This window comes from Citrus sinensis, chromosome 9, assembly GCF_022201045.2.
Source record: "Citrus sinensis cultivar Valencia sweet orange chromosome 9, DVS_A1.0, whole genome shotgun sequence".
Classification (NCBI taxonomy): Eukaryota; Viridiplantae; Streptophyta; class Magnoliopsida; order Sapindales; family Rutaceae; genus Citrus; species Citrus sinensis.
Genome location: NC_068564.1, coordinates 635,786 through 768,743, shown reverse-complemented (window position 1 = coordinate 768,743; position 132,958 = coordinate 635,786). Strand labels below are relative to the sequence as shown.

The 132,958-nt window shown below is 33.8% G+C and overlaps 16 protein-coding genes and 1 long non-coding RNA gene across 29 annotated transcripts; 5 read left to right on the top strand and 12 right to left on the bottom strand.

Moving 5' to 3' along the window:
• Positions 1-7,045: 7,045 nt before the first annotated feature.
• Positions 7,046-15,559, bottom strand: LOC102577967 (molybdenum cofactor sulfurase). 11 transcript variants are annotated; one of them, XR_001507909.3, is made up of 22 exons: positions 15,257-15,559; positions 15,021-15,119; positions 14,786-14,844; positions 14,379-14,539; positions 13,970-14,127; positions 13,424-13,550; positions 13,108-13,210; positions 12,973-13,018; positions 12,742-12,780; positions 12,509-12,665; positions 11,937-12,039; positions 11,221-11,337; positions 10,892-10,969; positions 10,671-10,772; positions 10,289-10,388; positions 9,639-9,749; positions 9,127-9,191; positions 8,677-8,828; positions 8,352-8,584; positions 7,700-7,825; positions 7,405-7,515; positions 7,046-7,299 (listed from the first exon to the last, which is right to left on the bottom strand). XR_001507909.3 is itself a non-coding variant. In XM_052433500.1 (22 exons), the coding sequence occupies exons 1-22, from the start codon at positions 15,372-15,374 to the stop codon at positions 7,195-7,197; spliced, it is 2,487 nt and encodes an 828-aa protein (XP_052289460.1). In that variant the 5' UTR covers positions 15,375-15,559; the 3' UTR covers positions 7,046-7,194. The 11 variants fall into 11 exon arrangements, 6 of the variants coding, with proteins under 6 accessions (XP_052289460.1, XP_006475317.1, XP_015384929.1 ...); XR_370346.4 differs by having other exon boundaries at positions 7,046-7,296; XR_003064966.2 differs by having other exon boundaries at positions 7,046-7,296; positions 7,700-7,819.
• A 607-nt stretch (positions 15,560-16,166) lies between these two features.
• LOC102607347 (scopoletin 8-hydroxylase-like) lies at positions 16,167-17,927 on the bottom strand. The gene is made up of 3 exons (XM_006475472.4): positions 17,428-17,927; positions 16,647-16,995; positions 16,167-16,507 (listed from the first exon to the last, which is right to left on the bottom strand). The coding sequence occupies exons 1-3, from the start codon at positions 17,925-17,927 to the stop codon at positions 16,265-16,267; spliced, it is 1,092 nt and encodes a 363-aa protein (XP_006475535.1). The 3' UTR covers positions 16,167-16,264.
• Positions 17,928-25,659: 7,732 nt separating this feature from the next.
• Positions 25,660-27,486, bottom strand: LOC102607640 (scopoletin 8-hydroxylase-like). Its single transcript, XM_006475473.3, has 3 exons — positions 26,961-27,486; positions 26,211-26,559; positions 25,660-26,077 (listed from the first exon to the last, which is right to left on the bottom strand). The coding sequence occupies exons 1-3, from the start codon at positions 27,458-27,460 to the stop codon at positions 25,835-25,837; spliced, it is 1,092 nt and encodes a 363-aa protein (XP_006475536.1). The 5' UTR covers positions 27,461-27,486; the 3' UTR covers positions 25,660-25,834.
• Positions 27,487-38,382: 10,896 nt separating this feature from the next.
• On the top strand, positions 38,383-39,423 carry LOC102607939 (F-box/kelch-repeat protein At3g06240-like). Its single transcript, XM_015529374.1, has one exon. It carries the CDS (start codon positions 38,383-38,385, stop codon positions 39,421-39,423), a length of 1,041 nt encoding a protein of 346 aa, XP_015384860.1.
• Positions 39,424-51,291: 11,868 nt separating this feature from the next.
• LOC102619204 (LOB domain-containing protein 4-like) lies at positions 51,292-54,361 on the top strand. The gene is made up of 2 exons (XM_006475257.4): positions 51,292-51,622; positions 53,803-54,361. Exons 1-2 carry the CDS (start codon positions 51,440-51,442, stop codon positions 54,091-54,093), a joined length of 474 nt encoding a protein of 157 aa, XP_006475320.1. The 5' UTR covers positions 51,292-51,439; the 3' UTR covers positions 54,094-54,361.
• Positions 53,648-56,336, bottom strand: LOC102619002 (uncharacterized). Its single transcript, XR_370347.4, has 3 exons — positions 56,147-56,336; positions 55,554-55,710; positions 53,648-54,019 (listed from the first exon to the last, which is right to left on the bottom strand). It is a non-coding gene; the product is annotated as an uncharacterized LOC102619002 (long non-coding RNA).
• Positions 56,337-63,125: 6,789 nt separating this feature from the next.
• Positions 63,126-66,656, top strand: LOC102619496 (LOB domain-containing protein 4). The gene is made up of 2 exons (XM_006475258.4): positions 63,126-63,432; positions 66,246-66,656. Exons 1-2 carry the CDS (start codon positions 63,259-63,261, stop codon positions 66,459-66,461), a joined length of 390 nt encoding a protein of 129 aa, XP_006475321.1. The 5' UTR covers positions 63,126-63,258; the 3' UTR covers positions 66,462-66,656.
• A 9,557-nt stretch (positions 66,657-76,213) lies between these two features.
• Positions 76,214-85,186, top strand: LOC102619798 (valine--tRNA ligase, mitochondrial 1). Its single transcript, XM_006475259.4, has 21 exons — positions 76,214-76,448; positions 76,562-76,627; positions 76,735-76,797; positions 76,926-77,107; positions 77,204-77,276; positions 77,785-77,850; positions 77,937-78,020; positions 78,922-78,999; positions 79,120-79,203; positions 79,312-79,391; positions 79,904-79,961; positions 80,041-80,343; positions 80,449-80,619; positions 80,709-80,908; positions 81,258-81,660; positions 81,929-82,180; positions 82,290-82,790; positions 83,036-83,142; positions 83,887-83,986; positions 84,585-84,727; positions 84,840-85,186. Exons 1-21 carry the CDS (start codon positions 76,296-76,298, stop codon positions 84,994-84,996), a joined length of 3,324 nt encoding a protein of 1,107 aa, XP_006475322.1. The 5' UTR covers positions 76,214-76,295; the 3' UTR covers positions 84,997-85,186.
• A 6,932-nt stretch (positions 85,187-92,118) lies between these two features.
• On the bottom strand, positions 92,119-94,118 carry LOC102608234 (hypothetical protein). Its single transcript, XM_006475475.3, has 4 exons — positions 93,076-94,118; positions 92,804-92,944; positions 92,562-92,717; positions 92,119-92,400 (listed from the first exon to the last, which is right to left on the bottom strand). The coding sequence occupies exons 1-4, from the start codon at positions 93,550-93,552 to the stop codon at positions 92,323-92,325; spliced, it is 852 nt and encodes a 283-aa protein (XP_006475538.1). The 5' UTR covers positions 93,553-94,118; the 3' UTR covers positions 92,119-92,322.
• Positions 94,119-98,320: 4,202 nt separating this feature from the next.
• LOC102620073 (uncharacterized protein At4g15545) lies at positions 98,321-103,203 on the bottom strand. The gene is made up of 10 exons (XM_006475260.4): positions 102,607-103,203; positions 102,391-102,459; positions 102,131-102,184; positions 101,952-102,012; positions 101,713-101,787; positions 100,655-100,912; positions 100,384-100,429; positions 100,204-100,282; positions 99,971-100,101; positions 98,321-98,631 (listed from the first exon to the last, which is right to left on the bottom strand). The coding sequence occupies exons 1-9, from the start codon at positions 102,892-102,894 to the stop codon at positions 100,009-100,011; spliced, it is 1,023 nt and encodes a 340-aa protein (XP_006475323.1). The 5' UTR covers positions 102,895-103,203; the 3' UTR covers positions 98,321-98,631; positions 99,971-100,008.
• A 2,009-nt stretch (positions 103,204-105,212) lies between these two features.
• Positions 105,213-105,566, bottom strand: LOC107176588 (14-3-3-like protein 16R). Its single transcript, XM_015529375.1, has one exon. The coding sequence runs from the start codon at positions 105,564-105,566 to the stop codon at positions 105,213-105,215; it is 354 nt and encodes a 117-aa protein (XP_015384861.1).
• Positions 105,567-105,829: 263 nt separating this feature from the next.
• LOC102620553 (peptidyl-prolyl cis-trans isomerase CYP59) lies at positions 105,830-111,231 on the top strand. The gene is made up of 14 exons (XM_006475262.4): positions 105,830-106,031; positions 106,153-106,257; positions 106,340-106,457; positions 106,604-106,654; positions 107,176-107,267; positions 107,351-107,450; positions 108,246-108,368; positions 108,460-108,537; positions 108,839-108,885; positions 108,982-109,037; positions 109,236-109,276; positions 109,653-109,758; positions 110,023-110,143; positions 110,226-111,231. The coding sequence occupies exons 1-14, from the start codon at positions 105,934-105,936 to the stop codon at positions 110,857-110,859; spliced, it is 1,770 nt and encodes a 589-aa protein (XP_006475325.1). The 5' UTR covers positions 105,830-105,933; the 3' UTR covers positions 110,860-111,231.
• Positions 111,232-112,415: 1,184 nt separating this feature from the next.
• LOC102620815 (cyclin-T1-3-like) lies at positions 112,416-119,352 on the bottom strand. Of its 3 annotated transcripts, none has more exons than XM_052433443.1 (8): positions 119,105-119,352; positions 118,936-119,011; positions 118,119-118,427; positions 117,605-117,686; positions 115,294-115,434; positions 114,291-114,466; positions 114,059-114,210; positions 112,416-113,792 (listed from the first exon to the last, which is right to left on the bottom strand). In XM_052433443.1, the coding sequence occupies exons 3-8, from the start codon at positions 118,349-118,351 to the stop codon at positions 112,759-112,761; spliced, it is 1,818 nt and encodes a 605-aa protein (XP_052289403.1). In that variant the 5' UTR covers positions 118,352-118,427; positions 118,936-119,011; positions 119,105-119,352; the 3' UTR covers positions 112,416-112,758. The 3 variants fall into 3 exon arrangements, with proteins under 3 accessions (XP_052289403.1, XP_006475326.1, XP_024953087.1); XM_006475263.2 differs by having other exon boundaries at positions 118,936-118,999; XM_025097319.1 differs by lacking the exon at positions 118,936-119,011.
• Positions 119,353-119,627: 275 nt separating this feature from the next.
• On the bottom strand, positions 119,628-122,308 carry LOC102621110 (uncharacterized). The gene is made up of 3 exons (XM_006475264.4): positions 121,845-122,308; positions 120,911-121,099; positions 119,628-120,693 (listed from the first exon to the last, which is right to left on the bottom strand). The coding sequence occupies exons 1-3, from the start codon at positions 122,028-122,030 to the stop codon at positions 120,211-120,213; spliced, it is 858 nt and encodes a 285-aa protein (XP_006475327.1). The 5' UTR covers positions 122,031-122,308; the 3' UTR covers positions 119,628-120,210.
• Positions 122,309-123,140: 832 nt separating this feature from the next.
• On the bottom strand, positions 123,141-127,096 carry LOC102621383 (acetylornithine aminotransferase, mitochondrial). The gene is made up of 3 exons (XM_052434186.1): positions 126,074-127,096; positions 125,052-125,486; positions 123,141-123,841 (listed from the first exon to the last, which is right to left on the bottom strand). Exons 1-3 carry the CDS (start codon positions 126,497-126,499, stop codon positions 123,305-123,307), a joined length of 1,398 nt encoding a protein of 465 aa, XP_052290146.1. The 5' UTR covers positions 126,500-127,096; the 3' UTR covers positions 123,141-123,304.
• Positions 127,097-129,013: 1,917 nt separating this feature from the next.
• LOC102608521 (hypothetical protein) lies at positions 129,014-129,754 on the bottom strand. The gene has a single exon (XM_006475476.4). The coding sequence runs from the start codon at positions 129,647-129,649 to the stop codon at positions 129,095-129,097; it is 555 nt and encodes a 184-aa protein (XP_006475539.1). The 5' UTR covers positions 129,650-129,754; the 3' UTR covers positions 129,014-129,094.
• A 2,044-nt stretch (positions 129,755-131,798) lies between these two features.
• LOC102608809 (NAC domain-containing protein 2-like) lies at positions 131,799-132,533 on the bottom strand. The gene has a single exon (XM_006475477.1). It carries the CDS (start codon positions 132,531-132,533, stop codon positions 131,799-131,801), a length of 735 nt encoding a protein of 244 aa, XP_006475540.1.
• Between the last annotated feature and the right edge of the window lie 425 nt (positions 132,534-132,958).

Below are 132,958 nucleotides of genomic sequence, written 5' to 3'. Positions count from 1 at the left end.
GGTCCTTCATCCTTGATTTGTATGAACAATTGAGCTTTTAACGTGGACCAGCTCTCACTCGCTGATCTAAGAGTCTACAAAAGTTGGTAAAGTAGTATTGAGACTTTTAGCAGATAATGCAGGCACACTAGTTGCTGAAAGACAAATAAATAAAGAAACTTAGGACAACAGTTTTGGTTGGTGAATGAAGTATCAGAACTGCTGCTCTATTTTATTTATTTTGGTAGTCCGCATTATGACTTGTGCTGCTTTTCTTTTGTTTCCCATTAAACAATTAAGGTTTCGTTTGGGATTGAGTTGCCGTAGAAAATATAAATTTTAAATAGTAGTTATGACAAAATTATTAAAGATATAATAAATTTTCATCATACAAGTGAAAAATCATGTCAATATAACTTACATACTACAGCAATTAGTGTTTACCAAACACTTTAGTACTTTAACTTACAGCTGCTCAACTTTAATAACAAATGCACCCTAAATATCTAGAAATCGTAAGTTTTCCTTCGTCCGGAACTTTCTGTTTTCAGTGGTTACTTTTGCCGAACTCCATTTGGCTCCATTCCAGAGGTTATGCATTTCATTTCTTTTACGAGCTTCTTTAGTTCTTCATATGTCTTTTACGAGCTTTCTTAGTCCATTGTATCTTTTCTCTGTGTAGCGATAAGTCATATAAGCTTTTGGGGTAACAGTGGGGTTCATCAATCTGTAAGTATACAATTGCATTGATGCTTCTTTTATATAGTTTATATGGTTATTTCATATTGTTTTATCTTGTGGCCATCAGTAACCATGACTCTTTTTATGCTTTCAGGGAAGTATCACGTTTTATTGCAGCGGCCAGCGGGGAAGCTTCACTGCAAGATTGACAAGATTGCTGGTGTCCTTGAAACTCGCCGTCTGGATAAAAAGAATGCTCTCTACCAAGCAACCATCAAACATGTGGACTTCTTATTGAACCGGATCCAGAAGCTTTCTCGTGTGATTGATTTATGATCTTGGCGGTACAGTGATACAACCCCAATATTACAGTTAGACAAGCCCAACTCAGCTAGCTCTATCAATAGCGAGGAAAAGGCCCAGGCAAACTCAAGTGAGGCTATCCAAAACCGACCCCAAGATAACATCAAGCCAAGTCGCGTAAGGAAGCCTCCCAAATGGTTCAAGGATTACACACACTGAGCATATATGAGCAGAGGATTCGGTTTCTAACGGCTTTAGCTATTTAGAGAATAATTCTTTGTTATAGAGAGAGGTTGTTATTTAGTTTTGACAGCTGTGAGCATATTCTTGCTGCTATAAGTATTTCCATGGTTGTATTTGATGGGATATATATATAAAATTCTGGACTCAGTTTCTTCTTCTTCTCTGAAATTTTCTCTCTATTCTCTCTTGCCATTCACTCGTTTCTTTAAAATTCTGGGAGCTTGCACTTGCTTGAAAAGTGTGGAAACCTTGCTGTTCGGTGTGCTCACCAGCGGCATAACATACAGACCACAGAATGATGCTCAAATCAATGAATCACAAAGAAATAACCAGACTAGAGACTTCTGTTGGATGAGATTTTATGTTCTATTACCGTGATGATATTATACATGCCATTGAATGGATTCTACGTAAAGATTGGCTCGTCTAGAAGCAAATTTTTGGTAAAACCCAGCCGGACCCAACCAGAAATATTTGAACTGGGTCGGGTTGAATTTTCAAAGAGGTTGTGTTGGTTCTTTCTCCTCAACCTGCCCTCAATCGAGTTGAAATGGATTGAACGCCTTGTAGTGACTACTAATATACATAATTTGGACCAGCAACTTCGTAGGCAGCCATTATTAACTAGTACCATCCTTCAACAAAAAGGCTTAGGTAATGAATCACATGGTAATGTGCGTAAAGTACAGGATAAATCTTTAAATGAGTTCTCATTTTCAAGTTTTAATTATAATATTTGATTTCCATGGCACATCCGAAGCTCTTCGTCTCCGCATCGTGTCTTTTCATTTGGAAGGTCGCGCTTCGGCTTGGTACCAATGGATGAAGGCGAATGATCTTCTTACCAGTTGGAAGGATTTTCTTCAAAATCTGAAGTTTCGTTTCGGAGCTTCCCTGTACGAGGACCACCAAGGCAATCTATCAAAACTTACTCAGAAATCAAGTGTGGCAGAATTTCAAACTAAGTTTGAGAACCTCATGAATAAAGTCACAGGTATTTCCGAGCCTCTCCTTATCTCATTTTTTATCACGGGGTTGCGAGTGGATATTCGTCGCGAGCTGTTGCTGTCACGGCCTTCCTCGTTGATGGAGGCATTTGCACTAGCTCGTATGTTTGAAGCACGTGGAGATGAGAGTAAAGTTACGTCCAGACCTTGGTCTAAGTGGACCCACAAAACCACCACACCATCCTTTCACCCTACTACAACCAATCACAGTCCTGCAAGTGCCCCTGCCATCAACCCACCTCAACCTGCCCCGTCCACTTTACCTCCACTTTTACCAACGCCATCTCTACCTATTAAGCGTCTTTCTCCTCAAGAACTTCGTGAAAAAAGGGAGAAAGGACTCTGCTACAATTGCGACCAGAAGTGGAGCAACTCTCATAGATGCCGTAGTAAGTTTCTGCTTCTATTAGGAACAGAGGATGTTGACGAGGCGATGGGTCCACCAATTAATTCTGAGATCTCCGATGTTGTTGAGGAAACTATTATAACTGGTGATATCTCCAGTTTAAATGCATTAGCGGGCCAAAATACTCCTCGTTCTCTACGACTCCTTGGTGAAATTAATCAACAGCCCGTGCAAGTACTTATCGATAGTGGTAGCACTCATAATTTTATTAAACCCGCTGTGGCTGAAGTTTTGGGGTTAGCAGTACAAGACACTACCACGTTCCGGGTATATATCGGTAATGGTGATTCTTTAGTTTGTCGATATGTTTGTTCCCAAGTCGCCTTATCTATGCAAGGCCATGTTTTCTACATCGACCTTTATGTTCTTCCTATTGAGGGACCGGATATTGTCCTCGGAATTCAATGGTTACAGCTACTTGGCAAAGTCTCTCATGACTATGCGGCATTGTCAATGGAATTTTTCTATAATGGCTCTCATGTCTTCCTGCGAGGTGATCTCTCCTTGTCTCCAAGACCGATTTCTTTTCATCAATTACAAGCCCTCATGTCCCATGATCAAATCCACGGCCTCTTTGAATTTTTCCAGTTGCATACTACCACAGACGCGCAGGATACCCTCTCTGTTCCAACCACTGCTGCTAAGTTTGACTTCCCACCCGATTTGCCATCCCCTGTACTTGCCCTTCTTCATCAATATGAGCAATTATTTCACACTCCATCTTCCCTACCTCCTCATAGACTTATTGACCATCACATTCATCTTCTCCCAAATACTAAACCTGTCAATGTTCGCCCATACCGTTATCCTCACTTCCAAAAAGCCGAAATGGAGAGACTAATTACAGAAATGCTTGATCAAGGCATTATTCGCCCAAGTCAGAGCCCATTCTCTTCACCTGTGTTGCTGGTTAAAAAGAAAGATGGCTCCTATCGTTTTTGTGTAGATTACCGAGCCTTGAACGCGGTAACAATTAAAGACAAATTTCCGATACCAACTATTGATGAGTTATTAGACGAGCTTGGTGGTGCTTGTATTTTCAGTAAGCTGGATTTGCGAGCGGGGTACCATCAAATACGAGTATGTGACAGAGATATTTAAAAAACAGCCTTTCGGACTCATGATGGGCATTTTGAGTTCCTTGTTATGCCTTTTGGACTCTCTAATGCCCCTTCCACATTTCAAGCGACAATGAATAGGCTCTTTGCTCCTTATCTCCGTAAGTTTGTGATCGTTTTCTTTGACGATATCTTAGTGTACAGCACTTCTTTAGAAGACCATTTTGAGCATTTACATAGAGTATTTGATTGTCTTCATACTAATCATTTTTTTGTGAAGCTCTCAAAGTGTTTTTTTTGCCAAGATAACATTGAATATCTCGGCCATATTGTTTCCTCTTCTGGAGTTAAGGCTGATCCTCACAAGTTGGTGGTCATGTCTAATTGGCCTACGCCGTCTACCACAAAACAATTGCGAGGATTCTTGGGTCTCACCGGCTACTATCGTCGCTTTATTAAAGGATATGCTTCCATTGCTGCCCCTCTCACAGATTTATTGCGGAAGGATTGTTTCCATTGGTCCTCCGCAGCTGACACGGCCTTTGCTGCCTTAAAACAAGCCATGAGTGCAGCACCAGTCCTTCGCTTGCCAGATTTTCAATTGGATTTTGTTATTGAGACGGATGCCTCGAATGTTGGTATTGGAGCCGTACTGATGCAAGCTGATCATCCTATTGCTTATTTTAGCCGAAAATTGGGTCCTCGCATGCTTGTCGCTTCTACTTATATCAAAGAACTTCATGCCATTGCCGAAGCAGTACATAAGTGGAGACAATACTTGTTAGGCCATTTCTTTATTATCCGAACTGACCAGAAAAGTATTCGAGAGCTCCTTCAGCAGGTTATCCAAACTCCAGAGCAACAATTTTATGTTCGTAAATTACTGGGGTATCATTTCAGGGTTGAATATAAGCCAGGTCGAACTAATAGTGCAGCTGATGCCTTATCCAGAGTACATGAAGTTGATGTCCCTGAATTATATGACCATTATCCTGCTACTATGTTACTTGCTAGCTGCCCTATTCCTGAATTCCTCTCTATTCTTCGTGCAGAAAATCAGTCCTTACCGGATCTCTTAGCTCTCCATCAGAAGTATTCCTCTGGTTCTGTAATGTATCCATATTCGGTCTCGGATGGAATCCTACGGTTCAAAAACAGGTTCTTCATCAGCTCTCACTCTGTTTTGAAGCCTTCTTTATTACAAGAATTTCATGCCACACCAGTCGCAGGTCATGCCGGCGTCAAGCGGACATTAGTTCGTCTATCCACTCTCTTTTATTGGCCAAATATGCGCAAGGATGTGGAGTTATTTGTTGCCTCTTGTTTATTGTGTCAGCAAACAAAATACTCTACTCAGGCACCAGCTGGACTCCTTCAACCCTTGCCTATACCTTCACTAGTTTGGGAGGAAGTTACCATGGATTTCATTACAGGTTTACCATTTTCCCATGGGTTCACTGTTATCTTAGTTGTGGTTGACCGATTGACAAAATCAGCTCATTTTGGTGCTCTACCCACACACTTTACAGCAAGCAAAACAGCCGTTTTATTCACTGATATGGTTGTTAAGCACCATGGTTTTCCCCGTACCATAATTTCAGATCGTGACTCTATCTTTCTTAGTAGCTTTTGGAAGAAACTCTTTGAGTTAAGTGGTACCACATTGAAGCATAGTACAGCATATCATCCTCAAACGGATGGCCAGTCAGAGGTTGTTAATCGAGGACTCGAGCAGTATTTGCGAGTATTCACACAAGCGAAACCGACATTGTGGTTCGATTATTTAGGCTGGGCTGAGTTTTCTTACAACACTAGCTTTCATACAAGCATCCAAATGTCTCCTTTTAAGGCCTTGTATGGTCGTGAGCCACCTGTAATCCCTGCCTATACCGGGAGCTCTACTTCAATCCAAGCACTTGATGAATTGCTGCTGGAACGTGATGCCCTTCTAACAGCCTTGAAAACCAACTTGCGAGCAGCTCAACATAGAATGCAGCAAAAGGCTAATGCTCATCGCCGTGAGCTAGAGCTTCAGGTCGGGGATCAAGTTTTGGTTAAGTTGCAGCCTTATCGGCAAATATCAGTTGCAAACAGATTATCCAACAAGCTAGCGAAGCGATATTATGGTCCTTTTCGAGTAACGGAGCGTATTGGCGCTGTGGCCTATCGCTTGGATTTACCTCCTGACTCTAAGATTCATCCAGTCTTTCACATCTCACTTCTTAAACCGTTTCATGGTCAGGATGCCTCACAAGTTCATTCACTACCTAGCGAGTCTTACAATAACCAGCCTATGTCTATTCCCATTGCTATTTGTGCTCAACGTCAAGTGTTGGTTCATGGCATCCCACAATCCCAAATTTTAGTGCAGTGGCAGGATTGTGCTCCTGAAAATGCAACGTGGGAAGCTCTTTCTGAATTCACTAAGCAGTACCCGAATTTTCACCTTGAGGACAAGGTGATTCCTCAAGGAGTGGAGGGTGATACAACCCCAATATTACAGTTAGACAAGCCCAACTCAGCTAGCTCTATCAATAGCGAGGAAAAGGCCCAGGCAAACTCAAGTGAGGCTATCCAAAACCGACCCCAAGATAACATCAAGCCAAGTCGCGTAAGGAAGCCTCCCAAATGGTTCAAGGATTACACACACTGAGCATATATGAGCAGAGGATTCGGTTTCTAACGGCTTTAGCTATTTAGAGAATAATTCTTTGTTATAGAGAGAGGTTGTTATTTAGTTTTGACAGCTGTGAGCATATTCTTGCTGCTATAAGTATTTCCATGGTTGTATTTGATGGGATATATATATAAAATTCTGGACTCAGTTTCTTCTTCTTCTCTGAAATTTTCTCTCTATTCTCTCTTGCCATTCACTCGTTTCTTTAAAATTCTGGGAGCTTGCACTTGCTTGAAAAGTGTGGAAACCTTGCTGTTCGGTGTGCTCACCAGCGGCATAACATACAGACCACAGAATGATGCTCAAATCAATGAATCACAAAGAAATAACCAGACTAGAGACTTCTGTTGGATGAGATTTTATGTTCTATTACCGTGATGATATTATACATGCCATTGAATGGATTCTACGTAAAGATTGGCTCGTCTAGAAGCAAATTTTTGGTAAAACCCAGCCGGACCCAACCAGAAATATTTGAACTGGGTCGGGTTGAATTTTCAAAGAGGTTGTGTTGGTTCTTTCTCCTCAACCTGCCCTCAATCGAGTTGAAATGGATTGAACGCCTTGTAGTGACTACTAATATACATAATTTGGACCAGCAACTTCGTAGGCAGCCATTATTAACTAGTACCATCCTTCAACAAAAAGGCTTAGGTAATGAATCACATGGTAATGTGCGTAAAGTACAGGATAAATCTTTAAATGAGTTCTCATTTTCAAGTTTTAATTATAATATTTGTAATGACAAGTTATAGTATTTACAGAGACTGGCAAATTTTTCTTGTTTCATCCCATTCTTCTGGAATAAACTCGTTTCTTTTACCGTCCCATGCGTGCAATCTACTCCGGGTTCACATGAACTTCCTGACCCACTTCGAGATAAGAATCTGTGTCTAGCTCACTGATATCGCATCTCAGCAATATGCCAAACAAAATCTTCCCCTGCTTCAATGTCCACCAAAAACGGAATAAGAAATCTAACCCCACCGCTTCAAGAATTAAAATTAACCATCCAATTGTTGAATTTTGAGTCGAATGAAGATGACTTACCTTCAATCTCCTATACGATGCTAAAGTAGCCAAAGGTTCGTTTGACTTCTGCACTTGTCCATCTTTATGAGTGAAATTGATCATCTGGCAGCGATTGCATCCACCTAAAGACTGGACAAAAAACCAAAACTCAGCTACCCCTATTGTTTGTTAAGACTTCATCAAATGATATCATATTCATTGTCAACAAATAACCATAACTTATGACTAATTTTTTTCTGAGAGACTTTTTCTGGAAGAAACCAAATGTTAGCCAATTCAAGGTGCTGATGACTTACCGTGAAACAGTTATTACCAATTTTAAGATTTCTCCATCTATCTTCAGCGTATGGTTCACCTCCGGAGACAACAAGGTTGGGCCGAAATCTCATAGGATTAACTTTAACTGTTACTCCATCAATGCCCTTTCTTGTATCTGCTTCTACAAATTTCAGTTATTCCAAAGAAGCTAACTGAATTTCAATCAAAAGGCATGTAAAGTTGAAGATGCGATGCAAATAAATATCACACAGAAAAACATTAGTCATCTTCAAAAGATAAACTTGCATGTGGCAATTTTCAATCATTCAGAATCTGATCTTTGCATTGAAGTGCAATAACATCGTGTGCATTTACATCTCTGTTAAAAATACAAATACAGTTCTCAAAGAAATGATAGTCTGTTATGACCCCATGGGAAAGCCAATCATTCCTACCATAAACTAATGTATGAATTATCAAACACTCAAATGTGTTCCAGCCACTAATTACGCATGCTTTAGTATGTTTTTACCTGTTGCTATTCACAGCAAGAACAGGAAATCACCTAAGTAATTCCCTTTATCTGCTTACTTATTTAATGTTTATCCCCAAAACGATAATAAAAATTAGTCATAACTAACTGTAAACTGCTATATTAACAAAAGCAAGAAGTTCTTATATGGCAGGAAAGTAGGACGTGAACATACTAGAACTTAGTTTGCTGTTGAGATCTGATACGCTTTCCTCGGATACCAATAAGAATTGAGCTTCATTAGTAAAGTTCAATCTGCTCTCCAAATCTCTGCACATAACTGTATCTCCCCTCTTGTTCAAGCAAACTCGAAATGTAGGGCTAAAACATTGGAGTAAAGAGCAAGGTCGACCAATGGCTTTGCTAAACCATAAGTTGATTTCATCTGCATAACCAAGGACTTCGTACCTAATGATTCAAATAATTATAATGGTACCACTTTCAGAATAATAGTTTGACTAAACTTTCAAAATAATTAAGGATTCTGCATTTTAGATTACCTCTGGCCATAAAGATCAATTTCATCTATCCCACCATTATATGAATCTGGTTTTAGGTTGATCGGTAATTCATCTCTGCAGCGCGGCGACTTTACAACCAATATTTCTTGATTGAGGTCAATATAAGTACTAATGAGGCACATTTCAGGAACCTACAGATTAAATTTGGGTGAATTGAGACTTGAACACACACACACACACACACTTTTAAGAAGCTGGAATATGAAAATGTACTGTTATACATAAAGCAGATGCATAGTGGCATGTGTTTACCAACTTTTAAGAGTGCATGAATTGAACCAAATCTAGCTGTGTAATATTCAGAAAGTAATAACCTGAGCTTCTTTACGCAATACTTCATCATTAATCTTAATGTTCAATATGCAAAAGAGAAAAATGATGGAAAACTAAGAAAAAAAGATAGAAGTATAATGGTGACAAGTAGCTCACCTTCTTCTGTGTAAGAATTTCGCCAGTTTGACTTTTAAGAAGCCATTCCCGATCATGTAACAGACCTGACAAATTCACAGGGAAAGGCCAAAATACTACTCAGTTTAATGCCATAGATGCGGTGATGTACAGTTCTCTCTAACACAAGGCGCACATAACAATCCTACAAAATAACAGACAAATTCTTGAAGACTTGGTTTTACACAGTCCAACACTACTCTGCATGCTTACCGTGGGCCAATAGAAGCTCAATATGTAGTCCATGTGATAAAGGCTTCCCAAGCCAACTAGGAATATATCATTTCTAATTGCATGTGATTAGTTTTGCAAGATCACTTCATATCTTGCAGCTCTCTTTTCCTAAAAGAAACTTCCGTTTTTTTTTTTTTCGTTCTTTAATCAAATTTCATAGCTATAATTTTACCTCTCGGATCATGAAGTTAAATTTGAAACTTTGGACAGATTAGTACGCTATAGATTACATATTCAGGGTGCGTATCATAAACATTTACCTGTACTGCAAAGAGGCCAACGTTCTACGCTAAATCCTGCACATGATTTAATTGGATAGACAGTAATAAACTTAATGACATATTTCGAAACTGAGAGCCATCTTTCCATGCCTGAAATACGAAACAAGTTAGAGCCATCTTTCGTTCTTTAATCAAATTTCATAGCTATAACAAATTGCATCACCATTCTTATTCTGTGACCAGACATAAAAAAGATAACCAGGAACAGACCCAAGAAAAATCAATTGCGAAACAATTTTGATTCAAAAAACAAGCACAAAGAAACCAAAAACTGAAGCATGCAGAATGAGGGAAGTGCAAAGCAGTCCGACTCTGTAATTCTTCAACATTCTCTTTTGGAATCAGATTGAGAACAATAAAAACAGGGTTGAAAATGTGTCCTATGAACTAACACCCTAATTCATATTATGGTAATAAGTAGATAAGTATGTGTAATGAATTCTAATTTTGCCTTGTTGACCTTTTAGCAATATGGAAACATAAATTAGTTGCTTTCTAGCACAGCCAATTTGACTGAAAAGAAAGGAATCTGGCCCCAAAAAAAAAAAAAAGAGAGAGAGAGGGAGAGACACAGAGAATTTGATAGCCTACAAAGTATCAAATGAGTCAAAAAATATATTAATAATAACCTTCCGGTGAAAAGTGAATGGAGCCACCCTTCGACAGATTTCCGTTCGCAGATTTGTTTGGAAATGACACAAAGGAATTTCGTATGAAATCAATAAATTTCTGCAGATAAAGAAACATGAGTTCAAAAAAGTTATACTGAATAAATCTTTTTTAAATGTAACTACCAATCATCTAGGAATAAGGAAGAACAAACACATCTTGAAAATATTTGTTAGAATAGTGAGAAATGGAATTAAATTTCCCTTCAATGGTTCATAATAGATATGACAAATAGAATCTACAGCATGAGAGAAAAAACAAATTCTTTTCTTCTTTTCCCCCTCATTTACTGTTTAAAAATTGACTGAAATTCACAAAATCAAAGGAAGAACATCTATTTACCTTGGCATCTTCAAATGTCGACATGTAACCAAATGATACCCTAATGGCTCCGGTTGGTTTTCCATGTATTATGTCATTATCATCCCAGCAAACATGTCCAGCCTGAACTCAATAGTACAACTTTTTAGGATGTATTTAGTGCCATATCAGTTAAATAATTGAACCCTCTGAAGTTGGAATGCAATTACGAGAACTTAAGATAGGAACTGCCTAAAGAATACCTCTATGTTTGAAAGAAGATCTGAGTGAGACAATCCTAGATATTTTGCACATGCACCAGGATTGCAAAAGCATCCTGTCTATACAGGCAAATCAGGCCAAAAAGCAAGGAAATCATGTTAGCAATCCAACAAAGATGAAGTCTGGTTTACTTATTTCTTTAATCCTACTCCGGTAGTAAGCCTTATTTTATTTTATTTTTCATTAATATGGCATGCAGATAAAAGATAATAAAAGGAGAGAGAAAACTGATTTTGAACATAAACATCAGTTAACTATTTCAAAGAAATTGAATAAGTTATCTATGCTTAATGGCATTCTCCAAATTTACCCGTAGCTGAATTCCTGATAAAGAAGCCAACTTTTCAACCTCTCGGTATCCAAACCAAGATCCATCTGGCCTCTTCAAGTTAAATGAGACCATGGAACCTGTATCATGATAAGAAACCTGAAAGAAGAAAATTGTAACAATCATAGAACATTATCGTACAACAAAATGTGCGGCAAATTTTAGGAAAGCGATATAAGAATTGAATAAAATTTCTTGGTAAGAGATCCAATTAATGAATTCGTAAGCAAGAATTTAGAACATGAAATGTAGACAAAGCATGAAAAGTTTAAGCAAGAAAGATGCTTGGGAGCATGAATTTGAAAGAGGCAAACACTAGAATCTAGTCCAGCAGACATACCATTACCCAAATACCATCTCAAGGCAAATGGAAATAGAAAAATGAAGCAGGACAAGCCATATTATAATATGTTGAGACACCACCCAGAAAAAAAAAAAAAAAAAAAAACAAGGGAGACCGTTCATCAAATAAAAGCTAAAGGGGGTTATCTTTTGGAAAACGAGACTCTTATAATCAAGCATCCATTTTCCAAATCTTGCAGAAAGGTATAAGATAAGAAACAACTGATAGTTTACCTCTAAATCAAAAGGCATATTCTTCAATTGGTCAATAGTAAAAAAAAAATGACAACAAACATTGGCCAGTTGAAAATATTGACGTTACACATAATTTTTAGTCAGTAAATCATTTTACTGACCTCAGAAGTATAAGTTCCATAAATTGTGCAGACATCAGCTCCATTTTCGTGCCTTAAAGATAAGAGAACCTTCCTTACGTACATTCCAAGTGAAGCTATATGCCTAAAAGGTAAAGAAATAAAACACGTTTTCAGAAGAATATGCAAATCTTCTTTTTTTTTTTTTGGGGGGGGGGGGGGGGGGGGGACTGATAATAACTGTATAACTGTAAACAAGAAGAGCATTGCATATTCTATATCAACCAACAGAAAAGTAAGATGTTTTACTTAAAAATAATATATATGAGTGCAGCTCTGGAGAAGCTAATTAAACCGATCCCCCGGGGGGGGGGGGGGGGGGGGGGGGGGGGGGGACTTAACAGACCAACCTAATCCAAGGCATCATTATGCTTGATGACAGACACTAAGAAGTACCATAAAATAACTTTATCATCTACTTCAAGGCAATTTAGTGTACTAAATTCCTATCAAGTTAGCATGATTAATGTATGAAACATATAAAATTCAAAGACAATGAGGACCTTCAATTTTTCGTGAATATGCCCAATGTAACAGCAAACAAGTTTGCATACCGGCATATTGCAGGCACAGTCAAAGAATTGATTAGGTTAAACCCATGACGGATGGATGCTATGCTCAAGAATGAAGCAGTACCATCCTCAAAAAGCTCCTCAACACCTTGTCTTCTTTTCACAAAGTCAATGTCAGCAATTGAAGCTGCAACTGTGCCTGTCAAGTTTATTAAGGTTCACAAAATGGTGCATGATATCATGTATCATAACTGAATGAAAAATTAAGCACAAACCTCCACTAAAGTAGGTATTCTTTAGTAGCTTGGCAGCATCTGCAGATCAAATCATTGGAGAAAAGTATTAGGAGAAACAATTTCTTTTTTAAAATTTGATTTGCATGACATATATGAACTTTGAAGTGGTAAAAACCGCACAAAACCACCTTGACATAATTCAAAATTTTAAAAGTGATTACACTTAATTGCTTACCATTTAGAATTCAAAAAAAAAAAAAAAGTGCTTACCGTTTCTCATAATGAGAGCACCAAGTCCAGTTGGGTAACCAAATATCTTGATAAAAACAACACAAAGGTAAAACATCAATGCTCAATCATAGGAATCTATTTTTCCTTGAATAAACCCAAAGCCACATATAATACCTTATAGAATGACATGACAACAAAATCCACAGGATACTTTGACAAGTCTGGTGGTTGTGTAACACATCCTTTTGCAGCATCAATCAAGACCATCCAGCGGCCCCTATATATTACAAAAGAATAGACAAATTAAACAAATAGTAGAAAAATTTATGCTGACGAAGTAGCAAAGGCATCAACATGTTCAATAAAATGATGATTAATACATCAATAAAAAGAAAAATATGAAGGACAGAACAACTACATTCTTACCAAAAGGCAGAAAGCGTAACAAAAGCTAAGCAACTAAATGTCTTAAGATGGTCCAACTACATACTTGCTAAAAGGAGAGATTTCCAAAATTCTTTCTGGGTTTTTCTTCATAATGTTAATCAAGTCAAGATTGAATCTTGAACCTGAGAAATTGCACTCTGAGGGAAATGCAAATAAGTTATAAGCATCACCTGCAATAAGATGACAAAAAACATTCAGCAAAATCAGTCTCAAGAGACATCAAAGGAGGAGGAACATTATAGACAAGAATTTTTCTCCAAATCAGATTAGGTAAGAACGAAAATTATTAGAAATTAATATTAAATAGTACTTGCCCAAATAACCTCTAGATTCCAATCGAGAATTCAAACAATGCCCACACCTTTATATACACAACTCATTTTCACATCAGAATCATTTAGCATGAGAGCATGTATCAACTAGGCTAAACATGGTTATGGATATAACACAAATTGTGAAATATCAAAGGCCCGCACTGACAAAAAATTTGTATAGGAATGCTTCAAAGATGAGTAAAAAGAGTATGCCTTATCATTATCTCTATGGGAAAATCATTATGACAGCTATCATTCCCCAAACTACAGCTTACCAGCAGGATCTCTTTCTGGAAATGAAGCTCCTTTTCTTCTTTGTATTGGGAGCAGCGAGATCTTCGTGGAAGTCACAAGGCTTTCAGACAATCCATCATTATCCACAGCCTCTTCAACATCTATTGCAAAAGCTGCAGCTCCTTGACTTAGAGCATATCTAGAAATAGCTAAAGGGTAAACATGACTAGGGATTAAGAACCAAAGATTATAAACACTAAGCTCTTTAACACATAAAGATCATCTATGTCAGCCGTTCCTCCAGGTCTAGTAATTCCATTTTTGCACTTACAATGACCTGAGGCCCCAAATTTAAGAACATTTTTTTAAAAAAAGAGCATTGAAAAAATTCCCCCCCCCCCCCTAATTATGCAGAAGTGAAAACCAAGGCATGCTAGAATGATAGGATACTCTCTGATCCCAAGTACACTATTGTGATTCTCCATTGTGTACATGTAACTGCTCTGATGACTCCAAGGAAAGGCCTCTCCAACCAGCTTCAACGCTGCTGTTGCCCCAGAAGTGAAAATGCATTTATAGTCTTTCATAGATGCATTGAAATAATCAAGGACCTATCTCAATGCCAAAAGCTTTTATGAGTCCCCCCAAAACTATAGACAGCAGAAAACAGTATTTCATGCTTATATTCCAATCACAATAGGTGATTCACAAGCACTATTAGAGCACAATTGGTGTGCGTCAATGTCTCTGTACATTTTCATTTATCTGTTGATGCATTAAAACACAACCTTCAAATATTTACAGATTCAAAACCAAATAGAATGAAAATAAGCATATCATCAAACAGCAAACATTACCTGTTCACGAGCTGCCCTTACAATGTCACAGGTGGCCGAGCTAATGTCACTTTGGCTATCTAGGATATGGATTAAAGATTTGCAATTTGCTGATAATGAAGAGAAACCAGTCAACTAATTCAAGTAAAACTAAAACTAATGGAACAACGTATATGTGGATATAAAAAAATCCTAAGTTTCGATAAAAAATTATCAACTTGACAGTAGAAACATCATGATTCATAAAACAGGATACGGGGATTTCCATAAACATTAGTAGTGAAATCTCTGAAGATTGCTTCCATTTGCAACTCAGAATACAAAGTTGCTCCAGCATGATCCAAATAAACAGTACCTACAATATGAACCAACATTCACAGCTATAATCAACACCCAAAGCTTTCCCATAAACTGAATCTCTCACAACACAACTAAAGCAACCAAATAACAAAAATGAAAAAAAGAAAGAAAAGAAAAGAAAAAGAAGATGACCATTTTCCAATCGTTTGAATTCAGTAGCTCGGATTTGATCAATGCTTTTTGGGGCATTTGGGTACCCGTAATCTTCACCAAACTCTTTCAAAAACTCTTCTTTGTCTGCATAATCCATGTCTAATTAAGAACCGTGAAAGTTTTAACGGACAGAGCGAGCGAGCTATGCCGTTAGGACAAGGAACTTCGAAGTGGTGAAGCGGGTACTTCGAGCACTTGGTCAAAAACACGTGGCTAACAAACTGGGAGTTCCGATTATTTCTTTGCTTTGTTGTTCGGTGAATCAAATGATGCGGTTTGTTATGTTCCGTTGCAATCACCGCCATATTGTTTTTGCTTCGAGGCAAATGCTGGGCCATCAAATGGGCCTTGAGGTAGGACGATGGATTATTATTGGGCCTAAAGCCTGTGCTTTGGGCTATGGGATCAGCTATTGCAAGCCGTACATGTGACTCCTGGGCTTTGATAAGAGTTCTGAATGCACGCTTTCGATTACCAGAGGAGGTTGAGAATCCTGATCAAGGCTCCAAATTTATTATTACATGAAAGTGAAGAGATTATTTGGGAGGGGGGAAGGGAAAAAATAGAATATAAATGCTTTAATTCAATAAAATTTTAAATGTATGTATAAAAGCAATATCCAAGTTAGGAAATTAAAGAAATTAGGCCTTATTTTCTTAAGTTCATGAAATTAAAAAAAAAGTTGGGAAATTAAAGAGAAACACATAAAGGCTTCGGTACGAAACATGCATGCATGTATTAAAATAATACAAATTAACGGACGAAACTTGAATTTAATTCCATGATTACGCATAAATAGAGTATAAGTTCAAAGAGGACATATTTATTTTATATATCATATATAATTGCATACAATAAAGCAGTCACATAAAACACGTACGATCGATGTAAAGAGAAAATTAAGCAAGGGTTCATCAACAGAATGATGCTTATTTAACATGCATGGATGCATGAATTAATAAAATGCAACGTCAAGCTGCTGGAAAGCTATATAGCTCTTGCAAAATCAAGAGACTTCTTGCCATCATGAGCATTGCTGAAAAAGTTGTTCCTGTAATCTTGAAACAGAAGCTCTCGAAATCGAGACCCTTCCTTTTCAACCAGCTGCGGCAGCGGCCCGATTTTTACCGTAGGTTTTGGCATGGTGAAGAACGGGATTGACACTCTTGATTTGCTGCTTGTTGTCCGGACTCTGTGTTCAGCACTTTTGTACCTTCCATTGCTCAGTATCTAGACCATATGCAGAAAACAAACATACCATAACAATACAATTACCGTTCACACACACACACATATATATAGCCACTAAAATGTTTCGTTATATATATATATTCAGCACTTTTTCTTTAATTAAAAAAAAAAGTCTAACCTGTAAGGTATCACCAACATTGATGACTAAAGCGCCGGGAACCGGTGGGATCTCCATCCATTCTCCTTTCTTTCCAACATCTGGTATGTCTTCTTCAACTCTTACGTACAAGCCACCAATTCCATCCTGTAGTAAAATAGTAAGAGCACCCACGTCTGAGTGGCGCCCCACGCCCACTGTGAGCTCTGGATTAGGGCACGTGGGGTAAAAGTTCATGTTCACCATCTTGAACCCAATGATTGCATCCAGTTCGGATTCATCTAGTGTCACCCCGAGATTCTTGAATAAAACTTCGAGTAATTTTCTCACCATCTTCATTGACGTTCTTAGGTACTCCAGCGCCACTTCACTGTGAAATAAACATGGTAAGCATTTTAGACTCAGGTTTGGATTCGGTGCTGGTACGATCTTGTGCTAATCTTTTTATAATAAGAAATGCAAATATATATATATATATATAAGATCTAAAACACACGTAAATAGTTGTAAATGCACAAAATGATACAACATATTTAAAAGATTAGCACAATTCACACTGAATTCCAAATGATTTTTATAATAAGGCACCTTATTATTAAAAATTTTAAAAATGAGGGAGATTGTCAGTTACTCGATAACTTCAAAAATTATTTTGTGTTTTATTATAATGATTTTCTTCGCTTTGGGAAAGAATTTGTACAAATGATGAGTATTATGAAAGCCGCGGGAGGGTAAATGGTAAAATTAAAAAGCTTTAGGAGAGAAAGTGGTAGTCTCCCGTTAAATAAAAAGAAATTCTTACTTGCATTCTTTTGGCCATTGTTCAAGGGCTTCAGCATCGTTGGTATAAACCATGTTGATATAGTCCTTCCACTCCAAAGCTTTCTCCTTCTCAGGCGCGAAGCTTGTTCGGTAGTTCACCAACGGGCTCGGGCTCACACCTTCCCGATAAACGGCCTTCTTTTCCGATGGCTGGCGGAAAAAAGTGTGCGCTGCGTCCTTAAGAGACTCGAGCAACTCAACCGGCACCCCGTGGTTGACTACTTGGAAGAATCCAAGAGTCTCACAGGCTCTAGCAATCTGTTGTGCTACTTGTTCATGGTTAGGGCCATCGAGCTTGGACAAGTCAATGGGTGCTTGTGCACAAGTGCTTGCATTTTTCTTGTCAATTCGCTCTTCTTGAGGTTGTATGTATGGCTGTGGCACTTTTGAAAGGCCCAAATCCACTATGCCTTTTACACCATTGCCGTCTTGGACGACAAATTTGAAAAGCGAATCACGATCTTCCAGACTTGAAGCCATTCTATTTGGAGAATTAACTGTGTGATTTCAATCGTTATTGACTTAATTAGTGCATATGCTACTGCCAGAGTTGCGAATTTATCAGAAAGACTCATGGCTTTTAATTAAGAAAGATACTTAAATAAAAAATTAATCAAATTGATTAAATAATAAGCATTCTTTCACGTAAATGAAAATTATTTTATTGAGTTCTTACGGCTTATGCTAGGGACTGGAAAGAGCAGGTCATATTAAAATCAGTCAGTGATGTTATATATGATATTTGTAATTATATTTATTCAAAAAGCTAGTCTTGTGTACTTGTCTATAAAAAGAAGGCTCGTCTACTTTACAATTGTTTCCGGTCATTTGTTTTCACACTTCAAGTAATTTATTGTACTTTTCAAGCTGTGTTGTAACGCAAAACTTCATAAATCTAATGAAAATTTTAAAAAATATAACGAAAAACCTTGTGATTGGTTATAAAATTTTACTTTTTTTTTATCTGAACCACGAGATAGTTCTAAGTGGGTCCTAACTGTGGGAGACACTTTTAAGCCCGTACCACAACTCAAACTAATTCCCGTTCGCACTGAGTCGGCCCGTAAGGGATAAAGTACTGGCCAAAATAATGACTCCATACGAGAGCGGGACTTGAACCCATTACCTCTCTTAAGGAGTGGGAGTGCCGAACCATTCACACCAACCAACTTTGATTATAAAAATATTACTTTAATTAAGAAGAAATCGTAATTCATTTATGTGTTTCCCCTGTATGTTAATTTTTTTTGTTGTCAGAGAATTAATAAGGTTATTATTATATTTGAGATAACTATACTTCAAGCATGAAAGAAAGAGGACGACTAAAAACCTTTATATTTTTGTGTCTGTGCTATTTGACACTCCAGTAAGCTCAGCATGTCATCTATATATATATAATTTCACAGCTTCAATGACGAGAAAATTAATTAAAGAAGCTCACCAGATCATTAAGTTAGCAATCAACGCGAAATTTAAAATATTAATAAAAACATATAAATTTAAATACCACAGTCTAATTAAATTGTGAACAGAACACGATAATGATACATCATTTTTCATGCTGTCTTTTATACATCTACCTTTTTTTTTTTTAATCCATTATTCCGTACAGTTTTTTAATAATATAATTTTAACGTTTTAACAAACTACAAATTAAAAAGCTTGCGATTGTATCGTGACCAGGATGATTTTTTTTTTTTTCTAATAAATAGATAACAAGTACTATAAGAACTATAGAAAGTAATTGATAAAAGCTGAAACTGTTTAACGAAAACTTGGCAATCTCCATTTTTAAATGACCAGTTTGATGAAGAAACCTGTCAGTTTTCTTGTTACAGAAGCAAGGCAAAGTGAGCACTTGGGGTAGGAAAATAACTACGCAAGAGAAGCTGGTTGATCAATCTAATATGTGTATGTATACATTAAAAAAATTAAAATAAAAATCTTATCAATATTAGTTGCAAGAAAGAAATGAGTTATAGTATCAAGAAAATGCTAACCTGCAAATTAAAGTTGGATCAATTTTGCTTTGTGAAAACGAAAATGGACGAACTTTGTTGTGAAAAGGAAGAGAGGCCAGTCTCTTATTATATGTCCAAATTCACGCCTTTTCTTGGCGATTGTTTTTACGAAAGTTTTCAAACGTGCGGTTCTGTGCCTATCTTTACTTGACACGTGCATAGTTGGTAAAGACTTTTTCTGATTAAATTCAATTTTGTGTACTATTAATTATTAACGTTAAGGTAAAGAACTTTGTAGTTTTTGACTAGTTCTTTCATCATTTTCAGCAATACACTGGACTTCAAATGCACATGGTTCTGAAATTCACAGAAAACGTTTTGCAATATTTTATTGTAAAAATATTATATCCAAATACTTTTATGCAAAACCATGTTATCCAAATTAATATTAACATAGAAGTAGAGATGATAAACAAAGAATTAAAGTAAATAAAAACAAGTTTAGAGAATTATCATGTGCATTAAAGTTCTCGATACTTCTACTTTTCGATATAAGAACATTGGGAGAAAGCCAATTTGCCCCCACTGTAATCAATATATACCATTTACCCCATGTTGTTTTTGTAATAGTTAATAACCCCCTTAACAACATAAGTTTGCAATATTATCTTTATTTTCAAATATATTTTTATTCATATTCATTATAAATTACATAAATAATATGAATGGAAATTAAAATAAAAAATTAAGTATTAAAAACAAGAAATATATGTTTTGGTGTGAAACAAATTAATAATATTTTTTTTCTTGTACTTTATACATTTAACTTTAAAATATTTATTAGAAGAAAATGTTTACAAAATAAAAAAGTACAAGAAAAAAATTTATTATTAATTTTTTTTGTCCACATCAAACATATATATCTTGTTTTTAATACTTAATTTTTTTATTTAGTTTCTATTCATTTGATTTATTTAATCTATAATGAATATAAATAAAAGTGTATTTGAAAATAGTAATAATATTATAAACTTATGTTGTTAGGGGGTTATTGCCTATCACAAGAAGAGGATGGGGTAAATGGCATATGTTAATTACATTGGAGGGAAATTGGCAATCTATTCAAGAACATTTAACCTAGCAATAACTTGCTAGTTGGGTCAGCTAAATATCACACATTTGATTATTGAAAATCACATATATATTCTTCTAATTGTCTTTTTATTTTTCTTTTTCTTCTTCTCCACACTTTATTTTCTTTTTCAGGTTTCCCTTCTATGTTCAGTTTCTGGTGATTTGTTGTGAAAAATTTTAATATACTCGCAAGCGCATGAATCTAGAAATAGAATAGTGGTAACGAGGTCGAACCCACATGAATTGTTATAAATTGAAAAGTCTAATTTAAATCTAAAATTAATATTAATTATAACCTAGTTGAGCAAATTGAGTTTCTAATAAAATCAAACCAATTAAACTAAGAAAACAATTAAAATAAAGGAGAATTCAATAAGAGAAAAGTTACCAAGGTTTCAGAATCCACCACTATTCAACTAGTAATTATTTAATTATTAATTAATCTTCAATTTTAGAGTGACAACTCGAAATCAATCTATGTCATCTCATGGATAGAACAATTAAGCATAAATAAAATTAATCTTAAGTAGGTTCTTTTTCTGTTTAATAGTATGATATCTAAGCATCCCCTGTAAACATATTGAATAACAAAGAATCAAAAGTTTTCTAAACATTCTATGTAAACAATTTAATGAAAGACACATAATCAAAGATAATCATATATAAACTTTATAAATCCAAGCACATATTTAATCAAATATTAATCTTAACAATCAATAATGCGTGACATAATTAGTGAAAAGATTTAATAACACCCAACTAATCATATGAAACAAGAACCATAAACATTAAAACTCATATGTAGGGAATTAATTAAATAAAAAAATAATTATTTCATTGAATAGGGTTTAATTTTAGATCTCATTATAAGAAAATTAGCTAGACATATTTGAATAGAAAGCAACAAATAAAATAAAACAAGCCATAAGAATATTGAACTGTTGTTGCCGCTATTTTCTTTTCTTCTTTGCCTTGCATCTGCTCTCTTTTTTCTCCTCTGGCAGCTTCCGTCTCAAAAGCCAAAGGCAGCCTTTATATTCTTCAAAATGGGCCCGACCTTTTCAATTCTAAAGCCAAAAGGCTTGGCCTTTAATTTGTTTTGCTCTCACACGTGCCCACTACTTAGAATTAGAGGTGGCAAAAATACCCGCCCGGTCCGGACCCGAACCGTACTTGGGCGAATACCCTGCCTGGGTATGAAGCCGGGTCGGTCTTGGGTATCACTTGATAAACCTGGAACCCGGAACCCGGATTTTATTTTAAAAAATTATAAAATATATATTATTTTAAATATTTTATATTTATTTGACTCATTTATTATACATATATAAAGTTTTAAACACTTAAAGTTTATATTTTCATATCAAATTTTATTGAAATAAATTTAAAACTTATAAAATTACCAAAAAAATAAAAAATATATACACATAAAATATTAAAAAATATAAAATTCGGGTACCCGGATTAAAACCCAGCCCGGACCCAGACCTGAACCAGTTGCATCCGGGCAGGGTCCGGTCATGGCAATACCCGGACCCGGCCCATGGTTTTGCCATCTCTACTTAGAATTGCATTAGGATTCCTTTTTTTAATGCCATGCATATGCTAAGAATAATGGCAATTGCTTCTTACGTGATGCATCTGTTCTCTTCTTGAATTAAATTTTAATAAATTAATTCTTTTAATTCCTTGTCCTTCAATTGATTCTCAATTTAACCTCCCTTACTTCCTAAATTGAGTTTTTTCATGCCTTTTTATCCATAATCTCCAATTAATTCCATATTCAATTAATTAAAAATAAAAAATAACTAGCAATTATATAATTAAGGGTAAAATATGTATATATTATATGCTCATCATGATTCTATGTGTGTTTGACAATTTTCTTTTTCATTAAAATAAAGTTTACAATAAAAAATTTTGAAATTACTCTTTTTTTTGTTTAATTTTATTTTACGACATTTTGGAATCTGTTTTAAAAACATGAAATGAGTACTTTTTTCCCCTTTGTTTCGATATTTTTCCGATAGCCATGTAGCCATTGGTGAAATCCCAAAGGATTTCTACGTATCTGACTATCTATACATGTATAAGGATGCGTTTGGGATTGATGTTAGGCAACTGTACCTTTTAAGCTACAGTACTAAAGTGTTTGGTAAACACTATCTGCTGTATCTTGGAAGCTATGTTAATATGATTTTTCACTTGTATAATAGAAAATATATTATATCTTTAATAATTTTATCAAAATTATTATTTAAAATTTATATTTACTACATATTATTAATTTTTATTTCATAGTCACATCATTTTTTCCATAGCAGGTGTGGCTTAAAAGTTACAGCACTTTAATCCCAAACGCACCCTAAGTAATTCAATTTGTTAAATGAGGAGATTTTGCTGAGCTGATGGAAGAAATTAGGGAACGTGGCAAAAATGTCGCATCTTTTTTATTTTTATTTGACTTTTGTATTCGATTTCTGAACTTCATAGCTTTGAATTTAGCCTAAATCTAACATGAGGGAATAATGTAATTTACAACAACTCAAAATGGTCATCTAGTAAAATAAAATGATGGCATCTTGAAAGAAATTAAGAACAAGTGTGTTTGTCGCAAGAAAAAATCTTAAAGAAACTGATTTTTTATTGATTCTAGAATTTTCCTTTAACAAATACAAAATTAGTGCATCATTATATATATATATATGTGCATGTGATCATAACAACTTGTAACTAACTACAATTACTAATAATTAAGCTAATTACATTTGGTTACACACACGCTCTGTATGTTTAACAACAAACTTAATAGCTTATGCTAAGCTGTCAGCTGAGCTGGCAATCTTCTTAGCCACCTCAAATGGAAATATTATATTACAAAATCACTATATATTATGCAGAATGAGCTCCCGTAACCCATGTGAAAGAAAGTAAGAGGTTATGAGAAACCACATTTGGATTTGTTGTAAATTACGTATTAACAAGATCCAATAACTAATATTAGCGGTAGAATATGTTCATAAGATAACGATAACGATAAGCATAACAATTCGATTTGATATAATATTTTGCATCTGATTGATATTATAGTTATCCTTATAATTGTATATATCCTTTAATTATCTTTTAGCTATCATTTGTATTTGGGTTTACCACTTGTATTCTTTAGCTTTTATATAAGTGAAGCGTGTGTGATCGTACACTCTAATCCACCACCCTTGTGCTGCTTTTCTAGTATCGATCGAGTTTTAATTAGTGGATCCTTAGGCTATCTTTAAGCTTTTTTTTTTTTTTAATTAAAAAAAATAAAAATCATTGGATTTCATCACATTTCATGGGGAAGTAATCAATACTACTTTTCTACACGAAGCACCAAAAAATTTCCTCTTGGCGTCAAATATAGGAGGTTGACAGGAATCACGTCAAAGTCATTCTAAGATGCCCACATGACAAAGATTAAGACTATCGTGACATAAACAAAAAATATAAATAAATAAATAAAGATTCAAGTCAAGTCCATTATGACATGCCTACATAATTAGAACAAAGACCATTATACACATATAAATATAGAATATGAATTCCAAAATATTTGTATTTAATTGTCGAAGAAAGGTCCCATTGCCTGATCATAGACCGGATTGGATAAGCTGATCAACGGAAAGGTCCAATCTGATGTAGGGTGTTATGTGTCGCGAGTAGTGTACCTTTTGAAAGCCATAATTTAAATTACAAATATTCATTTTTGGCGTATAATACACAATTTCAAAACTTGTCATGAGACGAACAAAACCCAAAACTGTGTAGGCTGTTCTACCTTGTGGTCGAATTGAAAATTATATTTCTTCCTTAGTTGTTTCCTACTTTTAAGATTTTTCCTTATTTTTTCTAATTCTTCTAAGATTTTTATCCTTTTTACTTGAACTTTGAATTTGAGTGTCGTTTGGTTTGAACTTTGGATTTGAGTGCTGTTTAGTTTTTTTTTTTTTATTATTAAGAGAATTTAATTATCATATTAGAATTCAAATTTACTTATTTGGATAAATTCGTGTTATTTAATCTTGTTATAAATTCAAACTTTACAATAAAATGATGCAGTAATGTGTTTGTTATATTCCGTTGCAATCACCGCCATATTGATTTTTCTTCGAGGCAAATGCTGGGCCATCAAATGGGCCTTGAGGTAGTGCGATGGATTATTATTGGGCCTAAAACCTTCTTTTGGGGTTTAGGGTTCAAGTATTTCAAGCCGTACATCTGACTCTTGGGCTTTGATTAAAGTTCTGAATGCACACTTCCAATTACTAGTGTAAGTTAAGAATTCTGATCAAGGCTCCAAATTTATTATTAAATGAGTCCAACAGATTTATAGTACTAACTCACGCATTTATATTATATTTCAAGTTATAATGTATATAGGGTTCCCAAAATTATTACTAGAAAATAGACCGCAAAGAATTGAAGAATTACAGATGAATGCACAAAAAGAACTTAATTGTGTGAATCGAAAAATAAACATTGCTATTACACGAATTACAAATCCTTATGGACACCCCAATATTCTTGCCGAATTTATAGCCGGACAATTAAAAAATCGAGTTTCTTTTTGAAAAGCAATGAAAAAAGCTATTGAATTAACGGAACAGGCCAATACAAAAGGAATTCAAGTACAAATTGCAGGGCATCTTGACGAAAAAGAAATTGTGCGCGCCGAATGGATCATAGATAATTTAATTCTCTCCTCACGTACACAAACGGGTTATTAAATTTTATCAACTGATCTATGTGGTTCTCATCTACACATCTATATTAATTATTATCTATTAGTGAAAGTGAAGAGATTATTTGGGAGTGGGAGGAGGGGAAAAATAGAATATAAATTCTTTACTTCAATAAAATTTTAAATGTTTGAATAAAAGCAATATCCAAGTTAGGAAATTAAAGAAATTAGACCTCATTTTCTTAAGTTCATGAAACTAAAAAAAAAAAAAGTTGGGAAATTAAAGAGAAACACGTAATGGGTTGGTATGAAACATGCATGTGTTAAAATAATACAAATTAACGGACGAAACTTGAATTTAATTCCATGATTACGCACAAATAGAGTATAAGTTCAAAGAAGACATACATATTTCATATATCATATATAATTGCATACAATAAAGTAGTCACATAAAACACGTACGATCGATGTAAAGAGAAAATTAAGCAAGGGTTCATCAACAGAATGATGTTTATTTAACATCCATGGATGCATGAATTAATAAAATGCAACGTCAAGCTGCTGGAAAGCTATATAGCTCTTGCAAAATCAAGAGACTTCTTGCCATCATGAGCATTGCTGAAAAAGTTGTTCATGTAATCTTGAAACAGAAACTCTCGAAATCGAGACCCTTCCTTTTCAACCAGCTGCGGCAGCGGCCCGATTTTTACCGTAGGCTTTGGCATGGTGAAGATTGGGATTGACACTCTTGATTTGCTGCTTGTTGTACGGACCCTGTGTTCAGCACTTTTGTACCTCCCATTGCTCAGTATCTAGACCGTATGCAGAAAACAAAAATACCATAACAATATATATATTCACAAAAATGTTTCGTTACATTTCTCAAAATTTTGTTTAAGTTTCCGAGTTACGAGCTATATATTAAAAAAAAAAATATTTGCCAACCTGTAATGTATCACCAACATTGATGACCAACGCGCCTGGAACCGGTGGGATCTCCATCCATTCTCCTTTCTTTCCAACATCTGGTATGTCTTCTTCAACTTTCACGTACAAGCCACCAATTCCATCCTGTAGCAAAATAGTAAGAGCGCCCATGTCTGAGTGGCGCCCCACGCCCACTGTGAGCTCTGGATTAGGGCACGTAGGGTAAAAGTTCATGTTCACCATCTTGAACCCAATGATTGCATCCAGTTCGGGTTCATCTAGTGTCACTCCGAGATTCTTGAATAAAACTTCGAGTAATTTTCTCACCATCTTCATTGACGTTCTTAGGTACTCCAGCGCCACTATACTGTGAAATAAACATGGTAAGTATTTTATACTCAGATTTGGATTCGGTGCTGGTAAGATCTTGTGCTGATCTTTCTACAGGATTATGATTGGTGGTTATTGAATAAGAAATGCATATATGTCAGGTCTAAGACACACAAAAGTCGTTGTGAATTCACACTGAATTCCAAATAATTTTTAAAATAACCACCTTATTATAAAAAAAAATATTAAATAAGGGAGATTGCCACGTACTCCATAACTTCAAATATTATTTTGTGTTTATAATGACTTTTTTTCGCTTTGGGGAAGAGTTTGTACGAGTGATGAGTATTATGAAAGCGGCGGGAGGGTAAATGGTAAGATTAAAAAGCCTTAGGAGAGAAAGTGGTCGTCTCTCGTTAAATATAAAGAAATTCTTACTTGCATTCTTTTGGCCATTGTTGAAGGGCTTCAGCATCATTGGTATAAACCATGCTGATATAGTCCTTCCACTCCAACGCTTTCTCCTTCTCCGGCACAAAGCTTGTTCCATACTTCACCAACGGGCTCGGGCTCACACCTTTCCGATAAACGGCCTTTTTTCCCGGTGTCTGGTTGAAAAAAGCGTGCGCTGCGTCCTTAAGAGACTCTAGCAACTCAACTGGCACTCCATGGTTGACTACTTGGAAGAATCCAAGAGTCTCAGAGGCTCTAGCAATTTGTCGTGCAACTTCTTCATGGTTAGGGCCATCGAGCTTGGACAGATCAATGGGTGCTTGTGCACAAATGCTTGCATTTTTCTTGTCAATTCGCTCTTCTTGTGGCTGTATGTATGGCTGTGGCACTTTTGAAAGGCCTAAATCCACCATGCCTTTAACACCATTGCCGTCTTGGACGACAAAGTTAAAAAGAGAATCACCATCTTCCAAACTTGGAGCCATTCTAATTGGAGAATTAACTGTGTAATTTCAATTGTTATTGACTTAATTAGTGCATATGCCACTGCCAAAGTTGCGAATTTATATACTGCATGATTAGTTGACTTTTCTATATATTAAATAATGGCGACCTACCCACTTGGTAGGTTTCGACATGTTGTTCTTTTTTAGCAGCAAGACTCATGGCTTTTAATTAAGAAAGATATTTAAAATAAGAAATTAGTCAAATTGATTACATAATAAGCATTCTTTCTCGTAAATGAAAATTATTTCGTTTAAGTCTTATGGCTTGTGCTAGGGATTAGAAAGAGAAGATTATATTAAAATTAGTACAATCATTCAGTGATATTATATATAATATTTGTAAATATATTTAGTATATGGTAAATAGAGGAACAATTTTATTGAAAAAAGCTAGTCTTGTGTACCATAGAAGGTTCGTCTACTTTACAATTGTACTACAATTGTTTTGAATAATTTATTTGGACATTTCAAGTAATTTATTGTATACTTTGCAAGTTTTATGTTGTAATTAGGAAAAATTTCATAATGTAATGAAAATTTTAAGAAATATAGCGAACACCTTGTGGTTGGTTATACAAATCTTACTCTAAGAAGAAATCATAATTCATTCATGAGTTTCCCGTTTATGTTAATTTTTTTTTTAATTCTTATTATTCTTCCCTATTATCAGAGAATTAATAAGGTTATTATTATATTTGAGAAAACTATACTTCGAGCATGAAAGAAAGAGTATTAAAAATCTTTATATTTTTCACACCTATGCAATTTGACATTCAATTAGCTCAGCATGTCATCTTCACAAATTAATTAAAGAAGCTCACCAGATCATTAAGTTAGCAATCAACATGAAATTTTAAATATTAATAAAAGCACACAATTTTAAATACAACATATTTACTTCACCAACCTCTGTCGAATTAAACTGTGAACAAAACATGATAATAATACATCATTTTTCATGCTGTCTTTTATACATTTAATTTGCACTCAATCTCTAGGGAGAAATATAGCCACTTTCTCCACAAATATTTTTATTTTATTTTTTTTATCGATTATTCCCGACAGTTTTTTATAATATAATTTTAACTTTTTAACAAACTACAAATTAAAAAGCTTGCAATTGTCTAGTGGATGACTTTTTTTTTTTTTTTTCTGATAAAGAGATAGCAATTATTATAAAAACTATAGAAAGTGAATGATAAAAGCTGAAACTGTTTAACGAAAACTTGGCAGTCTCCAATTTAAATGGCCAGTTTGACAGAGAAACTTATCCATTTTCTTGTTAGAGAAGCAAGGCAAAGTGAGCAAGTTGGGCAGGAAAATAACTACACATGAAACTGTATTTTAGAGAGCCTAATAATAGTATTAAATACAAATTTTGGTTGATCAATCTAAATGTGTGTGTATGTATATATTAAAAAAATCTTATCAAAATTAGTTGCAATGAAGAAATGAGTTATAGTATCAAGAAAAAGCTAATCTGCAAAGCTGGAGCAGTAGCGCTTTGTGAAAATGAAAATGGGCGAACTTTGCTGTGAAATGGGAGGGAGGGCATGCAGTCTCTTATTATTGGTCCAAATTCATGCCTTTTTTGTGACGATTGTTTTAGAAAAGTTTCCTCCGTTCGGTACGCATCTTTATTTGAGAAATTTTGATGTGACTAACCCAGTAGCTATAGATTTTCTAACCAAATTCTTTTATTATTATTAATTATTTATATTAACTTTAAAAACTATGCTAATTTTTGACCAGTTCTTTCATCATTTTGAGCAATACATTGGATTTACTATTTTCTTTAATTATTTTTTTCTGTATTGACTTTGACTTATGACGTAATTATAACCTACTTCTACACAAAATGTTTAGCAATATTTCATTCTAAAAATGTTATCTCCAAAGACTTTTATGTAAGACCATCTTATATATCCAAATTTAATATAAACACAGAAGCAGCTGAGGATGAATAAGCAAAAGATTAAAAAAAGTGTGTAATATTACGTGCTAAACATTTAAAAGGGAATATGGAAATTGGAAAATTCAAATAAAAATTATTGAAAATTACTTTCTAATGAATTTTGACACCATGTAAATCTATCTACAACGTGATGGGTTTCCTTTAACTTAAATATTCCGTTTCGGGTTAAAAAATAAAAATAAGTTAAGTTAATATACATTACTGGGAATTAAGAAGACAATAGAATTCAACATTAATATTTAGAAAGTTGATGTTAAGCCTAATATTTTCCTTTTCAGTTATCTTGTGAACTTTGAAAATAGTCTTTTTCAATCCCATGTGTGGGGGCTTGGAAAACTTGTCTACACTTTCAGGTACAAGAACGTTTAAGCTAGCAATAACTTGCTAGTTGGGTCGGTTTAATATCACATTTGAGTCGATTCAATTATTCAAAATCGCATATTTGTTCTTCTAATTGTCTTTTTATTTTTATTTTTCTTCTTCTTCACACTTTATTTTCTTTTTCTGATTTCGCTTCTACATTCAGTTTCTGGTGATTCTGTGTATGTTTGACACTTTTTCTTTTTCATTCAAATAAAGTTTAAATTACTCTTTTTTTTTTTTGGTTTAATTTTATTTTATGACATTTTGGAATCTGTTTTAAAATAAAAAGATGAAATCAGTATTTTTTTCCCCCTTTTTTTCGATATTTTTCCGGTAGCCATGTAGACATTGCTGAAATCCCAAAGTATTTCTTCGTATTTGTAGATGTAAAAGCACTTCAATTCGTTAAATGAGGAGACTTTGGGGAGCTGATGGAAGAAATCAGGGAACGTGGCAAAAAGGTTGCATCTTTCTATTTTCATCTGACTTTTGTATTCGACTTCTGAACTTTGTAGCTTTGACATTTAGTTACACACACACTGTGTGTTTAACAACAAACTTAATAGCTTATGCTAAGCTGTCAGCTGAGCTGGCAATCTTCTTGGCCACTTCAGATGACTTGGCATTGCTGATTCGTTTTGGCTTGAGCTTGCTCTTCTTAGCCAAAATATATTATGCACAATGAGCTGCCTTAACACGTGTGAAAGAAAGTAAGAGTTTATGAGTAACCGCATTTGGATTTGTTGTAAGATACGTATTAACAAGACCCAGTAACTAATATTAATGCTAGAATATCTTCATAAGATACCGATAACGATAAGCATAACACTTCGACTTGATATAATATTTGCATCTGATCAATATTTTAGTTATCCTCATAATTTCATATATCCTTTAGTTATCTTTTAGCTATAATTTGTATATGGGGTTTTCACTTGTATTCTTTAGCTTTTATACAAGTGAAGCGTATGTGATCGTACACTCTAATCCACCACCCTTGTGCTGCTTTTCTGGTATTGAGTTTTAATTAGTGGATCCTTAGGCTATCTTTAAGCCTTTTTTTTTTTTTGTGAAAGTCAAGACAAGCTTTTTGACAAAGACAAAGTTTTATGATAATTTGTCAAAAAATTTGACAAACTGGCAAAACATGTTGACATATTGGCTAAAGTTTAGACACCGAATACAATACACACCAATCATCTTGACGATTTGTCAGAGGTAGGTGAAATAGTACAATTTTGCTCTCTTGTAAATAGAGAACCAATCTTCAATTGTATGCATCTCAAAATTGAGAGAAACAATTTAAATGAAGAATTGTTAAGAGATAGAGTAATTAGAGAGTGTGTGTATTTGAGAGGTTTTTCCTTTTAAGTGTGTGTGAGAGCACTGAGTGTATTTGGATTTTGGGAAGTGAGGTTTCTTTACTTAAATATTGTACTCTAATAATGATTAGTAATACAATTATTTTCTCTTACTCCCGTAGACGTTGGTAAAATTACCGAATCACATAAAATTCTGTATCATTTATTTTTCTTATGATTATTTGATACGTTTGATTCTGCATTCCGCACACAACATTTTTTAATTAAAAAAAAAATCATTCGATTTCATCACATTTCATGGGAAAGTAATCAATACTACTTTTCTACACAAAGCTCCAAAATTTTTTCTCTTGCCGTCAAATAGGAGTGGTTAACAGGAATCACATCAAAATCCCTCTTAATCAAAGTCATTCTAACATGCCCACATGACAAACATTAAGACTATCGTGACATAAACCAAAAAAAAAAAAAAGATTCAAGACCATTATGACATGGTCATGCCCACATAATTAGAACAAAGACCATTATACACATATAAATACAGAAAATGAATTCCAAAATATTTGTATTTAATTGTCGAAGAAAGGCCCCATTGCCTGATCATAGACTGGATTGGATAAGCTGATCAACGGAAAGGTCCAATCCTTCTCCGACCAATCCTACTTGACTTATCCATGCTAATCGTGTGGGGCTGGCCGTACTCACTTACCGGAAAGAGCAGAAGGCATTGACCCGCTATCGTCCTACCGGGCCTTAAACCCTTTGCGCAAGTCAATGAATAATTACTCTCCGCAGCTTGGCTCCGTTCAATGCCTCATTGCACAAAAATGACGCAAGATGGGGCTCAAGGCTAGGTAGGGGTAGGTTATTCCTCTTACCGTACTTCCTGAGGGGGGCTTGAAAAATGCTGTTACAGAACAAGAGTCCTTAGGCCTCCCAAAAAGATTGAAGTATCCGACAAGCAGTCTTTTTCTCTTGTATAAATAGATCTTTTAGCCACATTGAATGAAAAAGACCATGTTGGTGGTATAAAAGGAAACAATCCTATAACGGTTGAGAATTAATCTTAGAGGACTATCTAAGAATAACTTTTGAGCTAGTTATTGAATGTAACTTAGTCTGCTTATGAGCTTCTTTAAACCCACTCCACCACTTGGAAATTACTGGTCTTAGTGACATGTTTCTCTGGTTCTGAGCTTCCAAAGAGCATTGACGAAATTCGATCTACTGAATTCAAGCGTTTGGAAAATGGTCGGCTATCCATATTTTGTTTTATAATTTTGAGGCGTGAGTTTTATTTTACGGGAAAGATTAAGATTTTTTGGATTGCTGTGGCCTGTGAGTGTTAGTTAGATCATATTGGTTTTTTGAATGTTATGGTTTTTTGCTCTGGTTGGCAATTGTTGCTACTATTTGTTTGGACCATGCATGCATGGTGGAGCAACTTTATATTCTCTGTGTTAAGTTTTAGTTTTGCTTGAATTTGATTAATATTTTTGCTTTGATTATTTGCTTGAATTAGAGCAGTTTGACGCACACGATAGTGTAGAAACAGATAGTTTTATTTTGATTAGAAAATTTTTAAAGCAAATTGTTAAATGACTCTCCATTACAGTCCATTGCGGGCATCTCAATGCCAACTGATACCTCGGGCTCTGCTCTAATTCAAGCTTTCGGTTGCCAATTCTCGTAGTCAGAATGCGTACGTAGGTGGTAAGATTGATGAGTGGCTGCAAAAAATGCACTCAGATTTTGTGACTATTACAATTTCTCCATACATGAGATTCAAGAGAATTCGGGAGTAAGACAGGTTCGCATTTTTGAGTTTAGTCGTCTAAATATGCTGTATTCACTTCTCAGCAAGCGCAAGGTTCTTTAGTTTGTACAAAATGAAAAGGTTGACGGATGGGGTGATCCTCGCTCCCTACTGTCCATGGAATTGTGTGCAGGGTTCTGCAAGTTGAGGTACTGATCCAGTTTATTCTTGAACAGGGGAGCTTCGAAAAATCTTAACTTTATGGAATGGGACAAACTTTGGACCATTTATAAGAAGATCATTGATCCTGTGTGTCCTAGATATACTGCTGTCCCTGACAAGACATTTGTTCACATCATATCAACGTTTAAGAAGTATGAAGTGCGTGATGAGGCCAAGGTCACTAAAGAATATTTTCCAGCCGCTGTTTTCCCTATCAAACCCCACATCTAATTGTGTATAGTACCGGATTCAGAACCGTGGTAGTGGATCGACCACTGATGGATTCAGAGACAATCAGAGTTCTTGGAACATCCCTAGTCTCATTAAACACTCAGTTGATCCCCGCTGCTAGTTGTTTAAATTTTGTACGGGTCATCAGATTAAATGTGTCCTTAATCAGAGGGTTAGTCACCAAGACAGCAACCAATCTTATGACTTTGCAATTCCTTAGCATGACATTCTACTGTTGCTCGAGTGGCACAATAGTGATTAGGTCAAGTTGATTCGAGAATATTTCCCAGCTACTGTTCTCTCTGTCAAGCTCCACATCTGTATGTGTAAAGTACCGAATTTGGAATCCTGGTACAGGATCAGACACCGAAGGATTCATAATTCTGGGCATACCCCTTGTCTGTGAAAAAACTCGGTTAATCTTTGCTGCTAGTTGTTCGAAGTTATTACAGGTCATCAGATTACATGTGTCCATGGTGATAGGTTCAGTCATCAAGACGGCAACCAATCTTATCACTTGGCAATTCCATGGCACGACATTCTGCTGTTGCTCCAATGGCACAATAGTGACGAGGTCAAGTTCGTTTGAGAATATTTCCCAGCTACTGTGGTCTCTGTCAAGCTCCAAATCTGTCTGTGTAAAGTACCTAATTTGGAATCCTGGTACTGGATCAGACACTGATGGATTCATAATTCTGGGTATACCCCTTGTCTCCCAAAAAACTCGATTGATCTCTGATGCTAGTTGTTCGAAGTTATTGCAGTTCATCAGATTAAATGTGTCCATAGCCAGAGGGTCAGTCATCAAGACAGCAACCAATATATCTATCCATTTGTCCTGTGAATATACATGCAAGTTTGAACATTTCTCGAAACAGAAACAGTAGAACTGCTATAACTTAAATACATGTATTTTCCCATTCAGTCTTTTCTCTATATTCGCACAACTTTATTTTCTCAACAAACAAACAGGGACATTTGGTTCGGCAAAAGAGTCCAGAAAGGAAGTCACATACTAAGTTCTTCGGTTCTTTTACGTATGTATACATTTAACACCCAAACCGACTCCTGTTTTGAATCAGCAGCCAAAAAGAAAAAAAAAAACAAATAAATGATTAAAAGTTAGTATTCCGGAAACCAATTATAGAAAGTACTCATAAATCATAGTAGAAACAAAAATTTAATCCAATGCCAAGAAACTTTAAGGACTAGCATTATGAGTATTGAACATGGAAGCATAATGCAAGTTCAAGAACCTTGAATTTAATCGAACAAACCTCAAGAGTAATCGAAAAATTAATAGAACATTGGGCATAAATCAGTGTAAATTAAAAACCTAAAATTTAATCCAACAATGCCAAGAAACTTCAAAGACCCTATAGCATTAGCATTATGAGTAATCGAACATTACAGCAGGATGCAAGTCCAAGAACCTTGAATAATTAAACAAACCTCATGAATCTAAGTACCTTAGAGCATGAAAAGAAACAAAGATTGTCTTTAGTAGCATGAGTAGCCAAACATGAAGCATGCATGCGAGTAGATAACCTAATTTATTCAATGTCAAGAAAAAGAACGTAGCATTAAAAGAAATAATACATAACCAAACAGCAATGTGATCTTTCTGAGAAAGAATGAGAGTTTAAGAGCTGTGAGAGATTTTCAAGAAGCAATAATACGTACCAAACAACAATGTGATTTTTCTGAGAAAGAATGGGAGTAGAGAGAGGTGAGATATTGTGAAGAAGAAGAAGCCAGTAAGAGAGATGAGAGATGAGAGATGAGAGATGAGAGATGAGAGAAGTCTATTAGTTAGGCAACTGGTTCAGTTAATTTGGAGGGAAAAGAAGTTAGTTTGTTCTTGGAAAATATCACTACAATCCCCAGTGCTTAAAATTATAGCCAACCAACCTAAATGTGTTCTCTGTTATTTTGGAGGGAAAAACGTCGTACATGTCCGTATTTTTTGGAGAAACAGCCAACCAATTTTTAACATTTGTTAAAAAAATAAAATTAACGTGAGTAATTTTTAAGGTGGTCTAACATTAATTCATGACAAAAGGTAACATTAATTGATTAATGATATTTGCACTCAATCATTGAGCATGTCCAAGTGAGTTGCGAGATACATATCTTAATTTCAATTTAAAGAATTCTGAAGACTTTCACTTAACCTTTTTTTCACACAAATTCTTTGGCATTGGATTAGCTAATTCTAATGGTTTGCCAAAATCTGGTACTTTGGATTTGTTATGACAATCAATTGTTTCCGAAAGGATCATTTTAGAGTTGGCTCATTTTTGGCATTCCTATTTCTTATTACATTTGGAAAGCCTACAATAATTTGAACTTTCAAGATGATGATGACGATGATGATAATAATAAAAAAAAATTCACATAGACATATACATATACATATATATCCGCTTTTACTCGTTCGATTGTACAATCTGTTTGGCGGTGCTGTATACATAGACATATACATATATATCCGCTTTTACTCGTTCAATCAGCGATGCTGTAGAGCTCCCAAGATCACCAGTTATTTGGCACGTACCATCCTATTAACCCTTTAATCAAGATCACGAGTTATGTGGTGGGCAAATTTCGGGATCATGTCCTTCCTTTCGTGATATCACAACTGTACAATCTGTTTCATTTTAGTAATATTGTGCTTAGAAATTCAACTCTAATGAGGTTTTAAGAGGTTTTATAATCAAGTATTCATGAATTTGCTGATGTGGCTGGTGTTCTAACGTGACGGGTATGCTGAGCTGCGCTGACATGGGAGGGAAGCTGACAAGGCATTAAGATATGAGTTATCACACTATTACGCTTTATAGGGTGTAAAGGACAGGAAATTTTAGAATACATTAGAGGTACCCTATCAATCATATAATAAGCAAATGATATTATGATATATGTCCATTTATTTTAGAAAGATACTATACAAGAGTGGTGGTTATATTAAATTTTTGGTGTATTAAACCATCTGGTATCCGAAGACCACATTGGGCCCCAATTAATCCAGATTTGAACTAGGCATGACCATTAGGGCGGCAAAGCTCTCTCAACAAGTATTTAACGCAGCTGCATTCCCAAGCTTCGAACCGAGAACTTTGGTTAAGGTTTCGTTTGGTACAACTTTTCAAGTAAAGCTTATTTAAATAGAGTTTTTACTAAAAAAAGTTTAGTTGTTTGGTTGTCAATAAGAACTTTTATTAAAAATTTATGAAATTACTTTAATATGTAGGTTTTTTTAAAGTTATATTATAAAAATAATAAATAAGATTTTCAAATAAGTAGATGATATTTTAGATATTTTGACATTTAAAAAAAGCTTTTCAACCTCTACTCTTAAAAGTCCAAAATTTGAGTTTTTGCTAGTAGAGGTAAAATATCTTATTTAAGTTTCAAAAGCTCTATTAGAAAAACAACCAAACAACAACAAAAATTATGATAAGAGCTTATAAAATTAAATAAGTACTTATAACCATTAAATAAGCCATACCAAACAAGCACTAAGTTAGAACAACCCCATGCTAGCTGATTTACGCGTTTGTTGGTTGGTTATATTAAATTTAATTACACATGTCTACATGCATTAATCAATTGTATACTACCTCTAATATATTCTAGAGTTCCTCGTAAAGGATAATTTCTTTTCTTTTATTTAGCAAACTCTTTACCAAATTTTTCTTTAAGCTTTACCCTAATTCTTGCCTCTAACTACTGCAATCAATTTGTTGGAAAGTATCTTCGCAGGGGATTAGAATCCTCTCTTAGTCTGAGCTATGCTAATCTTTTACAGATATTTTGCCAATGTATTTTAGTGCTAGTGTATAATTAGGATTTAACTACTTTTTTTTTTAATTTATTAACCACTAATTACGTTAATAAAGTTTGCTCAAAAGAAAGATTAGATGAGGAGAAGATCTTGATCCATTTGTAGAAGCCATGAAGTATTAATTGTACTTAATCACAAATACGCAACAATTTTCTAACTTAATTATGAGTAAGCAACTGGATCAAAGCTTTGATACCAAGTTGATATGGCCGTAGGGTTTTCTATTAAACAAAAGAAGAAGAAGAAGAAGAAGAAAATAGTAGAAAAAACAGTTGATCGCTTGGAGGAGATCATACTTCAATTTTTTAAAAAGACTGCTTTATTATAACTATTATTAATATTATTTGATCGTAACTGCAAAGCAACAAATTCATAATAAGAAGGGAAAAGGACATTCAACCCCCCAACGTTTAGGAAAATGGACAAAAAACCTCTCAACGTTTCAAAAAGGACTTATAACCCCTTTTCCGTTAACAAACACCGTTTGTTTTAATAGTAAATTTATTTTTAATTTTTAATTACTATTATACCCTTATAATAAAAAAATTAATATATTAATTTGAGATAATCACAATTAATAATTTTTTAAAAGCTTAAAATTGAGATACAATTATTTTTTTGCCAAAATTATTTACTATAAATTATACCTTTCTAACAATAATAATATGGTTTTGATTCCTCAAAGAAAAAGGGTTTAATCAAATTTCGTTTTATTAGTAATAATCACATATGAAAGGTTTGATCATTAGAAAGGTATAATTTATAGCAAATAATTTGGGTAAAAATGTAATTGTATCTCAATTTTTAGTTTTAAAAAAATATTAATTGTGACATGTCTCAAATCAATATATTAATTTATATTTATTATAAGGGTATAATAGTAATTAAAAATTAAAAAAAAATTACTGTTAAAACAAACGGTGTTTATTAACGAAAAGGGGGTTATAAGTCATTTTTGAAACGTTAAGGGGTTTTTTGTCTCTTTTCCTAAACGTTGGGGGGTTGAATGTCCTTTTCCCTAATAAGAAATACTAAATTAAATAAGAAACCCAAATATCATAAAAGGAAAAAAAAATAAGAAAGGGACAATCCTAAATCTAATAGAATTTTAACAAATCCCTAATGATATTTAGGTAACATAAAATCAAGAACTAATTGCAAAGGTTACATACAATCACGTCAAGAATGTCAGTTTCTTCTGAAAACAATAAGACTATTCCACATGAAATCATATTTGAGATACTGTTAAGACTGCCAGTGAAGTCATTATGTCGATTCAAGTGCGTTTCCAGTTCATGGCTTGCTTTAATCTCCGATCCTCAATTTGTCATGCTACAACTCCACCGAAACAAGAGGCGTAACCTAATACTCTCTAATCTCTCCGGAAACTCTGCATATAATTACTCTATAGATGAAGAAAAATTAGTTTCTGTAGAGCTTGATTTTCCACTCGAACAAGATGCTAACAGAGACGGTAGTGGTTATTTGGCTCGCATTGTTGGTTCTTGCAATGGCTTGGTGTGCACAACCCCTAAACCCAAAATTTTCTTTGTGCTCAATCCTTTGACGAGAGAGTCCAAGAGAATACCAGACGTTCCGTTTGAGCCCTTTCCTCGTTCTTCTGATGATTTATATGGGTTTGGTTGTACTGCTGAAGATTGCAAGTTCATCAAAGTTAGTTTTGGATTAAAACCAAATATGTCTGTGGCTATATTTTCTCTACGGATGAATTCTTGGAGAAGGGTTCTAGCTTCAGGTTACACGCGTCCACTAATCAATGTTCCAGGGACATTAACAAATGGAGCTTTACATTGGCGGTTGCAGAAACATGGTGGTGATTTCGTGCTTGCTGCTTTTGATTTGGTTGAAGAGAGGTTCAAAGAATTTCCTTTGCCTGATGCTTCTACAAGCTTTAGATTTTTTGGAACTGGAGTTCTTGGAGATTGCCTTTGTTTGCAATTTTTTAAAGGAAAAATGAAAGAGCATTGGATAATGAAAGAATATGGAGTTAAGGAATCTTGGACTAGGGTTTTTATTCATCAAGATCCAAATAATGTGTGGCCATTATGCCTCTGGAAGAATAGCACAAAGTTGTTAGTGATAAATAGGAAGAATTTACTGGTATGTGATTGTAACAATGAAGGGTCTGAAGATGTTGCTGTTGCCGATGTTCCAAATTGGAACTCTGCGTGTGTTTATGTGGAGAGCCTTGTCTCACCCAATTAGAGGTATAACAATTTCAACATTGAGTCGAAGGTAGCTCGAATTGAACCGACCAGTATTTATTTAATTATTTATGCTCTATATTGTAATTTAACTCTTCCTTAATTTCGATTAAAATCGTGGGCAGCACATTTGTTAGGTCATGACCTGATTGATTTCTGCATGTTTAGTGTTATTGAATCTAGGGATTGTTGATCTATTGAACTAGTCCATCCCCATGTTGTCTCTTTTCAAAATTGATAATGAACAATGAAATCAAATTTTGCATGCCAATTCTTCATTCCTGATCACAGTTCCAGCTTATAAAAGCTAATTAAATTCTTTAAGCCATGTCCAAATTCTTGCCTCTAATTATGCGCAATCAATTTGTTGAGAAGTATATTTGCATGGAGCCGTGATTATCGTCTCAAATCGTAAATACCCCACTTTTTGTTTTTGTTTTTTTCTTTTTAATCGAAAAGTACTACATCAATAAAGAGACAAGAAGAAAATTACACCAAATTAAGAGGGACAAACTATTGTCAAATACCTAGCTGTGCTTACTCTCGACTATGAGTAAGCAAACTACACTAAATCAAAGCTCTAATGCCAAGTCGACAGAATAAGATGAGCTTTTGCTGAGACAAAATAGTTAATCTTTTTACTCGAATTCATTAAGAGAATATTAAAGCTACAAGGAAAAAAATTCATAATAAGAATTCCAAATTTAATAAGAAACCCAATAACATAAAAAAATAAGGAAATAAAATTTAAAACAACCCTAAATAAAATCGATAACTAATTAACAAAGGTAAACTTACTCAGCCGCCTCTGGTTTTACTTGCATTCACAACAAGAATGTTATTTCTTTTGAGAACAATAAGACTCTTCCCCATAAAATTATTTTTGAGACACTGTTAGGACTGCCAATGAAGTCTTTGTGTCGATTCAGGTGTCTTCCCAAGTCGTGGCCTGCTTTAATCTCCGATCCTCAATTTATCAAGTTACAAATCCACCAAAACGTAACTCATACTCTCTGGTTTCTTTAGAAACTCTCCACATAAGTACTCCATCGATGAAGAGGAATTAGTTGCTTTTTGAGATTGATATTTCAATTAAACAATATACTAACAAAGACGGTCGTTATTTGGTTCGTATAATTTTTTCTTGCAAAGGTTTGTTTTGTATAAACCCTAAATCGATCTGAAATTTTCTTTGCGTATAATCCTTGTACAAAAGAGTCCTAAGAGAATTGAACTTAAATATAAGCAAGAACTTAAACATAAGTATGGAAGAATTTAACACCATAATATCCTGACACATTTCAACTTTCTTATTGTCCCTCTCTCAATATAAGCATGGAAGAACTTAAACTTATATCCAACACATGATCTTTAGATTTTACAACAAAAGCCATGTTTTTTTTAGAGTAGTTATCAATAAAAGCCACAAAACACAGTTCCCCTCCTATTGGTCTACTTTATATAAACATGAGTATGAATCAAATCAAGTATTTATGACTTTCTAGATAGTGAAAAACTTTTAAAAGCCACTCTGTTTATCTTTCCAGCTAAGCAATAAAGTAACGAATGCAAGTCATGAGGTTTTTACTTTGGGACTTGGATCTTCCTCTAGAGTTATCATTGTTTTGTTGAGAATAATTTCAACTTTGGCTTCTCCTCTATCGTTTTTGCTTTTTTAAAACAAGTGCATCTGAGTCAAAGGAAACTACTTTAGTACTCTTTCTTCTAGATTATTCATTACGTATCTCATTTGTAACTATATCCAAAGTTAATTTCTCATTCGATGCTGAATTATTCATTGACATCGCTAATGACTCCCAACTATGAAGCAAAGGACAAAGCAACAACAATTCTTGTAAGTCATCATCTAAAATAATTTTCATCGTAGTCAACTAATCAACCAACCCTTGAGACTCACTAGTGTATTCAATTATATTGCACCCCTTTTGTATTGCAAATTTAACCGGCCTTTTTATCATATTGACTTTATTCTACATTGTCAATGGCTCATAAATTATTTCCAATTTCTTCCAAAAGACATTAGCAATTGGTTTCCTTCGCTACATGGTGGTGCACACTTTAACCAATCCATGACCTTCTGGTTCAATTGCATCTTCACCTCCAATGAGTACACGTATGCCTTTCACATACACCAAATCCTCCATTTTAGACTTCCGGATGCCATAATTCCATGACCTTAATTAATTCATATAAGTCGTGGATTCCTTCATTTCAATCTACATAAGTAATAAAAACACACAACCAAAAGCTCTATTACCACTTTGTTGGGAAAGTAACTCACACAAGCAATTGCAAGTCAAGTTGAAACTAACTATTTCCCTCTTTGTGTATTAAACTAGATGTATACCACAAATAAATAAGCAGAAATTAAACCAACACAATTTAAAGTAGTAAACTAACCATAAGAGACACATGATTTTTACATGAAAAATCCAAATCGATAAAAACCATGGAATCATTGTTTGATATAACCTTTTACTATATAAGTAATGAGATTACAACACAAATTCTTTTCTAGATAAAGTTAAAGGTTCATAACATCAAGACTTTTATCAATTATAGTTTACATTAACATTTTAACGTCTATTACTCTCAACAAGTGGGTATCTCAAATTATAGCTAACGAGAGGATAAAATCAAAATTAATACTAGTAGGAACGTAGAAGATGACGCTACCAACTTACCCCCTGATATAGGAAAAAAGAGAGATAAATTTATCTTTCAATCGTCCAATCAAAGATTCAAACACTTGCTTCCAATTTCAAGTCACGCCACTATCTTCTTCGCTTCTCACTCGCTATTCTGTGTTCTGGTTACAGTGCCGAAGGCGTTTGCTTGATTTGCTTCTACAATTCCATTGCATATATCATCTAAGTTCAAAGCTTCGCAATAATTGCATGAACGTTATGGACTCTAGGCATTTGAACGCCCATTTTAAGTTATATTAATAAATTACCTAAGACAATTAAGAGTTTTGTATTTAGGCCCCACGTGAGGTACACCCCAGCAAAAAAATTAAAGAAGGGGTAACTCTTAACTTTTAGTAAATATTTTCAATTTATGCTTGTGCAGACATAATTATACTTGGCAGCTAGATTTCTTAGCTGCACGATAATATATAGTATAGATCTGAACTTTGTAGGTTGAAATATGATACTACAGATTGAAGATATTGCAGAGTGAAAAAGGACATTTCATAAATTTAAAAATTTGGATGCGCATGCTATATAAAATGTGAACTTACGAGGGCATGTAACAAGGCATGCGTGCATTCAAATCAGCATCTCCATTTGTGAATCTAAAAGCAATAAGATGGAGACTGAAATAAGCCAATGGAGCTATCTGTTAAAGATAATGTGCTTATTCTATCTATTAATTAGGCCGAAATTTTCTGAAAATTATCAATTAATTGAAAAATAAACATAATTGATTCCTTTTTTTCTCCAATGGAATACAATACAATTGATATAGTTACAACCAAAATTCAATTCAAAACCACGTAGAATTTTATCCTTACAAGTTGCTCATAAATACATCTCAGAATTAATTTTCACAAATTTCTTAGAATTTTGAAAAAAATTGATTTTTTTTAATTGACTTAACTTAAGTAGATAACTTTAATTTGCTTATTCTAATGTCTGCTTAACAACTCAAGATTAGAAGGGCACAAAATTTGAATCTTAACCGGACCATCCACATGTTCAAAATGAATGGTCGAGTTAGGAGAAATTTTAAAATATTTTGAGGTACCATGTCAGTTATACAATAAGTAAATAATGTTATAACATATATGCATTTATTTTGAAGAACTAGCATACAATTGGTGGTTATATAAAATTTAATACACATATTATACATGTATAATTTAATTGTATTACCTCTAATGTATTTTAAAATATCTTTCTAGTGAGATACGAGACTTATTGAGGAAACATTACACAGGTCTAGTTTCTAACATGCGGATCCTTATACGCATTACACTCTGCAGAATATGTATTATATATTAAGAGCCCAACCGAAAAAATATTGTATTAAAATTGTTGCCAAATAAAAAATTAAAATGCAGACTCATTATCCTAATTTGCTTATGAATTAATCTGTCTGCAAAGAGACTAAAAAAAGCAAATAATAGGAAACGATATTATTTTTATAGGAAATTGTATATTTTAGAATGCTTAGACTTTTGAGCATGAATTATGCACTTATTTATCATCAAGGAATTAAGGTTAGCGAAATCAAGAGAATTTTTCCCATCATGAGGTTTGCTTATAAAACTCTTCATGGAATAAAATCTCTGGAGCAAGTCCCTTCGTTCTCCAGAAGCTGATGGCCTGGCAGCGGCCCAAATCTGCCTGTTGGTTTTGGGAGAATAAAGTTAAAGAATGGAATCGATGCTCTTGATTGAGGGCTTGTACTACGTAAGCACCCTATGGCTCAGTACTTTTTTGTGCCTGCCATAATAATGCTTATTATCTAAACCCATGCAGAAGAAAAATATCGGTTACCGTTTATCAAATTAAGTGCATGTGCCTCATATAAAGAAGTATGATATTTTCGTCTCTATCGCGGAAAATGTGTTTTTAGCACGTTCTTGTAAATGTTTTAAGAAATCTTTATTCTGTTCCAGACGTTAAAATATTAATTAAGAAAATGCACATTCATGTAAATGTAATCCTCTTATAAATTGACCTCCATTCTCATCTTGTTTACCGAATTGAAGTCGATGAGAGCATTAAAATTTGAGTCTTCCAGTGTCACTCCAAGATTTAGAATTTATACTTGAAGTAAATTTTTAACAGGCGGAAGCGATGTTTTCAGTACTCTATGGAAAATGTATATGAATGCACATTAATTGGATCATCATCCTCATCTTATGCATCAGAAAATGCGGAACGAACTAAAAGATTCAAAAGAATTAATGATCCTTTATTCTACGCTATTACATAATTTTCAATTCGTGAAGAGTCATTGATACGTACGTTACTAGTATACATATGTACATACATAATTGGTGGAGAATAAATTAGTAGAATAGCTTATGCACAAAATCACTGGCTAATGGCTATTGTTGATGTTACTTGTCTGCAGAATATAATTAAGCCTCACTAGTGATTACGGCACTTGCTGGAAAATATTATTCGTAGGTAAAGCTAGCAATAGAATTAGCTCAAAATTTTAACAATTGATTATTGTATTTTATTTGCGGTGTCGTCTCTACATAGGACTCTTTGAATTTAGTCATTTACTATTTCATTAGTCAATTTATTTGAATTCGAATTAATGTGAAATCGATCAAGTATTTAAGAAAAGTTTACAATTTTTTTTTTTTGGCAATGGGCTCCCCCAATATGTTTACACGGCTAAATCGATCTCACTCAGATTGTTTTGATGACGAATCATGATTGACCTAAAATGATATGTTTTCCTCAGTTCTCACATCATACAACTCTTAACATAAGTTGTTAACGACTTCATGCATGTACAAGAGAACAGTAGCTATATAAAATGTTGCGTATGGTCTAATTTAACTAATTATATGTATATGAATGTGAGACGTAAGAAGTGCTTAGCAGGCTTTCGGTGGATTGAGACAGAAAAAATGCCAATGGAACCCACTAGAGGTCGACAAGCTTTGCCTGCAGGCGATCAATTTTCAATTTCTTTACATAAAAAAATGTTTTAACATCTAATACCATATTCTTTTAACGATGTGATTTCTGTTTATTGACTCATTAATTCAAGAACAATCAATCTATGTGTTGTTTGGCCGTTTGGGCATCACTCAGCTCATTTTGATTGACATATTGAATATAGCGTAAAAACAAATTTATTTCTGTTCGTATGATTGCGCGGCGCGGTCCAATTACTCATCCTTTATACAGTAACATCAGAAATAATTTGAAGTGGGTCATTAAACAAGAAGAAGAAGAAGAAGAAGTCACCCTATTTTCCTCTTTCTTCTTCTTTTTCTTTTTTGTCAGCAATGAGACACTCGGGCTCACGAGAATTTTGTCCAAATGATAGCTAGATCTCCACCGTTTCGAAATAGGTAATTGAACCGCCCATTGTTTTAAAAACTAATATTTAGACCTTCTTTTTATTAGTGAAATTTATCTATTTGAGTAGCAATAAAAAAAATAATCTTGATGGATACCGCTCATGGTACACCATTCATATTAATCATTATGGTATTTTAACGCCCTAATCACAATTCAAAATTGACAGTATTCAATAATGAAAGAAGGTATGCACGACCATTTTTAATTTGAAACAATGTGGCTATTTTACTTATCCAATAATTAAGAAAAACTTTTAAGTATTTGCGTGTCCTTTTTCCCCTTGGACAACTAAATATTAATGTTTAAATACTAATTTGAGTATTATGTCAGGTTTGACCTTAAGATATTGTGTTCAAATCGCTGGTAAATAATTTGAAAATTTAGAATCAACATAAAGCGAAATGGATAGTATTTGCTAGTATGGTACTGCACACTAAGAATTTGGATCAAAGTTTTGATCTGAGTTGTGCTCATCTTTCGATATCTTCTTGCACTTGTCTGTTTATAGCAATATACAGTTAGTATTTAACAATTAAAATCTCAACACTTGAGAGAGGTTGAATTTGGTTAATTTGAAGCAATATGATCAAAGTACACATCCTTCATGATGTCAGCTTCCTACAAAATCATTCAATCATCAGATCACACTAATATTTCCACACTACGTTGATTGTTTGATCCATTATCGCCATTTTTCCATATCTTAATTATATATACCATATTCAATGTTTCACTTTGAGTGTATTACTTAGGTTTTATGAGCTGAGATTGTCAATTTTGTCATACTAGCCTTGTTCTCTTGTATGGAGATCTCTAGGCAAGATCTTATCTTAATCCCCAAGATGTCATAAGACCCTTTGCTTTAGTGGAAATAAAATAACAAAGAGCATTTGGTTACTTCATAATCATGCCTTCCACTTTAATTTGTAGCCATGATATTGCACTGAGAATCTTGTTAATTCACTAGCAAACCCTAATTTGGTGGAGAATCGATTGTCTAACACCTTCTGACTCGATTAGACAAATTTCAATTTGCAAATTACACTTGGCAAATATAATCGCACGGAACAAACAGTCCTTAATTCACACTCCACACAAGTCAGTGTTGATGAAAAAAACTAATTTAGCGACAAAATTGTATACATATCTCACAATATATGGTGTAGGAGGTTTGAGATGCATGGAATCTCGCTCTCATAAAGAAGTAAGAATTTTAGTTTCTATTCAAGCAATACTTTAAAATAGATAAAATCTCAAGATAACATAAAATTTATGGGTATAAATTTAATTATTTTAACCTATTTATTTATATACTCTCTTTACTAGTCAATCTGAAACACAACTCAATACAAATACAAACCAGCTAGCAATAATAAATAAATACATTCAAAGTTAATGTATATAAAGTGTTGCCAACTAGTCCACTCAATCTACCATTGAATTATGGCGGTCGTGGCTAATAATTTATGTTAAAATTTGAAGTCTGAAATTTAATTTAATAGACCGATAGAGAGGTGCCCCCAGGCAATAAGAAATAATAATACGTCTCCTCAGTCTTCTACAAACTCTTTGCATAATTCATTCATATACAAATTAATTAAAACCACCCTCCACCTCTCTCTCTCTCCGCGATCCAAGAGAATACAAAACATGCCCAAATGTGGAACTAACGGTTCAGGTTGAGAGTGCCGAACATTTTTATATGATGTTCGCAAAAGTCAAAACTTTTCTGTAGACCCAAAAATATAAAATTTTATATAGGTATCATTTGTAACTTAAACACGTCAAAATTGATTTTTAATTCTTTTTCTTTCACAACCTTCGATAATCCTTGCTGAATCAAGGAAAATAGAATTAGAAGAGATTAGTAGAGCTTACAAATCAAAGGGTATAGAGAACCAGGCCCCGAAAAGTCCAACAAAAGTTAAAAGAAATTAATAGAATTTGCAAATCTAGTAACTACAAGTTATACATTGACATTTTACTCCAAATTTTACATGAAGACTTGGGCACTTACTGTAGCTTAATTTCTAATTGTTGCTTAATTTAAGCCACAACAGTGCGATCTAATTAGCCGTAAAATATTTTACATATACAAGTTAGTCTCATGTAGACATCCAAATTGAGAAAAGTACAGACTTCACGAATTGAGACCATAGATTTACAATATTGTATTATCCAGTATCATAAATTAGGTATGGTTCCATTTCAAGCTTGCATTTTACAAGATAAGGGTTTTCATTTTTATATAGCAGAGAAAACTTCATACTCAAATTATTTATCATAACCCATAATCTCAATTCTTCTAAAAGAAAATAGGATTATGGTCGATGAATCTCTTGATCTCTCGATCTATAAATGACCACCTACACGTGCAAGTTGCAGAAGATGATCTTAATTACATAATTAATTTGGGAACTGCTTGTTTAGCTTCATGCGAAGAAGACAATAGCTAAGTTAATGTGAGTGGGCTCACTGATTTAGCATTTTGTAATTTTTTTCTGGTATATTTTATATGAAAGGTTGATCCATTTATATATTAATAGATTGGTTACGATGCTTCTTTGACAACGAAATAAATCAAAATTAATCTTGAACAACTTATTTAGAATTGTGCATGCACTATAATCAGTGGAGCTAAATTAATGAATAATATTTATCAATGTCAAAGCACTCGCTCTCGCTGATGTTACCTGCCTGCCCCGAAGTATCGATCATTCAATATTTATATTAAATGAAAAAAAAAATCAAATAAAATTCAAGACTCATTTCGAAAGCAAAGGATATAAATTCTCCAATCAAAGCGTTAGTTCGTGTGTTACTTTTGTAAATATGATTCATATCGTTTCATCAGGATGTGTATCTTATCACTTGGAACAAATTTAATTAGTATTACGGTTTAATTTATACTTTTAGTTTATTTATTTATTATTATTATGTTTTTACGGATACTCCACGTGAGCCTGTATGTAAAGTTATAGGCAAGATCTAACCATGGATATAAATAACATTAATTAAAAGAATAAAGCACACAATTTTCGTAATTTTTTATTTTATAATTGTGGCTAGCACGCAATGAATACACGACGTTAAAGTGATTTTCGAATGAAATACAGAACTCTAGGTTTAACGTAATCTTAAAATATTTAACATAGGATTACTTAAAGAAAGCGAAGCACACCAATTAAATTATTACTTATTAGCATAATTTCCTGATCTTGAAAATCTTCTAACGCATGATGATTATAATATGTTATTTTAATATTATTTTTTTAGTAGACTATAAATCATGAGTATGTATTTGCTTAGAGAAAAACTTAAATTAGGAGAAAATTCTGATCCTTAATTAATATTGCACAAAAAGATCAAGAGATTTAACTACATGTCCCTTTAATTTATTTCTTTTCTAAGTTTTAAGTATCTTATAAACCTAGAGTGTCAAATTTCGGAATATACTAACAAATTATTAGATATGACATCTGATTAATTATTTATTTATAAAGCTTTCTAGATATTTAGTTAAACCTTAATGCCTCATGTGGTTTCGGAAGAGCTACGTCTTTCTAATTATACCACTGAGTTTTAAATTTAAAGTTTGAAAAAAAATTGGAAACTATCTTGTCATGAAGGGATCGAGTTTCAATAAATCAAAAATTTATTACATAAATTTTGATTGATATGATTGCTAAGTATCAATCAATAATTATCCGTTTGTGTACTACAACTTAGCATTTTAATTTCTTTAACCTTCAAATTAATAGAATTCATACATGCTCATACTATAGCACTGAAATTTAAGCTTGTAATGATTAATTTGTTCGAAGAACTCAACGAATACCTAGAGAAAAATAAAAATAAAAATAAAAAGCGTAGACCACATTAAAATAATATGTACTAAGTGTTTAGTCAAAATTAATTTCAAAGTAATGATTTGTGATAACATAAGTACGAAATCACAATGAAATAAAGATAGAAAGTAAAAAACACAATGAAATCGTGATAAGAAATTTCGAAAAAAAGTACAAATAGAACATCCAGCTAGAGCTTTATGAAAAACGAATAACATAATGAATTCATGTGTATTAAATATTAATCCCAATCTTCCAGTAAAATTTAGACAATATGACATCGAGAGAGAACTAACACTTTGGCATTACATGAAAGTTGAAACTCCATATAACAAATAGAAGAGAACAAAGATTAAATTCATTTTCTTTTCATTATTGAAGCTTTTTTTTTAAAAAAAAAAAATTTCCTTTTCCTCAGCCGACACAATTAATTTCATTTTTCATCAACTATCAAGGCTATAAACGAAAATAAAGGCAATTAGAAACATGCGGCTGTGCATTTTTGATTTCTTTGAAAATGATGAGAGAGATGTGAAATTGATAAGATAAGATAATGAAATTTGATGTATTAGGGATGAGCCGCCCATGATATGTGTGTGTGTGGGTATATATATACACACACACAAATGTGATTACTAAATATGTAATCATTACATTGCCTTAAGGTCCCAAAATGATTTTTCGTGACCAATTTAATTTTATAATAGAAATAATTGAGGAAATTTATGGAAATGACCCAAAAATAATGCTAATTTACAAAAATGGGCATATTTAAAATTTTAAAAAATTTGGATAATTTATGTAAATTTCTCAATTTGTTCATATAAATATATTTTTTATTACCTTTCAAATTAAACCAATCCCATTGCATTTCAACCTTTTACCTCATGCTTCCATAGTAAGAAGCTAACCAACTAATCAATTATGAGGATGCTTCTGGAACCAAGGATTTGAATTCTAGGGAGGTTGCTCCTTATTAATAAAGCTAGAACTTAGTATGGATAATTCTTGTCAACTTTAAATTCATAATTAAAATCTAGAATGGGTTTATAGTGTCGTAAATCAATTTATAATTTTGTAAAAGTTGACTTACGACGTTGCAAATTTGTCCCGAACTTTTATTTTGAATAAAAAATCATCTCTCTCTCTCTCTCTCTCTCTATATATATATATATATATATGAAAACAAAAATTTACTACTAACCACTTGACCTTAATGGATGGAGACTAACCGGTATTGATCCTAATCAAGTCACATTATATATTAATTAAGATTTCACTTATGTGATAAAGCCTCCTTATACTCAATTCTTGACCATAAAAGTCAAATGGATATTTTTCTTTCTTTTTTAATGTATGTTTAATCAATTCTTCATATCACTATATGACTTATATATAGGGGGAGAATTATGTACGAACATTTTTATTTTAATTGAAAGGATCAAGATCCATGTTAAATTCCTATTTTGTTTTACAAAGAATCACTATCATAAAATTATTTGGTACAATTTTACAAAGAAGAATCATTATCATAACAGCTAGCAAATCTAATAAACAAAAAAGTCAAAAACAATGAAATTAAAAAAAGAAAGAGCAGTACTTATAAATTTCAAACTTAAGTTGGTTAAAAGAAGCAACCCAATTCAATAACCTTTTATCCCCCATCCAATACAATAACAAATGTAGTTACAAACATAACGAAGCTACTAGATTTATACCAACTTCAAAATAATCTAATTAATTTAAAGATTACTTAAGAATTCTCTAATTAAACGTTAAAAGAAAAAAAAGGGGACAAAATATCAAATTGAGGTGGGCCAAAAGATCTCAAAAACAACGATGTTTTTGTCAGCAAAATCTAGTGGCTCTTCTTTGGTGGAACCCTCTAAAGATTCTCTGTTACTTAGCTTCATATATCTTTTCCACTCTATATAACACCCACCACTCTAATTTTTCAAGTCCCCTTCTCCTCTAGCTTTTTAGCTATTTTGTTCATTTGTTATCTCCTTTCTTTTTTCTTTTTATTATTGCAATTGCTCAATATAAGCCAAAGTAATATTTGTATATATATTTATTTGTTAGAATTTTTATGATTATGAAGGAGAGTGGAAGGAAGCAAGGAGCATTGTCACCATGCGCAGCATGCAAGCTTCTCAGAAGGAGATGCGCCCAAGACTGTGTCTTTGCTCCATATTTTCCAGCTGACGAGCCGCAGAAATTTGCCAGTGTACATAAGGTCTTCGGTGCCAGCAATGTTAACAAGATGTTACAGGTTCCATTTCCGTGCTCTCTCTTTGTCAGATCCTAGGGTTTCTTTAACAGTATACTCTCTTAATTTTTTTTTCATGGAAAAGATAGGCTACAGCTACTTTTGGATACCGAATGAATGTATCCATTTTTTGGTTCTTTTATATTTTTTATGTTTTATTTTTCATATATTGGAGTTAGGTCTAAGTTTTAGTAACTTTTATTTAGTTCGGATCTTCCTATTTTAACAAATACGAACTTAATTACCCTTGCATTTATGGTGCTGCAGGTGTAATATAATTAATATTGTATATGTATGATCATATAGTTCAAATTTAATTTTTCGATATGTACATATAATTCACTTAATTAAACTCACATTGAGAAATATTAAATTTATTTTCAGCATGATCTTCAAATTGTAGAAATGCAAATTAATAATCCGATTACCAAGGAGAGGATGAAATTTAAGAAGATAGGGCAAAAGCAGTTATAGTGGAAATTTGTCTTTAAATAATGGTGTTTAAAAATGATATACATATGTCACGCATAGTTTTGAGAAATTGAAATAAGAGAGGGTTCAAATTTGAAGTATTGATCAAACGAAAATTTTTCTATTTAGAGGCTGATATGACTCATTTAGTCATTTCGAATTATCACAATATGCATTATTTTTAGGAAAATAATTTTTTTTAATATTCAAATATGTATATTTTTTATATTAGCGTTATTGAATTTCTAAAAGCTAATTACTTGTGTAATTAGCGTTCATCAAAGGCGACGTTTCCATTTCTTTTTTCAGCTTTTATGACTGTTACGGTGGTTAGTTTACAGTTATAGGTTATAAAAATAAAAATATTGAGTTGACTGAGATTCTAGTTCTTCTTTTCAAAAGCAGACAGTTAATAATCTTATACTAAGTTCTTTTTTTTTTTTTTTTCTCTTTTAGTGATTGTAAGTGAAATCAAAGAGAATAATTAAAGATGATAAATGAACTACTTTAGTTACCACTTGAAACCTTGTCTGTAATTTAATATATCCTTAGCATGGAACATGGATTAAAATTTATATGGGGTTTCCGCTAGCTCTTTATGACCACTAAATAGCTTTTTCGGAATTGGTCCAAAAAATGCTCACTCAAAGTGATTTTGGGAAAAGAAAGCATGAAGCATGCTCTCACGAATCATCTGTGCTTTGTGCTTTATGAACATAGAGGATACTTTGATAGTGACTTTGTTCACAACAAAAGAGAATTGATTGATGTTAGCAAAGCATAAAGTTGAAATATAATTATCACTAAACACCGATTAGAGTTATCTAAGCATGACATCACCTTGACCTATGCAATTATGCCATTAGTTTGTTGATTAACTAGGTTATATTAATTCTTTTAGCTGGGTCGTGAAGATCGATTGATTATTAACTACTTAGCTTTTTTTTTCCCAATTATATGCTTAAGCAAAGTGCTCATTCTGAAATACCTTAATAATGGCTTTTATAAAAAAAAAACTTTGAGATACAACAAGTATTCAAACGCTAATCTAATGTATATAATTCATTGAATTCATTATGTTTGAGATTGAGGAGCTCAGACTTTTAATGGTAGTTATCATATTAAAATGATTAGATGATTCAATTTAACATTAGTTATCAAGTAAAAGAATATGTTTATCCAACACTTAATTGTTGTCATTGACATAACCGCAATACCATGGCAAGATGAGAAAAATACTACAACAAGGGTTTGAAATTTTTTTTTTAAGTATAATATCACAACAACTCCAACTGAGATTTGAAATTTTTTTATGTATCATAACAACTCTTGCGGTCTTAAAATGCATTGTTGATTTTTAAAATTTTTAGAATTGCCCCATTAGAAATCTCATTGTTTCACTTATATTTTTAATTTGAACTTTTCCTAGCCAATTTAAGTTTTTGGGTCTTGGCTATCATATTTTCAAACTTCAGCTGAAACATAACAGTTGATGAAACATAATCTTAATTTTTAATTACTTTCAAGTTCTTCTCAAAGGGAGATTGAAATTCTCAATAAATAAGTTTAAATTATATTAATTATTATAGAATATACAAAGATGTTAGAACTTGTAATTTTTTTTTTTTTGAATTACACTCATTTGTGTTAATGAATTCTTTAGGACATAATGAGCCCTCCTACTCTAATCGTTTGCATGTAAAAACATGCAGGAACTACCTGAGCACCAACGCAGTGATGCAGTGAGTTCAATGGTATATGAAGCTAATGCTAGGGTTCGGGACCCGGTTTATGGTTGCGTCGGTGCCATATCATCTTTGCAGCAACAAATAGACTCACTGCAAGCCCAGTTGGCTCTAGCACAAGCTGAAGTGGTGCACATGAGAATGCGCCAAGTCTCACCTTCATCATCATCGTCCCATAACTTGCCTGCAAATTCAATGGACCATATGGTTGATCATCATCATCAAGCCAATATTGGAGGCTCTCTGTGGTCTTGCTAAGCTAAACTAGTTAACCTAGGATGCCAAATTGCGATCACTTTTTTTTTAGTTATTTATAATTAACTATAATGAACTTGCTTTATTGCTGCTACATGCTTCTTTTTCTTTTGTCTTTACATCTTTATTTATAAGTATAGCATTATCAGTCATCATATGTCATCTCTGAACTTGACCTATAGATGATGATGATGATGATGATCATTAACCATATTGTAAATAATATACCTGATATTATATATATATAATATCATATGTTTTTCCTATTTAATGTTAAATTACAATCTATTGAGATTAATTTACATTAAAAAACTACAGGACTTTGGATTTGTTTCTTATTGAGGTTTTGTGAAAAATTAACTCAATAGACACTTTAAGAGTTGTATATTTTAAATTGTAACTGCTCAGACACTTTAGGTTTTTGAGGTTTCATTAGCTATGTAGCTTTGATGTTTGTGCTCCAAACCAACCCCAACCGCCCTAGATGATGATGATCATTCACCACATCGAAAATAATATAATTGATTTTAATATCAATTATAATGAGTTATCATATGTATTTAATTACTTGAAGAGGATTTGCATTTAGCACATCTAATTAATGAGAATCAATTGAGAATTTGACTCAATCTCTAAACTTTTTGGGTGGTTGAGCTAGCTGCTTCTTGTGCCCCACATTTCCATCGTTCTATGTTGTTAGAACGTATGAAAATAACATCACAACAAATGAATGTTTTTGGATGGAAAACTAAAGTTCAACTACTGCCTACTTTCTCTTTTCATCATAAGTTCACCCCAGGAAAAAGTAGTAATGAAAATGGACTATCTGAATGGTTCAAATGTTATTGTTCAATCAAAATATGCTTTAGAAATTAAAGAAAATTAGGCATGATATGGGAAGTTCCCCTCCACCCCCAATAATAATAATAAGTAAAAAAGAGTATCACAGTTACAAACTAGCCCATATGTTACGTTTTCGACTTACAGTTAGCTCAATAATTTTATGCATATGCATATTCAGCAAAATATCATTACGTACAATTTACGTCAAATATGCATGTACAGTGATTCAAGACTGAGTCAGAGATCTCAAAAGAAATTATCTTTGGTTTAGAGTGTAAATCATCTTTAGATTTTTTTATTTTGCTTTGTTTTTCTTTTGAATCACCCTATAATACCCAGAGTTTACAATCTTCGGGTTAGGTGGAAAACTAGTGGCTCTCAATTTTGCCAAGTCGATACCTAAATGATATCAAACCTCAAAACTCATAGAAGCATACAACAAGTGTTATTGTTCACCATGTGTTATCATCGGATCAATTTCCATCTCTCACATCACTAGTCAATATACATTGACTTTAGTTTTAAGAGATCCAAAAACATTTGTAAGCTACTGGCAGCTCTGAAACTAGCTTACTTTATGCAGGTTTTAAGGTTCCAAGTCACAAAGTAGTACCACTAACCTGGGAATAACTAATTGTTTTTTGCCATCTTCACGGATAGATGAAGCTCTTAATGATGTCAGTTGAGTACTCCACATTACAACGATTCCTTTAACTTCACGGCCGTGGGATAGAGGCATTCGATTTTGTTCATGGAATGCCAACATTTGTTTAGGAACTATTACATGAGGTAAGAGTTCAGTATTAACACTGAAAACTAATGACAATCACAAAGTTAAGAAACAACAGAAAAAATGATAGTTTAAATGGTTAAATACGATATCAATGGTTGGGAAGTTCCAATTGAATTTAGAAGTCAATTACTTGCTATATTTGACATACATAAATATAAAACTAAACTATTTAAGTTAAAATATGAAGTTGAACACACGGGCTCCTAGCCTTTCCATGTATTGTCTTAATGTTTGACATTGAATTATGGATATCCAATTGAATTTTATAAAAAGCACAAAAAATAAATAAATAAAATAAAATAAAATATTGACAGTAAAAATTTGTAGAATGAACATGTTTAGTTAAGTGGAAAAACAGAAAGAGAATTATTGGAAGAAAGAAGTGTGAAGATGAAAAACGATCGTCAAGGTTTAACATACCTTTTGCTTGGCCTTATGAAGTCGATCAGGATCATCATCCTTTTATATGTACGTCAGTATGGCTTTATAGCATAATGGTGGGTGGAGAATCCCCTCAATCCTCTCAAGTCTCGACAAGAAACCTATGTTTTGGCCATTGTCTATAAATTAATTTGAATTAAAATCAGGCACTACAATTGACTGTGTCCCATTTTCAAACTCAATTCAAACTAGTTAACGCTCTTCAATCCCCTTTTCTTTATAGAAAAAGACAAAAAAGAAAAAGGAACATTGATAAGTGGCCCACCCATGACTCATGAAGTTTATGTATCATGATGGAAAAAATCACCTATCTAAACCACTCAGATAGGCAGAGCCACACACGTCGAGTCGCTGATAATATTTTGGCAGTTTCCATACTTCATCTACATGATGAAACAATTATAAAAAGTTAGCAAATAATGAAAAACAAAAATTTCATATCAATTATTGATTACAAGAGCACCCGAAAACATGGACAAATCATTTTTTAACGTTTGAAGCGTTCTTTGTTTCCTATCATATCAAGATTTTGTATTACATTACTTTGGCCAGTGAAATACCACCTTAGGTTCCATGAAAATAATACTAGCTATACCTCTACCAGAACAATGTTTAGATATACTTGCCAAGAAGAATAGTAAGAAATTTGAAGTTTAGCTCAAGAAAATAGCTTAGCCACCTATAAATCTTTGCATGGAATATTGCGATTGCAAAAATAACAATCTTTAAGAAAAATATTATTTTTGTAGCAATCATTATCTCAGGTCTGCACTTTAAAAAATTTGCAATTACTATCAGGGTAAATCAGTAAACAGGAAATCATAAAGAAATATTTTAATCATAGTTGTATAGTAAAGTACTTTTTAAATTCACCATGAGTAGGACACTGATAGCTTGTTTACTATGCAAAAGGAAGGCACAACAATCCTTGTAGCCAAATAACTAAACAACAATTATACGATTTTTCTTTAATGCCAAACCTTTTAAGAAAGTAAACATGATTTTTTAAGAAACTAAAATTTTATTCCCTTGAATTGAAATCAGAATCCAATGATAACAATGAACGTGTGAAAATGAGGTTGAAAAAACATATAAGGTTTAAACCTATAGTGTCTCATTACAACTAATATTGATGTCTAAGCAGTACGGCGGTGTAAGTACATCATTGAGTGGCATGATAAATCCTGCTATATCTTAAAGTAGATGATTCACCACAGATTTTTGGTCCATTTAACCAGTTAGCATACAACTTAATTCTGATGTTGCAATCTCCTGGTTTTCTCAGTGCCATATTCCAATGATGAAATAATATAATTATCAGCTTCTACCTCTTGATTGACATTTTATCAAGGGTCAAAAATCCACATCTCCCTTTCCCAGGTAGCTACGTAAAAGAGTTGAGCATGTCACGGTATCACGTTCCATTTCTCTATCAATCATTTCATCATTGCAACTTGAAAGATGTTTGCCTTACAAAGCCTTGAAATCAGAACAATAAAAAGTACAACACCTGGTCTTATTCCCATTTCCATAATCTCCTTCCAAAATACTAAAGCATGCATAGAAGAAATTTTTTAATCTATTTTTAAATGAGCATTGACTAAAAAAGTGCAAAGAACAACATCAGATTTAATATCTTCCTTTCTGCAACACGATTTTGTTGAGGGATCTTGGAACTATCAAAGGGCGTCCAATTCCATTTGCTTCACTAAATTCTATGAATTCTTTGGAAGTGAAATTTTCGCTTCGATCATATCTCATGGCTTTAATTTGGCATCCACTTTCTTTTTCCACTGCAGCTTTAAGTTTCTTAAAAGCTTAAAAAACTTCTGACTTTTGCTTCAAAAAATGCACTCAAATTTTTCTTGAAGAATTATCTATGAAGAGAAGGAAGTAATTACTTTTACCAAGGGAGTTTAACTTGAATGGATCGCGCACATCAGTATGAATAAGCTCGAGTGGCTTTCGAGCTCTTGAGTTTAACTCCTTTGGAAAGCACTTTCTGAATTGCTTGCCAAGTAAACATACTCACAAAGTCGATTATGATGATTAATTGAAGGCATGCCTTTTACCATGTTCTTCTTTGATAGTAACTCTAGTTCACCAACTGACCAAAATTGAGATATCCATATCGAAGATGCCAAATCCAAGATGGATATTTGCGACAAGCCTTGAGACACTTTGCAACATCATTATGAAATATTCTATTCTTCAACATTTTCGCCTTTGCTATTAGGTTTTCTTTGTCATCTCTTAGGAAAAAACTATAATTTTTTAAGTGAATATTGTTGTGATAAATTCAAATGCTATGAGTGTCAGTGTGTAAGTGTACAACAACAAGTAATATAATAATAAGTATTCAAGATCATCTCTACAATGATTGATGTTATCAAATTTGCTACAGCAATCTGTAACAATGCATTAGTTGTTCTAAATTAAAATATGAAAATTAATGTAACTAAACAACTAACTAAAATATAACATGCAATAATTAAAAATGTAACAAATAAAATTCTCACGCCAAACACAAGAGTAAAACCAATGGGAATGAAGTAATTGAGTGATTAAACTCTCTTAATGGTTTTGACTATTTCTTCAAATCTTAGGCACGACTCTATTTACCCTACAAGATAAATCTCTATATCTAGTTCATCACTAATTTTAGATTAAGTATAACCTTTTTGGAATCAAGTGAAACTCAACTTAGGAAACTCAATCTAAAACCAAGTATTGATTTGATATGTTCCACTAAGATATGTCATTTTGTGGCTCTTTCTTAACTTGTATCATTAAATGGGTAGTCAGCCGAAATAATGAATAGAATAAGTTTTACCAAAACAAAATGTTATAGCAAACATACAGCAACATATAAATTTAGTCAAAAAACCATTAAGATTTTTTATCACTCAACTACAATTAAATTAATTTATAATCTGCGAAAGTAAAATAAAAAAAAAGAGTTTTAGCCATCAAATTGATAAGGAAAAGGATGATAAGGAAAGAACTCAATCATTGGAAAATCATGAAGATCAATTTACGGAAAGAACTCAATCATTGGAAAATCATGGAGATTAATTTGCGGAATGCAGAGCACTATCAAAGGGATTTCCAACGTCTAGATTATCTCTATAGAATATCTTCAATGATTTAATTCTTTTATAAATATTCCTTTTATGCTAGCTGTACATAAATGACATGCATTAGTGGCTGTGATTTGGCCATTAGTTAGGACAGCAATAGCTTAAGTTTAGGCCACTTGCTCTTTTAATCTCACGTACTGTCTTGTATAAATTTATGGTTTCAGTTTCAATAAAGGTTAACCAATTCTCTCACGCTTCAATTTCTTTACAAATACACCCCCGTGATTAAAGAGTAAACAAGACAACAAGAGAAGAATAAGAAGGACTGAATTCCAATTGACTTCTGTAAATTCTCATTTGATACAACTTTAATTCTTGCTTTTGAAATCTATTTTGTCCTTGTTTACTTTCAGTTTTTGTTCTTGGTTGACGGCCCCTTTCTTCTCCTTTACTTGTGTGCTTCTTTTATACCTAAAAATATGGTAAATTGAAGTTTAGGGTACGCATCTTCAAAATTAGGAAACTCCATATCACAATCTGCTAAGTGTCTCACGTGAAATATTTTCTGTCAATGCTCCAGGATTGCCACAACAATGGCTACAACATCTACACTGTTCCAGACTTACTTTAATTCTTTTGCAGTCATGTTCTTTTGTTCTTTTTGCAAGCCCATTACAACAACATCTTTCATTGAAATTCGAGCTTCCAATTACCTACAATTATGCATAAGATTTAAGCACACAATTATTCAAATTCAAACAAACTTCATTAAAATTAAATTAAAATGGATGTTGATGCAAACTATTATTAAATGCAACAAAACACATCATTTACTGTCTAAGTAATCTTGATTTAAATTTAAAAGTGGCTTGATAACTCTTTTTATCAAATATCATAGTTTTTTTTAAGAGTTGACCCAAACCGAGAATGTTACTTTTTATATTGGCCACATAATAAACATTTGAAATTATTTTGTAGCTATCATCTTTTGCACGAAAAAGAATGTTACCTTTGCCCTTTACTTGTACTTTTGAATCACTTTTAAAAACGACATTGTCATTTACAGATTCATTTAGTTCCACGAACATGCTTTTGTTTCCGTTTATATGATTGCTAGCACCTGTGTCAAAATACCATGTATTTTCTTGACCTCTACTGATGTCATTACGTCCTAGTAAAAGCGTATCATATTCACCATTCTTCTCTTTAACATAATTCAATCTCTTACCAATTCTGGTACTTAGAGCTCTTTGCATAATTCATTCATATACAAATTAATTAAAACCATCCTCCATATCTCTGTCTCCGCGATCCAAGAGAATACAAAACATGTCCAAATGTGGAACTAACGGTTCAGGTAACTTATTTGTAGACTCAAAAAATATAAAATTTTATATAGGTAACATTTGTAACTTAAACACGTCAAAATTGATTTTTAATTTTTTTTTCTTTCACAACCTTTCGGTAACCTTTGCTGAATCAATGAAAATAAAATTAAAAGAGATTAATAGAGCTTACAAATCAAAGGGTATAGAGAACCACGCCCCGAAAAATCCAACAAAAGTTAAAAGAAATTAATGGAGTTCGCAAATCTAGTAACTGTAAGTTATACATTGACATTTTATTCCAAATTTTACATGAAGACTCGGGCACTTACTGTAGCTTAATTTCAACCACAACAGTACAATCTAAATAGCCATAAAATTCATGTAGACACATCCACATTGAGAAAAGTACAGACTTCACGAATTGAGACCATAGATTTACAATATTGTATTCTCCAGTATTATAAATTAGGTATGGTTCCATTTCAAGCTTGCTTTTTACAAGATAAGGGCTTTCATTTTTATATAGCAGAGAAAATTTCATACTCAAATTATTTATGATAACCCAAATCTCAATTCTTCTAAAAGAAAATAGGATGGTCGATGAATCTCTTGATCTCTCGATCTATAAATGACCACCTACACGTGCAAGTTGCAAAAGATGATCTTAATTACATAATTAATTTGGGAACTGCTTGTTTAGCTTCATGCGAAGAAGACAATAGCTAAGTTAACGTGAGTGGGCTCACTGATTTAGCATTTTGTGACTTTTTCTTTAACGTGAGTGGGCTCACTGATTTAGCATTTTCTGACTTTTTCTGCTATATTTTATATGAAAGCTTGATCCATTTATATATTACTAGATTGGTTATGATGCTTCTTTGACAACGAAATAAATCAAAATTAATCTTGAACAACTTATTTAGAATTGTGCATGCACTATAATCAGTGGAGCTAAATTAATGAATAATATTTATCAATGTCAAAGCACTCGCTCTCGCTGATGTTACCTGCCTGCCCCGAAGTATCGATCATTCAATATTTATATTAAATGAAAATAAAATCAAATAAAATTCAAGACTCATTTCGAAATCAAAGGATATAAATTCTCCAATCAAAGCGTTAGTTCGTGTGTTACTTTTGTAAATATGATTCATATCTTTTCACCAGGATGTGTATCTTATCACTTGGAACAAATTTAATTAGTATTACGGTTTAATTTATACTTTTAGTTTATTTATTTATTATTATTATGTTTTTGTTTTTTGCTCATACTCCGCCTGCATGTAAAGTTATCGGCAAGATCTAACCGTGGATATAAATAACATTAATTAAAAGAATAAAGCACTCAATTTTCGTAATTTTTTATTTTATAATTGTGGCTAGCACGCAATGAATACACGACGTTAAAGTGATTTTTGAATGAAATACAGAACGCTAGGTTTAAGGTAATCTTAAAATATTTAACATAGGATTACTCTATATATATATATATATATGAAAACAAAAGTTTACCATCAACCACTTGACCTTAATGGACGGAGACTAACCAGTATTGATCCTAATCAAGTCATGATGTATTAATTAAGATTTCACTAATGTGATAAAGCCTCCTTATGCTCAATTCTTGACCATAGAAGTCAAATCGATATTTTTCTTTTTTTATGTATTTTTAATCAATTCTTCATATCATCGTATGACTTTTATGTCAGGGGAGAATTATGTACCAACAATTTTATTTTAATTGAAAGGATCAAGATCCATATTAAATTCTTATTTTGTTTTACAAAGAATCACTATCATAAAATTATTTGGTACAATTTTACAAAGTAGAATCATTATCATAACAGCTTGCAAATCTAATAAACAAAAACGTCAAAAACAATGAAATTAAAAAAAGAAAGAGCCGGTCTTTGGCTGAGTTTGGAGGGCAGCAGTTTAAATCTCCACACGCGAAATGTGGGGATATTTTCTTTCTTAATTATATTGTATAATTGAGTAGAGGTAGTCTTCTCCCTTACCCAAGTGTGAGTAGAGTAAAATCTGAACAAAGTTCCATAAGTATTGATGTAAGTTGGTCTCAGTAATAGTTTAATTTGTAAATATCAGTTATAGACTCATATAATATGAGTTGTAGTTTGAGAAATAGTCTCATGTAATAAAACAAAAACAAAAAAGAAGAAAGAGAATTATTTATAAATTTCAAACTTAAGTTGGTTAAAAGAAGCAACCCAATTCAATATTCTTTTATTCCCTATCCAATACAATAACAAATGTAGTTAGAAACATAATGAAGCTACTAGATTGGTACCAACCTCAAAGTAATCTAATTAATTTAAAGATTACTTAAGAATTCTCTAATTAAACGTTAAGAGAAAAAAAGGGGGGAAAAATATCAAATTGAGGTGGGCCAAAAGATCTCAAAAACAACGATGTTTTTGTCAGCAAAATCTAGTGGCTCTTCTTTGGTGGAACCCTCTAAAGATTCTCTGTTAGCATCATATATTTTTTCCACTCTATATAACACCCACCACTCTAATTTTTCAAGCCCCCTTCTCTTCTAGCTTTCTAGCTATTTTGTTCATTTGTTATCTCCTTTCTTGTTGTTTTTTTTATTATTGCGATTGCTCAATATAAGCCAAAGTAATATTTGTGTATATATTTATTTGTTAGAATTTTTTTGATTATGGAGAGTGGAACGAGGCAAGGAGCATTGTCACCATGCGCAGCATGCAAGCTTATTAGAAGGAGATGCGCCCAAGACTGTGTCTTTGCTCCATATTTTCCAGCTGACGAGCCGCAGAAATTTGCCAGTGTACATAAGGTCTTCGGTGCCAGCAATGTTAACAAGATGTTACAGGTTCCATTTCCGTGCTCTCTCTTTGTCAGATCCTAGGGTTTCTTTAACAGTATACTCTCTTAATTCTTTTTTCATGGAAAAGATAGGCTACAGCTGTTTTTGGATACCTAATGAATGTATCCATTTTTTGGTTCTTTTATATTTTTTATATTTTGTTTTTCACATATTGGAATTAGGTCTACATTTGAGTAACTTTTATTTAGTTCGTATCTTCCTATTTTAACAAATACGAACTTAATTACCCTTGCATTTATGGTGCTGCAGGTGTAATATAATTAATATTGTATATGTACGATCATATAGTTCAAATTTAATGTTTTGATATGTACATATAATTCACTTAATTAAACTCACATTGAGAAACATTAAATTTATTTTCAGCATGATCTTCAAATTGTAGAAATGCAAATTAATAATCCGATTACCAAGGAGGGGATGAAATTTAAGAAGATAGGGCAATAGTAGTTATAGTGGAAAATTGTCTTTAAATAATGGTGTTTAAAAATGATATAGATATGTCACGCATAGTTTTGAGAAATTGAAATAAGAGAGGGTTCAAATTTTAAGTATTGATCAAACGAAAATTTTTCTATTTAGAGGCTGATATCACTCGTTTAGTCATTTCGATTTATCAGAATATGCATTATTTTTAGGAAAATAAATATTTTATATATTACAATATGTATTTTTTTTTATATTAGCGTTATTGAATTTCTATAAACTAATTACTTATGTAATTAGTGTTCATCAAAAGCGACGTTTTCATTTCTTTTTTTCAGCTGTTATGACTATTACGGTGATTTGTTTTACTGTTATAGGTTATAAAAATAAATATATTGAGTTGACTAAGGTAGCGTTTATTTTTTTGTCTGAAATCTAAATGAGTCTAAATTTTTCTAAAGTTTGAATGGGTATATATACAAAAATCTAAACGACATGTTTGTTTTTTTATTTTAAATATCTAAATATACGTGGCATCTTGTTTGTTTTTACAATAAAAAACATCTTAAACTTGGTTATTTGACATTTATGTCCTTGTAAATTAAAATAAAAAAAGAGGATTAGATTTTATAATTTATGAAATAAGTTATTTTACAGAGATATTTTTGGAATACAATATTTACTTGTCATTCAAACTTTTTTTCATTCAGATAAAAGTCACAAAAGTTTACTTTTTCTATTCAGATGTAAATGTCTGAAAATCATACATAAGTTCCAAAAAATAAACAAGCATATTTTAGAAAATGTCCGAAATCAATAAAATTTCAGACTTCAGATATTTAACAATCAACCTCTAAGATTCTAGTTCTTCTTTTCAAAAGCAGGCTGTTAATAATCTTATACTAAGTTCTTTTATTTTTTTTCTTTCTTTTTAGTTGATTGTAAGTGAAAGCAAAGAGAGTAATTAAAGATGATAAATTAACTACTTTAGTTACCACTTGAGACCTTGTCAACAATTTAATATATCCTCAGCATGGAAAATGGATTAAAATTTATATGGGGTTTCCGCCTGCTCTTTTTGACCACTTTTTCGAAACTGGTCCAAAAAATGCTTCATTCAAAGTGATTTTGGGAAAAGAAAGCCTGAAGCATGCTCTGATGAATCATCTGTGCTTTCTACTTTATGAACGTAGAGAATACTTTTTTTTTTTTGTTTGAAGGTGGTCTTAAGTGGGCCTTAATTGTGGGAAGTATTTTTAAACCTGTACCACAACTCAGACTAATCTCTACTCGCACCGAGTCTACCTGTAAAGGGTAAAGTATTGGCCAAAGTGGTGACTCCATACGAGAGCTGGGCTTGAACCCCTGACCTCTAACATAGAGGATACTTTGATAGTGACTTTGTTCACCAAAAAGAGAATTGATTGATGTTAACAAAGTATAAAGCTAAAATATAATTATCACTAAACACCGATTAGAGTTACCTAAGCATGACATCACCTTGACCTATGCAATTATACCATTAGTTTGTTGATTAACTAGGTTCGATTAATTCTTTTAGCTGGGTCATGAAGATTGATTGATTATTAATTAGCTTTTTTTTTCCAATTATATGCTTAAGTAAAGTGCTTGTTCTAAAATACCTTAATAATAGCTTTTCTAAAAAAAAAGAACTTTGAGATATGACAAGTATTCAAACACTAAGCTAATATATATAATTTATTGAATTCATTATCAGAATATGTTTGAGATTGAGGTTATCATATAAAAATGGTAGACAACTTAATTTAACATTAGTTATCAAGTAAAAGGCGATGTTTACCCAACACTTAACTGTTGTCACTAACAAAACCACAAAACCATGGTGAGATGAGGTGGATACTCCAACTAGGGTTTGAAATTTTTTTATGTATAATATCACAGCAACTCCAACTGAGATTTGAAAATTTTTTGTGTATCACAACAACTCTTGCGATCTCAAAATGCATTGCTGATTTTTTTAATTTTTAGAATTGCCTCATTAGAAATCTCACTGTTTCACTTATATTTTTAATTTGAACTTTTCTTAGTCAATCTAAGTTCTTGGATCTTGGCTATCATATTTTCAAACTTCAGCTGAAACATAATCGTTGATAAAACACAATCTTAATTTTTAATTACTTTCAAGTTCTTCTAAGAGGGAGATTGAAATTCACAATAATTAAGTTTAAATTATATTAATTATTGTAGAATATACAAAGATGTTAGAACTTGTATTTTTTTTTTTTGAATTACCTCATTTGTGTTAATGAATTTTTTAAGACCTAATGAGCCCTTGTACTCTCCTAGCAAAGAAGTAACCTCTCTAATCGTTTGCATGTAAAAACATGCAGGAACTGCAGGAGCACCAACGCAGTGAAGCAGTGAGTTCAATGGTATATGAAGCCAATGCTAGGTTTCATGACCCGGTTCGCGGTTGTGTTGGCGCCATATCATCTTTGCAGCAACAAGTAGAGTCACTGCAAGCCCAGTTGGCTTTAGCACAAGCCGAAGTGGAGCAAATGAGAATGCGCCTAATCTCACCTTCATCATCATCATCCCATAACTAGCCAGCAAATTCAATGGACCATATGGTTGATCATCATCATCAAGCCAATAAAGGAGGCTTTCTGTGGTCTTGCTAAGCTAAACTAGTTAACCTATGTTGCCAAATCGCCATCACTTTTTTTTCTTTTTTATTATTATTTATAATTAACTGTAATGAGCTTGCTTTATTTTCTGCTACACGCTTCATTTTTCTTTTATCTTTACATCTTTATTTACAAGTATAGCCTTATCAGTTATCATATGTCATCTGTGAACTTGACCTGAAGATGATGATGATGATCGTTAACCATATTGTAAATAATATACCTATATATATAATATCATCTGTTTTTCCTATTTAATGTTAAATTACAATCTATTGAGATTAATTTACATAAAAACAACTACAGGACCTTGGATTTGTTTGTTATTGAGGCTTCGTGAAAAACTAATTCAACAGACACTTTACGAGTGGTATATTTTAAATTGTAACTGCTCAGACACTTTAGATTTTTTGGGTTTCATTAGCTATGTAGCTTTGATGTCTGTGCTCGAAACTAACCTCAACCGCCCTAGATGATGATGATCATTCACCACATCAGAAATAATATAATTGATTTAAATATCAATTATAATGAGTTATCATATGTATTTAGTTCAAGAGAATTTGCATTTAGCACATCTAATTAATGGGAACCAATTGAGAATTTGACTTAATATCTAAACTTTTGGGTGGTTGAGCTAGATGCTTCTTATGCCCTACATTTACAGCATTCTATGTTGTTAGAACGTATTAAAATAACATCACAACAAATGAATTTTTTTGGGGGGGAAACTAAAGTTCAACTACTACCTACTTTCTCTTTTCATCATATGTTCATCGTAGGAAAAAGTAGCAATGAATATGAATTATTTGAATGGTTCAAATGTTATTGTTCAGTCAATATATACCTATGAAACTAAAGAAAATAAGGCCCGATATGGGAAGTTCCCCTCCACCAAAATAATAATAATAATAATAATAATAATAATAATAATAATAATAATAATAATAATAATAATAATAATAATAATAATAATAAAGAAGGAAAAAAAGTGCCATAGTTACAAACTAGCCCATATGTTACCTTTCCACTTACAGCTGGCTCAATCATTTCATGCATATGCATTTTTAGCAAAAGGTCATTACGTACAATTTACGTCATAGATGCATGTACAGTAATTCAAAACTGAGTCAGAGATCTAAAAAGAAACTCTCTCTGGTTCAGAGTGTAAATCATCTTTAAATTCTTTGTTTTGCTTTGTTTTTCTTTTGGATCACCCCACAATACCCCGAATTTACAATCTTCGGGCTAAATGGAAAACTAGTAGCTCTCAGTTTTTCACAAGTCAGTACCTAAGCGATATAATGTACAAGCTTACCACAACAGAAACAGAAGTCTGATAGTCTTTCATATAACACAGGTATTGGAATTTTAGTTTCCTTCTCCTGTTTCAAGAAGATAATCTTCTTCAGTGGCTTAGTTATATCAACTAATATTCTGGCCCTCGCATACTTCCTAATACATTCACCATTTTCATCTGCCTCCGCTTCTTCAACTTTCCCAATAATAACTCTAGGCACCTCTACAATATCTGCATTTATACACATTATAGGCAAGTTGCAAAGATGAACCCAAAATGATGTATGAGTGAATGTTTGTGTTGTAATACTTCTGATACCCTTTGGCTTTATAAGGACTATCAACGCCCTATCAAGGTGGCAATGACCCTCAGCTAGAACCCTTTTTTTGTCTGCTTCAAGGGCGAGTTTGAACATGAAAATGTTATCTCTCATATTCTCAATTTTTACCTCTCACACTGTCCACCATACTTGCTGTATAGCCATATGCAAGCCCTCCTTGTTTACCCCCTTCGTAATTAGAATTTTTCCCAACAAACATTCTCCTGCAAATATAGCTCTCATTGCTTTCATTTTGCCCGCAAAAAAGACCTTGTCCTCTCATTTCTCCTCTAGAGTAATAGTTCGACATTTCTTAATAAACTCCTTTATTTCCATTTAACTTTTAATGAGTTGTACCTACTAACGACTATTAAACACTCCACTCATAACTCTTCATATTTAAAACTCACCAACCTAATCACTCGATTTCACCTCTCACTCCACAAGGGAGCAAAGACTAGAGTTATGATAATTTTTTTTCAACTTTTATTCCAAGAGCTCTTTCCAGAGAAAAGGCTATTTGTGAAGAAAAACTTTTTTTTTAGATAATCCTTTTTCTTTTTAGAAAAAAGACAAAAAAGAAAAAAAGAACATTAATGAATGGCCCACCCATGATTCATGAAGTTTATGTATCATGATGAAACAAATCACCAATCTAAACCACTCAAACAGATAGAGCCACAGATGCTGAGTCGCTGTTAATATTGTGCCAGTTTCCATACTCCATCTACATGATGAAACAAGTATAAAAAGTCAGCAAATAAAGCAAAACAGAAATTTCAGAGCAATTACTTATTATAAGGGCACCCAAAAAACATGGGCAGAGCAGTTTTTGATGTTTGAAGCGTTCTTTGTTTCCTATCATATCAAGAACTTGTATTACATTACTTTAGCCAGTAAAATACTATCTTAGGTCCCATATAATACTAGCTAAACCTTTACGAGAACAATGTTTAGATATGTTTGCCAAGCAAAATAGTAAGAAATTTGAAGTTTAGCTCAAGAAAACAGCTTAGCCACCTATAAATCTTTGCATGGAATATTGCAATTGCAGAAATAACAATCTTGGAATATTGCAATTGCAGAAATAACAATCTTTGACAAAAGTATTATTTCTGTAGCAAACTTTATCTCAAGTCTGCACTTTAAAAAATTTGCAATTACTATCAGCGTAAATCAGTAAATAGAAAATCATAAAGAAATATTTAAATCATAATTGTATAGTAAAGTATTTTTTATGTTCACTATGAGTAGGACATTAACAGCTTGTTTACCATGTAGAAGGAAGGCACTATAATCTTTGTAGCCAAATAACTAAACAACAATTATACAATTTTTCTTTAATGCCAAACCTTTTAAGAAAGTAATCGTGATTTTTTAAGAAACTAAAATTTTATTCATTTGAATTGAAATCAGAATATAATGATAAATATGAAAGTGTGAAAATGAGGCCGAAAAAACATTTAAGGTTTAAACTAGGGGTGGGCAAATCGGGTTTCGGTTCGGGTTGTTCGGGTTTCGGTTTGGGTTTCAACCCGTTCGGGTTGGAGAATTGAACCCAATCGGGTTGAAAACGCCAACCCGAACCAAACCAAACCGAATTTAATTCGGTTCGGTTCGGTTTGGGTTGACAATTCGGATCGGATTGGGTTGATAATTCGGGTTACAATTTCGGTTCGGATTAATTCGGGTTAGTTCGGGTTAGAATAATTCGGGTTAGTTCGGGTTAGAATAGATTGAAATAATTTAATCTAAAAAACAGCAAAAATTAATCAATTAATCAATCAATTAATTAACAATCTCCAATTTAATTAATAATAACAGCAGCAGCAAACCCGCTCCAATTTAATCAATAACCGTCTCCACTCTCCAATTGTTCAATTATCAATAAACCCACTCCAATTTAACTAATAGCAATCTCCATTTGTTCAATTATCAATCAACAACAACAATCCCACTTCAAATAATTGAATAATTGTCAATCAATTAATTAAAAATTTACAATTTAATTAATAGCAACAATCTTGTTGGGTTTAGCTCTTCATTTTGGAGTGAGTTTGGGGTTTCTGTTTATGTTTATGTGAAGATGTGGTGAGAATGAAAAAAAGCTTCAGCAAGTTACAGCGTCGCCGTCGGCAAGGCAAGACAAACCTTGATCTCGGAGGTCGGAGCAGCTACAGCGTCGGCAGATCGAGACTATGCTGGGCTGAGTGGGACGCGAGGTGAACGCACAGCGCAGTTGCGGCGAGGCGTGCTGGCTGACGGCGAGTGGGCTGCGATGAACGGCTGGTGTCTATTGGAGCTGGACGGGGCTGCTGGCTGCTGCTGTGAGTGCTGTCGTCGTGGGCTGCTGTGGCTGTTGTCTGGTGGAGCTGAAGTGCTGAACGGGGCTGCTGTGGCTGCTGCTGAAGTGCTGATGTCGTCGGCCACAGTTCTCAGAAAGTGAGAACTGAGAAGAGGGAGCAAGGAGGGGGAGGCCGGGGCCGGGAGGGAGATGAAGTGAGATTTTTGTTTAGGGATTTTTAGGGATTTTTTTGTTTAATTAATGTACATATATTTTTAATTTAAAAGTTAAATCTTAAAAAAAAAGCTTCAACCCGAACGGGTTGAAAATTCGGTTCGGATTCAACCCGAACCGAAATTTAACCCGAACGGGTTGAAGCTTTGAATCCGTTCGAGTTTCACCGGTTAATCCAAACCGAACCGAACGCCCACCCCTAGTTTAAACCTATAGTGTCTTATTACAACTAATATTGTTGTCTAAGCAGTACCACAGTGTAAGTACATCACCGAGTGGCATGATAAATTATGCTATACCTTAAAGCAACTGATTCAGCACAGATCTTTGGTCCATTTAACCAATTAACATACAACTTAATTTTAATGTTGCAATCTCCTGGTTTTCTCAGTGCCACGTTCCAACAATGAAATGGTATAATTATTGGTCTGTACCCCTTGATTGACATTTTATCAAGGGCTAAAGATGCACATCTCCCTTTCCCAGGTAGCTATATAAAAGAGTTGTGTATGTGATGGTATTAGGTTCCAGATCTTTATCAGTCATTTCATAAAAGCAACTTGAAGGTCGTTTGCCTTGCAAAGCCTTGAAATCATAACAATAAAAAGTACAATGCTGGGTTTTATGTCCATTTCCATCACCCCCTTCTAAAAGACTGAAGTATATATAGAAGAATTTTTTTTTTATCTTTTTTAAATGAGCATTGAAAAAGGTACGAAGAAGAACATCAAGTTTGATACCTTCCAGCTTCATATCATTAAAAATATCACAAGCTTCCCGCAAACAATTTTCTTTGCAATAACCACGTATCAACCTTGTATAAGTAACAAGATCATGAGTTCAACCTTAGTCATCAAACACCCATCTTGCTAGTTTGATTTGTCCTGCCCGACATAATGGATCTATGAGCTTATGGTACATACTTTTGCTGAGTTTGGTAACCAGTGCTAATATTGTCTTAAACTACAAGAGAGCTTTTGTGTTATCACCTTGATAAAAAGATTGGTGAGCATTTTTATGGCAAGACCCTTTGCCCGACATAAAAGGGATTTTCTGTAAAATTTGCTTCCCGGTAACCATTAACCATGGCACTATAATCTTCTAAACACTTCTCTTCATACTAACTGAAAATGCTTCAGCTTTCTTCATCGTGCCTTCCATACACAAGCCTTCAATAATCATGTTGTGTGTATCAACATCAGGTTCATATCTTATCTCCTTCATTTCTTTAAATATATATTCACAAAGTCATCAGGTTTGCCTTGAAGACAACAACCACAAATCATAATTTATTGAACAGTTCATTGGTGTCTTCTACTTGTTTAAGTTTGCATAAAGCATCCAATGGTACATTGTAACAAAACTTGCTAAGGAAAACCCCTATAAGTTTGAACTCTTGAAATATTAATATAGTTTTAGAAGCCAAGCCCACATGATAGAAACATTTTAAAATCACATTAACAATCAAAAAATTTATTTTAATTCCCTTTAATATCATTTCATTGTGAAAAGCCAAAGCTTTATTTATGTTCCCCAATTTGCTATACCTAGAAATCAAAGCATTGTGTATATATGCATCAGAAACAACCCCTTGTCTTTCCAAGTGATGCTACACACTTTCAGCTTCTGCAAGTTTATTCTTATCTAAAGTTAAAAAAAAAACCCATGTATCATAACTGTGTAAGCAAAGGCACTCAAAGGAATGTTTTCTCCTTCGCATTTCAAGAGCACTTCATAGCCCGCATCTAACGTTACATTCAAAGAAAGCCTTTCAATACAAGTCGAGTAAGTAAAAGCATTTGTGTTACCCTTCGTTTCTTCATATATGTGAACAACTCCACTGCTTTTTCTAAACTACCCTTCTTACAAAAGGTCTTAATCATAATAACATATGCATATATTCAAATTTAGCCCCAGCCTCTTTGGTAAAGAGCTAAAGCAGAATCCACTTTCTCACACTCTATTAACTTGCTCAGGAAAAAGTGACATGATAATATAAACCAACCATATTCATGATGATTAGTATAAAATAATAAATCAATAGCCTCATCAAACATTCCCACACTACCATAAGCCTTAATAATTTCATCAAAGACTTAAACTAACAACCCTTCTTCACAGAGGGCTTCAAGTAAATCAGTAGCCTCAAAATTCCGATCATTCTCTTTTCTAATGATTTCTAATAACACACATTCCAACCTCTTAATCCAGCCACCGCTACACTATATTCTCACAATTGCCACAAACATATTAACATTATAACTGAATCCAAATAATTTTAACTGTTCAAAGTATGAAATTGCAATTTTAGGTTCTTTTCCAAGACCATTAGGCCTTTCAACAACTTCACGTGTATTCAACTCCAAAGACCCACTATTAATTTAGTCCATTTGCTTACTATTCAAGCTAGATTCTTCTAATTCAAAATCTGAAGAGATTGGTCACAGCTGGGTAATGGCTGAACCTGAACAGCACCGTATCAATTGAACATGTTTGATGTATTGTCTAAATGAAAATAACTTCACAACTGTCACTAATTCTCACATGAAAATACAATGTGTATTATGCAAATTGTATGTTGCAACTAAGGTTAAGCATGAATAGAAAAAGATAGACATAAAGAAGAAGGTTACTTGACAGAAACCCTACTGAAAACGATGTCGTCAAGGAAGTTGAAGCCATAATTTGATTGGCGGGGGCGGGGGCCTTCCTTTTGCTCTTTTAAGTTTAGAAACCTCCTAACAAACATTCACATGGCAAAATGAGTCGGCAGGTCAATTCGTGATATATTATGTCAGTTTCATATCATATCAAATTTAAATCGATTCTAACACAAATCTATTTAATAATTGTGTTAAAATATTTATATCCTAATCGAAAAAATAAATAGATTATTTAATAACTCGCTTAATATTTATATCAAATATTTTCACTTCATTACATGTACATATACGCACACACACACATATATACATATCTATCAATATTTTAAACATTTACATTATTGAAGTTCTAATTTATATAGAATTTTGTAAATGAAATATCATGTATATGTTCATCTTCCAAAAAACAAAGAGAATTATATTCAATATTTAAATTTTGATAACATGAATATACAAATTGATTTTAGAATAAAAAATATAATCGTGTCATTAGTCAGGTAAATAGGTCAAGAACTTTAATTTTAACCCGCCACGGAAAAAAAAAAGTGTCAACTCAGAGTGTCCATTTAGTAATTATGTCAAATTTTGACAACTCATACTTATTTATTCGTGTTGTTCGTGTTAAATAATTATGTCCTGACAAATTTTACTAGCTAGAGTTGACACTAACCTAAATTTGTGTCAATCATAGGCTTGGTTTCCAAGTTTGTGTTATTTTAATTGAAAATATTTTTCTTCAAATAAATATTTTTTCTTAGAAATATAAAAAAATATAATAATAAAAGACCAAGTGCTTGGTAGTACACAAAAATTTCAACTTAATTGAACCAAAAAATAGTAAGATTATGGTCCCTTATATGCAATTTTAAATGAAATCAACTATACAAAATATTAATTATTAGAACATGCGACACTTGAAACTTACACATTGCCACAAAAAGCTTGGAAATCAAGTCATACAATAAAAACTTGTTTTGCAAGAAGTAAAAACAATAGAAATAAGTAATGGAACTTGCTTGACAAGTCATTTTAAAGGTGAAAAATATTTTAATCATGCATAAATTATTTTTAAAAAAATATTCATTTTACAAGTCAACACCCTCGCTTCGATCTTCATTAACAAAGTACATGGACATAAAATCCTTAGGAGAAAAAAGAAATAACAAATAGGTGGAACGGTCTATTATTACATTTGTATTGTATTATTATTATTAAAGAAAAAATTATTTGCACTCTAAAAATTACTCTAAATACTCTAATTTTAATAAAAATATGTATTACAAAACTATCTATCTTGTGAATTATTATTAACGAAAAATATTATAAATCAATATTATATAATGACTTTGAACACTCAGATAGCACACTCATTGTTCAATTTATAATTCTTATATCTTAAACCCTTAAACTTTTATCTCTAACATTTTAATTAATATTTAGATGAATAATCGGAAAATCAATTTTGAGAAAAATTTTGACTATAAAATATGTGTGATACTTTTTATTATTAAGAAAATAAAATGAAACAAAAATAATAAAAAAGAACCTTTTTTTATTATTATGTTCTTATTGCAAGTTATTTTAGGTGTAAAATTCAATATTGATATAAATAAATAAATAATTAATAACTAAAATATATCAAATAACTTTTTTATAACTTTATGTAATTACATTGTTGTAAGTATATGTTAAATATTTTAAAATTAGTATGTTGAATAGTTTTACTAGTATTTTAAATAAATAAAATTAAAGCAAAGGATATTTTTGAAATTTTAAAAATTGTATAAAATAAAACTCAATTTTTTAGAATTAATAACAGAGGGTTAGGGATGGCAAAAATCCCCACGGGGATGGGTACCCTCGGGGATTTTCCCCATTCGGGGAGGGTACGGGGATAATTTTATACCCAATTTTTTTTTCGGGGAGGGGACGGGGAAAATTTTTTACCCAACTTTTTATTCGGGGAGGGGACGGGGATGAGGTGGAATCCCCATCCCCTACCCATTTCCCCATTTTAATTTTTAATTTTATTTTTATTTTTAAAATTACTAATAAATAAATAACAAAATTATAAATATTGTTAAAAATAATAAATATTAAAATAGTTGTATGTTGGGAAAGTGGTCACCCTTTGCCGGGAATTAGTTGAAGAGTATTAATTGAAGTTTTCACCAACTGTTTATTGCTTTGATTATACTGGTAGTAGTTCTTCTACTAGATCTACAGGGGATTCTTATAAGAAAGCAACCAAATGGATGACAGGTTTTAATGATTATGTAAACAATGGAGATTGTGCAGTTGTTGCAGATGAATTAGATTCATATTTGGATGAGAAAGTTATATCTCGGATGGAAGATTTTAATATTTTGAGTTGGTGGAAGACAAATGCTAATAGGTATCCTACATTAGCTCGAATTGCTAGAGATATTTTGGCAATTCCAATTACAACAGTTGCTTCTGAATCAGCTTTTAACACTAGTGGTAGAGTTGTGAGCTCATACCATAACAAACTTCATCCAAGCACATTGGAGGACTTAATGTGCTGTCAAAGTTGGTTACGAGCTTACAATAGCGGTATGAGTTTATTTTAATATGATTAATTTAAAATCGAAAATAAAAAATGTATTAGACTATTAATTATTCGAGGACCGGGGACCCTCGGGGATCCCCTGTTATTATTCGGGGAGGGGATGAGGATTCTCTCAAGCAATTTTGACGGGGACGGGGAGGGGACGGGGACATATACAAAACATCGGGGATGAGTATGGGGAGATTGGTCCCCTCCCCTCCCCTCCCCATTGCCATCCCTACAGAGGGTTCAAAGTAATATTTAGGGTACGAAAATCTTAACCCTTAAAAAATATATTAAATTTAATTCAAAAGGGGGAAAAAACGTATCGGATTCGAGTAGGGTTTTTAGACTGTGCACAAACGAAACGAGGGCGGTCTTTTTATGCTGTCGTCGTTTCGCACTCGCACACGAATCTTACTCTTGTCGCCTCTTTTACATTCAGCTGCTGCATCAGTCTCCGACGCCATCGTCTCTTTGGCAGCAATCTCTTCGCGTTCTCCCTACGCATCATCGTCATCGTTATCATCAATCATGGTATACACGCTGCATCACCCCATTCAGTTCATCATGGAATCACATTGACCTTATTTCTATTTACCTGCTCATTTTTATTTTTTAATGTATTTAATTATTCGTCGAATTTGTAGACAGAGCCTGAGAAGAAGATTGAAACCGCTGAAGACCTCGAGCGAAAGAAGAAAAAGGAGGAAAAGGTAATTTCGACTCATCCATATTTCTACGTATACGAATACGTAGCTTTATATATATGTTATATATGTTATGTGTATCTATATGTGTTTGTGTGTGTGATGATGTGTAGGCTAAGGAGAAGGAACTGAAGAAACTGAAGGCGTTAGAGAAAGCAGAGCAAGCGAAACTTAAGGTGATTTTCATTTTTCGTCTTTCATAATTTACTTTTGGATTTTGTGTTGTCTTAGTTGGTTCTGCTGGTTGTTGATTGACTGGAGTGGTATTGATTTACTTTATTATATTTTTAAAAAAATTTTGAAGGCGCAACAGAAGCAAGAGCAGGGAGGGAACAGTTTGAAGAAAAGTGTAAAGAAGAATGTGAAGAGAGATGACGGCGAAGATAATGCCGAGGAGTTTGTTGATCCAGAGACGCCCTTGGGTGAGAAAAAGAGGATGTCTAAGCAAATGGCCAAGGAGTATAATCCAAGCTCTGTTGAGAAGTCGTGGGTGTCATTTTGGATTGAATTTGATCAATAGAATCAATGGAAGTAGTTGAATTTGAAATTTTTTTGTTTGACCTATTTTCTATTTTTGCCTAGGTGGTATTCGTGGTGGGAGAACTCTGGATATTTCATTGCAGATAACAAGAGCTCGAAGCCATCCTTTGTGATTGTAAGTGATTAGTTCCTTTTTCTTGATTAAATAGGTTGTTTTGCTTGTCATGCGTTGATGAGCTTACTACTCGTGACAATTGAAGAATAGTGAATAGCTAAACGGTCATGGTTGTAATGGAAAAAATTATACAAGGACTACTATCAGCCAGTACTGTAATTTTGTACCTTTCATATCAGGCATTTTTTTTTTTTTGGCTGTACAACTAACTGGTATTGATGCTATTGAGTGAAAATGGTTGTATATTTTGTTGAAGGCAAATGAATGCATTGCATTTTTGTATTATGCATGCACCAGATATAAAACCTAGATTTTCCAGATCAGCTTTAGTTATCAAATTTATGCTTCATTATATTTAAAAGTGCCATGGGTTAGAATTTCATATGATGTGAATATCGCCATTTTGATGTTGGGTGTACTAGAAACATTTTTTGTTGTTAGGTATGCATGAGGTTTATAGTTATTATTTTTTAACTTCTTTTTTTAATGTTTGGATGCTGTCGTGCAGGTTCTACCCCCACCAAATGTGACTGGTGCCCTACATATAGGACATGCCCTCACAACAGCCATACAGGTTTTGTAATAACATGTTTAGTCCCTTGTTTTGCTGATAGTTTGACTTTTATAATGTATTTGTCGATGACCTCTGATATTTTGCAGGATACAATTATACGTTGGAGGAGAATGTCTGGATATAATGCCTTGTGGGTACCTGGCATGGACCATGCTGGGATTGCAACACAGGTAGTTTTTCTTAAATTTGATTAGCCAACCTCAGGATGCATGCTAAAATTAAATGCAATTCTCTTTATCAGGATGTCTATCACAATGATGTTAACTTTACCGGTTTACCTATGCTCTCAGGGGCTCTAGTAATACATGTCAAATAACTCTTAGAGATAGGATAAACAGTAATTATAGAAGTTGTTTTTCTGTTCATCATGAACTTGATATGTTATTTAGCACTCTTGCACATGGTGTCACACTCATGGTCTGGTTCATCTATTCTGCTTATCGTGTCCTATTATTATATATTGCAAGCTTAACACTATACTATCTGATATAATCAGGTCCTTTATACATTGGCCGCATATCTATAACCTGTTCGAGCATGTAAACATAGAAAATTTTCATCCATAGAATACATTTTTTTTTTGGGGGTTCTTACTTTCTTTGAAGTATATTGAGTATTCATGATTTCATTGCTTTTGCACGGTCTTGCCATAAAAATCCACCTAAAAAATGCTTCAATGTCACTGCTCTGGGTGTTCGATCCCAGCTATATGCTTCGGGAAAGAGGAAAGTTGTTGATATTATTATACTGTTTTGGGTAGATTCAGTAATATTGTCTTGTAGCCAACTGAGTTTAGAATTTCTCTCTAGTGTATTTCCTTGGAATGTAGCTAATGCAGTGACTATGGGCAGATAACAAAGCTCCATGCATTCATAGGCCTTAAAATTTGATCTATTGTCTGTAAGTAATCCTTGTGTATTCATTACCTGACCAAAATTTTACTACGACCCAAAAATTTTCTCTTTCATTATGATACTTTTGTCAATATTGTATTCCTTGTTATTGTTATTCTAGTCTCCTAACATCTTTCATGTAGCTGGCTGACTGGAGTATTTGGTTCCCATTTGGTAGGTGGTTGTAGAGAAGAAGCTAATGCGTGAAAGGAAATTAACTAGGCATGACATTGGCCGTGAGCAATTTGTATCTGAGGTGAATTTCAGTTTTCATATGCTTGTTCCTATTTTAAGCTTATGGATTATCGATTGTTCATTACTGAAATTCCTATACGTACGTAACCATTGGTGGTCTTGTTGATGTTGTGGTGAAAAGGTTTGGAAGTGGAAGGATGAGTATGGGGGTACCATATTAAGACAGCAACGTCGGTTAGGTGCTTCTCTTGACTGGTCCCGTGAGGTGAAAATATAAGCATTTTCGCTCTACTATGTTTTCAGTCTTCTCATTTAGTTAGTTCTTTAGAGATTTTGTAGATATATTATTATTTCTTATTCTTTGTTTTTCCAGTGCTTTACGATGGATGAAAAAAGGTCAAAGGCCGTGACAGAGGCATTTGTTCGGCTATACAAGGAGGGTCTCATATATAGGTTAGTTTGTTAGAAAACTATTTTTGCATTTCTATAATTTCCAGTCATTTATGCTGTTGAAAAGACTTTATATTTACTTGCTTGGGTTGATCTTGTTGGTCTGTGCTTTTCATTTCTTTTTCTGTTTCATATTTAGGTGTGTATTTTATACAAAGTTTCAAATAGGTTTTGGTTTATTCAGTGAAGAAGATTTTAACTTGTGTACCTCCAGTTCACTTTTGTAATCCTTTCCCCTCTGTTTCTCAATGAAGGTTTCATTGTTTCCTATAAACACAATTATTGAATTGTTCTTCTCTCATTTAATTGTGATGAGTTCTTGATGATAATTATGCTATTTTAAGTTCCTGGAGAAAAGGCTTTTGTGTTAAACTGACAGGGCCCTGTAAAGCTTGCTCTTTGTAGCTTTTTTTTTTTTGTAGCTTTCATTGTACAAAATCTTTATTCTATCTGGTTGTTTATACAGTCTGATGAGGATTGCTTCGATTTTTATACTTGTACTCTTTCTTTTGCAGGGATCTTCGGCTAGTAAACTGGGATTGTGTCTTACGGACAGCTATATCTGATATTGAAGTGAGCCACTTCTTTTACTTGGTGCAATTCTAGTTTCTGGATTCTCGTGCTTAATTTGAAAGTTTCTTTGTTTTTATAGGTGGATTACGTTGACATCCCAAAGAGGGAGATGAGAAACGTTCCTGGTTATGAAAAACAAGTGGAATTTGGTGTTTTAACATCATTTGCATATCCTCTGGAGGGAGGACTTGGTGAGATTGTTGTTGCCACTACTAGGGTGGAAACAATGCTTGGTGACACTGCCATTGCTATACATCCTGAAGATGCAAGGTACAGTCATCTGCATGGAAAATTTGCCATTCATCCATTTAATGGAAGAAAAATTCCTATAATTTGTGATGCAATTCTGGTTGACCCGAAGTTTGGGACTGGAGCTGTTAAGGTAAGAATTATCTTCTTTAACTAAGACTACTGGATGTATGCTGATGTTTACAGTGCTCTGTAGGCATGCCAACCTTTTACAGTCCAACCCTAAATGCTTTTGCAGATAACTCCAGCCCATGATCCAAATGATTTTGATGTTGGCAAGCGACATAATCTTGAATTTATAAACATTTTTACTGATGATGGGAAAATAAATAGTAATGGAGGTCTGGAGTTTGAGGGCATGCCACGTTTTAAGGCTCGTGAGGCTGTGAATGAAGCATTAAAGAAAAAGGTATTATTGCTGCATCATCTATTGTTAGTACGTTCACTTTTATCTCATGATACCAATATTTATTAAGTTTTCTTCTTTCTGACATATAGGGACTGTATAGAGGTGCCAAAGACAATGAGATGCGCCTTGGCCTTTGTTCAAGAAGCAATGATGTTGTGGAGCCAATGATAAAGCCCCAGTGGTATGTTAACTGCAATAGCATGGCAATGGAGGCTCTTTATGCAGTTATGGATGATGATAAAAAGAAGCTTGAGCTCATCCCGAGACAATATACTGCTGAGTGGAGAAGGTTTCTTCTTGTTATCCGAATTTTTGGCATAAATAATGACAAAAACAGGCTATTGGAAGAATTAAGGCCTTTTGCATATTCTCCCTGGAAGTGTTTTTCATTCATATAGTGTCTTGACTTTCAAAAATATTCTTCGAAATTACCAATTAAAGAGGGGAGGAAAACTTTGAACTGAGATATTAAACTTCAATTTTCTAATGTTTAACAACATTTAGCTTCTTCCAATAACAGGGTAATTTAATTGTATGTTTATTAATTTTATTACATGAACTTTGCTATGTTACCTGGTTACATTTTGTGTTGATATGGTTACATCCCAGTCTCATGTTCTGATATTTGAATGTGGCAGATGGCTTGAGGCCATTCGCGACTGGTGTGTCTCACGTCAGCTCTGGTGGGGTCACCAAATTCCTGCGTGGTATGTTACTTTAGAAGATGATGAATTGAAGGAACTTGGATCATACAATGACCACTGGATAGTTGCAAGAGATGAGAAGGAGGCACTAGCTGTGGCCAATAAAAAATTTTCTGGGAAGAAATTTGAAATGTGTCAAGATCCTGATGTGCTTGACACGTGGTTTTCTTCTGGTCTCTTTCCATTATCAGTTTTGGGTTGGCCAGATGATACAGATGATTTGAAGGCATTTTATCCAACTTCTGTCCTTGAAACTGGGCATGACATTCTCTTTTTCTGGGTCGCTCGGATGGTGATGTTAGGAATCAAACTTGGAGGTGAAGTACCTTTCACGAAGGTATGTGAATGCTAATTCTTGATTAAATGCGACTTTTCTATTTCAAATATGATTAACCTCGAATGAGCCTTTTGTTAGAAGCATAGCTACTTAGATATGCAGCAAATGTTCCACGTGGCTTTGACAGGGAAGAAATAAGTTATGCCTTCCTGGTGTTCTGACACTCTATATAGGGTTTTCTTTGTTAACTCTTGTACATGAGGGGAAAATGTCATGTTTCTGGTAAAATACATGAAGCAGATACATTAGGTCATTTTATACGATGCAGGTTTATTTACATCCAATGATCCGTGATGCACATGGGCGTAAGATGTCGAAGTCCTTGGGGAATGTTATTGACCCCCTTGAAGTTATAAATGGGATATCCCTTGAAGGTCTTCACAAGAGGTTGGAGGAGGGTAATCTGGATCCTAAAGAGCTCGAAGTTGCAAAGAAAGGACAGAAGGCAGACTTTCCTAATGGTATACCTGAATGTGGTACAGATGCTCTTCGATTTGCACTTGTTTCATACACAGCTCAGGTTCATGTTTCTACCTGCTGAATTCCTTAATGATTTTAGTCTCCAAACTCTTTGAGTCACTTGAATCCATGGATCTAAGTTAATATTTTTCTTCAACTTCTGTTTTCAGTCTGATAAAATAAATTTAGATATCCAAAGAGTGGTCGGTTATCGACAATGGTGTAACAAATTGTGGAATGCTGTTCGATTTTCCATGAGCAAACTTGGGGAGGGTTTTGTCCCTCCATTGAAGTTACATCCACATAACTTGCCGTTTAGCTGCAAATGGATTCTCTCAGTGTTGAACAAGGCCATATCTAGAACTGCATCATCGCTAAATTCATATGAATTTTCAGATGCAGCCAGCACGGTGTATTCGTGGTGGCAATATCAGTTTTGTGATGTTTTTATTGAAGCAATTAAACCATATTTTGCTGGTGATAATCCTGCATTTGCCTCTGAGAGGAGCGCTGCACAACATGTTCTTTGGGTGTGCTTGGAAACTGGCTTGCGGTTGCTTCATCCATTTATGCCATTTGTTACTGAAGAACTGTGGCAGCGCCTTCCGCAACCAAAGGGCTGTACTACAAAAGAATCAATAATGTTATGCGAATACCCATCAGCTGTAGAGGTAAGTTCTAGTTTTAGTAACTGGAAAAGATTATTCGAGATGGGATTAATTGTAGGTTTCTTACCTAGCAATCTTCAGTTGTTGGCAACTTGGCATTCTTTATAACTATGGATAGTCATTTAGTCTTTAAATAAGGTCAGCTCGACAGTTCTTGATGATGACGAAAGTGTGTTTTCAGACATTACTTGATTTAATTTTTTAATTTCTGTCTTGGCCTAGCTTCTTTTTTATTCGACTCTTTGCAGGGTTGGACCGATGAAAGGGCTGAATTTGAAATGGATCTTGTTGAGTCCACTGTGAGATGTATTAGGTCACTGAGGGCAGAGGTACTTGGGAAGCAAAAGAATGAAAGGTAAAAAGATATTGGAGAGATTATCATGTTACAAGCATGCAGCTTAGGATAGTGTTTCCTTTTTGCATTCATCTATTAGTATGCAATTAACTCTTTTTCCAAGATTCCCGATTAAACTACAATTTTTTTCGCATTGAGGTTATTTTTCCTTGGAAAATTGGTATTGGCCTAGCTCTTAACTAAGAAGGGTCTTCATCTTTGAAATGTTGGGGTCATTATGCTTCTAGGCCCTTTTTGTTGGAGAGAAAGGTGGGAGAACGGGATATGGGCCAATTCCTCCCAAATTCGGTGGGGAAACTAATTTTTGAACAATGTAATACTTTACAAATTTGCCCTGATCCACCCTCTTCCATTTTTTCTACCATGCCAAATCATGGGAAAAATACTACTTCTCTTTGTCCTCATAATCTGAAAACTTGGGAGAAATGTGATGGACCATTTTCTTAACTTATACCCAGAAAGAGTATTCAAATAACTTATCATCCAAACAACTTGTCATTCCTGTAAGCTGGCATGGTACTTGTTTAATTATGTTTTTTCTTTCTTTATATCTTTTAGCTCATAGCTTGTGTTTCTTTTACTTTAAGGGTAAGATTTGGGTAAGAAATTAGCCTCTTCCTTTTCTAATCGGATGGATCTGTCCTTGCTTCAAATTACCTTGTTAAATGTCAATTTGATTCTCTCTACACTGTTTAAGTGGAAATAGTGTTAATAGCATTGCTACACTAATTGTTTTGTCTTCAGGCTTCCAGCTATTGCTTTTTGCCAAACTAAAGGAGTCTCAGAAATTATCAGAAGTCATGAATTGGAAATTGTAACACTTTCCACTTCATCATCTTTAAAGGTATGCATCCTTTTGTTGCCTGCCTTGTCTTTTTTAATGCAAATTATCATCATGCATTGCATTGCATTGCAGCGGATTAGTGTTGGCATCTTTGAGAGTTAATCTGCATTTGTGGATTTATCATTGTGGAGATACGGAATCAGTTGCTGATGATTTAATGCATGGGATTACCAACTCATATCTCAAATCTATGAAATCATCATTGGTCAAAAATGGATAAAAAAGAATTGGACGAACGTATCAAGTTCATACATTTATCATAACCTTATCTATCATTTTAATGTGCCTTAGTTTGTGAATCCAATGCCTTTTGGTATTATTATGTAATCTTTGAAACTTATAGGGTCATTCTTTATACATGTCAAGTGCATAATATTTACATTCTTCAAAACAATTTCTTTTTCAGCTTTGTCAATTCATTAAGCATAGTTACTATTTTGTTGCAGTGGTTTTACTATGATTCTACATTTAAACCAACTTTCTTCATATAATTAATCAATTCTTCAACTGTTTCCCTTCTCCTCACAATCCATTCACACCAGGCACTGAGCTTTGGTTTACCGCCTTTGAAAATTGTTGTTGCTTAAACATTCAACAGGTTCTATTGAGTGGAACTGATGAAGCTCCAACAGATTGTGCGTTCCAGAACGTGAATGAAAATCTTAAAGTTTACCTTAAGGTTGAAGTTGACATAGAAGCAGAGCGCGAAAAGATCAGAACTAAGTTGACTGAAACACAAAAGTAAACGCTGGCTCCACCATTTTTATTTTTTTTTTGCCTTTTGGCATCTGGGGGTTATTAATGGTGTTTTGATTTCAATATTTGAATCATAATGTTATCTCTATCCGAACAGGCAACGGGAGAAATTGGAGAAGATAATTAATGCTCCTGGTTATCAAGAAAAGGTTCCATCTCGAATTCAGGAAGACAATGCTGCAAAGCTCGCAAAACTGTTGCAGGAAATCGACTTTTTTGAAAATGAAAGCAACCGTCTTGGGAATTCAAACTAGGGCCGGAAAAAATGGCAAACAAGTGTAGACAATGATGTTTTTAGCTCTATCAAATTTACAGATATATATTTTTTACCAGTAGCGATATGCTCACAAAAACGAGCACAAAGGTTTGCACAAAACGGTGCGTTTTGTGCAACCTTTAAAAGACGACTCATAATTTCACAAGACACGCGCACGTTACATTTCATTCTCCCTTCACTGCAACAGCTCGGTTTTCATTCTAAAAAGCTCCTTTCATTGCAACAAAAACGCAGCAGCTTTTCATTCTCCCTTCGCTGAACTAATGACAAACAATATCACCGCCTCACATTGTTCAAATAATTTGCAACATCACTTGCATGAATCTGTTTTTTAAGCTCAAGTTTACATTATTTAAAATAGTGAATAGCATGAAAAAAGCAAGATAGTAGCCCAAGTTTACACAAATCTATTGTTTTACCTTCCTTTCACATTGAATTCTGAGTCAAGGAGAAGAAATCCATTTCCCTCAGCATTTCCATCCTTATCTCCAAGGCATGACACCAGGATATCACCCGAAGCAAGGCAATGAGCCGTGCGAGGATAAGATAATCATGGCTTCTGTACAAAATTTGCAGGCTCAACAACTTTATGCAAAGAGGGAGCCCTTGGAATTTTTTTATCTGTCAACTACGTATATACAACCAGATCTGAAAGTAACAACGATAATTTATTTAAATTCTTTTTCTTTACAAATCTTGATGCATTTATATAAATCAATTCGTTCAAAATCCAAAGCTAATATCAATACAACTCAAAATCACGATACCCTCAACAATAACCATTCAAAATCCAAGTGGCCCAAATGGGGTAGAGAGAGTGATGAAACTGAGATCGAGAGATTGGGGGAGATCGGAGCCGAGAGAGTGTGGCAAAACAGATCCAGCGAGAATGAGGCAGTACAGAGCTTAGAGCGAGAGAGAATAGTGTCTAGAGAATGAGGAAGCTGCTAGGTTTTTGTTGCAGTGAAAGGAACAAGGTTTTTTGTTGCAATGAAAGGAGGCAAACGTGAGTGTGACGAGCTGGGAAGAGCATGAGCGTGAGCGTGTGTGTTCTTGTGCACGTTTGAAGAGCGTTTTAAAACAAAACGCACCGTTTTGTGCAAACGTTTGTGCGCGAATGTGTGAGAACATCATTTTCCTATTTTTTACATGTACTTTCAAAAAAAAACTTTACATATATTATTGGGGACTCGTGCTTCTGCTGACCCATTGAATAGAAATCTTCACTTTTGAAATTTTGAAAAATATGTTGCATTACACTATCATGTGTTATAAAGTATGTGTTCAGTTTTCTTTAATTAGTTGAACAATTTGCATACAAATAGCAGCCAATCATTTTTATAGAAAATGTGTATGCACTGAAAATGAACTTTTAGCTATAACATACCTAAAATCTGGCTTAAGAAATTACAAGAAAATACTAGTTTAGTTATAAAAAAAAGAATGAAAAAAAGGAAATATTTCTCATCCGTACAATTTAGAAGTTTCTTTTATTTCTATATATTTATATTTTTGCGGGTAAGATCTTCCACTACTGATTAGTGCTAGACTTTTTTTGGGGTTCAATTGTTATTATTGCGACATGGAAATGGTATCATATCTTGTAACCCATTTGACTACAATGGCAGAAAGAATTACGGCATATATGGTGCCATTAATCCAGCATCTAGCCCCACCGAAAGAAGCTTCACAGTTCAATACGGAAATTTCTCATTTTCCATTGTGTAATCAGTTATAACTCTGGCCAAATGAAATGAATTAATCTTATCCTCAAATTAATTCTAGTTTCAAGTATTGAGTATTCAGTTAAGTCAACCTACACATAGTTTCTTTAGTACTTGCATGGGGCCTTATAGCTCTAAATTCGTGGCAATTAATTTATTTTCCCTATCCCATTTCCAAGTTCTGTGGGACATAGAATTTGGGAAGATAAGCCCCTTATCACCGACAAATCTTTCCGGTTGGTTCTTTGATTGATCTTAGTTTCAATTTGTTTCTGAAGAATAAGAAAAAATGGTCACCCAGCAATAATAGGCGAAAATGATTGATTTCCTGAACTGTTGTACATGGCTTGAACCCCACTAAAGACTTTTCAAAACTTGTTAGCCCTAACTTCATCTCAAAGGGCACCGGAGTTTCAAATTGTTATGCATTTTTATAAAGTCTCTTTCGCTATGTCTATGCGATCATTGTAAATTGTATTGAAAAGGACTTCAGCATTGTTGCCAAATACAAAATGCAAGATTCAAACAGTTCCAAGTGGAAAATTTGAACCCAATGTTCAACATGTTCATTTTAAATGCTATGACATTATTACCATCAACTTCTCGAAATTGAAAAGATATGTCTAAATATCGGCTAATAATTCTCCCGTCTATCTGTTCGCACATTTTAAAATATGTAAATTTGATATTGAACAACATTGTTAAATAATTAATTCTTTAATGTTATTATTGCTAGGCAATATAGCGTAGTTTCAAATATATCCTTAACTCAAAACATGCACTTTCAAATTGTGAACGGGAACAACAAAGCTCAACTTGAAACAGAACTAACTACACATAACACCTTGTAATTGTAATGCTAAGTAAGCACCATACTTTATCTTTTAATGAGAAGCATTTACGGAAAAAATAAAATAAAATAAACGAACCACATGGAGTGTGTTAAACAGATACATTTTCACATTATAACACAATGTGTAAATAGTTTTTTGTTCATATTAACATATTAATTTTCATATTCCTTTTCAAGTATTTTCATGTCCCGAATAAACACTACAAGCAAAAGACATAGAACCCCATGATAATTCAAACCGCATATGAAAAAATAAGTAGCCAAGTTCCATTTGAAGTAAGGGATGATAATGAGAATGAGGTAATTGGTTTCAAGTCGCTATCATTTAGTGCTTTCTTACGACTGTAAGAACGCTTGCTCGTGGCACCCATTTGCATGCTTTATTTATATTTATTTATTCATTTTCTCCTCATCTTAAATTCTTTATTAGGGGAAAAATGGAAACAATTTATAAAAAGTAGGCAAATGAGGCACTATTACCTATTGCTTTGGCATTGTTCATGTTGACCTATCAGCTTATGTACCAGTGTAAAACCATCTGTATCTTGACAATTATTTGCACAAAAAAGGAACCCAAATGAAAATAATTATTAGTTGATATGCTTCTTGTCTTTGTTTGACTTTGGATGCTTGTTTTAGATTGCTCAAATTTTGTCAACTCATTGATATTAGGGTTTTGAGTGATCTCCCCTTTCTCGAGGCTTCTCTCTCATTCTTAGAAAGCAAATTCGAAAAAAATTTGCAATTGCACTTTCTAACTTTCCCCCCCCCCCCCTTCCTTTGTGGTCCATGGATTAATTGCAAATATTCTAATAAAGTTGACCACTGCATGCATCCTGTCAAAGGAATTAAGCACCAGCATATGCAATTACTATATGCCTGTTGTAGATGTCGACTGAAAATTTTCTGAAATCAAGTCCAATATTAATTCTACGTATGAAGCCATAATGTAATTAATTGAAAAGCGAGGAAGTGAAATGAAACATATAAACATTTTGAGTTAGCGCAAAGTTCAATCTCTAAATACACTACTCATAACTTTTAAGTCGGATTTTTTTTTTCTCGTTTCAGAAATATTTAGTTCTTCGCTAATAATTATGTTCTATTGTTTATGGGATTTGAATTCCTTAATGATTTGATCTTATACTTAGGTTCCATTTAGTATAATTTTTCAAATAGAGCTTATTTAAGTAGATTTTTTTTTAGTAGAGCTTTTACAAATACAACTTTCACTAAAAAAAAAAAATTAATTGTTTGATTGTCAATTAGAGCTTTTATTAGAAAATTCGAAAATTACTTTAATAAGTAAGTTATTTAAAGTCAAGTTATGAAAGGAATGAAATAAGGTTATGAAATAAGTAAAGAATATTTTAGGCATTTTAACATTTAAAAAAAAATCAACCTCTATTTTCAAAAACCCAAAATTTGATCTTTTACTAGGTGATGGAAAATAACTTATTTAATCTTCAAAAGCTCTACTCAAAAACTGATTAAACAGTAACAAAGAAAATTAAAAATAGTTTATGGGATTAAATAATCACTTATAGTTATTAGATAAGTTGTACCAAATAGATATTTAACAAAATACAATGCTTGTTATCAGATAAAAAGTAGAAGTAGTTGATTTAGTTCGAATTAGTAAATATAATTCAAATTCAATTGTATGAATTTATTAGCAATATGCAAGGTGAAAGGATAAATTATCAGATGATCTTCTCTTGACTATTGGTTGAATGAAGGTATATCTCCTAGTTTCTCACTACTGAAATTAATATATATAACTTATTGCTATTGCTTTTGTAATATCTAACAATCTGCTAACACAAAAATAAATTAAGAGAAAAGAGGGACAAATGAGTCATTTTTTTAATATTTTATCTTTAGAATATAAATAATAGGTATTATAAGATAAAAATATTTAAAAATAAAAAAATAAATAATCATATTATTAATTTTTATACACACTCAAATCAATATTTTTTATTTTTAGAATTTAAATCTCTTTGTTTTAATTGTAATTTATACGATTTATTTAATTTATAATCAATATGAATTAAAAATTTTTTAAAAAATAAAGGTAATACTGAAAAACTATGGTGTTAGGAGGGTTATTAGATATTATGAAAATAGTAAGGGATAAGTAGTGTATGCTGATTTTTGTGGGAAATTTTGATAATCTGTCTGTGAACAAATTAGATAAAGGTGATGAAATTGATAGTTGTTATTCTTAATGTTTCTATTAATAATAACAAAAGTTTTATATATATATATGCTAAAAAGTTTCTATTTGATACTCTGGTAGCCAGCATAACTAATAGAAAGCTTTTTTAAAACCAAGATGCCTTACAAAAAATTTTTAAGGTTAGCCCTGACAAAAGGCATCACATTCGAAAATTTAGACAAAAGAGAACCTTTTCATCCACTCTTAACTTAAGCTCATTGTATTTAATAATTATAGGTAACCATATAACTAACGAATCTAAAAAGATCAATTAAGGCCTCTGTTTATGGTGGTGGCACGAATCTTCTAATAATTTATAACAGTATGTTTTACTCAAATTAATGTTTAAAGAATTCAGCAAAGTGTTTTGCCTCCTCTTCAGTGGAAATTTTGGACAAATCTTCTTAGTTAGAAGCTTCACAATTAGGGGACTTATATTTTAAGAATGCATGTTTGGGCAATTTATGCAAATGTCGGGAGAAAGAAAAATTATTTTTATCATTCTATCGAGGTTGAGAAAAGAGGGGAAAGAAGGAGAAAAAGAATAATCTTTTTATTATCGAATTAATAAGAACAACTTAAGTAATGAAATAAAAATGTGGGAAACAAAACTATTAATTAGAAGATGTTAGCCCCACTTGTAGGGATGATAAAGACTAAAGTAGCACCAAGGGTTATATACTTTGTGTCCCATGTATCTTTGATAATTAATGGCAAACAAGATATGCTTATTTGCACAAACGATGAGATAAATTGCGGCTACTTAGATTATTGACGTACAATTTTTCAAAGGAACATGTGGGCAACCTAATGAGAACCTATAGAAGAATTGATAGAAGATTTCAAAGCCTTTACCTTACGATCATAAATAGAGAAAGATTTAGCATAACATATTTATAATAAAGTGATTGGAAATGTAGCTAGGTTCCTTTAAGCCACTACAACCATGAAAAGCTTGAAAGAAAAATTATATGAGACTGGTCAAAATATTCTCGTTTCCATCAATCTTCACATTGTTTCATCTCGAAGCAACTTTCATGGAGACTGAAGTTTGATCCAAAGACGATAACAAACATTTCGAATCTTTAAAAACAATTTAATTACTTTTTTTTTTTTTTTTTCATCTTGGCTTCGGTCTCTCAGTTTAAAGGAGAGATTAAGCATTTCTCAAAGAAAGCAATTATACTAATTGTTTGCATCATAAATTTTCTAAGATTTTGTATACGGCATGTAAAATGTACTGTATTTTATTTTCTTTTATCATTTTGTGCCACAAGTATAATGGGGCGAAGTTTAAATTAATTTTTTCAACCGCCTACTTCCTTTAAGATTCACACTCTTGATCAGGTGGCCAGCCGAAAAACTATTCAACTAGATCTTTGAGTTTTTTTTTTTATTAATTAATTACCAAGATATTTTTCTTTATTAATTATCAATAAGATATATGTATTTTCTAATTGAAATAAAGATTGATTACCTAGTAATGAATCCCTTATTTTTACTATAAGATAAAAAAAAACACTTACTTCAATATAGTGTATTTTGTTTTATAATATAGTGAATAAAGTGTGTATTTTTCTTGTCTTTTAATTGATCCCTTATTTTTAATAACACAACATATCCCATATTAAAAATTTACTCTTGAAATAAAAGTTAAAATCAATAGAGAATCGTGATCTGAACGAATTAGTTAGACAAACTTTTTACTTGGCTTGTTTAGTGCAATTCTATAGTTAATGTAACTTTCAATATTATCTAAGAAATTATTTACTTTCTTCACCAAAATTATTTAGAGCAGACCGGAAAAGGACCCCACTTGTTTTTGCAACATATTTATAGCCACATGAATTTTAAATTGTTTTTTTTTTTTCACAAGAGGGTGAGAAACATCAACTTAATTAGTGGATTATTTTTAAGGAATAATATTTGTGCCATCATTTCAAACTAATGATGATTAGTTCCAAAGATACCTTAGATTTGTTAAGATTAATGACTTCAATGGAATCGTCAATGGTGACAACACTGAATTTAATCATTGATTAAGAACCTTTAGGTGCTTCTGATTTGATCACTCATAAAAAAGTAAATAAATTTTTAAATGTCATCATCTAAGAATTTTCTTTTTCGTTTTCTTTAAAACCTTAACATGTATCAACGGAAAAACTGAATCTCTTACCTTTTGAGCCGGTTTTGGACCTGTATTAATTCGATACATATTGTAAAAGCTTATCGGTTGAACCAACTATAGTAAGTAAAAACTGCCTATCTCTTTCAGAAAGATAAGAAAAACCAAAACGTAAGTACAAGAAATCTTTCTATTGGAACTTCTATATATATAGCAACTAAAGCTTACAATTAAGTCACAACCGAGAACGATAACCCCGAATTTGAAAGCAATGGCTAATGATAAGGACGGCGCAACAATATTAACTACTTGTTAGCCAGTGCATGTCTTCTTCATACATACACTCGAAACTCTACACATATAATTAATAAATTAATTAATCAATTATACCCAGCAATATATGGTAAGTACATAAGACTTGCCATAGCTTCTTGCAGCCACTCCTCATCTTGTTTCATCTGAAACACACAAGTAAATTATCATCATTAGAACATGAACATAAACTCATACCCTTTTTGGTCTATTTAATCTTGAGAAAGAACAACAATCAATTTCCTAGTAATTATTTTTAAATCCTTTTAATCTAATCTAAAGCAACTTATTTGAGGAGAGTTGTTACCTGAACATCATCGTCAACACAGTATGGATTCTTGCCTTTGTGAGAATTATCATCGTTCTTCATCACCGTCTGATCTTCTTCGCACAGCTCATTATTCCTCGCGAATCTCCCACGGACACGTACCCGGCGGTCTGCTAGGGTTTTGCGACATGCGTACTGTATAATAAATAATAGATCACAATGAATTATTAAGTAGAAAAAAATAATAATAATTGTTTGTGCGAAAAAATAAAAATAAAAACCTTGATGGTCTTGTTAAAGTTCCTTTGATTTTTCTTCTTCAAGTATCTGAGAATTCGATCTTTCCTTTCTTCAACTGAATACCGACCAACTTTTATAACATTAGCGTCTTCCATTGATGCCATTTGATTATTTTGGATTCCCTGCATACATACATATAATATATAATTAGTAAAAGATTATTCACATAGCTTTAACTAATTAATTCCCATGCAAAAATCTTTTTTATCAATTTAAAAAAAACGTAAAAATAAAAAACAAACAAATTAGTTACCCAATTTTCTCCGGTAGCTGGATGCATAGGCTTCAAATCATGCATAAAAGCACAGCAGTCATCTCCAAACTCACAGGCAGCGGAGGGAAGCTGGAATCTGGCACCATAGTTTTGAATCTCATTAGTCCCACACATGGCCATGCCGTTATATTCAGCCAATGTAGGCACCATTGAGTCGTATATTCCGAGTTGTTCAGCCGTAAAAGGAATCAACGGAGAAGAGGAAACGACGTCGGATTCCGGTGCCAGAATATTTTCAAAAGAGACTATTGGAAAGTTCTCTTCAGTACCCCATATTGGACCATTATTACCACTTGAAACCGAACCACCACAGCTAGAAACTGAATTGCCAGGGCACTCGCCATAATTAGTACTCTCTCCGGCAGCTGCCATGGCTGCCGATATCGGATACGGAAACTGGGAAAGCTCCGCACTTGAAAATGAATCATCAGAGTAAAACTGGGGAATTGAAGCCATTGAAAATAAAGATAGAAACTGAAGGCAGCAGGGCTAGCCTATAAAAAATTTGTTCTTATTGGTTTGTATGTGACACTGAAACTTAATGGCGATGAATATTTATATTTATATATATATATATGCATGAAAGTGATAGTAGTGGCGGTGGCTTTTGTTTTTGTTGCAACTTGTCCTGCCCGTACTGCCCATGCATGCTAATTAACTGCCCACATTTTTACTTGTTAAATTTTAAGACATAATTAGCGAAACCAATTACTTGACTGTTCAGTGAGTTGTGTTATCTTATCACCGAGATGTATTAAGCTGTAAACGCGTAATTATATTTTAATTGAGTTTGTTACACTTAAAAAAGTTTGTTGTTTTTTGTAATTAACTAAAATTAAGAGTGTGTATAAATTTGGTATATAGAGAAGTGTCAGTGTCACAGCTTGCGGAGAGCTTTTTTTGCTAATTGTATAACCAAAAGCAAGATGTGATGGTTTTCGTAGTATTGAGCTGGCAAATTAGAGCACTAAGTAAAATTAAGTGGTTTTATGGTCTAATTAATGAAATTTTCTTTTCCCTTTTTTTCTTGTAGGTAAACTTTGATGAAACTACACGTAGTCAGAGAATATATAAGATCAGCTCTTATTCCTCAAAAATAGTAGTAGAAAACTGTATATTATAATAAGATAATTATTCAACCGCACTGATGAATTTTGAGATTCAATAAATTCCTGATTTAGAATTATGATCACTTAATTATTGCGATGATAAGTTAGACTATAACTTCAATGGTAAAAGAATTTGTACATATCTCTATCATTACTGTTTATAAATATTTTATCTCATGTTAAATTTTTTTCAACTTATTTCGTATGTCTATATGAGTTTTGCTGAGTTTTATAAAAGATTTTATGTCTTATGTACATTTATTAATAGTCTACAATTACAATTTAATTACATGTATCTTATACATTGCTATCCAATAACCGCCAATCATAGCCTTGTATTTTGTTCATCACAAGGTTAGGTTAGCATGCAAGGCAAATCAAACTTCATGAATTTGAATATAAAAATAATGGAAATAGTAGTTGATTAGTTTCTATTATAGCATGGTTTCTTTTTTCATTTCCCCCCTATGTTTTGGTCTTTATTGCTAGTAAAATTGCGCACTAATAAGGTAGTGACCAGGACTTGCGGTTTATGCATTTGAGTTTTGGTCTTTATTTAGGCTCCGTTTGGTACAGCTTATTAAATAGAACTTATAACAGTAGAGCTTATAGCAGTAGAGCTTATACCAATAGAATTTTTGGACAAAAAGTCATTAGGTGTTTGGTTGTCAATAAAAAAAGTATTTTTGAACCATTAAACTATGTGATATTTTTTATATTATATATATTTAGAAAAGCTTTGTAACCTCTACTCCCAAAAGCTCAAATTTTGGGCTTTTCCTAGTAGAGGTAAATTAGCTTATTTAAGCTAAAAAAACTCTACTAAAAAAATAACCAAACACCATAAAAAATTTTAAAAAGTGCTTATACGATTAAATAAACACTTATAGCTCTTAAATAAACCATACCAAACAGGCTCTTAGACTTTCCTCATTTCCAAAGGGACATATTTTTGAACAAGAACTTATGCAGCTTCAAAAAGGAAAAGCTAAAGGTAAAATATATAGAGGGCCTCATGTGATTAACTATTCTATACCGTTAAAAAGCTGTAGTACTGAAGATCCAACCTACTCATAGCCAAAGAATCTAACACATGCGTTTGTTTAGATTTGCATCAAAATTCTAGTACATCATATATCCCCCAAATTTCAATTTCTTGATCAACTTCCCCACCAAAATTACTTTTTCAGCCAATACCCACTACAGAGAATAGCAGCAGCGCAGCTACAGTAATTTGGAATGAATTTATTGCCTGGAACAAATCCCCCTTTTTTGATTAGACAAGTGATTCCGTATTGGAAGCAGATTTTTCACAGGACTTGTAGATTATGTGCTTGAGATGTAAGGGCTCCTCTAGTGTTCTATTCACTGGAAGTGTCATGAAGACATCAACATTGACCATCAATTTAAATGATTCTCTAGAAGGACTTTGGTTTTTTTTTTTTTAATTTTATTTCATGTTGCTTCGTTATGGTAAACGATGTTTTCTCATTAGTCTTTAGCCTCAACGATTTAAATGTAGAAAACTACAAGTTTTGGATCAAATTGCTAGAATAAATTTGTCACTATATTGATTAGTGAAACCGATTATAGCGGTGAAGAATGCTATATATATTGCGTGATGTTTGGTGAAAGTATTTTTGAACAGTTTATCCAGCCATTTATTATAACAAATTGATTGTAAATTGTAAAGTTATTTATTTGCAGTGGAATGAAATTTATGTTAAAAAAAAAAAGAAAAGCGAAACTCAATCTATTAGCTAATAAAAAAGACACAAACCTTTAATCTGGAAGTACTTTGATCTAATATTATATGAAGCTGATCCCTTTTTGTTAAAGCTTGAAAATGTTAATACTTTTTTAAGTTTGAAAATGTTTAAGAATAGGAAAAGCTCTCACATGTTTTATTGCTGTCGAAAACTTTTTGAAAAGATATGTTTTCTCAGTTTGAATGGGTATCTGGTTCAAGATTTCTTAGGAGAAAAGGTATATATACACATTTTGTTCCATCTTTTGTTATCTTAAAAAGGAACCTTGGCTTTAATGTTTTCATTTTCCTCTTGTAATCACTACAATTACGGACAAATGAAAGGGCAGCTTGGAGAGAAGAAAAAAGAAAAAGTTATGTATAATTCTTAAGGAGGCTTGTGAGTGAAATTTTAACTTTGCTGGAAATTCCCCTGAAAAAGGTGGAAAATAGATAGAGAAAATGGAAGATTTTATACACAGTATCTGGTGCCTCTGATCAATGATCATAATCCCTCTTCCTTTCCTATCAACCAACTTACTAGCAGCAATCCTGTGCCTCTATTTTCTCCCACTTTTGATGAAAATTCTCAAGCAACTTGTTTATTTTGTAGCTAAATCCTAGAAGCTTAAGCTATTAAGTGAGAGCCTTCGAGCATGTCAGACAAGATCCAAATAAATTTAGATTTCATAAGATTTAGACAAAAAATTTAACTTGATAGTCATGTTTAGTTAAACAAATTACTTGAAAGCTTTAAACAAATTACTTGGAAGGCTTAAACTGGTTGATGAGAGCTAAATAGATTAGTACGAATACTGATGGTTTCCACATTCAAAAGCCAGCTCTTAGGGAATTAAAATCTATTGCTTCACAACTAAGTTACACACTTTTTCAGCTTAGTTGGGAAGACAAATTCTTCTGCTTGTGAAATCTTTAAAAGAGGTACTAGTGCGGTACAATGCTCACACTCCTACTTTCAACTCAATAACCTCTAGTTTTCGAAAATTTTCATTACCAACCTCTCAAGTTTTCATTTTCATCCCTCAACTTATAATTCAATTTATTAAATACCCTACAGTAAATCTTGACGTGTCAATAACAAAAACTTGAGAATTAAACGAAAAACTAAAGTTTTTAATAAAAAGTGAAAAATTATACCAAACAGCATTGTTTTGTAAATATAACTCTCTAACAGATTATTGAACATCTACCCATTCATTCAAGTTTTTACCACAATCGGTAACTTAACTTGAAACAAAAAGGGTGAGTCCCTGTATGTTTAAATTTTCCCGTCATTAGGCAAGCTTGATGTGCATAAAAAATCTCTTAACCTTTTGTGTTAAGCGATAATTCAACGTTCTTATTTGTTGGTTACCATGCTCAATGACCTGACATAATTCCTTATGATCTTTTTATCTTCAAGCTTGTCAAGTGGATGATATTCATATACTGCATGATCCAACAAAGCCATGAGGCGCATGTTGCCCAAAAATGAATCTAATCTGATTTTTAAGCAAAAGATCACTACGGAACCTTTCCTTTCTTCTTTTCTTTTATCATTTTCCAATTGTTTGGCATCCTAGCAAGTATTCTTGTTCTATTTCGTAAACTTTTTTTTTCTTTTTTACTTTTTTTTCCCCTATCTGAACCAAAAAAACCCTGAGATTCTTGTTCAAAGATTGATATGTTTAGCTTTACCTCTACAGCTTTCACTTCAATTTCTTGCAAACTGGTTTTCATGCCCCCCCATTTTTAGTGAAAGAGAAATTGCTTTGCTTACCTTTCAAAGATGCAATATGTAGCGGGTTATCCAGTATAAATCACCTGAACAAAAATATCTTCTACTTTATCAGTGTTAATCACTTAAACAAACAATTTCAAAATTTCAATACATAGTAAAAACCTTTTATCACTAAGGGTCATCACTTTTTATCAAGAAAAGGCAAAAGTAAATACAGGGAAACAAAATTATTCTAAAATATTCAAGTTGCCGGTAATGTTTTCCAGGATAAACAAATAATCAAACAATTTCACAAAGGCGACGAAAAAGAAGGGGTAGAAAACTACAGTGTTTTCCGACAACCATTCTTCATATAGATAAGCGTATCTAAAATTTAGTGTCTCATAAATCACAAAATATTTAGGCAACTTGCAGGCAGCATCTGATGCATCCAAGGCTCATAGCCATAAAATGAAAGACAAAACATCATTTTAGATGGACATTAATATCACCCTTTGATTTGACAATAGCGTTTGCAATTCACAACAGATGAGACCCCAAAGCAAAACATAAAGAGCATCAAACACACACACACACACACACAGAAAGCGAGAGAGAGGGAGGGGGGAAGAGAGAGCATCGGCTGAATTGTAGAAAAATTTCCTCTTTACAATCTTGTTTTAAGAAAACAAAATCTTGCAAGGTGCAATAAGTAATCTTCTTTTAAGAAGCTGGCATCAAATGTTGATGACAAAGCAACTATTTACAGGGCTTACCAGCAATAATCACTGGAATTAACAAATCCTAAAACCTAGTTTGCTGGAACATAAGGCCGAAAAATGCATGCGGAACGCATTTCGACAAATCAGAGGGCAAAGAGAATCAACCACGAACCATTTGCACGATGCAGCTGGGAACAGTTTGGTCGCAGCTGACAGAACAAAACCCATCAATTTGACCTAGCATTCAGATAATAAGGAAAAGGAGAAAATTTTTAATAGTCAGTTGAATCGTCCAACAAAATCATTAGACATAGAAAACGTGTTGAAGTAAAAAAAATCATCACCTTGGCCATTCTATCATTATCTCAAGGATATAGCAGGATGTATTACTAATACCAGGATATCTCAATACATCTCACCTAAGCATTTATTATTTTACAAGGAACAAAATTAATATCCTTGAAATGGATATTTAAGGGCACGTTCGGTATTGCTTTTAAATTTCTATTTTCTTAAAACAAAATGAGAATGGAAATTGTGTTTTGAAGTTGTTATATTCTTAATTTAGGTATGTGTTTATTATTATTTTGTGTATCCTATATTTTGAAAACGAAAATAATAATACGCGTTCAGTATATAAAGTTAAAAATGAAAAAATAATGAATCTATTAACAGTTTTACTACATGCAAATTAATTTTGTGTTTAAAATTTATATAAAAGCTAGTTTGTTTTTCAATATACCAACTTACAATAATAATTATTATAATTTTGATTTTTTCTAAATAATTGTTTTTTGCTAATGTGCTCGCTGTTCAGCAGATCTTCCTACCTTATATACTTGATTCGAAAATGATTTAAAAGGAGGAAAAAAAAATTTAAAAATATTAAATCTAATTCTCCATTTTATTAAAAAAAAATCAAATTCTCCTTTCAACATTTTTAACATATCAATATAAAAGTTATTAAATATCGCGTTTCTAAAGAAAAGATTGCATGCTTACAATGAAGAACCAAATACCCAGATCTGCAAAGATCAGTGTAAATCTCTGCAGATCTTTGGTGATTTTATCAAAATAAAACTGAATAAAATGTATAAGAACCCAGAAATATGTCCCAAAAAGGGGAGGGAGATGAGAATTAAGAGATAAGGTAGATAGATGAGGTGTTAAGAGTAAAGATGGAGACTACCTATTATTATTTATTAGCCGTGTTTATTATTATAATTTACTTTACAATCTGTTTCATAAAGCAAGTAAGACATGTATAAGTTGTTTTGTAATTTACAACTGCAAAAGTTAAGTCAGATTTTGTGTTTTACAATCACATTTTACGAGAAAGACTACCAAACACTTATTTCACTTGAATTTATAAAACAAAAACGAGAATGACCCGAGTAGAACGGTACTGAACACCCCCTCATTTATATGATTGAAATTAATATCCGTATATCAATGTATTTCATCAACTTCATAATCTCAATAAGTTTAACAAATATTGCGAGACAATCTAAGAGTGCATGAAGACACATGCAAGTACAGAATCAGACACCAAATATGCCAATTATGGATGACATACCAATTATGGTAATCCATCTCAAGCAGAGATTCTGAGGTCTAGTGTACATTACGGTTGAGTAATCCTTGGAAATACAAATAAAGATCTTTGTTGTCTGTCCCAAAAATCTCTTCTGCTTTCCTCAAGGTTTCCTGAATGGTGATAGATAGAAGTCAGTCGTCAAATCAAACTGCAATATATCATTTTGCATCAATATGAAAAATAATGAAAAAGTACAATCAGTAACTCATTACCTCTCGGGTTTGCTTCTGAGCATTTAACTCCTTGATGCTAGCCAGAAATGCACTGAATTGTTCATATGATAGGCGACTCCTGAATTACAAATATATCCTAATCAGTCAGTAAAGATCCTGAAAGTTCCTGTGGCACATCAGTCGCCACATACACATTAGAATTGGAATAGTGGAACTCACCTGGCTTGGCGGAAGAACTCCTTTCCATCAATTCGAGGAGTGCGCCCTATTGTTATTCACAGAAAATAGAAAAATTATCAGGACGGAAATGAAAATTGGTTTAGCAAATGTGATAAAAAGCGCAAGTGCTAGAATAGGATACAATCAATTAAATCTAACCAAGCAACCAAAATATATACTTGAATAATCTAGGTGCAATAGGAAGCTTGTTGAACAAATACCAAGACAAGACTCACTAGCAGTGGATAAATGAGAATTAAACATTATAAACCTGGAAGTGAACGCCCACGAGGAGGAGAGTTTGCTGCTGATGACTGCTGGCTTGAAGGATACCATGAAGACAGTGAAATCCGTCCATCATTCTGAGTTTTTGTTGGAGACATTGTACCAGAGGTTCTTTTGGGAGATCCAGCAACAGAATAACCTCTAGGGGATACACTTGTGGAAATAACTTTCGGAGTTCCAGTTGGAGTCAGCCGTGGTGTGATATATGGAGTTAGAGAAAATCTTTGTGCAGTATTTCTTGAAACTGTTGATCAAACAATCAGCATAAGTAAACCCTTTTTTCTATTTTTGTTAAATAAGCTTCAAATGCTGAATAAATAAGCAGACCCTTGTAAACACTATATATTAACTTGAGAACAGCCTACACAGGATAAGTTTGAGGATACTGAGTCAACAAGACTTGAAAGGGCTTAGCCGTGAAACTTGCAGAATGCTTCAATATGCATCCATATGCATTGAATTATCAAACAGCAAAGTCCTAAGAAAATAGAAAGTATCAGCTTTGTTATTGCCTCCAAGATGATATTCATTCTTGATAGTTGCCCCTATACGTAGTAGCTAGCTCATCTTGTTGATTTATAAGTTTAAACTAATCATTTTCCCGAAGACTGCATCTAAACTTTCAATCAATTTTTAAGCTTTTAGTGAGAAGATTTTGGCAAAGCTTATCTTGAATTGTACGAAATTTTAAATTTTAGTTTACCGAAAGTAATGTAAGTAAATATTTATTCTTTGTTTCTATCAGAACAGTAGCAATGGAAGCAACAATTCCTATAAGCCTTTGAAAATTTGACTTGGCAAATGCATCCAGATTCTAACCATACTTAAATGTTAACATACCTATTTTGCTAGGTTTCTCTACTTTCTATTGAAGTAATGAACATTTAAATTAAGTCTAGCATACAATTCTAGATAGCATTCCATACCAACCGATAGAGTACGTTTCTAGCATGAATTTAATCTTATATCATCATAGAACCAATCATAACATATAATATGCATAAGCCATGCAGTAAAATGCGCAGAAAAGACTATTTCAATTACCTTCGTCAACTGTGTTTCCCATATCTGTTGAACCATTGAAGCTACGATGTGCAGTATAGCCATTGTTCCCACCATCTAGCATAGGTATGGGAATTGATTGAATGATCATGAAAAGGCAAACACAAGAGGAAAAACGAAGTTAAATTCTTTGAACAAAAAAACAGAGTCAATAATCATAATTGGTTCATAATAAAGGTCATATTGAATCAGAAAATATTTCAAGCCAAGATTAATAGTACCCTTGTCAGGATAGGCTCTTGGAACCGGCTGGTCACAGGTCCCAATATCCACAGTTTCAGCCTGCAGTCAAAGATACAAAAAACCGGTAACAAATGAGTGGTTTACAACAAAATGTACAAACAAAAGTCATGTAGCACACAAACAAATAAATTGAAATTGGTTCGTATGAAATTCTTACAGATGAATTGTCATCATTCAGCGACTGCATCAGTTGTCTCTTAAATGTTTCCAACTGCAAGTAAAAAACGCACCAATCACTATAATAGAACTGCATACATACACATTCTGTTTAAGCACTCAGTATAATTAGGCAGCATTGAAATTGTTGGCGTAAATTTCATTCAATTGAATCGAAAATGCAACAATGCACACAACAATTTGACCAATTAAAGTACAACATTCAGCTACAATTTTAGTCAAATAATTTTCATGTCTAACCTTTGCTAAATCACGGCTTAGATTCCTCACAGTCATTGCCAACGAATCTCGTTCCTTCGCAAGCTTAGCCTTTTAATAAAAAAGGAAAAAGAAAAAAAAACAATCGAACATTTCGTCAATAATTCCTAAAAACCACAAATTTACAAAAAAAAAAGCCACAAAACCCTAACGTTTCAAGTGAAATAACAGATAATTTACAAAATTAAGCAAGCTTACATTATCATCGATGAAAATTTTCAACTTCGAGTCGGCTTCTTGGTACACCTTTTGCACGTGCGACAATCTCTCTTCGAGCTCGCATATCAGGCGATCTTTCTCGTACAGCATCTGCCTCATCGTCCCCGTCTCCGTCTCCAGCTTCGACACGCGCGACGCGATGGCCATGGACGTGATCTTACGCGCCAGATCCAGCTGGTCGTACGGATCCGTCGGTATCACCGCCAGTACCTCGTCAGGTAAATGAAAGTCGGGCCCACCGCCGCTCTCTCCGCTGCTCTGCGACATACCTGATTCTCTCTCGACCCAATCGTCAATCGGTGATGAGTTGTTAGGTGGTTGGAAGCTTTAGGTAAGGCTGACAGTACAGATGAGGAACTTTGGATTGAACGCCTTTCAAAAATGGTTTTGCTTTTTTTTATTTTTTTTCTTTTTCTCCCTTTAAATAATAAGTTTGAATTAATTGCTTTGGGGTGCGGGGGTTTTTCTTTGGCAGGTTGAGTCTTTAGGTGCTCAGTTTTTGGGATTTTGTCGCTATTCGAAAATTTAAAGGGAGTTGTTTCCCTCCAAACGCGTCATCGCTGCTGGTAGCCTCCATCTGTTCGATCAAATTGAACACCCCCTTTTTAAAGTGATAATATAAAAATTCAAAATTATTAAAATTTCAAAGATATCATTTTAATTTTTTTTTTTTTTGACAAATGATTTCGACTTATATGATACTACGTACATGTTTATTTGGGATGTAAATGTGATAATCTATGTTGGCGTCTAATATCAAATTTCAGGCTAAACCAAACAAATTTGATTTATTAAAAAATTTTGTTACTTGATTAAGCACTATCTACCTATTTTGTTGAATTTTCAAACTTTGAAATTGAGAATAGGACTAAAAGCTAATTTATTGATTTAAGAGACACTTTTTAAGAACTCTAAATAAAAACTTGATAATAAATTTGACAAAGATAATAATTGTATTATTTTATATCAATCTAAACCCATTATTAATATCAAATTGAGAAGTTATGTCAGCTATTATTACGCCTAATCTTCGAATATTACATTTGATAATACTATTATGTTTTTAAATTTTTTATAATGTTTTAATATACGTTGCTTTAACATAGAACCAACAAGATAACCGTGACTAACATCGCACGGGTATTTTTTTAGATCTACATTGGAGTGGCTCACTCTTCTTAGAGCAACGTAGCCGTGACCTCAGTGACCTGAAACATGTACATACGTATAGAGAGAGGCACAAATCTGGCGAAAAATCCGTTCACATTACAATTCACAATGGACCCAAATCAACAGCCTCATCATGGGCCCAATGCGAGCCCGGCTAACTTAAAAAGAAAAAAAGAGCCCGTGTCCGTTTCATCCGTGCCCCCAGTAGGCTGCTTTTAACGTAAACAAATGATCGCAAATCGACAAATGGGTTTTTTCCAGGGACCTCCCCTGAGGTTTAGTGTATTGACAGTTGGATAGAAAGTATTCATATAATTACAGAAACCTCCCCTGATGTTAGTATTCCATTAACTGGACTGTCAGTTGACTGTTGAAATTTCAAAAATGCCCTTGCCGCCAAAATATATTTTTAACAGAGGAGGTTGCGCTCTTAACATAGCCTTATTAGCATTCATTTCTGATCTTTTGTTCTCTTAAATCAAAATTATATAACACCATGACCAACCTGGTTTAATCATAATATCATTACCAACTTTAAATCAGAACTATATAAAACAACATATCATTACACACACTTAGCTCCAAGTAGTTCAAGTACCTAGAACAATCGCTTTTATGTATGCATATGAAGCAGTTTTGTTCATAGCATATTGTATTATTGGAACTATTAACTCAAACACTAGCTCTTTACCAAAAATTAAAACTAACTAAAAAATGCAATCGCGAGCGCTTTTATCTTTTTGCAATAGTTGGTTGAATCAGACAAAAGCGCTTTCTAAGATTAAGAGAAGCACTTGGACAGCTTCTGCCAGAAGCACTTTAAAGAAAAGACATTTCTGGGGGAACAAAAAAATGTAGTTAAAAGTGTTTGTAAGAAAAGCACTTAATTGATAATTCTCTAAAAAGCAATTTCAGGTGCTTTTGCATAATGCACCTTAAATCAAAGCTGCTAATACTAGTGGTTGAACACCAACCTCAAACAATGCATCAGGAACAAATCTATAAACTACATTATCCTGATCCATAATTCTGAAATCAATATTAAATTCTCATTTGAAAACAAGTTTTTTTTTTTAAAAAAGTTATGAATTAAGAAATAACATGAACAAAAAGCTCGAGATCTTTGCCAATTGACACAAGATCCAAGTTCTGATCAAAGCAATACACGCGTACACGACTGCCTGAACTGCCGGCGTAAAAAATAACAATGTAACTCTTGGAGAGCTTCAAATTGGGGGAAAGCTTGCGGCTGAGACCGTAATCCAGAGTGGCGTCGGCGGAGGGGGCACGGCCGGGCATGAGAAACAAAACGACGACAATCAACATGACTGGGATGGAAATGATTAGCAAAACGCTGCGGTAACGCTGGATCTTGTCTGAGAAGGAGTTGTGCTGGCGATTGTGAGGCCGCTTGATCATTTTGTCCGAGGAGCGGTCTCAAGGAGCTCGACAGTGGCGGGAACCAATTTCTGGTCCGATAATTTCAAGATCCCGCCACAGATCTCCGTCAACTCGGCCTCGATCTTCGACCTGTACTCCTTAATCATGGAGACATGGTAATAGTTGCCGCGCGACTCCTCCTTTTGCTCGATGGAGGACACGATGCGCCAGGAGGCGCGGCGTGCGCCGATGACGTTTTTGTAGGCGACAAAGAGGAGGTTGCGCTCCTTGACGATAATTTCCTCGCCGGTCGAGGCGGAGGCGATGAATTTTTTCATGTATTGGATCATCTCTTCATATCGCTCGACTTGCTCCGCAAATTTTACCATTTATACGTTTTCTTCCCGTGGAGAAAGAGCTGCCATTTTTCCGTTCAATTATGCTTGTTTGAATTTTGTTTTTGTTTAAATTTTAAATTTACTTTTATGTATTTGTCTTTTTTAATAACATTATATGTATTTTTGTATTAACATCAGGGAGATCCCTGAAATTACATGAATACTTTCTATCCGACTCTCAATACACTAAACCTCAGGGGAGATACCTAAAAATTACCCCTCGACAAATATAAAAGAAAATAAAACGTCAGTGTGTTTGTTCTCTCTCTCTCGCACTCTCTCTCTGAGTCTCTCCGAGTTCTCTCGCATTTTCTCGGCAGCCACACACACAAATTGCGGACAAAGCGGGAAATCGAGAATGTCAGTGCTTATAGTAACGAGCTTAGGAGACATAGTCGTGGATTTATTCATCGACAAGTGTCCGTTAACCACCAAAAACTTCTTGAAGCTCTGCAAGTACGATTCCATTCGCACACTCGACGCTCAGTTTCCTTTATTCTCTAAATATCACCGTCAGTTTTAAAGCCTAACAATTTTCGACATCATAACTTCGATTTTTATCTCTCTTTTGTTGTAGGATTAAGTACTATAATGGCTGTTTGTTTCACACTGTTCAGAAAGATTTTACAGCCCAAACTGGCGACCCCACCGGCACCGGAACCGGTGGTGACTCGGTCTATAAGTAATGATCTCTTAGTTATGTTGATGTATGTTTAGAATGAGATAGTGCGTGCGTTTATGTTATATAATGTTCTGGTTTTTAGGTTTTTGTATGGGGAGCAGGCTAGATTCTTTGGAGATGAGATTCGTGTGGATTTGAAGCATGCTAAGACAGGAACGGTTGCTATGGCTAGTGCTGGGGAGAATCTGAATGCTTCTCAGGTTTAGTATTAAGATTGTGTTACTGATTTATTTAAGTATTTTGATTAGCTTCATTATTGCAGTGAAATTTGTGATTTGGCATTGAGGTTAAGTTGGGAAATTGCGTAGGTGTTTATTGTTGGATTTTTTTTTTTTTTTTTTTGCAGTTTTATATGACTCTGCGGGATAATTTGGACTATCTCGATGAGAAGCATACTGTGAGTCTCTTAATCCTCAACTTATTACTTTATGATTGTCCTGCTAGTCTTTGTTTTATGAGCCAAATGAATGAACAATTAGTTTGTGTTGTTTTACGCATTTTCAAGTATCTTTTCTCGTAAAAAATCGTAAAGTATGAAATTTCGGTTGTTTCTTGACTCCATGAATTTCTGAGATGCTTTGGGTTTGCCACTTGGGTTTGCTTTATGTTATTGTATTGATTGCAATCCTTACAATTCTAGTATGTAGAGAAAGATACCTGGCCACCAAATTGTGAATAATTTTGCTATAGGCAACAGTCGCAGTGTAAAACTCAGTTTGGCAGTTTCTTTTGCGCTTGGAATTTACAGAATGTCTCTTTGGATGTCTTAGGGTGGTCGTTCCTTTCTTAAGCCTTAGGGATAATTGAGAACTGCTTTGGGTGATGTGGAAATTATGATGTAGAAATTTGCTTTTTTCACTTGAATCCATCCTGTTGCCTGTTGGTGAAAGTTTCTTATGAATGAGTTTATTGTTGCAGATTTTTGGGGAGGTCGCTGAGGGGCTTGAAACTCTGTCTAGAATAAATGAATCTTTCGTGGATGAGAAGAATAGACCATACAAAAACATCAGGTTTGTGTTTTCCATTGGATAAGTTTTCATGTTAATTTGTGAATAGAATTCATCTTATTTCTACTAAGTATTATCTTGTGCAGAATCAAACACACTTATATTTTAGAGGATCCTTTTGATGATCCTGCTCAGCTGGCTGAGTTGATTCCCGATGCATCGCCTGAAGGCAAACCTAAAGATGAGGTATTGACCATTTTCTTCATTTATTTATGGGTAGGTTTAAAATGAAAAAGAAAATCAATATCACTGAATTATAGTTTTTATGTATCCAAAGCTTTTGCTGCCTACATTAAGAGTGTTCTTTATTTTTGTTATTAATTCATCGCACCTGTGGTTAAAAGTTTGATTCAGTGAAGGCCTCTAGAAAAAGAAGTTGATAATATTTAACAAAAAAGCTTGATTTATTTTAGGTTCTGGGATTATAGTATCAAATCCTGCAATTCATGGCTAATGCTGATTAATGCTAATATAAGATCTTTTTTAACTGTTGGTTGGTACTAATCGAGGGCCCAACCTGGTGAAGTGAAATTTGTAATTAAATCGGGTTATTTTGAGTGCCTTCACTTGGTGGGATTCAGCTCCGTATTCTATTTTGGATGATTTTTTTTTTTTTGGGATGCAGTTGGTGTCGCAAACTATAGATTTTGCTAGATTTTTAAAATTTACAATCTGTCCTGTAGTGTTCTTATGTTTTTGCCTGCATGCATAGCTTGTACTTGTTAGAGGTTCTCTGTTTGATTGAGGTCACTGGGGAGTTGAGCTCTTTTCTGGAACCTGAAAGCATAGCTTTAGTGTAAGGGGGATGGGGGCTCCCCGACCCCCAATTAGGCGTAATTTTTCTTTTTCATTAATAAAGCTTCCCTTGTACTGCAGAGGTTCACCCTCCCACACACACACACACACACACACTCTGAACCTAGTAATGTCTTTTTGGCAAGCAATTTCATGGTCAGGGCTGATTTTCGATGTTGTGACCAGGTCGTTGACGAAGTGCGGCTTGAAGATGACTGGGTGCCCCTTGATGAGCAATTAAGTGCAGCAGAACTTGAGCAAGTTATCCGTTCGAAGGATGCACGTTCAAGTGCAGTTGTACTTGAGAGTGTAAGCATTCTATACATACAATATGATACAGTTATTTTTCGTCTAGCTGTGAATAATGTGATTCATTTTTTTAGTCTTGTGTACATTGCAGATCGGCGATATTCCTGATGCTGACATCAAGCCTCCTGAGAATGTGTTGTTTGTTTGTAAACTGAATCCAGTCACTGAAGTGAGTTTGTGTTCATTATTGTATTAGGATCACATTATTGCTAGGATAAGTTTTAATGTACTACTACTTTCCTTTTGAATTTGAACTTTGTTTAAGGGCAAGTAAGGGACAAAGGAGAGTGGCCCTCTGTTTTGCCTTTAAATTGATGACAAAGTAAATGGCAGAAGTTTAGCTGTTGAGTGGCATGTGGAAGGGATTTATTGATATGTTTTACCCCCTTGTTCAGCTATTGTATTGTGGTTGTTATTTTGTTCTTTTTTTAACCACCAATAGAAGGTCAATCTCTTATTCCCTCTTGCAGGACGAGGACTTGCATACAATCTTCTCACGTTTTGGGACTGTTGTCTCGTAAGCTATAAAGCCTTTCTTTTAGTGTTGATTAACTCTTTAATGCGGGCAAGTGTGGGATTTAAATGCGTTTCTAATTATAACTTATTTTTACAGGGCTGAAATAATCCGTGATTTCAAGACTGGAGACAGTCTAAATTATGCGTTCATTGGTGAGTGAAATTTTTGTCAAATATTGTCACACTGCCCATTGAATTACACAGCAACTGTCTATTCTTCAGTTAAGCAAGCTTGAGTGAGATTAATCTGTTCCCTTGCTCACACACACACACACAGATATAGCAAAGTGACGTGCATCTGTTCCATACTGGTTTCTGTATGATGTTAATAATTTACTTTCTTTTTACCAGAGTTCGAGAACAGACAGGCATGTGAACGAGCGTACTCCAAGGTGATCTTAAACCCCGAAAGTACTTATTTGTTTCTCAAATCTTGGATTTTTGTGCTTGCATGTATAGTGATGTTGATGTATGTGGCACTATATGTAATTGTCTTCCATTTGCAACTTCTATTGACCATGGATTAAACAGAAAATGATATTTCATTGGAGTAGATTTACTAGACGTGAGAACCAGGTGCATTTATGAACTTAATTCTGTGCAATCCTTTGGAATGATAACCGCAACACCCATCCTTAGATGCAGAAGCAGTTGTCATATGTTTTCTTCACCATTAGTCTCGAGGACATTCATTATTTTTAACCATATTGTTTTATTAATTCATTTTATTGGTTTTGCTGAACTTGGCAATCTTTCTTTTGACGGTAGATGGATAATGCTTTGATTGATGATAGAAGGATACATGTGGATTTTAGTCAAAGTGTCTCAAAGCTTTGGAACCAATTCAGACGAAGAGATCACCAAACTGGTAAAGGTAATAGTTAAATGCCACCTCACCAGGACATCAAACGTTCTTGTTTAACAAGTTTGTGATTGTGGTTGTGTGTGCGTTAATTTCAGTCTACCTTTTTTCCTTTCTATATGATGGTTGGAGGAACCGCAATTTAAATAGCAAACATTGCTTTATCTCTCTTCTGTGTTGTTAATTCTATTTGCACAACTTCATGTGTGTGTTCAGACATTCTTGTGACTTCTCAGGAATCTTTTTAGTTCATAAATAATTTGTTTATTTCTGTAGGAAAAGGTTGCTTCAAATGTGGGGGTCTTGATCACATTGCCAAGGATTGCACCGGGCAGCAACCTGCAAAATACATATTAAGAGATGATAACCGACAGCATGGTGGATACAGTGACTCCAGGTTGTTAAAACTAGTACCATGCAGTTTTTTGGATCTTGCTTTTTTGCTTGCTCTCTTTCTGACAGTGCCATGATTGTTGTAGGTACGAAATGGTATTTGATGGGGAGACTCCTGAAAAATCAAGACGTGAAAAGAAACATCGAGGCCATGATCCAGATGACCGAGTTGAGAGAAATATGAATAGGTTGAGTTCTGAATTGAGACATAGGGATCAAGAAAGGAGAGAGCTAAGTTACAGGCAAAGGGAAAGTGACAGAACAAGGGAAAACAGGGAAGACAGGAGGAATCGAGATGGTCAAGAAAGTCGAAATGTGCAGAAACAAGAAGTGAGAGACGATGATGGCAGATATGAGTCGGATCACCCAAAGAGTTCAGATACTGATCGCTACAGGGACTGGAGGGGTGGAGGAGATTATAGGAAGAGAAGTGCAGATAGTGATAGTCGTGCGGAGAGGAGGGAAGATGGAGATTACAGAAAGAGAAATTCAGATAATGGAAGTCATCGAGATCGGAGGGATGATCGGGATTATAGAAAGAAAAGTGCTGATGGTGATATCCATGGTGACAGGAGATATGATAGAGATAATCGAAAGAACTCTGGCAATAGTGAACTGAGGGATGCAAAAAAGGAGCCAAGTTATAAAAGGGGCAGAAGAGATGATGATAGCTATAAAAGATGGCCAGAAGATCGGGGAAATAGACGTCGGGGTGAGTGATGGAGAAACTGGGAATGCAAAGATAGGGAAAAAAGTTAAGATAGTAGCTTCGCTTAAGGTTATGGAAAAATCTAACATTAAATAAATACCTTGGTAGCAGAGCAGGCTCGGGCAATATGGCACTTGAGAGTTTTCATCTTCTTTTTCCTTTTCTCACGATCACGGTCATGACAGGGATACTGAACCAGACCCGTACTAGAAAACTAGAAATGAGTGGAACAGTTTATTTCACAAGGATATTTCATTTTACTGAAACCGATTTGAGATCTTAATATTAGATGTTTTTATCTCCATTTATGATGTTTTGTATTGTTTAACCTTGAAAATTTCTACCTTTTAGATAACATATTATACATGCAGTGGAAATGTGTAGTTAGCTTGTAAAGCATAACAGATTCATTTATTTCAGGGACTTTATATTCGAAAATAAAAATGGAGAGACACTTAAGGTGGGTAGGAATTGGGATTGTCTCATGGAACCGTCCTTTTTGTCTTCTAATAGGAAACGAAGAAACTTGAATTAAGAAGAAAAACAGGAACAAATAGTGAACAAGATGTCCACAAAAATGAACCGCTTAAGAACGCAAAAAGAGCTATGCAAGGTAATCCCACGGCATCGTCTAATTTGAGTCCTCTCAAGTTTGACAGTTAGGTTACACCAACAGAATTTCATCTACCTTAAAATGCTTTAGGCAAGGCTGTTATTTTTCTTAAGGGGAATTATTATCTTTACATCACTTTTTTTTTTTTTTATTATCATATGTATATTTAATTATCATAAAATTTCGACATGTATTTTGAACCATCTTTATTTCTAAACTTGTATCAATCAATCACTTTAACACTAAAAAATAACCGTTTTATTCATAAATGAATTAAAAGATCATTTTATTCTACAAAATTTTGAAAAATAAAATATTATAATTATAAAAATACCCTTAATTCAATAGAACAAATAAATCTCAAAATCTAAGATGATAATTTTTAAATGAAATTATAATTATAAAAAATTGACAACTTGTAATTATAATTTTTGTAATCATAATTTCATTTAATTTGTTTAAGGAAGTTTCTTAATATTAATTATAGAAAAGTTTACAATAATTATAGGGAGCTTTTCTCTTCTTAATTTTTGTAAACATCTCTCCATTTAATTTAATTACAAACATAAAATGAAATTATGGTTACAAAAAATTATAATTACAAGATGTTATTTTTTATAATTATAATTTCATTTAAAAATTATCATCTTAAATTTTGAGATTTGTTTGTTTTATTGAATTGATGAGTATTCTTATATTATAGTCTTTATGTTCTTCAAAATTTTATAAAATAAAATAATTTTTTAATTCACTTAAGGGTAAAATGACCATTTTTTAGTGTCAAATTGGCATGAACTTAGAAACAAAAGTGTTAAAAAATACATGTCAAAATTTTATTGTAGTGATTAGATGTACATACAATAAAAGAAAAGTGTTGCAGTGATAATTTTTTATTCAAAAAAAAAAAGGAAAGGGTACTCCACGGAAGAAAAAGACAGACGAAAACAGAGAACATGAAAAATTAGCTTCATAATGCCACCATTTATAATATATATTTAAAAACTTTAGCAACATTACAAGTTTCTGGCTACCACCTTACAGATTCTCAAGTCTTGGCCACATAATCATTATCATTATTATACAGGTAACAAATGCTCCAAATATTTGAAGAAGCAGCCTTTCTATAACCTTTCATTCTAACAAATTTCCCCGGAAAATATGGGGAATGAGAATCGATGCAAGATGGCCTAGTAATAAACTCAAGAAAAGAGTTTTATAGTTCGCGGATTAAACCCCCTTATAATTAATATGGTCAGCGGTATCACCTCAGAAGAAGAGCATGTATATATGACTAGCTTCAGACATGATTTTCTGGTATGTGCCTTCTGTGATCCCAACCAACACGGCTCATCTTGTTTCGATCATCTATATAATCATAATTATGATGATGGGATCCAAGGCCATAACTTTGCCGTGGCCTCCCTTCTGGTCCTCTCTCAGGTGGGCTCCCCACCTTCCGCTTGCGGTTGCTTGGCTTGGGAGGATCAGAACCCCGACCAAGGTCATCAGGCACTGACACCTCCCCTTCTTCCACATTCTCCAAATCTGATACATGTGACGACTGCCGCCTTCTTTCTCGCGGAACATCTCCAGCATCCTCCAGATGCCTCTGATGATTTGAGTTCTCATATTCTCGTTCAATTCCATTTTCCACTTCCCTCTCAATAAGATCATCCTCATCCATCAGGTCAGTTTTTTGAGTTCTGCCAACACGGGACTGCCTGCGTTTCTCTACTGCTGCCTTTAGCTTGTCTGTGTCAAGCTTCTTGATAGTGTCCTGGGGTGACTGGCCAACTGTACCTCCACTATGTTCCAGATTTCTGACAAAACGCTTGTCCTTTGATTCCCCAACTTCTCTTGCTTCTCTTCTCGCCACAATCCTTCCTTGATCCTCTTCGCCCAGTGCATCTGCCCCAAATCTCGATACTCTCTGAAGTTTGCCCTTGTTTTGATAAGGCAATGTCTCTGATTCAGAGTACAGATCATCTTTATTGGAGTCAGCATATGCATCGTCATCTAAAGCATTTTCCATTTCTACACTCCTGTAGTCATTATGCTGACTTTGGGTAGTTCTTGGAGGTGCGCAATGAGTATCAGCTAACGGCTGCTCAGACACTGCTTTAACTGAAACAGGCTTTAAGGGTCCAGGTCTTGACGTAGTAGCGCTAGCCTGTGAATAACTACTCGTTGCAGCCGGATATTCTTCAGTGATTGATAGAGCTTTGGATGATGCCCGATGAGTACCTCCAGATCCAGTACTTCCTTCAACATCACCGTGTGAAGGTTGCACCCGGTTTTGTTCATAGAGTTCCAACATTTGATTGCTAACCTCTGCAAGACAAAAAGGTTCAACATCACTACTAACTGTTAACATTAACAACAGAATGAAAAATCATTATAACAATCCTGACAATAATAATGATAATAAAAAGAATGAAACTGATTCGTAAGGAAAAGCAAAGGAAGAAACCATGGTCCATCGGATTATCTGTGTTTCTAATTTATTTTTTAAACAAGAGAACAGTAAGATGAGAATACATAAATTATAAGAACAAAAGGGACAATATTAACAACTGCAGAAAAGGGAGAACACCGACCCTCCAATTGGCGTGGGGTGACATCAAACTCTTGCCACCACATCCTGTCACCATCTGATGGAAGCTTTACTTTCAGGAACTTCGCAGCAAGAAAAATAGCCCCCGCAGCAACATGATGGGGCTTAAACTGCAAGCAAAGTGAGGTCCGCAGTCTGCACACATTCCCCAATCAAGAAGATACAATAGGAAAAGGCCATGAATGCACAACATACAAGAAAACAACTGAGCATACCCATCATTGACAAAATTCCAAGCAACTTGTGCAAGGGCATTCTGAGCAACCTTAAATTTCTTTATTGCCTCAACGAGGGGTTTGTACGGATGCAGTACATTTAGGTCAAAAGCAAGAGTCGCAAGCACAACTCTCTCTCCAAGTAAAATTAACTCTTTCTGTTGTTCATACACCTCCTGCATAATGCATGCAATACAATCAATTGATTAACCGACTAGAACTGAGAAGAAAAACAAGCTTACACTGAAGGAAAAAAGAAGAGGGTTGGAAGGAAAAGAAGAGACAAGGAATCACACATCCTTGGACCATCAATATAATGCTTGTGCTAGAAAAAATATGCTGAATGCTGAAATGGAAACAAATAAATTCCATAATAAAACAATATGACATACATTCTCTAGGATTTAACACTAAGGACTTGACAGAACAGTCATCAATAAGTCGTTTTTCCTCTTTCATAAATACAGCCAAAACAGGACAGATAGGCAAATTTGAGATTAATGGGAAAGCAAATAATTCTTGTGTTTATTCCAGAAACAGAGAAACAATACGACAATTCCGAGCAAACTTAAGTATGTCCCAGCTACACATTAAACGCCTACTGAAAACAGACAAAAAAGGCCAGTGATAACATTCAAAACCTGATAACATTCAAAACCCGACTTTACTCAATAAATCTGAAATACAACTCTACTTGCTATATCTGACATCCAATCTAGAATATCAAAGTATTTCCCAAAATGTAAATAAAAGAAATAATTGCCAATTTATGCTATCCGTTAATTAATGTGACAATTGCACACTTGGGAAAGCTTTTCCGCGCATGGTCTAACCCAGTTGGCATCAAATTACGGATGTCCAATTGGCATTTCACAATAAGGAAATTAAAATGACCAAGTTAGTAGGCACGCATCATGATGAATTAACAAGTTGAAGTAAAAAGAAAACTCACACAGGGAAACTAGAAATACCACAGTAAACAAAGCTTCATCAAAGATGATACCTTTTGCTTGATTCTATAAATTGAATCAGGATCCTTATCCTTTTTATGAATGATTTCATATGAAACAATGATAACATCTTTCAATGGACGAGGAGTCTCTTCAACCTTCCCGGCAAGAAACATACACACTGTAGCTACGGTCTGCAAAGTAATTTAAACGAAAACAGGCACTGTCATTATTTGACAAATTTAGTACTTTTTAATACAAAAGTAAAGAAATTTCCAATTTTAATGCTCAAAATTTATGTCATTTTATTATTTTCCCGCTCCAGTTCTTTTCAACCATTACATTTTATGCATGCTTGATGAGTTACCCACATGAAGCACGTCTATGACAGATGGAACTGAAACACACCTCTCAATCGCTTGGTAGAAGCCACACAAAACCAAACCAACCTTTCTCTCTAGCATATAGCAAGAATGGAAGAGAGAATCACAGAGCTATCCTTTTTTGTCGCTCTTGGAAAGGAGGTTTGACATAAATTTAGTAAAATTCCTTCAACTTATAGGAAATTTAAATGCATAGTGCCTTCCGGAATTAATTGTAAGGAGCGTAGAAGCTAATTAAATGTTCACTAGCTATTAGTATACTGAACTAGAAACTCTTTGGCCAACTCAGAAATAGTGAAAAAGGTGAGATACCTCAATGTCTAAAACTACGGTGGTGTAACCAATTTTCGGATAGCAACTGATGCGCTTAATCAGGTGTAGGCATGTCTGGTTTGCATTGGTTTGAGTTCAATTTCAACTAAACCAAATTCAATGGTTTAGCGTCTGACTAAAGCCATCCAAAGAGATAAAAATTTGAAACTGATCCAATCAAAACAGACACTACTCTGTTTGGATTAGTTTGGGGCTCAAAAGAAAGCCCAAATTAAGATATATTGATCAGGGTGTTTATTACATCAAACATTTTTAATAAAAGTTTAAAGTAGAAAGAACAAAAATTAAAGAAATGGTGTCAAACAAGCAGGTCTAGGTTTGGGTTTCTTGAGATCGAAAAGGCAAAGGAGAAAAACAATCTCATATTGTAGCGAATTAGGTATGGATCTCCAGAAACCCAAATGTAGAACGTCACACCACCCACCCCCGACGAAATAAATAAATAATAATAATAATCTCAGGGTAAGTTGGAAAAATTATCATGGGTAAGTCTCAGTCAACAGTGGCTGCTGAGAGGGGCAAAAATCCCTGATTTACATCAGAGGGGAAAAAAAGTGAGTTGAAAAGATTAATTAAAAAAAAAAAACACAGGCACACACTCATTTTGAGTCAGTCTTGGTTGTTGGTGTTGTTGACAGTGGAGAGCGTGAATCAAGACATGCAATTTCTGGTAGACGATAGGCTCAAGATATTGGTGTTGCGATGAAGTTAGAATGTAAAACATATACTAAAAGAACTAAACTTATATATTTGGACATGTAATTTGTTGGGCTTTGATAATGTGCAGGCAACTGTACCAAACATATGCTCAAAGAACAGCACTGCTATCATTTAAAATTTTAAAGAATTCAGTGTAAGAGATCAGTTTGAATTACACTCAAAACTGAAAGCAAACACCAGTTTGATAAAAGCCAAATGGATAATGAACCATTATAGAGCCAAACTGAACCAATGAATTAGTTTGGATTGGTTCGGCTACCTTTGCCCAGCCCTACTCTTAATAACGCAATTCTGAATTCCTGATATAAAGTGAAACATTCCAAAATTCTTAAAATTCACTCAAGTATGTCCTCCCACCTTAAAATAATACCATATAACCTCTCCAATTATGGTAACTGCTGTGGATACCAAATGCACAGCTAACATCTGCACTTGTTATTAAGCAAAAACTTCACCATCCTGAATATTCAGGTGGATCAACCCAAATCACATATCTGAAAGGCCCAATATTCATGAAGGAAAACAATTTTATCATTTCCTAGGTAGAATAAAGGAATACAACAGTTATGGGGTAGTTTTTCCAACTGTTGGACGACATCAATATTTCAGTATTAAGCCATTAGCAATATTGAAAAGGTATACAAAGTGAGTATGTTGTAATAAAACAAAATACAAAAAGCAAGTTTGGAGCAACTTCCACATTACAGAGCACCCTAAAACCAAAAACAGCTCTGGCGTCTTTATTCTAGATCATATCAGGATCTGAAATTACATTACATGATGCTACTAATAACACTACAGATGTGATCAGAAATTTTTTTAACAGATTACATTAAATATTCAACCATAAATGCTGCCAGGTGATAACAATATATTTCTCCAGAAGAAAAGATAAATACTCAAAATGTTGTGGATAAGCATAACTCACCCTCCTATCATTCTTTGTATGCGATTGACGAAGGTAGAACCGGTGACAGAATATTATTGCCGTAGCAATTGTTATCTGGGGTCTGCAATTTAAGGAACTCAAATTAACTATCTAGTGATCAAAAACTGCAAATTCAATAGAAAAAATGGAAGCACAGCTGTGCAAAAAAGCACTATAATACAGTACGGGTAGAAGAGCAGCAATAAGCTCACAATGCAGTGGGGAAACAACAATACTCCCATCCTTACCTTAAGAATGATCCTTCTAAGAAACCAAAATAAGTATAAATATATTTTTCCAAAGCAAATACTCTTAAGTTGAGAGCAGGATGTAGTAAGCAAACTAACAATATGCAAATAAGCCCGAGAAAAGATTTAAGGGTCAAACCTTCCCTGACGTTCAAACTAAATCCTCTCAAATTGTATCTCATAGTATCACATCAAAGTGTAATTATTATTTTATCAGATAAGGAGCAGAAAAATTAAACACATCCAACTGAAAAGCATAGACTCACACTTTAAGTTTCATGCCCAAGTCTTGCAGAAATGTACAGTATGACTTGCGTAGATAAGTCTCCCTTTTCAAGTCAATGCCATCTCGTCTAGATGGGGAATCTTCCTCAAGTTCTTTTCTAGAGAAATACCAACGGCCACCATCCTTTGGCATATCCTGAGAAAACTCAGACGGCTCACCTTTATAAATTCCATGATGTGAGGAATCGCCAGGCAGCAAGTTAGCCATTTGCATTCTGGCCAACCAGCTCCGTCAAATACTAATATCAATGGTCTATCTGGCTGACAGACAGACAGACAGCATCGCCTTCCTGCCAATGTACCGCCAAGATGCATAAGTGACAAAAGGCTAAAGATACCATGCTTTAAAAGAAACTAATGATAACAATTTCAAAGCATCAAAATCAAGCAGGATTTGAACCTTAAGACATTCGGTACAAAATCATTTGCTGCAGTAGAATAACAACTATGACCAATTGCAGTTTAATCAATATAAAGTTGACATCATTCAATAGGGTAGCAAAAAATAAAAATAATAGCATTTAAAATCATAACTTTTATATCCAAACATCATACTTCACTCCAGCAGAAACACAAAAGTACATTCTGGAAAAATGTCAGGCATTAACATACATACTTATCCAAAAGCTTAGTTTTATAATTCACATAAATTTGGCTACTTTCCCAAAAACTGCTTCAATTTTAAAAATCGAACAGAAATTCTAACTACACTCGGAAAACTCCAAAAAATATGTAGGAAATTTTCTAGCCAAGTGAATTATATAAATCAAAGGCCTGAATTTTATTCCGAAAAATTACCTTAAAAAATTAGCAGAGCGACTCAATATTCCAATAATTTAAAGCAATTGAACCTGCAAAAGTACTGAGGGAACCACTGGAATTAATTAAAGCGATTATAATGAGAGAGAGAAAGAGAAAGAGAAAGAGAGGGGATTTTAAATTTTAGAATTAGGGTTCATAGCATTACCACTGGCACTGAAGAGAGAAAACTTCGCCGTTTTGATGATAATTTAGGAGGCCCGCCTGAAGAGGGGCTGAGTGAGTGAGGTCAGGCCGCACTGCCGCAGGCCTATGTTTTATGTATGAATGAAGTATGAATGATTGATCACTTCCTCCCTAGGTCATTGAAATATGCCAACTATGATACTTTTGCCTTCATGCTTTTGTTTCTATGATTTTCTTTTTGTTTTTGTTTTTGTTTTTGCTTTTTGACATATGGTTGAATGATGTAGTGTATGGATAATTCAATATAATTATCCAACAAAGGTAACATTAGAAAACTTACCATTTAAATTGTAACATCCAATAGACTTACCATGTAAATTCTGTAAAATAAAATATGTACATATAATAACATACCTATATTTTATCAAATAAATAAATTATAATTACTACAAAACATCCACAATTCTGTGATAAAGGGTTCAATTCTTCTAAATTCGAGGCTTGATTTTAGAATCGTAATCTAATGTTAAAAACAAAACAAAAGGTATTTAAAAAACCTTTGCATTATGGGGTACACCATACAAATGAATTAATAAATAAAACAATAAAAATCCGTTGTTTAACTGGCAATAAGTTGCAAGAAAATAAGACACCTGCCTTCAAAACTTATATACAACAATTGCCACCCCATTGCCCCCCCAAGTCATTCAATCAAAATTTTCAGTTCCTAGTGATTCTCTGTCACTTGATGGAGTAGGCAACATTATTACACTCCAAATACACCAATTGCAAAGCCTGAGGTGGTGAGGTGACCGTGCATTGATAACGTTTCATGTGTTTGTAGGCAGACCCTTCACTTGATACCTTCTCAGTGGTTTAAAGCAACTGAATTGTAGGATAAAGGGGATGGCATAAAGAAACAGCATAACTTGCTTGAGACAAAGAGACCAGAATCTATATGGCATATGCTTATCCTTCACATCGTTCATGTAACCGTCCAACGGACCACATATGACAACTCCATGTTAAAGATGGTTACTTGCTCTTGACTATGAAAGTTGCAAAATGATTTATCCAACAGAGCCTTTTGCCATTCACATTGATCTATACTCTCTACATTTTCCCATTTCACTTCACTGGTCTGACACCAACAGTTCTTACACGGAATCTGTACTGAGGCTGGGACTCTTCCTCGTCATTGTCGTCATCATCTTCGCTGGAGTCGTCTTCAACTCTGTCCCACCTTGCATAGTCCAGAGTTGAATGTCCCTTTGGTTTTGGGATTGCTTGCCATCCTTTGGAATCTTGTACAGTTGGTTTCTTGGAAGTATGGTCTAGAGCAGTTGCTTCATTTATATTGGTTCTTTTAGGCTCAGCTCTCTGTTTTATTCCTGGTTCGGAATTACCATTGATGCCGGGTGTTTTAGGCGCTTTGACTTCCGGCTCTCCTTTGTTGTCCATTTTTATGACTGGAGCAACTGCATCTTCTTTTTCGTCACTTTTTCCCTCTTCTTCCTCAATTCCATATGGCCCTGCCTGATTTATCTCTTCTTCCTCTTCTTCTTCTTCTTCTTCGAACTCGGCTTCGGATTCAGGTATTGGAGCAAGTGACTTTCCTTGAGCAAAAGAAAGAATTAATTTGTCACTGACAGTAGAAACTTACATATACGATAATCTCAACTAAAATAAGTTTTCATTCCTCTGTACACTGAAAAATGAATGAATAAATAAATAACAGCCTCCCATAAATTTTCCCAGATGTTTCTTCTATCAGCCATTTTGATATTGAGAGAAAAGATCTTAACAGGATGGAAATATGAGGGTCTACCAATTGAGTCTTCAAACGAGCTTGAAGGTTTTGATAAACTTCTGAAGATGGATTCAACTCAATAAGTCTGTTGACATCAAAGAGAGCCGAGTTGTACTCCTTCAAAGTGACTAGTGTCTGTGCCCGCAGCATCAGTGCTCCAGTGTGATTGTAATCAAGCTCAAGCACCGAGGTACACTCTTCTGCCGCCTGAGATGCAGGTAACAGTTTCAATTGACACTGGACAAATCAATTTTGGAAGAAAAGGTGTAAAAGCAACTACATTCTAAAACTACAACCACAAGTAAAAATACACTTAACCAGCTTCCCGGTGTAATCCAAATTCATGTTTACCACACTGTCATTTCATTAGTTACACCAAACTCTTTAGTGCCTTGCGAAATAATAAACCATAATAGATGGAGCTCGGAATGCTCATATACACAATGAGTTCCACGGTTCATAATACTTTAGCACCGAGCAGCTCTTTCGAAACCACATGGAGGCAAGGTGAAGCTCACTAGCTAAACCCACATGTTTAGTATCGATAAACTCTTTCACAATCAGACTGACTTGTTTTTTGTTTTCATTTTTAATTAATTCTCTGGTTTTAAAATATTACATTTCTCAACATTCACTTCCCATATCTCCCTCCAGCATAAATTATATGCACTATTTCATTGAATTCGCGTTATGTTTTCAACGAAAACATTTCAGTAAAATCCAACATAAAAATGTAAATTAACAATTTAAACTATCTTCAAATTTGTATCTAAAAATCCATATCGTCAAAACAAATTCACATTTTATATGTATTCAAATAATTCACATTAATCTGAGTTCAAATTCAAAAATTTTCCACTCTAAATTTCAAATGAAATAGTAAAAAGAATAATACTGATAGCGGAAAACAAAATATCTTCAAATTAGCATCGAAAGAGACGAGAAGATGAACCTTTTTGAAATCGTGGAGCTTCAAATAACAGGCGGCTCTGTTACTATGCAAAGCGATCTTCTGCTGTTTAATTTTGGCCACAGAGAGCGCCTCCGTGTAGAACCCTAACGCCTCCTCGTAACGCCCGTCTCGGTACAGCTGGTGGGCCCTTTCAATCTTGTTTGCCGGCGCTGCCGGGGACGCCATCGCAAACAACGATGGCGATGACGTTTGATCGAGAGCCAATAAATCTGGACCGTCCAAATTCGAAATTCGGAAATCTTCCGAATGAATACTTGCTGTGCTATTAAATCTATAAATAATTGAAAAACAAATAAATAAATTTATTTATTGAACCAGAGAGAGAGAGAGAGACGAGAGCGGGCGTTTGGCAGGTGGAGCTGTTATTGATTTATATTAGCGTAGGAGGCGTTGGAATGAGATTAGTGTAAGATTTCAGACAACGAGTTTCCTTTTCGTGATACATCATGTAGTGGCAGTGTGAAGTTTGAAAAATATTGGAGAGTTGTTCGATGTGCCAGGTGGCATCATCTGGTTCGATCCCGCCAACCAGCTTTGCCTCAATATCGGTGAGCCGTGTCATATCAGATGCCACCCTTTCCATTTTACTTTTATTTTTCTGGTATATCAGTTATTGTAATAATTGTTTTATCATTAAAAAAAAATTCAAGAAAAATCGAAACAGTTCTAAAGCTTTTTCTGCAACACACGCATATATCATTTTCTAGCGTGGGAAAAAATCAGAACAAAGTGAAGATGTTATTAAAAAATAAAAAATAAAGATTTTAATAAACTAAATGATATAACAATTCAATTTTTAATGAATTAAAATTTATATTTTTTTAATTATTTTAAATCGCCCGTTTTAAAAACGTATCCGAATTAAAAAATATATATAGATGCCTCCACTCGAGAAAGACTCTCGTTCTATATATAAAAAAGCATATTATTTTACATATATGCTTGTAACTGCAATACTTCCTCCATAATTTTGATAGATAGAAAATCTCCTCTTCAATAATAACAAACACATCGCGTGCCACATAAGAGATATTATAGATATTATACTGTATTGCATTTGTGTAGTTATGGTATTGCAAAAGTGAAATCCGTTTTTTTTTTTTTTTTGTGAGGAATTTATTTATATAAAAAAAAAAAACAATTCTAGATTAAAACTCGTGTCCCTTTTTATTTGAAAGAGAGATTTTTTTTATTCAGCATCATAAAAAAAAAAAAGGCCTTGATTAAATTAGAAAGATAATTGAGCATGTGTTAGAACTTAGAACCCAAAAAAAATTATATAAGTAACTGGTTTATTATATTACCCAATAAATGATGATAACAACCACAACTTAACTTCAGGTGAGGTCACAGCAGTTTTCATCAACCCAGGGTTGCAGCATAAATTGTTAACTTAAGCTAAATCCTTCAACTGCATCCAAGCTCGAATGAGGTTCCTCCTAGTTTGAATTGCTGTCCAGCACCGGCAAGGTTTTACATAAAATTTCAACTGCTTGATCAAGCTCCTGCTCTGATATGATCAGTGGTGGTACTAGCCTCACAACATTCCCTTTACCAGCAGTGAGTACAAGAAGGCCAGAGTCTCGACATGCATCAACCACAGGCGTGGCAGATACGTCGAACTCAATTCCAATAATTAGCCCGAGTCCACGGACATCTTTCACATGTGGATTTCTTGCCAGTTTCTGCTTTAAAGTTTCTTTGAAGTAATGGCCTTTCTTGGAGACACTGGCCAAGAAAGCAGGATTGGAGATTTTATCTAGAACAGCAATGGCAGCATTGCAGACAAGGGGACTGCCGGCAAAAGTGCTTCCATGGTCACCATAATTTATGGCAGATGCAACTTTTTCAGTTACTAATGCAGCTCCAATAGGAAGGCCTCCGGCAAGAGGTTTGGCAAGTGTCATTATATCTGGGAAGATACCATAGTGCTCATGAGCCCAAAGGTATCCTGTTCGGCCTAGACCACATTGAACCTGCACCAGGACAAAATGCCGACTACAATGAACCATAAACTACTAATAGTTGACTGCAGAAAGCAGTACAAGGCTAATTATCTGGCTTTATATGTAATACAAGTGTGGTAAGCATGCAAAAGTTTTAAAATCTTCTACATTCCAAAACAAAACCTTCAGAACTAAAAGCTATCAGTGGCAAGCAATTTGAAATATGGAAACAAAGATTAGCATAAAAAAAAAATTAGTGACACCTCACAAATTACTTGTCTTAGTTATTTGTAGGATCAGGCAAAAGGAAACTATGTGATGTCTTGAATCTGTTGAACCATTGGAAAAGAATGGTAAAGTACTAGCTTCATTCAAAGAAGTGGAACGAATGAATGATCAGTTGAGTTTTAACACTGCAAACCAAGCATGATCAGGGAAAATACAGTAATTCAAGTTGAATTTGCTAGACCAGGGGTATTTGCTTCTAAATTTAATAGACCTGGACAAGAGGAAAAAGTCCTTGATCAAGGGACTTTGCCTCTCTGTCCAACTATGGCACCATACAAATGGTTTTGTTTATCCACCAGATTGATAAGCTGCCAACTTCTGATTATTACCATATTGCAGGGTATTTCATAATCAACATCCTACACAAAAATGAATGCACATGTTGGAGTGTACCTTATATATCAGCACTATTTCAACTGATCCATATCAAATCTAAATGCTTAGAAAATGTAGTATGATCATAGCACAGAATATGCCAGTTGAAGGAATGGTGAAACTGTTTTGAGAATAGGACTCAAATCATCTCTCACTCTATGGCCAAATCAGCCCTAAGGAAATTAGACTCTAATATATGGCTGGATGAATTTCCAGTTGATATTTGTTCTCTTCGTGAGTAATAAAAGGTGTACTTTCTCTTCACAAAAAAAAGGACCAAATTCCCAAGTTTAATCACGAAGGTTAAGGGCTTGGTCACAAAAGGGGATTAGAAAGGCCATATCAGTCAAGGTTTACAATTTTACAGTATCAGCTACCACTAATAGGACTCAATTTGCAAAAACTTAAAACTGGTGATGGCACATGTTCATGTGAATAAACAATAGGCACTAACCAGTTATTGTAATCTCTGGAAAACAAACAACAATTTGTGCTTTGAAAATTTGATATAAACCTTAAACTCTAACATATAGTCAGTAAATTTAGATGTAATTATAAAGTGGCAACGGCATATTACCTCATCGAAGACAAGGAGAGCCCCAGCATCATCACAAGCATCACGTAAAAATTGTAAAAATTCTTTAGTTGCACTGTATATGCCTCCTTCACCCTGGATGGGTTCCACAAAAACTGCTGCAGTTTTACCAGGCTGAATCAATTTTCTGGTGGCTTCTATATTTCCATACTCCACAAAATTGACTCCAGGCATGACAGGTTCAAAAGGTGATCTATAGTGCTCTTTGCTCGTCAGAGCAAGAGCACCCATGGTCCTCCCATGGAAACTATTGGTGAAAGATACGAACTCTGTGGCTGGCTCTTTGGAATCAGGATTTGAGTGTCTCTGGAACTTTCTGGCAAATTTAATAGCAGCCTCATTTGCTTCCGTTCCAGTATTGGAGAAAAACACACGATCAGCAAAAGAACAAGCCACCAAACGCTTAGCAAGCTCTATCTACAAGAAACAACATAACCAATCTTTAGACGAGAAAATACCCACTAAACCAATTTAACAAAACCCATTAGTGTTAAGGTTAAATATACAGTAAGCTAGATACACAACATGAGAATCATAAAACTTATTTCTGCAATACTACTGCTTCACGCAACTGCCAATTGCCATCAATTTCAATAAGCATGACCTCTTAGCTCCTAATGTTCCCATTTCTACAGGTTTCCATTTACAAGTAAAAAGGGCAAAAGCATTATGACAATGTTGAGATATATTTCTCCTAGATACTCAATACCTAACATATCCATCAACAATCACCCCTCGAAAAATTCCATAATACATCAAAATTTACATGAATGCAAAACTTATCAGGTGCCAACTTCCACATTTCGATAAAAATCCGGACAAACAACTCTCTATTCAAAGAGTTGCTCAAAAACAACTCTTTATAGAAAGAGTCCTAGCAAATTTATGTCTTTCAGCAATTACTTGGAACTCAATGTCATATTAAACTTCAATCAATTCTCACAATGCTTCCGCATCCTCTATAAATAAATTAATGGAAAGCATAATGAAGAAAAGTAATGAACCTGAGGAATGGAATAATACATATTGCTAACATGAGTCAACACATTAGCTTGATCAACAACAGCCTTGATCCAATCAGCATCCCCATGTCCAAGCGCATTCACAGCAATCCCCGAGCTCAAATCCAAATACTCTCGCCCTTCAGCATCGTACAATTTACATCCTTTACCACTCGCCAGCACAACTGGTGCCCTATTGTACGTCCCCACGAGTAACTTCTTCTCCGCCTCCATCACCTCCTTGTTGTTCCTCCCCAACCCCCCCGCGCTCCCACGCGCCGCATCGTTCACTTCCACGTTCACACTTGCCGCCGCCACCATCGGTCGCCGTTTTACGCCGTTGAATTTGATCTGGCGGCGGAGATTGCCCGATTGTGAGAGTGGAACTTGGAGTGGTGCTTGAAACGTCGAGCTCATTGCGTTCTGCATGGTTATGTGAGGCTGTTTGTTTCCCGGGAAAAAGCGGGAGAAGAAAAGAAATTAGGAGGAAAATTACCGAAAAATTGAAATTAAAAAATGTGGAATTTAATTATTTGTTTGCCTGAAAATTTGTTATGATTCTGTTCTGTGTTAGCGTAAGGTTTCAGCGGCGGCTGGTGTCGTAATATTTTCTGACGTGGAGAAACGTGTAAGAAAAGGGAAATGTTAGTTGCCCGGTCAAACCCGAAAGTAAATCAAAACGACGGCGTTTGATTTTTTTTTTTTCACTTCTCCATAAAACGTACCGTTTGATCTAGGCAAAAGCAAACCCAAACGTCTTCCTCTTCTCTTCGTTTCACCAAGGAATGACATAACCAAATCCTCCTCTCTTATTCGTTTTGTTCATTTTGTTTGTCAAAAACAGTATATTCTCTTTCCTTCCTCGATCGAGATCCACCACAATCCGCCATTTGCGATTCATTCGCTGAAATTTCCTAAGTCAAACGGCGACTCACAATATTAATACTCGGATTAAATCATCCTCATGTATAGGATCGATAACTCCCCACCCCTGTGAGAGTGGAATTCAAATTCAAGATCTCTTATTCCCAAATATATATAATATATTCTCAATATAATTGTCTCATTAAATCCTCTGTGTGTATCTTGCAGATTGTAAGTTGATAAAGCAGCTGTTTTTTTGCTTTTTACTTGGGTCAAGCGAAAAAAATAATCAGCTGTTTCTCTTCGACAAAAATAATTAGTATACGATTAGCATGTAAATTGGATTGGATTGGATTAAATATTAAAATTAGATTAAATTAGATTAGGTTAAATTATATAGTGATGACTTGTGTTTGGTATAGAATCAGATTGGATTATGTTAAATTAAATTTAAATGAAGTTAAATAGTATTTAAGTTAATATTTTAATTTTAATTTAAATTATTTATAGATATTTAATAAGAAATATCATAATTAATTAAAAATAAATGTAACTAAAATTATATATATATATATATATCTGTGTGTGTGTGTGTGTATTCAATTATTGGGCAGTTATAATTATATTAAAGAAATATAAATTATTTAAATTATAGGTAGTTTCATATGACCATATGAGATATATCATTTCATTAAATAAAATAAAATAAATCTATTCAAATAGTAAACTGATTAATAAATTTTAAGTAAATCATGAATAAAGAAATAAATTACTAATAAATTACTTAATAAATAACAATAAGTAAATAAATAATTTTTAAAGTTATAAATAAAAATAGTGTAATAAATTATAGAAGACACCATAAATAGACAAACATTTTTCTTCTCATTGTGAAATCCTAGTTAAATCCACACGAAAATTGGGACTATTAATCTCATGAATTTAGGATTAAAATTTGAATTTAGTCCAATCCGAGTGAGCATGCCAAATATGGGATTAATACTTTGTCCCAAAAATTAGTCCAATTCTACACTTAATCGTAACTCCCAAATATAGCCTAAGAGTCTTTTCTTTTTCAATAAGGTTATATACTCATTACACTAGATGGAAAAAAAAAATTTCAATAAAAAATAAAAGAAAATTTTGCTATAATAAATTTTTTTTTTTTTGTCTCTTATAAATGTTGAACTAATTGTTGAAGTAACTTTTGTACATACGACACTATTCTTTGCTTTTAACAAATGTTAGAAAAATTGTATAATTGAGTAATACTTTGGGGGCTTATTTTCTCTTTATACAAATTACAAATATTTCAGTAATTTTATAAAGGATCAGACCACGATAACTCAAGGCTACCGTACCCTGTAAATTGGACACACTCAAATTTTTAGATTTTGTTGATTTGATTATCTAAATTGTAAATACAGTACCCTAAAAATATCATAGTCACGACCTTTTATAAATTGAGTATTCATTAAAAAAAAAAACAATAGTACATTTTATTTTTTTTGAAATGTTGTATTAAGAAAAACAAAAACCTCTCTCTCATTCATCATAAGAAGAGTTTTTAAACTTGAAACATGTATTACTCGTTGAACCAACTAATAACACTCATAAAGATAATTATATATTTGGTATAAAGATATCTTAAGAGAAAGGGTATTGTATATTTGTATTTGTATGAATTGAATGTAATATAAAACTCTATCTTCCTAAGGGGAGTTCAAATCTTGAACATCTTGTACCATTTTAAGAAAAATTTTAATTGTTCAACTGACACCCGCTATTAATACAACAGATAATTATTAGAATTTTTAAGGTACACACGCAAAAACTAACCTTAATCTCTAAAAATTATTCAAACAACGACATTCACATTATAGATTGTCCTTTAGTTAGCAATAAACTATTATTATTTTTCAGAGTTTTTTTTTTTTAATCGTAATTTGAATATTTTCAACTGCAAATTTTAAGTTTGATTCTCTTGACAAAATATAATTGCTGATGAATTGACAGGAAAAAGCTATATAAGTAAGAAAATTGCAAGCAAATTAAGGGAAGTTAATAAAAACGGATCCATATATAAGTAACGTTTTATTTATCTCTTATGATGATCTTAAATTATTGATTTGTTACATATATATTTAAAATGAAACTAAATCAAGTCGCTAATCGATCAATGATCGCCAGTGCTATTCCAGTAAGTTCTTCGTAAACCCTAATCTGGTAAAAGGCATCATACACACCTTGCTTTTCACTGTAAGGCTCCAAACTTGGCTCACACCTTTGGACAAACTCATCACTTAAAGCCAAGATCACAAAATGATTAGCATTATCATAATCACCACCCTTCAGCTTAGCATCTGCTTTAGATAGAGTCTTTTTGGCCTGCGAATAACCCTTGCTGCAATTTTCACAAGCCGCCACAAGTTTTTTATCAGAGGAGTACGTTGAAGCCAAAGATGACATGTTTTTTACCAAAGCTTCAGCGTGGTTGCTCAGGCATTTTATGGCTATGGCGGCAATATCGGTTGACTTATCGGCTTTTTCGCCAGCGGGGTCGGATTTTACGCACTGAACGCATAATGTTGGTACTTCTGTGTCCCGACACATTTGCTCGATGAATCTGTCGTCTGCTTCAACAAGACTGTGGTGAGTTTGAAGTAGAAGAATGAAGAGAAGAAGGAAATGATGGAGACTGGGAGCAATTGCCATGTCTAAAATTTTAATTTTGAACCGTGAATTGAAATTAAAGGCCTTCAGACTTTATTAGCTAGTAGTGTAATATATAATAGGGAAATTATCATTTTACTACTAAAGTTTTACTGATATATTATATCAGCACCAAGGTTTGCTGAAAAGTGTATTTTACTGTCAAAGTTTTGCGCCATTATCAATTCACTACCATTCCGTTAAGAAAAAGTTAATGTTTAATGGAAATTGAATTAAAAGTCGATTTTACCCCCAAGAATTTGGTAGTAAAATGATAATTTCCCTAAAAATTTGGTAGTAAAATGATAATTTCCCTAAAAATTTGGTAGTAAAATGATAATTTATCTATCAAATTAGCAGACAATTTTACTCTTATAGTTAGAAATATCTTTGATGCCCTTATGACATCAGCAAATTTTTAACGTTGTTAACGGAATAGTAGTGAATTGATAACGACGCAAAACTTGAGTAGTAAAATACACTTTTCGATAAACCTTAATACTGATATGATATGTCAGTAAAACTTAAATAATAAAATGATAATATCCCCATATAATAAAGAAGAGTCATTACGAATTTTATGTAGGCCCACAAGTTGTGGGTCCACATTTTTTAGTGCAATAGTTACCATAAAAGATTTTGTAGGCCCCATATGTGTATGTGGCCTCAGAAGTAATGTTACGTAACTTGTGCATATAAAAATCTTATTGCAATAAATATAAGCCCTACAAGTTAATGGTTTGAAAGGATAAGTTAATTAGTCTCTAAAGTTAAGTATTAATTATTTAGTAATTGGTTTTATTTTAAAAATGACCCAGAATATTCTATTTGAAGGATCGATGTTTCAGATATTCTGTGGCTCATCTATTTATAAATTAAAATTGGATGTTCAATTAAAGAGGATTACTCTTATAGAAATGCATTAATGAGAATTGAGAAGTTCAACTGAGTACGTCAAAATCTTAGCCTAGGAAATAAAATTGGACGAAAAGGAGATTTGTAATTATCACGAAGAAAATACTCAGAAGTTAAACGTCAACATTTTAAGCATTAATTCCAGAGGAAAAAGATAACTTGCCGACAAACTCCCACACACAGACACAGAAATGTTTCAATTCAGAATCTTCAATATATTAATGTAATGCCTGTAAAAACTATTTAGTCAAATTAACACTATATATATAGAGAGTTTGATTCTCTATACAGGAGAGCTGATATTATGAGCGCCATCGCGAATCAAAATTCTTCTTTATATAAGGAATCGCATGAAATAAATTGACCAATAACAAACTAAGTGCATATGTAATGAATAAATTGAGGAAAATACAAAGAGGTGCATACTTAAAAGAATTAACTGGGCAAAGCCACAAGTGGTTGGCCTTATCAAAGTTACCATGTATTACATTTTTACTATAATTGATAATGAAGTATTCTCTCCTTTATTGAGGAAAAAAAATCCACTAACGAGCATGATTAATAAATTGACAATCAATCAAGTAAATTAGTTTGTAGAGTATGTAAACTAATTGAAGGCTATATATTGATTCTTATATATTCATTAGAATAATTAGAATACAAATATTTCGTATAAATTCTATTGTGTACAAATTGTCATAACATAAAAATATTGTTTCGATGAGAAATTCAACACAAAAGTGTTGAAAGTCTTGATGTTATTATATATATTGAAGTCCTGAGTACTGTCTCCCATGTCAAAAATAATAAGCAGTCTAAAGCTTCAATTTAAAAAAATCTTAAAAGGAAACCCTAAGAGCTAATAACGTGCTATTATTTGGTGGTCAGCTGATACATTTTGCCAACTTAGGATGGACAATTGATACACCTTCAAAGTGTTGTAGTATTTTTGATAATAGAGTAAACTAAGGGTATATAAATGATAATTTTCCTTTAAAAAAATCTTAAAAGGAAACCCTAAGAGCTAACAACGTGCAGAATGGAACGTGAATGTTGATTAAATAAGGAAAAAATTGCACAATTAATAAATATTTCTTTAAGGTTAATTATTGACCGAGGTAGTTAGGTAACAGTGAAAATAAAAACTAACAATAATTTACTAGCTGATCATAATCACAATTCACGACAACATGTATCCAATTAATTAATAGCTCTTCAATTTCAGTAACTAAAAATATCAGAAATTATCTAAGTCTTCTAATGATATGCCAAGACTGAAATCTTCTAAGTCAACACCTTCGTCATTCGCAGTTGATGAATCGAAGAGTATTTTCTCCAAGTCTTGCACATTGAACCATTCACTAGTATTATTTGATGGCGGCGGCTGAACAAGACCACTCATGCTATTTCTCACAGGCCCGTCATTATCACCGCTCATCAGCTCTTCCCTTTTCGGTTGTTTCTTCTTAATTCGGCAGATAACATAATCACCGATATTGTTAATCCTTGCGTTGCTTATCGAGATACCATCAAGGCGATATTCATGCATCACCCATGTTCCCTTTATCACGCCACCACGGCTCCCTTCTTTTGGAACGTACGTGAAGTTCCGGCGAGAACCAATGTGTTGCTTCTTGATGATCTTGTCACCAGTCTTGTTATAGCGGTGACGGTAAATTCTAGTATTCTTCTGTGATCGCCAAGTGCCACAGTTGGTCTCCCTTTCCACTTGAACACCGTTTTCGGTTTTCTTCTTCAATGTGGTGAAAAAATAGAGTGCATTTTCCCCTGTCCGTTCAAAGATTCGAATCCATACATTTTCATCGCGGTAGACATCAATATTGTCAATTACAGCCGAGGTTGAAACAGGCCGACCATGGACCTTGTTGTAGAGGTAATGCGCCACAATCTCTTCATCAGTTGGCGCAAATCTATAACCAGGAGGTAGTGCTGGTAGTTGGTGTCTTTCCATTAAACCCTAGCTAAAAAGCAATCAACTAAGAGTAGTCTAGACCGATTGCTTTAATGTGTTCGTAGGCTTATCAAATTAAAAATCATAATTACGAAGATCATGAATTGTATTTATAGGCAACGTACGGTTTCCATATTCAATATGGAAAGGCTTTAATTTAATTAATTTGCTTAATGTATGAGGAACAAACAATCCCTTAAGTTTCCGCGTGTGTAAGGAATTACATTGTTTGTTGAACGAAATAAACACAGAGACGGCAAAAACTTAATGTCTATGTGTACATGAAACTAATGTAGAGACGAAAATTTGATTAAGTTTTACTTGTATTAATTTTATGTGACATCATAATAAGGGTACTTGCACTTCAAGTCTTGTAGGAATTTTACTAGAGAGTAAAAGGGTTATCTATTATCTATCAATAATTT

Bases quoted from the DNA above. Each gene is read 5' to 3' on its own strand.
- LOC102577967 (XM_052433500.1), bottom strand. From the start codon at position 15,374: ATGGATTATGCAGACAAAGAAGAGTTTTTGAAAGAGTTTGGTGAAGAT. The intron at 13,551-13,969 runs GTAAGCTGTAGT...ATCTTATTGCAG, and splicing joins TCCAGAAAGAGATCCTGCTG to GTGATGCTTATAACTTATTT. The intron at 12,666-12,741 runs GTTTGTGCTTAA...TAAACTTGACAG, and splicing joins GAATACCTACTTTAGTGGAG to GCACAGTTGCAGCTTCAATT.
- LOC102607347 (XM_006475472.4), bottom strand. From the start codon at position 17,927: ATGGCTTCAAGTCTGGAAGATCGTGATTCGCTTTTCAAATTTGTCGTC. The intron at 16,996-17,427 runs GTAAGAATTTCT...TTTATTTCACAG, and splicing joins CAATGGCCAAAAGAATGCAA to TGAAGTGGCGCTGGAGTACC. The intron at 16,508-16,646 runs GTTAGACTTTTT...CATATGGTCTAG, and splicing joins ATGTTGGTGATACCTTACAG to ATACTGAGCAATGGAAGGTA.
- LOC102607640 (XM_006475473.3), bottom strand. From the start codon at position 27,460: ATGGCTCCAAGTTTGGAAGATGGTGATTCTCTTTTTAACTTTGTCGTC. The intron at 26,560-26,960 runs GTAAGAATTTCT...TTTATTTCACAG, and splicing joins CAATGGCCAAAAGAATGCAA to TATAGTGGCGCTGGAGTACC. The intron at 26,078-26,210 runs GTTGGCAAATAT...CATACGGTCTAG, and splicing joins ATGTTGGTGATACATTACAG to ATACTGAGCAATGGGAGGTA.
- LOC102607939 (XM_015529374.1), top strand. From the start codon at position 38,383: ATGTCAGTTTCTTCTGAAAACAATAAGACTATTCCACATGAAATCATA.
- LOC102619204 (XM_006475257.4), top strand. From the start codon at position 51,440: ATGATTATGAAGGAGAGTGGAAGGAAGCAAGGAGCATTGTCACCATGC. The intron at 51,623-53,802 runs GTTCCATTTCCG...AAAAACATGCAG, and splicing joins ATGTTAACAAGATGTTACAG to GAACTACCTGAGCACCAACG.
- LOC102619496 (XM_006475258.4), top strand. From the start codon at position 63,259: ATGGAGAGTGGAACGAGGCAAGGAGCATTGTCACCATGCGCAGCATGC. The intron at 63,433-66,245 runs GTTCCATTTCCG...AAAAACATGCAG, and splicing joins ATGTTAACAAGATGTTACAG to GAACTGCAGGAGCACCAACG.
- LOC102619798 (XM_006475259.4), top strand. From the start codon at position 76,296: ATGCTGTCGTCGTTTCGCACTCGCACACGAATCTTACTCTTGTCGCCT. The intron at 77,277-77,784 runs GTAAGTGATTAG...GCTGTCGTGCAG, and splicing joins CGAAGCCATCCTTTGTGATT to GTTCTACCCCCACCAAATGT. The intron at 79,392-79,903 runs GTTAGTTTGTTA...TTTCTTTTGCAG, and splicing joins AAGGAGGGTCTCATATATAG to GGATCTTCGGCTAGTAAACT.
- LOC102608234 (XM_006475475.3), bottom strand. From the start codon at position 93,552: ATGGCTTCAATTCCCCAGTTTTACTCTGATGATTCATTTTCAAGTGCG. The intron at 92,718-92,803 runs GTTTTTATTTTT...TTTATTATACAG, and splicing joins ACTTTAACAAGACCATCAAG to TACGCATGTCGCAAAACCCT. The intron at 92,401-92,561 runs GTAACAACTCTC...TGTGTGTTTCAG, and splicing joins GTGTTGACGATGATGTTCAG to ATGAAACAAGATGAGGAGTG.
- LOC102620073 (XM_006475260.4), bottom strand. From the start codon at position 102,894: ATGTCGCAGAGCAGCGGAGAGAGCGGCGGTGGGCCCGACTTTCATTTA. The intron at 100,913-101,712 runs GTAATTGAAATA...TTTGATCAACAG, and splicing joins GGGAAACACAGTTGACGAAG to TTTCAAGAAATACTGCACAA. The intron at 100,102-100,203 runs GTAATGAGTTAC...ATCACCATTCAG, and splicing joins CTCAGAAGCAAACCCGAGAG to GAAACCTTGAGGAAAGCAGA.
- LOC107176588 (XM_015529375.1), bottom strand. From the start codon at position 105,566: ATGGTAAAATTTGCGGAGCAAGTCGAGCGATATGAAGAGATGATCCAA.
- LOC102620553 (XM_006475262.4), top strand. From the start codon at position 105,934: ATGTCAGTGCTTATAGTAACGAGCTTAGGAGACATAGTCGTGGATTTA. The intron at 108,886-108,981 runs GTAAGCTATAAA...TTATTTTTACAG, and splicing joins CGTTTTGGGACTGTTGTCTC to GGCTGAAATAATCCGTGATT. The intron at 110,144-110,225 runs GTTGTTAAAACT...TGATTGTTGTAG, and splicing joins GGTGGATACAGTGACTCCAG to GTACGAAATGGTATTTGATG.
- LOC102620815 (XM_052433443.1), bottom strand. From the start codon at position 118,351: ATGCAAATGGCTAACTTGCTGCCTGGCGATTCCTCACATCATGGAATT. The intron at 117,687-118,118 runs GTGAGTCTATGC...CTTAAATTGCAG, and splicing joins TTGGGCATGAAACTTAAAGT to ACCCCAGATAACAATTGCTA. The intron at 114,467-115,293 runs GTATCATCTTTG...TGCATTATGCAG, and splicing joins TTTATAGAATCAAGCAAAAG to GAGGTGTATGAACAACAGAA.
- LOC102621110 (XM_006475264.4), bottom strand. From the start codon at position 122,030: ATGGCGTCCCCGGCAGCGCCGGCAAACAAGATTGAAAGGGCCCACCAG. The intron at 121,100-121,844 runs GTTCATCTTCTC...CCTGCATCTCAG, and splicing joins AGCTCCACGATTTCAAAAAG to GCGGCAGAAGAGTGTACCTC. The intron at 120,694-120,910 runs GTAGACCCTCAT...GCTCAAGGAAAG, and splicing joins CTCGTTTGAAGACTCAATTG to TCACTTGCTCCAATACCTGA.
- LOC102621383 (XM_052434186.1), bottom strand. From the start codon at position 126,499: ATGCAGAACGCAATGAGCTCGACGTTTCAAGCACCACTCCAAGTTCCA. The intron at 125,487-126,073 runs GTTCATTACTTT...TGTTTCTTGTAG, and splicing joins TGTATTATTCCATTCCTCAG to ATAGAGCTTGCTAAGCGTTT. The intron at 123,842-125,051 runs GTAATATGCCGT...GTCCTGGTGCAG, and splicing joins CTCTCCTTGTCTTCGATGAG to GTTCAATGTGGTCTAGGCCG.
- LOC102608521 (XM_006475476.4), bottom strand. From the start codon at position 129,649: ATGGCAATTGCTCCCAGTCTCCATCATTTCCTTCTTCTCTTCATTCTT.
- LOC102608809 (XM_006475477.1), bottom strand. From the start codon at position 132,533: ATGGAAAGACACCAACTACCAGCACTACCTCCTGGTTATAGATTTGCG.